The sequence below is a fragment of the Neofelis nebulosa genome, chromosome 3 (genome assembly GCF_028018385.1).
Source record: "Neofelis nebulosa isolate mNeoNeb1 chromosome 3, mNeoNeb1.pri, whole genome shotgun sequence".
In the NCBI taxonomy this organism is placed as follows: Eukaryota; Metazoa; Chordata; class Mammalia; order Carnivora; family Felidae; genus Neofelis; species Neofelis nebulosa.
This window is the reverse complement of record NC_080784.1, coordinates 124,214,528-124,358,706: the sequence shown is the minus strand read 5'-3', so window position 1 is coordinate 124,358,706 and position 144,179 is coordinate 124,214,528. Positions and strand designations below refer to the sequence as shown.

Sequence of the window (144,179 nt, the reverse complement as noted above, 5' to 3'; positions counted from 1 at the left end):
TGATATATATGTTAAACTCACATCTTTGGAATCTCTATCTCAAAATGAAAAGTTTTTAAAAATTATATCTCTGGTTACTGGGTGGAGAGTAGACTATTGGGGATATAATAGGCCAGCTCTAAGATGGCCCCCACTGATTCTCACCTTCTGGTGTTCCTGCCCCTCTATATTTCCCTTGAGTACAGGCTGCACTCACTGACTCACTTATAATGAATAGAATATGACAGAAGTAACAGGGTGTCACTTTTGAGATTAGAATACAACAAGACTATGGCTTCCATCTTGAACATTCTCTCTTACATTTCCTCTCTCGCTCTCTCTTAGGTCACTCACTCTTGGGGAAGCCAGCTGCCATATTGTGAGCCACCTTATGAAGAGGTCCACAGGCTATGACAAGGAATGAGAACCTGCAGTCCAAAGCCCATGAGGAGCCGAAGCCTGTGACAGCCACATGACTGATCTTGGAAGTAGATCCTCGTGCCCTAGCCAAATCTTCAGATGACTGCAGCCCTGATCAACAAGTGGACTATTACTTCGCAAGGATCTTTAAGCCAGAGGCACCCAACTAAACTGCTCTGGGTTTCCTGGGGCACCTGGGTGGCTCAGTCGGTTAAATGCCTGACTCGACTTTGGCTCAGGCCATGATCTCACAGTTTGTGAGTTTGACCCCCACGTCGGGCTCTGTGCTGACAGCTCAGAGCCTGGATCCTGCTTCAGATTCTGTGTTTCCCTCTCTCTCTGCCCTTCCCCTGCTCGTGCTCTGTCTCTCTCTCTCTGTCAAAAATAAATAAACATTAAAAAAAATTAAAAAAAAAAGTAAGTGGGCCTGGGCAGGACAGACAACGGAAATAAGGAAAGGAACATGCTCTTTGTGACCTGGAGAAGGAAAGCAAAAGCCAAGTCCCTGATTTGCACTCAGTGGACAACAACCATCAAGCTTCCCAGTGGAACAGCATGTTTGCAGTGACAGATGGAAAGGACAGTTCTAGAAGGACTTTGACACTGACTCCTATGGGAAGTTATGGGTACAAGAAGTCTAAGGAAATGGCCTGACCTGAGCCTTATCTAGGACTGCGTGGCAGGGGTTACAAGCTGATTTAAGGAGCCAGAAAAGTGAAGGTGACAGGATGTGGCATCAGCCTGAATTTGCAGAGCAAACGACAATGGTGACAAGTCAAGAACACCTTTGTTTGCTTAAAGTGATCAGAGAAATTCACATGAATAAATATGTTAGTCCAAGTGGTTAGGATTAAAAATTACTAAAAAACTGGGGCTCCTGGGTGGCTCAGTCAGTTAAGCGTCCAACTCGTGATTTCGGCTCAGGTCATGATCTCATCGTTAGTGAGATCGAGTCCTGCATCAGGCTCTGCGCTAACAGCACAGACCCTGCTTGGGATTCTCTCTCTCCCTCTCTCTCTCTGACCCTCCCTCTGTGTTTGCTCTCTCTCTCACACACACAGAATAAATAAATAAACTTTTAAAAAATTACTAAAAAACCACACTCTTAAATGCTCCCCTATCCAGGACAGGTCACCAGGTAACTGCAAAAACAGGAACTCACCTGTGCTGTGGACACCCAGTTCTCAGAATCAAGCTGTTGCCTGACCTTGCAAGCACTGGCCCTGGAGGCAATTTAACCTGATGGTTCAGACCATGCGTCTTGATGCCGGGAGGGTTGGGGTAGGAAGCCTAGCTCCTCTGTTGCTAACTGTGTAATCTACAAACTTATTTAAATTCTTCAGACTTCAGTTTTCTTGACTGCAAAATTAGGATAATAAGGGTAATCACTCTTAGTACCTTTAGTATAACAGTGGGTGGTTAGAAGGACCTTGATAAGATAGCATGTGTGTTTTCCTTAGCACAGTGCCTGGAATATAGTAAGTTCTCAGTAAACGAGCCTTGAGCTGCCACATGTGAACTGTCACCCGTCATTGCTATTCTGACTCCTGGAGAAACTCACACAGTAACTGAAGGAGGAGGCAGTGCCCTCCTTCTGCACTGCTGTGTCAGAAATTTAAAACAGCAGGGTACACACATCCCTATATGGCTATGCTTCTAGGAAAGGCTGTGATCAAAAGCCCACTTTACCCCATCAGTGGATACACCTGCTGATTCCCTCTCCCCTCTTCTCACTCTTGATCTGGGAGCTTTTAAAATGCCTTAAAGAAAAGTCCAACTGCTAGACGAAGGAGGCCCAAATGGGGACATGGCAGATTCACTGGAAAAACAATACTCTACAGAGTCACTCTTTCCAAGACACTTCATGCACACTGGGTCACCACATCTGCTCCCCTGGCATTCACTTCTACTTTGTGACTCACTGATATACAATAGACATCCCACAGAATGAGCAGGTCAAAATGTTGGTGGATCACCAGAAGACAAAGTGCCCATCAAGGCACCCCCAAGGTATAGGCTAAGCTCAGAACCTGTCATGCCATAAATACAAGACACTCCTGCCTGGAAGGCACACCCCCATGCCCCCGCATGTGGAGCCTTGTCAGTAAGAGCTAATGTATGACATTGAAAGGCATATTCAGCAGCTGAGAGGTTCAGATGCAAAAAATATCAAAACATAAAGCCACCAACACTCTGCTGGAAAGAGTGGTCACCTTTATGAATGATAATACCACCAGCCAAGACCACCATGAAAACATAGAACAATGTTACTGACAAGCCAAGCAAATATATTCATGGATATACAAAACTACATTATACATTATAATCAAAAACTCAATACTAATGTATATAACAGGAAAGAACAACTGGAAAGAACAAAATGTTTGTTTTATGTATACATCTAATCTCGAATATATCCACCTGAATCCAACCAGATGTCATCAGCTTGACTTCCTGTGCTAAAATGAAAAGACTTCAAAAATCCAAACATACTTGTAAATCTAATTGCTTCTCTTTTAGGCCTATAATTAAGCTATAACCTCCTAACACCCAGAAATGATTTAGATTTGGAAATAGAAGAATCAAAAGTTACACAATTTGCTAATTTTCTTAATATTCTTCCCTACTGTGGATCTTTGCCAGCATTCTGTCATCTCTAATCTGGTGTCAGTTTGCCAGTTAAACCAAACAAGAGCTAATGTTTGTGGCAGGGGAAAGTAATCAGCACATCCATTCATTAGCATCCTGCTCACACATTCATTGTCAATTGTAAATATTTGCTTGGGATAACCTCTGCCACCATCATTGGAGCCATTACCACCTGTAACTAAGTGATATATTTGAAGAGTCGAGCTTCTGGCATTTTGCAGCTGGGACTCAAGAATAATCAAAATATTCATAAACTAACACTTGGGTCCCAGGAGAGTGTCTTGCTCAAGATGACAAATGATTATCCTAGGCAATGCAACTACAAGTCAAACTCTGATTCATGAGTTTCACAATTATGTTTCTAGGCTATATCCATTAGCTTTTGTTGAAAGCTTTTTCACTTGCTATTTGCGGACATTTTTAGGGGACATTCAAGTACAGTTGCAACCATACATTGGCAGATGCTGCAGGATTCCTGGGGGAACTCTGGATCCTACTAAATGCGATGGAAGCTGTTAGTGCCCCGCCCAGATTCCTTTTAAAGGCAGGTGCACCTGTCCCTCAGCTGCTGTAAGTGGTGACTACTAACAACTTGCAGCTGCTCCCTTCTCTAGAGAACTGCCCTCCACCCAGCTGGAACCATCTTGACCTGGAAGCTATGCTCTCCCCTCCCTTCCCTCCCCAGACCTCCGCCAATGACTTACTGACATGAAGCACAAATGGCAAGTCACTTCTGTCAAGGGAGAGATGGCCATCTCTGTGATGTGGTTCATGCTCCAGAGCTTCCCCAGGGGGCCAGGCTGAAGCTAGTCTCCCGAGGAGACCACCTCCTTGCTTAGTTTTCCTCCTTTAACTTGTCCTGGTTCTCTCACTCATCTTCTCCTGAGAGGACTCCAGAAAAAAAATCACTTGAAAAAAACCTCCATCTCAGAGGCTGCTTTTAGGAAGTGCAACCTAAGACACTAAGAACTTCTCTTTGCCCAGAATGGGACTGTGCTCCTGCCAAAGCACATCATGAGCCCTAAGCCCTACCACTTGAACTCATTGCTATTTCCTGAATACTTGAAACAGGTGAGTCTTTTCACTTGCAGTAATCTAGAGAGAGATACTCAGTCCACAGACTGCATCCCATCCATCCCTAGCACCTGGCACAGTTCTCGTGGAATTCCTCATCTCAACTCTGACCAACAAAATCCTCCTCAACCTTTTCTAGAAATCATTAGAAAAAGAGCCACAACCCAATAGAAAACTAGGCATAGAGTATTAATAAAAACCACCCAATAAAATGGAGATGGTGACATGAAACTTAACAGATGCTTGTCCTCACTCATAATAAGTGAAATATGAGTTAAAACTACAATGAGATACTATTTTTAAACCATTACACTGGGAAACGTTCAAAATAAAAGTTTTTGTTCTGTCCATATATCCAGTCCAGTGATAGTGGGTTCTTTGTATGCTGTTACAAATGAAGTGTTAGTCCAAGAAATAGCTCTGCAGAGTTCCCCTGTTGGGAAATGAAACTGATAAAGCTCTACAAAACCCTGTAGGGCTGTGGGTGAAAGGAGACTGCAAACCTTAATTAATAACCTGAGCATCTACCTCGTCAGAAACATTACATGTTATATCATGTTCCTTCTCCAGGTCTTAAAGAACCTGCTGTTTTCCTTTTCCTTCAATTTCCCACTTTCGCCTGAAGTCTTTCTCTCTTTAATGCCACAAAATGGACCATGCCCTTCAGATGGTCATATTTTTTTCTACCTGTCTTACTGCAAAGTGGAATTAAACGGACTATGTATTTTCCTCTCTCACACTGTGCCTGCTAGTTAGATACATACATGTCTGTTTTCTCACAGATCCAAGTGGCTTATTGCATTTCTCCCCCAGATATTCACTTCCTGTCTCTTAGAAGGATCGCACCTTTTCATTCCGATCATGTCAAGCTTGGTTTTGTAGCTTGCATTGGTCAGTGACATATAAGCACAAGTGACATAGGCTACTTCTACTCAGAAACCTCAAGACCCATCATACCCAAGATAGGACAGCACATCCATTCATTCACATACTGCTCACACATCACGATCTAATTCCTTCCTCTCATTTTTTCCTCTGCTGCAAGATCATCCCCAGATCAGTACGTCCTAAAAATGGCTTATTCCTTCAGCCTGGGTCCTGGAATAAAAATGACACAGAACAGAGAGACAAGGAACATAAAACATGAGTGAAAAATAAACTGTTGTGGTCTTAAGCCCCTGAGATTTGTGAGTCATTTGTTACTGCTCAATACAACCTAGCCCAGCTGCCTGCTAAGTCTATAAACTCCAAAGCATCTTATTTCCCTCTATGTCCCAAACAGCACCCAGCATAATCTTTTGATTAGTATATTTGTGTAGTACACATTCAATAAAAATTGGCTGAAAAGAATTGTTCTCTTTCGTCTCTCTTTCCTTTCTGAACAATTTAGTCCAAAAGCCATTATGAGGGGCCATGGAAGGTAGGTGTTTGGTTGAAATGTGAACAGATGCAGTGGCCCAGAGCAGGGTGCCAGAGACTGAACAGGGTGAGAAGATCAAATAAGAAAATATACTATGGATAATGGGAGTCAAATTTCCCCTTACCGGAGAAGGGAATTACAAATAGGGAAAGGGAGAAAATTATAATGAACCCTATATTGTTGGATTAGAATGGAAAATATTAATGTGAACACATGGTTTTTAATATATGTAAATAGATCAACAAATACAATTGCAAGTGCGTGTGTATACAAATTTCTTTTTTTTTTTTTTAATTTTTTTTTCAACGTGTTTTATTTATTTTTGGGACAGAGAGAGACAGAGCAAGAACGGGGGAGGGGCAGAGAGAGAGGGAGACACAGAATCGGAAACAGGCTCCAGGCTCCGAGCCATCAGCCCAGAGCCTGACGCGGGGCTCGAACTCACGGACCGCAAGATCGTGACCTGGCTGAAGTCGGACGCTTAACCGACTGCGCCACCCAGGCGCCCCGTGTATACAAATTTCTTAACTCTCTCCCCGGAAAGGGATAGCAACTCCCTAATAGAAATGACCACACCCAACACCCAGGTCTTCCTTCTCAGTACCATTCCCCACTGAAGAAATCAGAGATCCTTGGGAAAACAGCTGATTCCAGAGCTCAGACGGAAAAAGTAAATGATGAGCCTGGAACATGTTGTTCAGTCATAACTAAGGAAGGGCTCCAAAAAAAAAAAAAAAAAAAAAAAAAAGTCACATGTCAAAAGGAAGCCAGTTTGAAGAGGTTCCCACTGGCTAAATCTGAGACAATTAGAGTACTAAAATAGAGGAATGAATTAAAACCTATGAAACAACAGAGAAATCCATTATATAAATACATAAATATTTAGATAGATAAATGGAGAAATTGAAGGTTTGATGAGGAACAGAACATTTACATAATCTTAAAGTACATCCCCTCAAAATATTCACTAATTACTAAGGAAAACACACTAAATTTACACTGGAGAAGTCCGGCAAACACCTTCAGGATCAAGTGATCTAAGCTAACATCACCAGTAATGAAATAAAGCAAATGTGTCTGCTGACAGACCACCATGAGCCACAGGACCACTTCCATGGTATCCCTGCCAAAGAAACGTAATCCAGATCTACTCATGGGGAGGCATCAGACAAACCCAAACTGAAGGATATTCTATAAAATGCCCCATCTGTCACGTTTGAAGGTCCAAACAAAATCACTATTAAAGTGGCTTCATCTTCAAAAAGAAGGTTAACAATAAAATACTTCATATTCATGAAGAGGTAGATTTCCTTGTTAATTAAGGATTATACTCTCTTTTCATCTGCAGTTCTAAGTGGTTTTATACAGCTTTATTACATTTATTTCCCAAGGGTAGCATGCCATAGGGGTATCACTTGATCTAATAATTCAACTATAGAAGGAGGTAATAGGGTTTTCCAGAAAAACAAAAGCAACAGGATGTGGAGATGGAGATGAGAGAGAGAGAGAGGGAGTTAGAGAGAAAGAGATTTATTTTAAGGAATTGACTCACATGATTTGGAGGCTTGGCAAGTCCAAAATCTTCAGGGTAAGCCTGTAGTCTTGAAACTCTGGAAGAAATTGCAATTTGAGTCCAAAGGCAGTCGCTGGCAGAATTCTTTCTTGCTTGGGGAGGTTGCTCTTTTTCTATTAAAACCTTCATCTGATCAGATGAGGCCCACCCACACTATAGAGTTAATCTGCTTAATTTAAACTCTACTGACTTAAATGTTAATCTCACTAAAAGATACCTTCACAGAAACATCTAGAAAAATGTTTTATCAAATATCTGAGTCCCAATGCCTAGCCAAATTGACACATTAACTATCACCCAGGGAAAAAAGAACCACTGTTATTGTTCTGGACATACGTGTAGAATAAGACCGCATCACTTTGGATTCAAGGTCATTCACTTTGGTCTCATGTCATTCAGTGATACATTTACTTTTTTTTTTCATGCTGTATTATCTATTATTAAGTATAAAGACTTCCAATTATGTCACCTAGAGACTGTTTTACCCACTGCTCTGTGTAGCCACCAGTCTCTTGTCTCTCTTTTCAGCAATGGTGAGGCAGATACCCTTTCCATGGGGAAGAGAAATCCATGTTTTTTTCCCCTTTACCAATAACAAAAATGTTGGAGAGCCAGGTGGCAAAGCTGTTGCCATTGGCATCTTTCACATGAACTACATCAACAGATGTAGTCTCTCTCTGTTGGTGATCACACCAATTCTTCCCAGGTCAGCACTCTGGTCACCATATACAGATTACCAGTGTCAAACTTGATGAAATCTGTAATTTCTTCAGTCTCCAAATCAATCTGAATGGTGTCATTCTCCTTGATGAGGGGGTCAGTTTAAAGGATGGTGAGAGCATCATGGGTCACTGGATGAGGGATTCCTTTTGTCCCCACAAAGATCTTTCTCACTTTGCAAAACTTACACTTGGCCTCCTGAGGTGTAATCCAACAAACAGCAAAGTGACCCTTGGTGTCACAGATCATATGAAAACTCTCCCCAGTCTTGTCAATGCTCATGACATCCATAAAACCAGCAGGATAGGTTATATCAGTTTGGACTTGCCATCAATCTTAATAAAACACTGTATGCAGATCTTCTTTACTTCATCTCCTGTTAGCACATACTTAAGTTTGTTCCTTAGGAAAATGATACGAGGGAGATACTCTCTCATCTTAATGGAGACCAGTAGATGGATGAGGCACAAATACACCAGTCAGTTTATCCAACGCCTAATGCTTTGGAGGTGCTATGCGCTTCAGATGCTGCTTGGGACCATGAGCCACAACTGTACTAGGCATGAAAAGTATATGCAGTGATGTATATACTTTTATCTCATGGTGGTTGTTTTTTTTTTTAAACTCGTTTTCATTTTTAGGAGGAAAAACAGCCTTGAGCATCATCAAAGTTTGGGCTCTTTTTGCCACAGTGACTAATGCATTTTGTAATTACCTCATTAGCATAAAGGTGTGTAGGAAAGGTTTTTTCCTAGGCATTCATGGAGGAAGAAAATGTAGGCCCATCTTCTTTTACAGACCTGAATCAAGAAAGGCTACTCTCAGGAGCAGGTCTTAAGGGAGCTAACGAAGAGAACTAAGATGTGAAGACATCTTTGCCTAAAGGTTTTCAGCTGATTTTACCTCGAACAGTCTAGTCCATTCACAATAGAAAAGAAAGATCAGAGTTCAGCCGTGGCAGAAATAACCACAAGCTACTCATTCTGTGTCAGAACATGATGCTGTTTCTTCTTCCAGGGACAGAAATGACACTCATATCTTGGATCCAACTTCTAATCATGAAGCCGTGAGCAGGAAAATGAAAGCCAGTCTTTCATGGGGCTGATAGATGTCTTTGCCCTCATGGCTTTCCAGTTCTCTGGTTTCTCAGGAATATCAGCTGGGAAAGGATATGAATCTCCAGCAAAACAGTCAGGAAAATAGTGAACTGAGCCATTTGATAATCATAATGATGATTAATTAAATATCTGTTTTGTACTAGATGTTTTGTACTAGATGCTATTCTGAGTACCAGGAAGACAAGATGACAAAACATGGCCCTTGCTCCTCAGTCTAGTGAGAGCAATGAGTGAGAGAACTACATGGAAAGAGTTAACAAACGCAAAGGGATATATGAATGTCTGAGGGTCTAGAAGGGTTTCACAGAGGAGGTGGCCTTTGACCTTCACCTTGGAAGATGCTTTAAAGCCCAGCAAGAGGAGTAACAGGAAACAGGATTTTAAGCGTGTCTGGGTGGCTCAGTTGGTTAAGCACCTGACTTTGGCTTAGGTCGTGATCTCACAGTTTATGAGTTCAAGTCCCACATTGGGCTCTCTGTTATCAGTGCAGAGCCTGCTTTGGATCCTCTGTCCCTCTTTCTTTCTCAAAAATAAATAAACATTAAAAAAAAAAAAAAAAGAAGAGGAAAGAGAGGATTCCAGAAACTTGGAGTTTATTTTTTATTTACTCATTTTATTATTGATTATTGAAGTACTGAATATTCACTTAGAAAATATGCAATGTGTCAAAAAATTTTAAAGAAGCCAAAAACAATGACTCAAAAAAATGACCTATAACTCTGATATCTAGAGGCAATACTATAGCAGTAATTACTTTGCCATAATTCCTTATTTTCTTTTTCTATGCATTTTAATATAAAATTGTGTTTACACTATATTTATAACTTTGTATATTGTTCATTCTTTTTTAAAAAATGTTTATTTACTTTTGAGAGAGAGAGAGAGAGAGAGAGAGAGAGAGAGAGAGAAACAGACCGTGCGTGGAAGAGGGGCAGAGAGAGAGGGAGACACAGAATCCTAAGTAGGCTCCAGGTTCCATGCTGTCAGCACAGAGCTCAGTGTGGGCTCTAACTCACAAACCATGAGATCATGACCTGAACTGAAGTCAGACGCCTAACCGCCTAACTGACTGAACCACCCAGGCACCCCTGTTCATTCTTAAAAACATATACTATCACTAAAAAACTTGTTATACCAATATTTGATAGCTTCTTAAAATCTCACTGGATTTACCATAATTGTGTAAGCATTAATCTATTATGGATTTTTGTGCTCCAAATTTTCATTTATATAAAGCATGTTATTGTGTGTCAGTTTTTTCACATTTTAGAAGTGGAAATCCTGGACTAAAGTATATGAACATTAAAGGATACAAAAATACTGATTTGAAGGGGCACATGTACCACAATGCTTATAGCAGCACTATCAACAATAGCCAAATTATGGAAAGAGCCCACATGTCCTTGACTGATGAAGGATAAAGAAGATGTGGTATATATATACTATGGAATATCACCTGGCAATCAGAAAGAATGAAATCTTGCCATTTGCCACAATGTGCATGGAACTAGAGTGTATTATGCTAAGCGAAATAAGTCAGAGAAAGACAAATATCATATGATGTCACTCACATGTGGAATCTAAGAAACAAAAAATAAGTATAGCAAATATAAACAAAACACACAGATATTTAAAAATCACTCAGACCTCAATAGATAAATGGCATGAACCACCAGTTCACGAAAGAGCATAATAAAACATTTAACTTTACTAGAAATAAAAGAAATACAATTTTTCCTATTAAATTATCAAATATTTTTAAAATGATACTATTCTAGTAAGCTATACATTTGAGATTAGGCACTTTACTGAATGTATGCTGAAATCCATTTAAAGAAACAAAACAGATGGGGGCACCTGGGTGGCTCTGTCAGTTGAGTGACTGACTCCTGGTTTTGGCTCAAGTCATGATCTCACATTTCATGGGTTTGAGCCCTAAACTGGGTTGGGGCTGACAGTGGGGAGCTGACAGTGGGGATCCTGCTTGGGATTCTTTCTCCCTCTCTCTCTGCCCCTCCCCTTCTCATGCATGCACGCACTCTCTCTCCCTAAAAATAAGTAAATAAACATTTTTTAAAGTATATGAACATTATTAATGCTCTTAACAACTAGCCATATCTTCTAGAAAGGTTGCAATAATTTAAATTATCACTAGCATGGTATAAAAGTGTCTTTATAACAAAATGCCTATCAACATTGCATAGAATTTTGATGGATTTCAGCATACATTCAGTACAGTGCTCTAATCTCAAAGGTATAGCTTACTAGAATAGTATCATCTTTTAAATATTTGATAATTTAATAAGAAAAATTGTATTGCTTTTATTTCTAGTAAAGTTAAATGTTTTGTTATGCTTATTAGACTCTTTTGTGAACTGGTGGCTCATGCCATTTATCTATTGAGGTCTGAGTGATTTTTAAAAAACTGTATATTCTATTTATATTTACTGTAGATATTTTTCTCAGCTGGCTGTTTTTGGTTTTTTTTCCATTTTCTCTGTTACAATTTTTGACAACCAAAGCTTTTATTGTTTCTATTGTTTGTGTGGTCAACTTTTTCAATCTTTTCCTTTGTGGTTTCTTTAAAGTAGAATTCAAAATATTTTTGAATTTCTTTGAGACTTCTTCTTTAACTCATGGATTAATTATGTGAGTGTTTTTTGATATCCAAATATTTGGGGGATTATCCAGCTATCTTTATGTTATTGATTTCTAGTTTAATTTAATTGTTATCCGGGCATATTCTTTGTATGATTTCTGTGATTCTAAATTTATGAAGGTGTGTTTTATGACCAAAAATATGGTTCATATTGGTGAACGATCCCTGTAAGCTTGAGAAGAATGGGCATTCTGTTGGTGTTGGATGGAGTATTCTGTACATGTCAATTAGATCTGGTTGATTGATAGCCCTGCTTAGGTTATCTATATCCTTACTGATTCACTGCCTGCTTGATATATGAGTTACTAGCAGAGGGGCATTGAAGTGTCCAGCTCTAATCGTGGATTTGTCTATTGCTCTTCTCAGTTCTATCAGTTTTTGACTCCTGTGTTTTGATGCTCATTGTTAGGTATATGTATGTTTAGGGTTGTACTGTCTTCTTGGAGAATTAAACCCTTTATCATGTATATAATATCATGTATATAAGGCCCCATTTTATTCCTGATAACCTTCCTTGGTCATAAGTTGGCTTTGCCTGAAATTAATAGAGATACTCCAGTTTTCTTTGATTAATGTTAGCATGGTATGTCTTTCTTCGTCCTTTACTTATAATCTATCTGAGTGTTTACACATAAAATAGGTTTCTTATAGTTAGGTCTTATTTTTTTAAGCCACATTGACCATCTCTGTCTTTAATTGGTGAATTAAATTGGTGAATTAATATTCAGACTTCCAAAGTAAAAGCGTAGTAGGGTTCCTGGAGATAAAGACCACCAAAATGTGGGGGCTTCCCCCCCAAACTGTGGTCCCCAGGATTTTCTCACTCATATTAGTCCACAATTCAGCCTCTGGAAACTCATTCAAAATTACCATTTAACTGTATAATTCTTTTTTTTTTTTAAGTTTATTTTTGACAGAGAGAGACAGAGCACAAGTAGGGGGAGGGGCTGAGAGAGAGGGAGGTACAGAATTTGAAGAGGTTCCAGGGCTCTGAGCTGTCAGCACAGAGCCCAACGTGGGGTTCAAACTCACAAACCGTGAGATCATGACCTGAGTTGAAGTTAGACGCTTAACCGACTTGAGCCACCCAGGTACCCTAAATATACAACTCATAATTGACCAATGTCAATGGAAATTTAGACAAGGAGATAATGACTCAACACCAAAAAGATCATTTGTTTTCAGATACAGAACTGTGGTATAAGCATTGCGTCTAACAAGTCTCTATGAAGCATCCCTATAAAATAGATTTGTTTCTATGGACACTAAGAAACACTTTGCCTCCACTTTACACTTACAGAAGACCTCACAGAGCCAAGTCCTGGGAGCAGAGAGCCAAGCAGAAGGGATTTGCAAAGCAGAGTGGCCTTTCCTGCAGCCGCTTGAGCTGCAGAGAAGCTCTAAGAGCTTCTCAAAAAACAGCAAACTAAGCATGAATTTTATTTCTTATACCAAAGCACCCTCCCTTTTTCCTGCTTGTGGCTTTGTCTGTATCTATTTCAAGCTACTCAGTTTACAGATCTAGCCAATGTCACACCATGTCATTATGCCATAAAAGAATTTCACGGTTCCTGTGTATACCTCCTACCTTCTGACTGCAGCAAGTGAAGAAAGATTCCAGTCCAGTTTAGAGAGCACAGTAAGAATCAGGACAGCTCTGAGTGAAGTCGACTGAACAGCCTCTCACCACTCACCAATAGGACAACTAAGTGCATTGTGCTAATTATATTACTGCAAGATTCAAGCCACAACAAAACAACAGTAATCCAGACAGTGAGGTACTGGCTTAAGGAAAGACATATAGATCAATGGAATAGAACTAAGAATCCACAAATAAACCCTTATGTTTCCATAAGGATGTCAAGACAATTCAGTGGGGAAAGAATAGTCTTTTCAACAAATAATGCTGAGACAACTGGATGTTCAGATGCAAAAGAATAAAGTTGGGCCATTATTTCACAAAATACAAAATAAAAAATTAACACAAAATTAACACAACATTAAAGACTTAAATGTAAAAGCTAAAGCTGTAAAACTCTTAGAAGAAAACCTAGGCATAAATCTTCATCACCTTGGATTAGGCAGTCATTTCTTAGATACAACACCAAAAAGCACAAGTGACAAAAGAATAATAGACTTTATCAAAAATTGAAACTTCTGGGGCGCCTAAGGGCTCAGTCGGTTAAGTGTCTGACTTAGGCTCAGGTCATGATCTCACAGTTTGTGAGTTTGAGCCCCACCCCCACCTTGGGCCCTGGGCTAACAGCTCAGAGCCTGGAGCCTGTTTCAGATTCTGTGTCTCCCTCTCTCTGTGCCCCTCCCCCACATGTGCTCTGTCTCTCCCTCTCTCTCAAAAATAAATAAACATTAGAAAAAAATCAAAACTTGTATGTTTCAAAGGATACAATCAAGGAAATAAAAAGAGGGAAGCCAGGGTGACCCAGTTGTTAAGCTTTTGACTTTGGTTGACGTCATGATCTCATGGTCCGTGACTTCGAGACCCACATCTGGCTCTGTGCTAACAGCTCAGAGCCTGGAGCCTGCTTTGGATTCTGTGTTTCCCTCTCTGCCCCTCCCCCACGTGCTCTCTCTCTCTCTCTCTCTCTCTCTTAAACAAATAAGCATTAAAAATAAATAAAGAAAAATAAAGAACAATAAAACACAAGGAGTGGAAAAAGATATATATTTATAAATCATATATATATAATTAAGGAATTGCATAATGAATGCATAAAGAAGTCTTATAATTCAGCAACAAAATAAAAATAATCCTTGAGGGCCACCTGGGTGGCTCAGTCAGTTAAGTGTCTGATTCTTGATTTTGGCTCAGGTCATGATCTCACAGTTCGTGAATTCAAGTTCCATGTCTGGCTCTGTGCTGACAATGCAGCCAGTTTGGGATTTTCTCCCTCTCTCTCTGCCCCTCCAGCACTCCCTTCTCAAAAATAAATAAATAAACTTAAAGAAAAACATTCTTGAACCCAAATCTTGGTTTTTAATACCATTCTTCTGTGGCATCAATAAAACGAACAGGACTCCTTGGAGAAATGGTTGCTTCTACAACTGCAAGAAATACCGTACACAAAATGGCCCTGGAGCATATTATAGTGCCAGAAAGTAAGCAAGTGCTCACACACACACACACACACACACAATGATGGGAATATGTCAAAGGGACCCAGGAACCAACTAAAAAGGCTCTCAATGGCTTAAGTTGGAACAGTTGAGCAATACGAGAGATAAAGTAGTATTGCATTATAAACCAAAATATAAAGTAAATATCTATGAGTTCATATAACTATAAATAGATGATAGCCAGATAGCTAGATAGATAGATGATAAGAAGAGACAAATCTCATGCACAGAGGAATACCAAATAATTTATGTAGATATTCTTCCCTCAAGAGGTGATGCATATCTCCCTACTCCTTAGATGTGGGTTGTGCATAGTGACTTCCTTGCAAAGAGTATAGTATGGAAACGGAGAGGAAAGAAGCTGTACAAACACTATCTCAGGCAGGTCTAACGTTAATTAGCATCAACAATGATAAGCCATGTCATAGAATATGATGAAAATAGCACTTCACCTCTGTGAACTTACTCTGCAAAACACATTATCCCAGTCTAATCATGAGAAAAACATCAGAAAATCCCAATAAAAGAACATCCCCCTGAAACACTTGACCAATATTTCTACAAAGTGTTGAGGTCATCAAAACCAAGGAACATCTCAGAAACTGCCACAGACAAGAGGAGTCTGAGACATGACAACTAAATGCAGTGTGGCATCCTGGATGGGATCCCGGAATAGAAAAAGGACATTAGGTAAAAGCTAAGGGAATCTGAATAAAATACAGATTTAGTCAATAATAATGCATCAGTATTGGTTCCCTGATTGTAACAAATGTATCGTAAGATGTTAATAAAAGGGAAAACTAGGTAGAGGGTATACAGGACTCTCTGTACAATCTTCACAATTTTTCTGTAAATCTAAAACTGTCCTTTAAAAGTTTATTTTAAAAAGACGCAATATACAAAGTTTAGAAACAACGCAGTTTAAAAACGGGCAAAGATCTGAAAAGACATTTGGCAGAAAGAGATACACAAATGACCAATAAGCACATGAAAAGATGTTCAACACCATTTGTGTATAGGGAAATGCTAATTAAAACCACAATGAGGGGGCACCTGGGTGGCTCAGTCAGTTAAGCGGCCGACTTCGGCTCAGGTCACGATCTCGCGGTCCGTGAGTTCGAGCCCCGCGTCGGGCTCTGTGCTGACAGCTCAGAGCCTGGAGCCTGTTTCAGATTCTGTGTCTCCCTCTCTCTGACCCTCCCCCGTTCATGCTCTGTCTCTCTCTGTCTCAAAAATAAATAAACGTTAAAAAAAAAAAAAAGTTTAAAAAATAAATAAAAAAAATAAAACCACAATGAGATATCACATCACTCCCACTAGGATGACTGTATAATCAAAAAGGTAGACAATATCAAGTGTTGAAAAGGATGCAGAGGAAACGGAACTCTCATACATTTCTGGTAAAAATAAAAATCCTGCAACATAGGGGCGCCTGCGTGGTTCAGTCGGTTAAGTGTCTGACTTTGACTCAGGTCATGATCTTACAGTTTGTGGGTTCAAGCCCTGTGTCAGGCTCTGTGCTGACAGCCTGGAACTTGCTTCAGATTCTGTGTCTCCCTCTCTCTCTACCGCATCTTTCATCCATCACTACCATCCCTTATGGTAATCATCAGTTTGCTTAAGAGTCTATTTTTTGGTTTGCCTCTTTTTTTCTTTGTTTTGTTTCTTAAATTCCACACATGGGTGAAATCACATGATATTTGTCTTTATCTGACTTATTTCACTTAGCATTATACCTTCTAGGTCCATCCATGTTGTTGCAAATGGCAAGATTTCATTCTTTTTTATGGCTGAGTAATATTCAGTTGTATCCATATACCGCTTTTTCTCTTTCCATTCATCTATTAATGGACACTTGGGATGCTTCCATAATTTTGGTTATTGTAAATAATGCTGTAATAAACATAGGAGTAAATATATACTTTTGAGTTAGGATTTTCATATTCTTTGGGCAAATATTCAGTAGTGGAATTACTGGATTATATGGTAATTCTATTTTTAAATTTTTTGAGGAACCTCCATACTGTTTCCCCCAGTGGCTGCACCAGTTTGCATTCCCAGCAACAGTGCACAAAGGTTTCATTTTCTCTGCATCCTCGCCAACACTTGTTATTTCTTGTGGTTTTGATTTTAGCCATTTAAACAGGTATGAGGTGATATCTCATTGTGGATTTGATTTGCATTTAAAAGGAATAAAATATTAATATATGCTAATACATTAATGAATCTTGAAAACATTATGCTAAGTGAAAGAAGCCAGAGATAAAAAAGCTATATACTGTATGATTCCACTGTTATGAAATGTCCAGAGCAAACAAATCCATAGAGACAGAAAGCAGATTAATAGTTTCCAGAGGCTGGAGGAGTGGGAAATGAGGAATAACTATTAGTGGATACAGAGCTTTTTTTTTGGGGGGGAGGGGGGGATGAAAATTTTCTGGAATTCAGTAGTGGCAACATTTTGTGAACATACTAAAATACACTGAAATCTAAAGAGTTACACACTTAAAATTGATAAACTAAGAAAGATAAGTTTCAAACTGTACTATGAATTGTCCTGACCATTTTCCTCCAAAGAAAGGAGGAAGACACGTGATACATATGTTATTTACAGAGAAATGAAGGCACCAAGTGGACAGCTGTGCTGTCATCATCTCGATCAGAAATTACTGGGCTCCTGCTTTAGGTAGGACATGGATGAACCATGTTCTTACGGAAAGTAACGCAGGAAAAGACATTCTTTCCCTTCATCGATTGGGGGTTCTAGGATTAACACAGAGGTCATTTCTATTAAAATAAACAACTAATGGAAGCTCGGTTGACTTTGACCACTTATTTAGAAAACTGCAAGCTCATTGTGATTTCTCATATCAGAATTGTCTGTTAATGCAGCTGAAAACATTAGATCTCTGCACTCACCATTTATATAGCTGCATAGAGTAGCCCCCACTTCTATGGGCAAATGGAATAAAATCCCAGAAGTCAGGCTTGAGCAACAAACACCTACAACAAATGATGCTTTTTTGTTTGTTTGTTTGTTTGTTTGTTTGTCAAGGTCAAAGAATCAATGCTTCAAGCATGAGTATTTTTTAACTGGGGAGAAAAGGGAGGCTACCTGGTCTCCCATTTCTGAGGAAAACAACATTAGAAAAGAAGTAGGAGCACCTGGGTGGCTCAGTCGGTTGAGCATCCAACTTCGGCTCGGGTCATGATCTCACAGTCTGTGAGTTTGAGCCCCGCGTCAGACTCTGTGATGACAGCTCAGAGCCTGGAGCCTGTTTTGGATTCTGTGTCTCCCTCTCTCTCTGCCCCTCCCTCACTTGTGCTCTGTCTCTCTCTGCCTCTCAAAAATAAAATAAATGTAAAAAATTAAAAAAAAAAGTATGGCTTGAATCTCATTTTTCTTCTTTATTGATTTTTAAGTGTACGACTCAGTAGATTTTATTTATTCACAAAGTTGTGCCACTATCTAATTCCAGGAAATTTTCATTGCCCCCAAAAGAAACCCTATCCCCATGAGCAGTCATTAAAGCAATGAATAAAATGCACATGATGACAGCATGAAGCTTCCCTCACAGTGCAGGGAGAGACCATCACATGTCTGACCTGCATTCTCAAGGGAGGGGAGAGAGCCAGAGGAAACAGCCATTGTGTCAATGACTCCAAATCAAATCAAGGGCTTGTCTAATTTGTTTTCCCTGTATGTTTTTTTCTTCTCTCCTGCTCTTTTCCTATCTCTGCAATCTCTCCTCTTTGCCGTGACCATCTCTCCCACCCTACCCTCTCTCCTTTACTCTCTTTTTCATGCTCAGACATACTGAGACTTCGTGGACTCTTCTCTTCTCCGTTTCCACCTCCTTCTCTAAGCTCTTCTTCCTCTGCTCATCTCAAAATGTTGATGTTTTATGTCCGTGTGTGTGTGTGTGTGTGTGTGTGTGTGTGTAAAAAGAAAAGCAGAAGTAAGTTAGTCTATGTGACTCTCTGCTTGGCTAAGAACAACAGGAGCTACAAATGTCCCTTAAATATTAGTCCCCTCTTCTTAAAATCAGGCAGAAGTGTTTGGGTAAACAAGAAAAGACATGCAAAGAGTTACAGAAGTATTCAGTACTAGAAAAGGAAAATCTCCTTTCTCTAGATTATGGTTCAAGGCCGAGTTATTCCCTGTGACTAGAGGTTAGTTACTCTGTATTTGCCATAAGGAAACTGATTTTTTTGGGAGGAGGATGATTTTTTAAAAGATTCATAGATGATTGAATCTCTGATTAAATAAAATCTCTGATAAAACATAAAGAAAGAACAACAAATGAATGTACTATATATGCTTATTTTCACAAAGAAAAGTTACCTATGCTTTTCAAAAAGTGACAGTGTGAACTTGGGAGCACAGCATTGCACGTGACTGTGAAGCTCTCCGGCTCTGTGTCCTCTCAGCGCCTCCAGGGAGCCAAGGCTCTCAAAGGTATGAGCGCCCCGGCCTGCTGAGGACACTGCAACACTCCTGCCCTCTCAGTGTGGTCAGCATACAAGGTAAGTTCTTTTAAGTTTTTTCTTAACTCAAAGGTATAGTGTTGAGAGAAAAGAGACTAGATTCAGAGGGAAAATTAGAAATGACCAAAGCTGCAAGAGCAGGACGGGAATGCCTTTGAGCCAAGCAGAAACATGGACCAGTAGCCCTTTGTGAGCTCTCTGTAAAAGGGAAGGGCTCAGCTTCTAAAACAGTGTAACTATTCATCTTTAAAACACCACAAAAATTTAAAACACCCTGTATTTCCAAGTATATTCATGTATCTTCTAAGGTGAACAACAACAACAACAAAAAATGTAACTGCAATCCCCCATGTCAATCCTGTTTCCTCACCAAAGCTTCTCCTGGTAGAAAACCTGGAAGCACTCATCACAAATATATTTCTTTCTTTTCTTTCTTTCCTTTCTTTCTTTCTTTTTCTTTCTTTCTTTTTCTTTCTTTCTCTTTCTTTCTTTCTTTCTTTCTTCTTTCTCTATTTGTCTTTTTATTTATTTTTAAGTAGGCTCCTGTAGAGCCCAGTGAGAGGCTTGACCTCACCACTCTGAGATCAAGACCTTGAGATCAAGACCTGAGCTGAAATCAAGAGTTGGACGCTTAACCAACTGAGGCACCCAGGCACCCCCACAAATGCCTTTATAATGCCATGTTGTTGCAATTTTAAAAAGAAAGGTGAGTAGGCACAATGGACCCCACACACACAAAGGGCAGTAGCCCACAGCAAATCACAGTGGCTCAGAGCCTTGGGTCCCCCAACAATGATTTAGAAGCACTGGACTGGAGCATTTCTAAGGTACCACCAGTTGCTATAATTTTATCATCTTATTAAGTGATATAATTGGTAGCAGAGCTTATAAGCTTTAAAAAATGATAGATTATAGATAGATAAATAGATAGATAGATAGATAGATAGATATAGATGATTCTCTTGTATACTGAATCTCTTTTATGCAGATGTACAAGTAGGCAACACTATAACAATATTAATGAATGCTAAAACCCACAGTGTTTCCATAAGAAGTAACTCAAATGTTGAAATAAACTAACCCACCTCTGCTTACCCCCCCACCTCAAAATTACCATCTGACAGTTTTAAACATTCTCTTTACTGGAAAGGTTTTTTAAAGGTTTTTATTTAGAAAGATTCATTCCATATAGGTTCAGAGAATGATCATAATGTATGGAGCCAGAGACCATGAAGTCCAAGTTCAGGCACAGTTCTCAGAATTTTTAGGAGGAAGGGGTAGGTAGGCACCAGTAATTCCTCTTAAATTATAGGACAATGTGCCTGCCATATTGTAGATGCTCAAAACTGTTTTGTTGAATTAGGACAGAACACAATACAGTGAACACAAACATAAAGACCCTTGAACATACAGAATTCTCATGTACAATCATGTATAATACAATGAATGGAATTTTGCCTAATTTGGTATAGTTAGAAAATTTTTCCTCATAACACTTAAGCTATTCAGAAAGGATTACCTCTCCAGCCATTTTTGGACCTTGTGCATGAAACACGCTGTTTTTCCATGAAGGGATCATACACAATGTTCCAGAGGGCCGCTGCAGACTTGACGTGTGAAGAATCATGGATCTAGAGAGTAATGCAGGGAACAACTTTCCAGCACCTGGGACTCACACAGGATGAACAAATAGACTTGTGGATGTCCTGGGTGAAGAGATCATGTGGATCAATAGTATAATGTTTAAGGAATGTTTTTTGCATGTTCTCAGGGGCACTTATCCTCACCTTACGGACTGGGATTGGTCCCAGATAGCTGTGTCAGCCAATCCAAACACGAATGGACTTGTGCTGTTCCCCATTTTGTGCCCCTTCAGACTGACCTCTTCTTGGCCTTTTGGACACTAACCATATGGTGAAATGGAGATACAGTTCAATTGTTCTCACCTTGACTGCTATTTAGAGGTCTAGATTTCAAGATTATTCCTGTATGCTAACAAATATACCTTGGGCTTATTTATTTTTTTGTTAGTGCCCATACTCTTTTCTACTCATGCTCCCACATTTCTGATAGACTCTGAAGTGTCAAACTAGGCATATTTTTAAAGCAGTTATTATAAATAGGTCATGAGAGGCAACCAAGGAAAATGTCACCAACTCTCAGTGGCACTAAAAGTAATGTTTCAAAGAATAATTGACTCAAAGTGCTTCCTTGCTGGGAATGCAAAGGCTGAGGCAACAGTGAAAGTAGTTTAAGGTACCCAATTCAAAACGGGCATTTAGGACAACCATCAATCCCTGCCCAACCACCAGTCCTTTGACTTCCTCCCATGGAGAAATCAGCATCTGAATTGCTTTGCTGTAGTTGAAGGAGTGTTATGTAATTCTGATTCTGAGTTTTCCAGTTAGGATAAAGGAACCAGGGGAATAAACTGTGTGTCAATGAAGGGGGCAAAAGGAGAAGAAAAATGGTGATAAAAGAAAAAGAAAGTGTAAAAGAAATAAAGAGGGATGTTAAAACAAGCAAACAAAAGCTACCTCCTCTCTCAAACACCGTAGCATAGAAGTGGCTTCTGAACTAGTGGAGGCAGAGTACTGACTTGGGCCTGTCGTGTACAGACCAGGATCTCAGCCAGCTCCAGGGAGGAAGCTCCTCACGCTCCATTGGAAACAATAGCTGTTTCCTGGACCAAAGAAATTTTGTAGTAGGGTTTTCCCTTCTCCATGTGAGACTGAGGAAAAGGGGAGCAACACAGTTAATATTTTATGAAAGTAAAATGGAAATAACCCATTTATTCTGATGTTATATCCTTTCCAAAATCATGGTGTTAGAATGTTCTCTCTCTCTCTTTTTTTTTTTTTTTTTTTTTTTGTTTGTTTTTTTATCTTTTGGAGATAGTCGATGCTGGTTGCTTTTTGTTTGTTTGTTTGTTTGTTTGTCTTTTGAGGTTTTTTGCTAGGTCCTTTTAAATTTCCAAATGCGAACTACAATATTCAAGATTTTCAAAACTTGCCTGACTATACAACTCTTTTATTGAAAAGCACTTAATAGGGGCGCCTGGGTGGCGCAGTCGGTTAAGCGTCCGACTTCAGCCAGGTCACGATCTCGCGGTCTGTGAGTTCGAGCCCCGCGTCAGGCTCTGGGCTGATGGCTCGGAGCCTGGAGCCTGTTTCCGATTCTGTGTCTCCCTCTCTCTCTGTCCCTCCCCCGTTCATGCTCTGTCTCTCTCTGTCCCAAAAATAAATAAATAAACGTTGAAAAAAAAAAATTAAAAAAAAAAAAAAAGAAAAGCACTTAATAAAAACTATTTTTCTATTAACATTTTTCTATTTTTCTGTTAACAGTTTTTGCTATTTGCTTTTATTTTGCTCACTTGACAAAATTTATAAGTTGGGAAACTCCCTTGCCCAATTTTAGAAATATATATCTCACTGACCTGTGAAATACAATGATAACCCAGGGGACATTTGTCTAAAATGTCTGCCAAAGGGGTACCACAAGAAGTCAAATCCAATGTCAGTAAAATGTGTTCAAAACAGGTATCACTGTCAAAAAATTTTTTAATGACTACAAGTTTCCATGATACAAAACAAAAAAAACAAAAAAAAAACCAGATATCTCAAAAATAACAGTGGAGCCACTTAGCAGGTGTAAAAATAATCATTTTCAATTGCAAATAATGTGCAAACATGTCACTCCTTGAAAAATTAGATAGGAATAGTTAATGAAAAATCTATTTGTTACTTAAAGTCTATTTGTTATTTTTATATGCTGAATTTTTTTCTTTTTTCAAGTTTTTATTTAAATTCCAGTTAGTTGGGGCGCCTGGGTGGCTCAAGTGGTTAAGTGTCCAACCTCAGCACAGGTCATGATCTCATGGTTCGTGCGTTCAAGCCCCGCATCAAGATCGGTGCTGACAGTTCAGAGCCTGAAGCCTGCTTCACATTCTGTGTCCTCTTCTCTCCCTGCCCCTCCCCTGCTAGTGCTCTCTCTCTCTCAAAAGTAAATAAACGTTTGAAATAAATAAATAAATTCCAGTTAGTTAACATACAGTTTAATATTAGTTTTGGGTGTAGCATTTAGTGATTCATCACTTATATATAACACCTAGTACTTACCACAAGTGCCTTCTCAATCTCCATCACCCATTTAACCCATCCCCCCACCTACCTCCCCTCCAGTAACCATCAGTTTGCTCTCCATAGTTAAAAGAGTCTGTTTTCTGGTTTCCCTCTCTCTCTCTCTTTTTTTTAACCTTTGTTCATCTCTTTGTTTCTTAAATTCCATATATGAATGAAATCATATGGTACTTATCTTTCTCTGACGGACTTATCTCACTTAGCATAATACTCTCTAGTTCTGTCCACATTGTTGCAAATGGCAAGATTTCATTCTTTTTTATGGCTGAGAAAAGTCTATTTGCTATTAAGGATTGCTGGCTTCATAAATCTTTTTCTTCCTTTAATAGTTGTAATAATCACCCTTTAAAAAGCTAAAATAGCAATTTTCTTTTATTTCAACAACTTCAATAAAAAGTCAGAGCAAAATATTAATACCAAGTTTAAAACTCTTCATTCTTGTAGTCAAAAAGCTACTTTACCCACAAGTGTTAGTAATGTCAGTAATGGCATACATCTCTATACTTTCCTTCTAATATATTTTAGGATTCAATTCTATGTTACTAATTGCAAACCCAATTACCTGCAACTCTTGCTTCCTGGACAAATTTCTAAGAAAACAGACCTAAAGTCTAATACTGAGGTGTGAGTGTCCCTAAAGGCTTACAACAATGGTCTGGATATCATTATAGAACCAGTGTATTGGAAAGTAATCCAGAAATAACTCGGTTCACCATTTCTCAACAGTGTTTCTATTACATGCTTTTCAATAAAAGAGTTATATAGTTAGGCAAGTTTAAAGATCCTAAATAATCTATTTCCCCCTGGAAATTCACAATACACATTGGCATATTAAAAGTTCTGCAAAGTCTTGAACTACAGAAATCTCTTTAACTCAGTTTAATCCAATTTTCCCAAACTTTCTTTAGCACTTAACCATTCATGAATGAAACACACTTTGGGAAACAATGATCTAAGACAACCTATTTTATGTATTGAAAAACTAGGGCCAGAAAAAGTTTAAGAGACTTATTCAAGATTACCCAAATAGGTAGTAGCAGTCAGTCCCAGAATGCAGACCCCCTGGGTCCAATATAGGGTGCTTTCTATGATCACACTCTGCCTTTCTTCCACCTCATAGAAACCTTGGAAATTATTACGGAAAGTCTGTTATGAAAATGAAACCGAGAAAACCCAAGTAGATACGAGTATGTTCTTATTAATTTCCATGCCTTTCCAGCTGATATTATCAAAACATTTTTTAAAATCTTGGAGGTGTATAAATAAGGAAGGGAGGCTTGTAATTGATAGATGGAGTGGGAAAATTGCCTTTTCCTCAGGCTATTGTTATTCAGATTATGTTTATATGATGAAAAGTTGAAAAAAAAGATGATAGCTTCTAAGTAACAAACTGACACCCTCAGTGTCTAAGGATCAAATTATAATGGATTGGACTACTGTGAACTAGGTACTATGTGTCAGAGATTATTTTGGGCGTGTGTCTGACAACTGATCCTTAAAATGCAAAATAATACACTATACAATGTAGTCTCTCCACAAAACATGTCCGTGCTTACTTAGTAAATCCTAATACTATAAAATGGAATTTTTTCACATAGAAACTTATCTAAGCCTTAATTTATTAAACCTTACTTTAAAAAAATACGCTTTAACATTTTAAAATAAGTGTTGTGTAGCATTATTGTCCTGTATCAGAATAAAATTAGTCAAGTACTTCCTATTAGTTTAATATTGTGAAATGGTTAATTACAGAGTAGCAGAATGACTTCCATTGGTCCCTTGAAAAAAACCTTAGTGACCCATTTTGTACCAATGGGTTATGAAAAAGAAAAACAAACATACTGCCAATTTGATGGGTTTTCTTAGTGTGTAGAAACCACTTTTGAGAGATACTTAAGAAAGCTTTATAGGTTTTTAAGATATACATCTCCAAATTATCCCACATAAAAATCTTGGTGAGAGACTAGAATTTTGGAATAGTCTTCATATAATTCATATAATTATTGATTTGTTCAAAAAATGTGCAATTTAGTATTTGTAACTCACAGCCATCCCCCATTTTTTTCATCATTTAACTCTTTTTCTTTGTGAGAACAATTTTTTTCTACTCAGATTGATTACAGAGAAAGAATCATGTGTTGTTAACATTTCTTCACAGCTTCATGGTACCTCTCTGCTGACTTTTACATATGCCATCTTCCAGTCTTGTCCTTGATCGTCTGAACTTCAGTTCCAGGAAGAATCCTAAAAGCCTCATTGCTCTCTGTCCCATAATGTTATTCCTGTGATCATATTGGCTACATGGCAAAAGGATTTTTCAGATGTAATTAAGGATACAAATCAGTGATCTTAAGAGAGACTATCTAGATGGACCCAACCTAACCACATGAGCCATATAAAAGCATACAGTTTTTTCCAGTTGATAGCAGAAATGCAAGTCAGTGAGATTCCAAGTATTATGGGGGATCTGGCATGCCATTTTTGCCTTTGAAGATGGAGTGGGCCATATGTTGAGGAATATGAACAGCCTCTGGGAGTTGAGAGCTGCTCCCAGCTGATAGCCAGCAAGGAAATGGGAACCACAGCCCTACAATCACAAGGAACTGAATGCTAACAGCCTGAAGAAGCTTGGAAATGGATTCTTCTCCCAGACAAGGTATTTTTTTTCTTTAAATAAAGAATAGATGTTAAAATTTGTAAAATACCCATATGCACCTAGAAATACTCCTATCATTTCTCTCCCTTCATCTATTAATCTGTACTTGTGTTCTTGGTATGAATCCAAGAGGGTATGAACTATTACTGCATTAATGTGCTACTGGATTCTAACTGTCATTATTCTCTTTAAGGTCTGTGCAATGATGTGTGAAATTACCCTGTAGCCTTCCTTTGTGATGCTAGTTTTGTCGGGTATATTAACTGATATTAATATACCCATTCCAACCTGCTTATAATTATTGTTTGTATGGTATGTCTCTTATCCATTTCTTTTCAACCTATCTGTCTTTATATTTAAAGTTAATCTCTTACAAATGGTATATAATTGAGTAAATCTTGCTTTATTAATCCAGTCTGATAATCTCTATCCTTTACCTGCAGTGTTCAGTCCATTGATATTTAATGTAATTATTAACGTGGTAGGATTTAGCTCTATCAATGTAGTATTTTTTTTTGTTTGTTTTACTCTTCCATTCTTTCTTGAACTTTTTAATTTTTCAAGATTCTCTTTGTCAATCTAGTGACAAAGATTATCTCATTTTTGGATAATGAGTGTTATCTCATTTGGTGTTATCTCATTGTTTTACTCAGCATTTTCCTAATTATTCATGAGATTCTCCACTTTTGTATAGGTTTAACTATGCAGATATCCCTTCTGTGGATTTGGTCAGGTCTTTTGCCCACTTTTCTGTTGGGTTATCCTTCCTTTTCCTTATTGATTTTGTAGGGTTCTTTACATATTCTGGTTATGAGTCCTTAGTTAAATATGTTGCTGCTTTCTTCTTCCACTCAATACTGCCTTTTTACTATCTTAAAGGTTTTTTCTTATCAACACAGACTCTTAATTTTAATGTGGTCAAATTAATCCTTTTCTTAACCGCAGTGCTTTTGTGTTTTAAGAAAACTTTCTCCATTGCCAGAGACCATGAAGATATTATTTTCAAAACTTCATTATTTGGCTTTTCATTTAGCTCTTTATTCCATCTGGAGTTATATTTGTGTGTGGATATGAGTTTGGCCCTAAATTTCTTTTTTTCCATAACAATAATCAATTTTTTGTACACATTTATTGAAAGACCATCTTTCCCCCACTGATATACAGTGTCACTTTTGTCATGAATAAAGTGCTCACATATGCATGAGTCTATTCTGGGTTTTTTATTCTATCCCATTGGTTTATTCTCCGATCCTTGTGCCAAAATACCATATTTTAAAATTTTCTAATACTTAAAGATGTTTTGATTGTTCTCTCAACAAATTCTTCTTTATGAGTGTCTCATCTATTCTTAGCTTTTTATCTCTGTATCAATTTAAATTACCTTGTCAATTTACACACACAATTTTTGTTATTATTTTGACTAAGACTGCATTAAATTTATAGATCTATAAGCCAGTTTGGGTAAATTAGTAGCTTTACAGTATTGGATCTTCCGTTCCATAAATATAATACATCTCTTTACTTATTTAGGTCTGTTAAAATTTCTCTCAGTAGTGTTTTTAGGCTTCTGCATAAAGGTCTTACACATTTTTTTATAAGATCTGTTTTATTAGATATTTTTCATGCTAATGCTAGTATTGCCCATTTTAGATTCCATTTTCTAACTGCTTGTTAATGATATATGGAAATATAATCTGATCTTCATAAACTGCTTATGAACCCAGGAGCTTTGCCAAACTCTAAGTTCATAATATTAGTATTAGTGAATAATGACATTTCCCCCCCCACTCCTACACATTTCTATTTCTAGACTTACTGCTCTTTCTAGGATGTCCAATATAATGTTGAATAGAAGTGGACACCCTTTTCTTTCTCCCGCTTGAAAAGGAAAATCTTTTCACTTTTTCCAGTTAAACTTAAACCTGTTGTAAATTTTGATAGATTTTGATAGATTGGGGCAGCTGCCTGCTTCCTAATTTACTAAGAGGACTTTTTAAATCATGGATATTGAATTTAATCAAATTCTTTTTCTGCATCTTTTGTGACAATCTTACGATTTTTCTCCTTCTATCTACTAATTGGTAAGTTATGTTAACACATTTTCTGATGTTAAACCAACCTTGAAATCCTCACATACATCCAATTTGACCATGATATATTATTTTTTTACATTTTCCTGAATTGTTTTAAAATTATTTTGTTTAGGATATTTGCATCCATGTTCATAATTGAAGATGACCTTAATTTTCTTTTCCCATCTTGTTCTTGTTGGAGTTTTCTAAATTTTCAACTTTTTCAAGATTTTGCTAGACTTATAAAACAAGTTTGAAAGTTTCTCCCCATTTTCTTTTTTTTTTTTTAATTTTTTTTTAACATTTATTTATTTTTGAGACAGAGAGAGACAGAGCATGAACGGGGGAGGGTCAGAAAGAGGGAGACACAGAATCTGAAACAGGCTCCAGGCTCTGAGCTGTCAGCACAGAGCCCGACGCGGGGCTTGAACTCACTGACCGTGAGATCATGACCTGAGCTGAAGTCGGCCACATAACCGACTGAGCCACCCAGGCACCCCCCCATTTTCTTTTTTTTTTTTTTTTTTTTTTTAAATTTTTTTTTCAACGTTTTTTATTTATTTTTGGGACAGAGAGAGACAGAGCATGAACGGGGGAGGGGCAGAGAGAGAGGGGGAGACACAGAATCGGAAACAGGGTCCAGGCTCCGAGCCATCAGCCCAGAGCCTGACACGGGGCTCGAACTCACGGACCGCAAGATCGTGACCTGGCTGAAATCGGACGCTTAACCAACTGCGCCACCCAGGCGCCCCCTCCATTTTCTATTTTCTGGAAGAGTTTACAAGATTTGGATTTTTTCTACCTAAATATTGGGAAAAATTCATATTTTATTACATTTGGGCCTGGATATTTCTCTGTGTATGTGTGTATGTGTGATAGGTTTTTAATGATAAATTCAGTCCTTTATAGTAATATGACTCTTCAGATTTCCTTTCCTACTACAAGTTTATCAAGTTGCATTTTTACTGGAATTTGTCCGTGTCAATCAAATTTTCCATTTTATTGGTACAAAGTTGTCAAAAATATCTACTTATCTTTTTAGTGTTTGTAAGATCTAAAATGATATCCTCCTTTGAATTCCTGATCTTGAATATTAGTGTTTTCTTTCTTAATCAGACTGAGATTAATCAATTTTACTAATCTTTATAAAGAACCAACTTTTAGCTTTGTCAGTCTTATCTTTCGTATGTTTGCTTTCTGTTTCATTAATTTCTGCTTTCATGTATAACACTTCTTTTTACTTCTTTTCTAACATCTTAAGATGGCTATTTAGCTTATTAATTTTCAGCCTGTTTCTCTTCTAATATAGGGTTCCCTTTAAGTAGTATTTTAGCTACATCCCACAAATTAAAAAATATAGTATTTCCACAGTCAAATTTAAGTACTTTTTAACTTGGATTTTGATTTCTTCTTTAGCCCCAAAACTATTTTTAAATATGTATCTTGGACCCAACCTGGGAAGATGAGGAGCAGTTGGATCACAAACTCATCCCATCTCATGGACACACCTAGATAATAGCCACATCAGTGCAGCCAACCCAGAAAGCAATCCAGGAAATGACAGAACCGACTTTCCACAATTAATAGTAGAGTGGAGGTCATATAGAAAGAGTGGAGGTCTGGAGATGCAGTCAAGAACCAGATTAACCACAAACGAGAGGAACATTATAGGCATGGAGGAGAGGAGCAGACTCCACACCAGGCACACCAGGCATGGAAGCCTTGCAGGGGAAAATTAGTCCCCATAACATTTGGCGTTGAAAACCAGTGGCACTTAACTTTGTATTTACAGTCAGCAAAGATTAACTCCAGGTACATTGAAAATCATGGACTTAGCTCTAAGAGAACTGGAGACTGATAGGGAAACTGAGTCCCAGCCTCTAAAAAGCCAGCAAAACAAATAACCCCACTGAGCTACAGCTAAGAAGCAGCAACTTAAAAAGTGCCTGGGGTATGCATGAAGAAGATTTATTTATTAATCTCAGAACATGCACTGGAGGGGCAAGGATGTTTAGAATACTTCTCTAAGAACAAAAGAGCTGGCAGGTGACATTTCTCTCCCTTGCCCAAACTAGATAGCCAGACAATTGTAGGAACTGGCCCAAACATCCTACAACCTACTTTGCTAACACTATGTACCCTATGCCCATGTTCTCCTGCAGATCCACCCCATCCAAACCATCCCATCAGCAGGAGTCCCTTCAAAGTGACTCAAGCCCCAGGGAGAGGGGAAGATAACCACACACACCTGTTCGACTGTGGCCTCAGCAGTGGACGGGGGCAGACATCTGGTCTGACTGCCCACCCTACACACCAACAAGTGTCTCATGATAAAGCAGGGAGAGAACCCTGAAGGTCCAACAGATGGACTGGGGGCAGGCATCTGGTATGACTATAGGCCATATCCAACTACAAGCCCCAGACTGACCTCTTACCAGCTCAGAGAACAAACCCTCCCCAGTATGCTCACAACATGCAAAGTGGGCCATTGCAACCAACTGAACAGAAGGCAAATGCTGCTCAGTCACAATAGGAGAGCACATGCAACCCACATAGGAGACAGCCCTGAAGTGCCTGGTTCTGGTGAACAGGGGACAGTGAGCTAGAAGGCATCACAGGGCCTCATCTTCATAAGGCCACTACTTTCAAGATCAGGAGATGTAATTGACTTCCCTAATAAATAGGCACACAGAGAGTTACACAAAATGAGAGACAGAAGAATATGTCCAAAATAAAAGAACAAGACAAAATCATAGCAAGAGAGCTCCGTGAAATGGAGATAAGCAGAATTCCTGATAAGGAATTCAGAGTAATGGTCAAATGGAAAGCAACCAAGCTGAACAGGAAAAAGAAAATAAAATAATAAAAAATGGGAATAAGTTAAGGAAACTTAGCAACATCATCAAACATAATAACACTCACATTATAAGGAGCCCAAAAGGAGAAGAGAGAGAAAAGAGGGTAGAAAATTTATTTGAAGAAATAATAGCCGAAAACTTTCCTAATCTGGGGAAGGAAACAAATCCCAGAAGCACAGAAAGCCCCCAACAAAATCAACCCAAGGATTTCCACACCAAGACACATAATAACTAAAATGGCAAGACGTAGTGATAAAGAGAGAATTTTAAATGCAGCAGAGAAAAGATAATCTATATACAAAAGAAATTCCATAAGTATATTAGCTGATTTTTCAGCAGAAGTCCAGAAGGCAGTAGCATGATATATTCAAAGTGCTAAGAGGAAAACAATCTACAAATAAGAATAGTCTACTGGACAAACGAAAAGAAAGGAGTTCATTACTACTGAACCAGCCTTACAAGAAATGTTAAAGGGAACTCTTTGAGTGGAAAGAATGGCCATAATTAGGAGTAAGAAACTTATGAAAGGAAAAAATTTGCAGGTAAATGCAAACATAATAAAAGCAGTAGATTAATCACTTATAAAATCAGTGTGGAGGGGCGCCTGGGTGGCGCAGTCGGTTAAGCGTCCGACTTCAGCCAGGTCACGATCTCGCGGTCCGTGAGTTCGAGCCCCGCGTCAGGCTCTGGGCTGATGGCTCAGAGCCTGGAGCCTGTTTCCGATTCTGTGTCTCCCTCTCTCTCTGCCCCTTCCCCGTTCATGCTCTGTCTCTCTCTGTCCCAAAAATAAATAAAAAAACGTTGAAAAAAAATTAAAAAAAAAAAATAATAAAAATAAAATCAGTGTGGAAGTTAAAGCACAAAAGCAGCAAGATCAATTATATTTATAAAAATCAGTCAAGGGGTTAAAAAATAAAAGAATGAAAAGTATGACATCATATACATAAAACATGGGGGGAGTAAAAATTTAGTGCTTTTAGAATGGATTCAAACTTGAGCAACTGTCAACTTAATATAGACGGCTATGTGCATAAGAAGTTATATGTAAACCTGATGGTAATCACAAATCAAAAACCTGTATTAGATATGCAAAAAATAAAGAGAAAGGAATCCAAGCATATCACTAAAGAAAGCCAGCAAACCACAAGGGAATAGAACAAGAGAAGAAACAGAAGAACTACAAAAACTATAAAACAAGTTACAAAATGGCAATAAGTACATACCTATCAATAATTACTTTGAATGTAAATGGACTAAATGCTCAAATCAAAAGACATAGGGTGACTAAATGGATACAAAAGCAAAACCCAGGGCGCCTGGGTGGCTCAGTTGGTTAAGCATCCAACTCTTGATCTTAGCTCAGGTCTTGATCTCAGGGTCGTGAGTTCAAGCCCCACATTGGGCTCCATGCTGGGTATGAAGCTTATTTTAATTAATTAATTACTTTTAATTAATTAATTACTTTAATGAATAAATGAATTAAAAATAAATAAAAAGTGAGACTTACTTATAAACTGCCTATGAGAGACTCACTTCAGACCTAAAGACACATACAAATTGAAAGTGAAGGGAAGGAAAAACATGTATCATGCAAATGACAGTGAAAAGAAAGATGGGATAACAATACCTGTATCAGACAAAATAGACTTTAAAACAAAGACTGTAACATGAGACAAAGACGCACACAACATAATGATAAAGGAAACAATCCAACAAGGGGATAAAACAATTATAAATATTTACACACCCAATATAGGAGTACATAAATATATAAAGCAACTATTAACCGACATAAAGGAAGAAATTGACAGTAATGCAATAATAGTAGGGGACTTTAACACTCCACTTACATAAATGGGTAGATCATCCACACAGAAAATCAACAAGGGAACAGTTGCTTTAAATGAAACATTGGACCAGGTGGACTTAACAGATATATTCAGAATATTCCATCTAGGGGCACCTGGGTGGCTCGGTCAGTTGAGCGTCCAGCTTCAGCTGGGGTCATGATCTCGCGGTTTGTGGGTTCGAGCCCCACATCGGGCTCAGTGCTGTCAGTTCAGAGCCTGGAGCCTGCTTCGGATTGTGTGTCTCCGTGTCTCTCTGCCCCTCCCCCGCTTGTGTTCTGTCTCTCTCTGTCTATCAAAAATAAATAAACATTAAAAAAAATAAAAAATTAAAAAAAAAAGAATATTCCATCCAAAAACAGCAAAACACACATTCTTTTCAAGCGCACATGTAACATTCTCCAGAATAGATCACATGCTGGACCACAAAACAAGTCTCAATAAGTTCAAAAAGACTGAAATTATATCATATATCTTTTCCAACCACAATGGTATGAAACTAGAAATCAATTACAGGAAAAAAAAATCTGGAAAGGACACAAACACATGGCAGCTAAATAGCATACTACTAAACAATGAATGGGTCAACCAAGATACTAAAAAGGAATCCCCCCCCAAAAAAAATGTATGGAGATAAAATGAAAACAAAAACACAATGGTCCAAAATCTTTGGAATGCAGCAAAAGCTATTCTCAGAGGGAAGATTATAGTAATATAGGTCTACCTCAAGAAGCAAGAAAAAGCTCAAATAAGCAATCTAACTCTACACCTAATGGAGCTGGAAAAAAGAACAAACCTGAATTCCAGTAGAAGTAAGGAAATAATAAATAGAGCAGAGAAAAAATGAAATGTAAAAAATGAAATATTATTACTAAAAACTAATAGAACAGATCAATAAAACCAGGAGCTGGTCCTTTGAAAAGATCAAGAAAATTGATAAACCTTTAGCCAGATTTATTAAAAAAAAAAAAAGTGAGAGAAAGACAGAGGACTCAGATCTCAAATAAACAAAATCAGAAATGGAGGAGAAATAACAACCACCACCACAAAAATACAAAGAATTATTAGAATATTATTAAAAACTACATGCCAGCAAATTGGACAACCTAGAAGAAACAGTTAAAACCCTAGAAACACATAATCTTCCAAAACTAAGTCAAAAAGAAATAGAAAATTTGAACAGACCAATTACTAGCAATGAAATTGAATTGGTAATCAAAAAAACTCCCAACAAACAAAAGTCCAGGACCAGATGACTTCCCAGGCAAATTCTACCAAACACTTAAAGAAGATTTACTACCTATTCTTCTCAAACTCTTCCAAAAAATAGAAATAAGAGGAAAACTTCCAAACTCATTCTATGAGGCCAACATTACCTTGATTCCAAAACCAGACAAAAACCCCACTAAAAAGGAGAATTACAGGCCAACATCCTTGATGAACATGGATGCAAAAATTCTCAACAAGATACTAGGAAATCAATCCAACAGTACATTAAAAGAGTCATTCACCATGAAGAAGACACAAAGAAATAGAAAAACATCCCATGCTCATGGATTGGAAGAACAAATATTGTTGAAATGTCTATACTACTCAAAGCAATCTACACTTTCAATTCAATCCCTATCAAAATAACACCAGCATTCCTCACAGAGATAGAACAAACAATTTTAAAATTTGTATGGAATGAAAAGTGCCCAAATAGCCAAAGTAATGTTGAAAAAGAAAACCAAAGCTGGAGGCATCTCAATTCCAGACTTCAAGATGTATTACAAAGCCGTAATCATCAAGACAGTGTTGTACTGGCACAAAAACAGACATATAGATAAATGGAACAGAACAGAGAATCCAGAAATGGACTCACCAATGTATGGCCAACTGATTTTCAACAAAGCAGAAAAGAATATCCAATGGAAAAAAGATGGTCTCTTCAGCAAATAGTGCTGGAAAAACTGGACAGTGACATGCAGAAGAATGTACCTGGACCCTTTTATTACACCATACACAAAAATAAATTCAGAATAGATGAAAGACCTAAACATAAGACAGGAAGCCATCAAAATCCTAGAAGAGAAAACAGGGAACAACCTCTTTGACTTCAGCCACAACAACTTCTTACTTGACATGTCTCCAGAGGGAAGGGAAACAAAAGCAAAAATGAACTATTGGGACCTCATTAAGATAAAAAGCTTCTGCACAGTGAAGGAAACAATCAACAAAACTAAAGGGAAACCTACGGAATGGGAGAAGATATTTGCAAAGGACATATTGGATAAAGGGTGAGTATCCAAAATCTATAAAGAATTTATCAAACTCAATGCGCAAAAATAAATAATCCAGTTAAAAAAATGGGCAGAAGATATGAAGAAATACAGATGCGCCTATAGACACATGAAAAAAAAATGCTCAACATCACTCATTACGAAGGAAATACATATCAAAACCACAATGAGATAGCACTTCACACACACCTGTCAGAATGGCTAAAGGTAACAATTCAGGAAACAACAAATGCGAGTGAGGATGCAGAGAAAGGGGAACCATCTTATACTGTTGGTGGGAATGCAAATTGGTGCAGCCCTTCTGGAAAACAGTATGGAGGTTCCTCAAAAAGTTAAAAATAGACCTACCCTACGACCCAGCAATTTCACTGCTAGGTATTTATCCAAAAGATACAAAAATACTGATTTAAACGGACACACGCACCCCAATGTTTATAGCAGCACTACCAACAATAGCCAAATTATAGAAAGAGCCCTAATGTCCATCAAGTGATGAATGAATAAAGAGGTGGTATATATATACAATGGAATATTACCCAGCCACCAAAAAGAATGAAATCTTGACATTTGCAATGACATGGATGGAACTAGAGTATATTTTGGTAAGCAAAATAAGTTCATCAAAGAAAGATAAATATCATATTATTTCACATATGCAGAATTTAAGAAACAAAACAGAAGAACATAGAGGAAGGGAAAGAAAAATAAAATAAAAACAGACAGGGAGGTAAATCATAAGAGACTCTTAACTATAGAAAACAAACTGAGGTTGCTGGAGGGGAGGTGGGTGGGGGGGTGGGCTAAATGGGTGATGGGCATTAAGGAGGATACTTGTTGTGATGAGCACTGGATGTTAATATGTAAGTAATGAATCACTAAATTCTATTTCTGAAACCAATACTACACTATATGTTAACTATCTTAAATTTAAATAAGATGTTAGAAGGAGAAAAAAAAAAAAACCCACCAACGGGCACCTGGGAAGTTCAGTCATTTGAGCATCTTACTCTTGATTTCAGCTCAGGTCATGATCCAAGGGTCATGGGATCGAGCCCCACGTTGGGGCTTAGGATTCTCTCTCACTCTCCCTCTGTCCCTCTCCCCTGCTTGCTCTCCCTCTCTGTTTAAGAACAAAAACAAAACACCCCACCTACCTATTTTCTGTTTATAGACTTCCATTCTTGTAAAGGTCATAATAGAATACTCTCAGTGTGTATTTCACTCTATTTTTTTTATTTCAAGCATCAAGAAAACAGTATCTAGAATATGAATTTGGCTTAGTTTTATAGAATTGGTTATACTCCTGTTTGACTAATCTCTTAATTTTTCTAGACCCCATACAGGACAACTTGCATAAAACTCTAAAGAGAAAAGAAGGCTGACTTCACTTCAGTCTCCTGTAGAAAAGCTCTTAGGGCACAGGCAGGTTGCTAAGGTTATTTTAACATCCTTCTGTGTTTTCTGCTGCAGAATAAGTTATAATACTGACCTGATTACAGACATGGAAGAGTAACCTATTCAACCAGCAAGGACAGGCCATAATGACAATATCCATCTTGGCAGTGGATTCTCCAATCTCTGAAATTTTCAGATGACTACAGCCCCAGCCAATATTTTGCCTGCAGCCTCATGAGACATCCCAAGCTAAGCCATCCAACCAAGCTACTCCTTTATTCCTGATCTACAGAAACTATACAATGTTTGTTTTTTTAAGTCACTAAGTTTTGGGGTTGTTTTTAACTCAATAGATAATACACCAAGTTTCTTATACTTTTCTTCCAACAGAATTGCTGAGAGGTACCTCTCCAAAACCACTCTCCATAATGGATCTTATCTCATTACTTTAACCATAACATTGTTGCCTCTCACCCAGATTCTCAGAGTCTGAATGAGGGTCTGCCCTCACTATTTGCCTGATGACTATTCTCCCAATCTCCCAACTATTCTCCCAATCGATGCCCACACAGCAGGAAAAGTCTGGCCCAGAAAAAAAATCATCTAGAAACCCAAATCTTAGAACATTTAACACTCTACTAGCATTAGCATCAAAAATGTCTAATAAAATAGATCTACTTTTTAAAATGTAAGAGTATTATGCAGAAACCTAAAAACACTATTGAGAGAAATTATAACAGATCTAAATAAGTGTGGAGATATATTATGTTCATAGAATGGAAGATCAAATACTGTAATGCTATCAATTCACCCAAATTGGTCTGTATATCCATATATTCAGTGTGGTCATAATTAAGATGGTTAACAGAATTGGGTGTGAAACTGACAAACTGATTTAAATTGATACGGATATAAAAAGCTAAGAAGAAATTAGACACTCATTAAGAATATCCCAAGTATGATAGCCAGTCTCCAGGATGGCCCCTAATGGTCCCTGCCTCCTGGTATTCATGACCTTGGGTAGCCCCTCCCATACTGAATAGCCATAAGATATTGCAAAATTAATAAGGGCGTGATTTCTGAGCCTAATTCATAAAAGACATTGCAACTTCTATCCTTTTTGCTCTTGGACCACTTGTTCTTTTTTTTTTTTTTTTAATGTTTATTTATTTTTGAGAGAGAGAGACAGACCGACAGAGCACACAGGGGAGGGGCAGAGAGAGAGGGAGACAGGGAATCTGAAGCAAGCTCCAGGCTCCAAGCTGTCAGCACAGAACCCGACGCAGGGCTCAAACCCACAAACTGTGAGATCATGACCTGAGCCGAAGTCAGACATCGAACCGACTGAGCCACCCAGGCTCACCTTGGACCACTTGTTCTCTGGGAAGCCAGCTGACATGTTGTAAGGTCATGCAAGCAGCCCTAAAGAGAGGCTTACACAGTGAAGAACTAAGGCCTCCTGCCAACAGCCACGTGGAAGAGCCTGAATGAGGGTCTGCCCTCAAAAAGAAATGAAGAGCTATTGCAGTGTTTTAAAGAGAGGCATTGCATTTTTTAAGGGATCGTTCTGGCTGTTTGTGGAGCAAGGGTAGAAGGAGGGAAACAAGTTAGAAGGTAAGCTAAGCCTTATTGAAGTAACTTTAAGCAGCATTGAAACAAGTTGGATATAATGAGAAAACAAAACTTTCTGAGCTTTGCTGAAAAGGGAAACAAATTATTCAAGCAAAGGTTTTATTTTTTAAGATGGTACACGTAGCGGTGTATCTGTATGCTAAAAGAAATGACACAATACAAAGAAAAGCATGGATGGTTCCCAAAACTTGGAGCCTAAACGCTAGAAGAGACAAGAAACCAGTGAAAGAGAGGGAGGGGAAGATCAGAAACAAAATAAGGAGGAGGGGCGCCTGGGTGGCTCAGTCGGTTAAGCGTCCGACTTAGGCTCAGGTCATGATTTCACGGTTCGTGGGTTCGAGCACCGCGTCGGGCTCTGTGCTGACAGCTCAGAGCCTGGAGCCTGTTTCAGATTCTGTGTCTCCTTCTCTCTGTGACCCTCCCCCGTTCATGCTCTGTCTCTCTCTGTCTCAAAAATAAATAAACGTTAAAAAAAAAAAAAGAAACAAAATAAGGAGGTATTGAAGAAAGAGTCACTGAGAAGACTTTTATGTAGACACTAGCATCAAACTGGAGCCACCAAAAAACCATTTCCCTGTGGAAAGTTGGCGAGTGGGGTGGCATGTTTTCATCCTCTTCCACATAGTAAATGCTACAATTACGTGTCTGGAGAGAACGGTGTCCCACAGAAGAGAGTGGCGGTTTGTGAACCTTTTCTCTACTCTCCACGGGAGAGGTGCTGTTGACCCCTAGCCTACATTACCACCATTCCTTTCAGTTCTTGATTTTAATCTCTGGTAAACTGGATGCAGTTTATCCAACATTTAAATCCTACCTCTCCCACCTCCCACTTCATATTCACTCAGCCAGGCACATGCTGGCTGTTCTCTTTTATTTTGCAAGTACCATAGCAGAATTAAATGGGTGGGTTATTTGCCTGATGATCTGATCTTTCTGTGAGAGAAAATGTAATCATCTAGATCAGGGTTTCTTAACCTCTGCAGTATGACATCTGGGGTTGGATAATTCTTTGTTGTGGTTCAGTGTTATCTGGTGCATGGTAGGGTGTTGAGCAACATTCTTGGCCTTTACCCACTAGAAGTCAGTAGCACTGTCCTCTTCCTACAGCCTCCTGCCCCAGTTGTGACCACAGGGGGAAAAAATGCAAAATTCTTCAATATGTTATTAATATTTTTTATTTATTTTAAAAAATTTTAATGTTTATTTTTGAGAGAGAGAGAGAGACAGAGACAGAGCACAAGCAGGGGAGAGGTAGAGAGAGAGGGAGACACAGAATATGAAGTAGACTCCAGGCTCTGAGCTGTCAGCACAAAGCCAGATGTGGGGCTTGAACTCATGAACCCCAAGATCATGACCTAAGCTGAGGTCAGAGGCTTAACTGACTGAGCCACCAAGGTGCCCCCAATACATTATTAATAGATCCTGGTATGGCCAATGATTATACAGGGGATAAAACTGAGGATTTATTACCTATATCTTTATTGCATGCTTTTTAAATAGATATTGTTAACCCTCCATTTCTTACCACTATTCTCATAATGAAATTTTGGATCTAGTATAAAGCAGTAACCCTCATTTTAAAAACTGGCTCCTGGGGCGCCTGGGTGGCTCAGTCGGTTAAGCGTCCGACTTCGGCTCAGGTCATGATCTCGCTGTCTGTGGGTTCAAGCCCCGCGTCAGGCTCTGTGCTGACAGCTCAGAGCCTGGAGCCTGTTTTGGATTCTGTGTCTCCCTCTTTCTCTGACCCTCCCCTGTTCATGCTCTCTCTCTGTCTCAAAAATAAATAAATGTTAAAAAAAAATTTTTAAAGTAAAAAATAAATAAAAACTGGTTCCTTGGGGCACCTGAGTGGCTCAGTTGGTTGAGGACCCAACTGTTGATTTCGGCTCAGGTCGTGACATCGTGCCCCGTGTCAGGCTCTGTGCTGAATGTGGAACCTGCTTAAGATTCTCTCTCTCCTTCTGCCCCTCCCCCACTCAGGTGATTGTGCTCTATCTATCTATATTTATATTTATATATATATATGTTTATCTGTTTTTGACAAAGTGTGAGCGGGGAAGGGACTGAGAAAGACTGGGACAGAAGATCTGAAGCAGGCTCTGTGCTGACAGCAGTAAGCCTGATGTGGGGCTTGAACTTACGAACCGTGAGATAGTCACCGGAGCTGAAGTCAGACACTCAACCGACTGAGCCACCCAAGCGTCTCCCTCTCTTTCTCTTTATAAAAAATAAAATAGGGGCACCTGGGTGACTTAGTCGGTTAAGCATCCAACTCTTGGTTTCAGCTCAGGTCACAATCTCACAGTTTGTGAGTTCGAGCCCTACATCAGGCTTTATGCTGACCGCGCTCGGCCTGCTTAGGATTCTCTCTCTCTTTCTCTCGCTTCCCCTCCCCTGCTCACATGATCGCCCTCTCTCTCTCTCTCTCTCAAAATAAATAAACAAACTTTAAAAAAATAATTAAAAAAATAAAAACTGGTACATTTCTGCACATGATTGGACTAGAGAGAACGAAGGAATGAGAGTAGGTGGACTATGGACATTTAAAATACTGTTGGTGAGATTTTGCCACCTGAAACTTTTCAAGTATCATATATTTTTCTCTATCAATTGATTACTAGTAACCTAAAATTGGTCTTATTGGCATTGGGTCCATAAATATGTACTACTTTGGCTTTGAGGTATCAAGAAATAAGACCAGAGGAGTCCCATCGAGCTTGACAAAGAGGGGCACCTGGGTAGCTCAGTTGGTACCTCAGTGCCCCTGCTCACTGGCACATGCACTTTCTCCTCCCTCTCTCTCAAAATAAATAAACAAACACAAACAGCTTAAAAACAATTGAATTCAAGATTTAGTGCCAAGTTATAGCAGTATGACGGTGTGGGATTGGCACAAGGATGTTCAAATGGACCAATGGAACAGAATAATCAGAAGAAAAGACCCACTTTGTGACAGATACCAATGCAAGTCTATAAGGGAATGAGGGGTTTTTCAATAATTTGTATTGGAACATTTGGATATTTTATGGAGCGTAATGAAACTTGACCTCTATCAAACTGGTATACAAAATTTAAATTGAGAAAAACCATAGTTCTAAATGTGTAAAACAATAAAGCTTTTTAAACAAAACAGAAAAATGTCAAGGCAGTCTTACACAGAACACAAAAGACACTAATCATAAAAGACTGACTTCATTAAAATTAAGAACTATATTCATCAAAAAACACAATTAAACAGGTAAGAAAGGCAAATCACAGAATGGGAGATTTTCATGATACACATATCCAACAAAAGACTCATATCTAAATCTGTAAGAAAATGACAAATAACTCAGTTTTTTTAATGGGCAAAAGACCTGAGCAGGTCTGTAACAAAAGAGACTATTCAAATGGACAATAAGCATATGAAAAGGTATTTAAATAACTATTTGTCACAGAAATAATAATTGAAATATAATAAAACCCCTACCAGAATGACTAAAAAATTAAAGGATTGTCAATATCAAATATTACTGAGGATATGAAGCAACCATTGGAACTCTCATATGTTACTTACTGGAAGGTAAGTTAGTTCAACCACTTTGGAAAATTGTTTGACAACACAAAAACTGATGACAGTATGCATTAAAATGAAACATACCTACCTCTGATCGAGCAATTCTACTGCTACATACATACCCAAGAGAAATATGTGCATGCGTTTTCCAAAACATGTTTTTAAAATGGTCACAGCAGCATTACCCATAAAAGTAAAAAACTGGGATCCACCCAAATGTTCAATAGAAGGATGATTCAGTTAACATATACTTTCACAATGGAATGCTATATGGTAATTGTTTTAAAACTATTGATACTTGCAACAAAATAAATGCATATTACAGACATCATATCAAGTGAAAGCAGTCACAACAGTACACAATGATGATGTGTTTATATGAAGTTTAATATCAGACAAAACTAATGAATAGTAAAAGAAGTTAGAATCATGATTACCTTTTGAGGATGGGTATTTCCAGGAAGGGACATGAGGAAAACTTCTAGACAGAATGTTCTACAAATTTATATGGATGGTGGTTTCATGGATCCTATAGACAAGTAACTCTTGAGGAGAGAATTGGGGCAGTAGCTGGCAGAGAAGTGGGAAAAGTTTTTTAGAGAATATATAACACATTTATATACTGATAAGAAGAATTAAGTAGTGAGACATATGAGGAGGAGGAGAGAGAATGATGGAGTAATGTCCCTGAGCATGAAATATTCTGCCTATGTGGAGAGGGGGTTCTATAGCAGCAAGTGAGCCAAAATACATGAAATTGTATATGTGGGTAGATACAGTGATGGGAACCTAAAAAGTCATTTTCAGATTGTTTCCATTTTCTCAGGGAATTACGAAGCAAAAACCATCACAGGACAGAGCAAGTGACTTGGAAGTGGAAGAAAAGAGTAGAGTGAAATAACCAAGAGAGTAGCACAGTAAAATGGACCATGTTGCTATACCACAACCATGAGGTAGCACTGAGAATTACTTAGGGCTAGGGTGATGAATTAAGTTAGTGTGGTTGTGTTTTTCTCCAGTTACCTGAGAGGTGGAGGGTTGGATTTAACCAGCTTTGCAGTTTTAGAGTAAGTGTTAGTGCAGATTTTGTGAGAGAGATCATAGAATCTTATTTTTACCAGTTGGGGCATCATTCTCTCTAGGCTCCTTCCATGGGCAAAATTAGGAAGTATTCTTAAATATTTTTAAATAACTTCATATTACTATTTATAATTCATACTTACTATTATAAAGATATTTCTGAACTTCTGATTTTACATTTGTTTCTCTTTTCTCTGGCAGTGAAAATCTTGGGGCCCGATAATTCTACTACCATATTACTATCAGCAATAAAACTATGTAGTTTAAAGATTTCTTTGCAGTTCTTTTTGTTCTTACAATATATCCCATTTTGAATGTACACATGGAGTATGATATTCAACATTCATTTGGAATCATTATTTTCTCTGTATGGATTCTACCAACATGAAGTAAAATTATGCTTTCTAGGGGTGCCTGGGTGGCTCAGTTGGTTAAGCATCTGACTTCAGTTCAGGTCATGATCTCATGGTCTGTGGGTTCGAGCCCCATGTCAGGCTCCATGCTGTCAGCTCAGAGCCTGGAGCCTGCTTCAGATTCTGTGTCTCCCTCTCTCTCTGCCCCTACCCCGCTCATGCTGTTTATTGCTCTCTCAAAAATAAATAAACATTAAAAAAATTTTTTTTAAATAGGCTTTCTAATTATTGGAGTTAAATTGGAGTTTACATTTTACACTCCATCTAAATTTTTCTTTCAATTGGTAAAACTCATTGGCAAAAGAAAATCAAAGTCATATAAAAGTCATCGTTCCATCCTTCTCTCCCCATGCCCTCTTCATCCCATATAGGCAACCATTCTTTAGTTTGGAAAGGAAAGAATTAAACATTTATCCTGCCTTTGGGGAAGAACTGGAACTTAACTCCTGTTGATGAGAGAAATTTCTTCTTTATAGAAAAATGTCAGATAATAAATGTAGAAGGAATTATTTAATTGGAAAACTTTTCTGCAAATCTTAATGAAATAATTAATTCAGACAAGGATGTTAAAGCCATTGGGTAAAAGCTTGTTGAAGATGATGATATTGGCACAGAACCAAAGTATCACCCACAGATAACTTTTTTACTGCAAAGGAGAAACATAATTGTACAACCAAGAGCCTGGGCATTACTATCCTAGCCAAGTGATCAAACCTGACATTATGTGCTCACTGATGGGATCCAGTATGAAATACAGAGCATTAACCATGAAGCACTCTCGCCAAAAAGGTTTAACATCATTCTAGCCAAACCGTTAGGCTAAACTTCCAATTAATGGGAATATCAAAGACAGAAGAACACATTAAACGATCAGACAAACCTAGATTGTGGGCCATCCTACAAGATCCGATTTCTTCTAATAGTCAATGAACATCCAGGGGGAGAAGCTGATTCTAGGTGAAAAGAGACTAAATGAAACTAGATTGTAAAAAGTCACAATGACACAAATAGAAATGTATTCACATCAGGTACACAAAGTACAACACTTCAGGATATTAAGCAATTCATTATTACTCTTACATTTGTGTATAAATAGTTACAGAGATAATGCGTGAAGTGTGTTACTGACTCTCTTTACATTGGCAACAAGATGGACATTGACCATTAGAATTGCAAAGACTTATTTATATAAACCATTTAATAACATTTCATTAAATTTCCAAAAAATTAAGTTTTTAATTTAATTTTTATTTAAAATTGAGATACTATATTTGTATTTTACCTTTTAGTTTTAATAAATTAAGGAATAAATGAATATTTTAAGATAACTTTTTAAAAACATAAAAATAATTATTTTTATTATTTTTTATTTTTTTATTATATGAAATTTACTGTCAAATTGGTTTCCATACAACACCCAGTGCTCATCCCAAAAGGTGCCCTCCTCAATACCCATCACCCGCCCTCCCCTCCCTCCCACCCCCCATCAACCCTCAGTTTGTTCTCAGTTTTTAAGAGTCTCTTATGCTTTGGCTCTCTCCCACTCTAACCTCTTTTTTTTTTTTTTCCTTCCCCTCCCCCATGGGTTTCTGTTACGTTTCTCAGGATCCACATAAGAGTGAAACCGTATGGTATCTGTCTTTCTCTGTATGGCTTATTTCACTTAGCATCACACTCTCCAGTTCCATCCACGTTGCTACAAAAGGCCATATTTCATTCTTTCTCATTGCCACGTAGTATTCCATTGTGTATATAAACCACAATTTCTTTATCCATTCATCAGTTGATGGACATTTAGTCTCTTTCCATAATTTGGGTATTGTTGAGAGTGCTGCTATAAACATTGGGGTACAAGTGCCCCTATGCATCAGTACTCCTGTATCCCTTGGATAAATAATTTCTAGCATTTATTTTAATTTTCATTAAAAAAATTTCTTTTTGAGAGACAGAGACAGCATGAGTCAGGGAGGGGCAGAGAGAGAGGGAGACACAGAATCCGAAGCAGGCTCCAGGCTCTGAGCTTTCAGCACAGAGCCCAACGTGGGGCTCGAACTCACGAACAGCAAGATCATGAGCTGAACCAAAGGCAGACACTTAGACTGAGTCACCCAGGAGCTCCTTTAATTTTCATTTTTGATGAAATATATTTAAATATTACACACTTGGAATATGTTTTTAAACTTTATATTACTGCCAACAGAAATTATAAGAAAATTCTTCTTATAAGAATGTAATTAATGATTTTGCTAAAACGAAGCCAAGACTAATGAGCTCTTCAGAATAAAGATTCGAAAAAGACAAGAAGAGATAAAAACAGAAGACTAGCCAAAAATATAAAAAATAGAATCAAAATAAACAGTGCTCCTGAAGAAGACTGAACAAAAGAAACAGAAGCATTAATCAAAAACATAGGTCTATGTCATTCACCCAAACACTGCTGCTGAAATCCCAGAAACATTCAATAATTAAACTCATATTTTGTCTTTCATCAGAGAAAAACCATAATGTTACGTATCTTTTTTGACTTTATTGTAATGAAAGTTTATTTGCCAAGGTGAGAGAATGGTATATATTTAAGTTTGTTAGCTTGATTCAAACATTTTAAATATTTAGATACATTGTATGTGGCTCTCCATTTGAACTCTTGCCTTGGGCCCTGTGAACATTGCAGGTGGGCCTGACTGCAATTTTAAATGTCAAGAATAATTATGCAATATCTATAAAGTTTTCAAAGAGAAAATCCTGCCTCCCTAAAATGATAAACCATATATACCCCTTCAAGCTTCCTTTAAATGTAAAAAGAAACCAGAAGATCATTTTCAGATAGACAAAGTCTGAGAAAATACACCATCCACAAATCCTTCTTGTACAAGTTACATAAAGATGCCTACCAAATGACCCCAAATTAAAAGCTCAACATTGGAAGATTTCTGGGAAGATGGCAATGTGAATGCATTCCTACTGCTCGGCTTTCTCAACTCCAGCCCAAATACCACGTTCATCCCCAACTGGGCAGACAGCATGTATGAGCTAAACTTCAAGTGCGCTTAGATCTCTTCAGAGAGTGAGCTCAGGACTTTCCCTTCCAGGCCAGATGAAATGATTGGATCCTATAGAAAGAGCAGGAGTCCTGGGATGAGGGTTGAAATCACTGATATCTGATCATACTAGATCTCATGACTTATTCCTTCTCACATCTCTGGCCCTTGGGGATAAGTGGGGAACTGATAAACTGACTGAATCTTTCCTGCTTCCACATCTGAGGAGTCAAGGGAGCAGATCATTCTCAGCAGGGGATAAACAACCTTCTGGCAGGAGTACCAGCAGGCTGCAGGACAGAAAATGCCAGTGCCTCTCAGAACTAGAGGCACACACTGGAGGTATATCAGTAGTAGCAATTGAGCCCTGAGCAAGGGTGGAGGGAGCCCTGTGGAGGCAAAGGCAAATGACACAGCCCCCATCTTAGTAGCCAGAATGAGGAAGAACACCCAATACCCCCAGAACTGAGATCACCTCCTGAAACAGAGCTACTGAAAGACAAAGCCACCTTAAAATGCACAAAATCAAAATGTTTAAGGAACTCTAATTACAAATCACAAAGCATGGACTGAAAATTCTTAAATTAAGTAGATAAATCAAAACAGGAAATTTGCTGTTTAGACCTTGATACATTAAAAGTAAGGAGGCCTATCTCAAAACAGTCAGCAGGCATGCAGAAGAGTGTGACTTGCGAGAAAAGATGATAACTGACCTGGACAGATCCAAGGGCATCTCTCATAAAAAAATCACAGGAGTGCCAAGTTAACAAAATACAGATGAAGGAAAAGTAATAATTAAACTAATTAATACAACTGAAGTCTGCAGATTAAAGAGGTTAGGAGCCCAGTTAGGATTGAGAAAATATACACACCTCATTAGTTTTATAAAACTCTCTTTTTCAAAAATAAAATCATATAGCCTTCTAGACTGAAAGGGAAAAAAAGGGAAAAGCAATCATTTCCCTTCCCCATCCCATTCCCCCAAAGGTAGATGCTCTTATAATCCCTAGTTTACGGATGAGTAATAAAAGTACAGAGAGATTAAAAACCTAGCCCAAAGCCACAGGATGGTTAAGTGGCAAAACTTTTCTCTTTGCTAATATCAGCCAGGGTGCAATATAATATTAAAAGCCTAGAGCAGAATAAAGAGAAGCATTATATAGAAAGTAGCAATTCATGCAGATAAAATGGTCATAAATTTATAAGTACTAACAACATACATATAGGTTTGACGTCAAAAAATTTTAATTTGTGGATAAGAAAACAACTCAAGTCATTAAATAATATCCTTATGAAAGTATTTATAATGTGAGACCATTAACTCTTAGAAAACAACAGCAAAAGTAACTGGACAGAAACATGGACTAAGGATATACATATGCAGAAGAGTGAATATTAATAAGCAGGAGAGTAAATCCAAATACACATATAAAATATTTTCACATTACTACACAGAGAAAAATGAAGTACCAAGGACATATCACTTTGCACCCATCAGATTATCAAGAATTAAGAGCCTCAGCACCTTAACAACATTCTTACTATGGCTGACAAGGTCTGTTGTAATCTAGCCCTAGACCACTGCTTCTGACTTCATTTCTTTCTACTCTTCCCCTATCACTCCACCCGGCTACGCTGTCCAACTAGTGATCCTCAAATAAAAAACAGTGTCCCTTCTGCCTGAAATATTTCCTCCTGGCTCCTTCACTTAAATCAAGTCTTTGCCCAAAAACCAACTGCTCAGAAATTTGTTCTGATCTCCCTAATAGAGAATCCCCTTCCCATAATACCTATCCTACTTTATCTCCCTTTACAGCACTTTTCAGTTGCCTAGAGTAACTGATTGTTTTATTGTATATTATATGTGTACAATATTTATTTTATTAGATTGCATTCATTACTTGTTTATTACCTGTCTTCCTCAATAGGCTGTAAACTCCATGAGGGCAGGAACTTTTTCACCCTCATGCCTGGAATAATGCCAGACACATGGCCAAGATAATAAATGTTTGCTGACTGAACAAACGTACAATGAGCAAACACCTACCACTAGTAAGAGTACTAATAAAATGAAAGTCTTCTACACTTGTGGGGGATATGTGAATTTGTAACAGCATTTTTGAATTTATGTAAAATTATGCCTGTGTATGACAACATTCCCTTTAACCCAGCAATGGGTTACCATCCTCATAATCCAAATAAGCTAGCTCCAAAATCTGCAGAAACAAGCATAGGAAAGATATCCATAATGGCAATACTTGTAGAGGGAAAAAACTAGCAACATGAATGAATGTTCACCAAGCAGGATATGGGTGAATAAAATGTGGTAGATACACAGCACAGGTCATTCAGCCTCTAAAATAACTGAAATTAGATCTCTGCCTATTGACTTAGTACCATATAGTAGGCAAGAAAAAGAAGATTCAGATAAATGTATAGAACATGAGCCCATTTTATAAACCAGTGACTAAACCTCCACTCTGTACTTATGTGCATGTAAAAGCATAGTGAAATGTGAGCAAACAGATTTTTAATAACGGCTATATGGGGCTTGGGTGTGGTAAGAAAGAACTCTCTTTTGAAAAAATCCACACCAAAATAAACACAATATATGGCCCCATTGTGTACAATTTCACGTGCGACAAACGTAGCCATTCCCTACCATTCTTTCTTGCTATCAAAGTCTAACCTGTCAATATAGAAGCAGAAAATGCCTGAGGCACTCTTTCCCAGCCTCCCTTGCAGCTGAGGTGCAACCATGTAACCTGACCAAAGGATAGTAAACATTTGCTAGCATCTCCTAGGAAAGATTTATTTTTTCTTTAAAAAGACACAAGGAGAAGCAGTTTATTTCCTTGCTTCCTGATTTTGAACAGTTATCTGAGTATGTTATGGCTGGAATTGTGAGAGCCATCTTGTGATTAAGAGAGGAAGGCCAAGAAAATCAAGAGAAGCCAATCCAAAGCCCCTAACTTTGCTAAGCTGCTATCAACCTGTAGCCTTATTTTATGTTATACATTTAATTAACAAATCTCTATTGTTGGTATTGCTTTCAGTCAAATATTTGGGTCAATTGTAACTCAACATCTTAACTAGCCCTGGGTGTATCTGGGTATTATGAGTGCATGAAAATTTGACCACCAAAATATTAACAGTAGTCCTCAGACTTTCATAAAAAATTATTTGAATTTTTGATGAGCAAATATCATTTAGATATCAAAATAATTAAGCAGATTTCATTATTCTAAAAAATCATGACTTCAGGGTCAGGTAGTAAATAAGATAAAACAGAGATAACTTTTAATGCTGTAAATGTTGTCATAAAACACAATACAAAAAGACTCAGAATTGTAAGAATTGAAGTATTTTCTTAAACAAAAGGGGCTAAAAATATTGCATGTCATAGAATCATTAATTCTAACAAAGAACACAAGTTAAAGAATCCTTTGAAAACTTAAAATACCAACCACAAGAATCAAAAATAAAATACATTTTAGGAAGATAAAAGCAAAGAAAATAGTTTAAACCAAAGCACTGAAAAAAGAAACAGCAATCAAGCATTTTTAAAAAATGAAAAAGATGACTATTATCAAACACATTAATTATAAGAATAAATTAATCATCTGTATTAAAGACAGATGAGGGGTGCCTGGCTGGCTTAGTCAGCACAGCATATGACTCTTGATCTTGGATTGCAAGTTTGAGCCCCACATTGGGTGTAGAAATTACTTAAAAAATAAAAATAATGACAGATAATCTCAGAAAGGGTTAAAAATGACCAAAATCTGGTTTCTAATTGAAAAATAATAGACTCCGGATACATATACCTCCCTTCCTTCCCATAATCATAATGAAGTAACAATGGAAAGAAATAAGGACTTCTAATGCAAAAGAGCTAGAAATCAGCATCTTTTCCTTTTCCTCTTGGAAACTACAAAAACCAGAATACAGGGAGGAGGGAAACCCTGTGACCTTTCCCAATGAAACATAGGAAAAGTATAATCCTCAGACACCAAAACATAGATAACTACTGCCAAAAGCACCTGACATTACATAGAAGTAAACAGAGACAGCCCAGTGGTGGCAGATTTCAGAGAGCATCAGCAAAAATATACTTTCATCCTAAAATGCATGGCCTTCTTTATAACCAGCACAAGAACTAAAGTGCAGGTTGTCACAGACAAAGGGGAGTGGAAAGCTTAGATGGTATCAAAAAGGCCAAGCAACAGAAAATATGAGAAATGCCAGTAAAGTCTGTGCTGACAGCTCAAAGCCTGGAGCCTACTCAGGATTCTGTGTCTCTCTCTCTCTCTCTCTGCCTCGCCTGCTCACACGCTCTCTCTCTCTCTCTTTCAAAAATAAATACAAACATTTAAAGAATATTTTTTTAAAAACTTAAAAAAATAAAAAAGTACACTTCAATTGCAATTCACTAAATAACTTTTTAAACTTTTTTTAAGTTTATTTATTTTGAGAGAGACAGAGCAAGCAGACAGAGAAGGGGACAGAGGATCCAAAGCAGGCTCCGTGCTGACAGCAGAGAGCCTGATGTGGGGCTTGAACTCACTAACCATGAGACCGTGACCTGAGCTGAAGTGAGACACTTAATCAACTGAGCCACCCAGGTGCCCTGAAATAACTTTTCTAAATGGACACATCAAAGATATGGTCAGTAATAAAATGAAATAACAACAAAACTGACGAAAAATGAGTACTCCTCCAGAGAATATGAAAAATTATTGTGGAAGGACAACAAAATGGTTTTCTCCAGGCAATTCTGATAACAACTGAAATATAATTAACTTAAGTAAAAGGCAGGGGGTATTTATTTGCACACTGAATGCAGAAATTACTCAACAGAAATAGAATAGGGAAATATATGCGCTTCAGGAACAACTGGAACTAGCAACCCAAAACCACCAGTTCTCACACTACCCTTATTTATTCTAGGGTATGCACACACGTGCGCACACACACACACACACACACACACACCATCTTGAGAAAGGAGTATAAACTTGGCCAATGTGGAAAAGTTTTTTAAGAACAGAGCAGCAATCTTCAATCTTGGCTATACATCTGATTACCTGGTGACTACCTGAGTGAGGAGCTGTTAAAAACACCAGAATAATTATGAGTAAAAGGCAAAAACAATTTTTATTTTTTATTTTTTTTTTCAACGTTTCAAAAACAATTTTTAAACACATACACACTCAGCCTTCAAAATATATTCAACATCACCCAAAACAAGAGAATATTAAAACTCTACCAAAATACAATTTCTCCACGTTCCACTGGCAAACGTAAAATTATGAACAACATACTGTTGGTTGAAGTCATGGGAAAACAGGCAGTCTCATACTGCAGGTGGCAATGCACACTGATGCAACTTCAAGAGACTAACAGAAACTACATAAATATTTATCTTTTAACTAAACAATCCTGTTTCAAGGAGTTTAACCTGGAGATACATGAAAATTTAACTGCACAAGATTATCCACTGCAGGATGGTTTGTAACTGCATATTTTGGAACACATAGTCATACATAGGAGCGTGGTTAAATAAACTATGAGACAGACGATGTAGCTTAAATAAGATCTCTATGAATAGATGTGAAATAATTTCCAGGATACACTGTCAGGTGAAATAAGCAAAGTACAAAAGATATCTGTAGTATCTTACCCTTTGCGTAAGAAATAAGAGGAAGTAAAATATACATGGATCTACTCCTTTGTGCAAAGAGAAATAAAGGACAGATAACCCAGAGATTCATGAATTCGGTTACCTACAGGAGGCGAGTTGGACTGGGGTAGAAAGAACAAAATAAATTAGGGGGGAGAGGAAGAGGTCATTTTTCTGAGTATAGCTTCATAAATCATCCTGCCTTTTGGAATCACATTTATGTTTTACACATTCAGGAAAGACAAAAGGGAAGAAGGTAAAGGGGAGAGAGGAGGAAGAAAATAAGGAGGGAAAGAAAAAGAAAGGGAAGGGAAGAAAAAGAAGGAAGGGAAAGAGAAAAAAAAGGAAAGGAAAAAGAAAGGGTAAGAAAGGAGAGAAACCAGAAATGATGGGGCAGGGGAACCTAAAATGGAATACAACAGAAACCAAAGAACAAAGTGACATTTCAAATAATAACATGGCCACAACGAAGGAAAGGTGGGTAGGAGGGAGAACTGAAGTTTGAACACAGTATTTGAACTAAATGTCCTACATCTAAAGATCAAATTAACTCTAAACATATCTTGAATTATTAGAGTTCTTTCTTGTAAAGACAAAGGCTAGCAATTATGCAACTATTTTCTATTCTAGGATTGAACAAGTAAGTAAATATATTGGGGATGATAAACTGCTTTCTCACTGTACTCAGACAAAGCTACATGTATGAAAAGAGAGGACACAAAAACTCCTGTGTTATATTGGGTTGGAATTAGAGGTATTGGATAAACTCAGGGATTTTACAAAAGATTATAGAAAGATATGTGTATACATCCCCAAAGGCAAGGGAATTAAAAGCAAAAATGAACTATTGGGACCTCATCAAGATAAAAAGCTTCTGCACAGCAAAGGAAACAACCAACAAAACTAAAAGGCAACTAATGGAATGGGAAAAGATATTTGCAAATGACATATCAGACAAAGGGCTAGTATCCAAAATCTATAAAGAGCTCACCAAACTCCACACCCGAGAAACAAACAATCCAGTGAAGAAATGGGCAGAAAACATGAATAGACACTTCTCTAAAGAAGACATCCGGATGGCCAACAGGCACATGAAAAGATGCTCAACATCACTCCTCATCAGGGAAATACAAATCAAAACCATACTCAGATATCATCTCACGCCAGTCAGAGTGGCCAAAATGAACAAATCAGGAGACTATAGATGCTGGAGAGGATGTGGAGAAACGGGAACCCTCTTGCACTGTTGGTGGGAATGCAAACTGGTGCAGCCACTCTGGAAAACAGTGTGGAGGTTCCTCAAAAAATTAAAAATAAACCTACCCTATGACCCAGCAGTAGCACTGCTAGGAATTTACCCAAGGGATACAGGAGTACTGAGGCATAGGGGCACTTGTACCCCAATGTTTATAGCAGCACTCTCAACAATAGCCAAATTGTGGAAAAAGCCTAAATGTCCATCAACTGATGAGTGGATAAAGAAATTGTGGTTTATATACACAATGGAGTACTATGTGGCAATGAGAAAGAATGAAATATGGCCCTTTGTAGCAACGTGGATGGAACTGGAGAGTGTGATGCTAAGTGAAATAAGCCATACAGAGAAAGACAGATACCATATGTTTTCACTCTTATGTGGATCCTGAGAAACTTGACAGAAACCCATGGGGAGGGGAAGGGAAAAAAAAATGAGGTTATAGTGGGAGAGAGCCAAAACATAAGAGACTCTTGAAAACTGAGAACTGAGGATTGATTGGCGGGGGGGGGGGGGGGGGGGGGGGGGGGGAGGGAGGGAAGGGTAGGTGATGGGCATTGAGGAGGGCATCTTTTGGTATGAGCACTGGGGGTTGTATGGAAACCAATTTGACAATAAATTTCACATACTAAAAAAAAAAATAAAATAAAAAAATAAAATAAAATGCAAAAAAAAAAAGATATGTGTATAAACACATACATACTTCTATTTCCTCGCTCTGTCAACCTTGAGAACTTTTAAGCAATGACACCTTGGTAGCAATGAGTATACCAACTGCTAGATCTTGGCTATAAATCTATAGCCAATCTATTGGCTATAAATGACATTCTCCATTAAAGGGATCAGGGCTCCATGGAGAAATCACCAATTTCAGAACTGAAGCAAAGAAAGTACAAGATGAATCCAGATAAACCTGGGACATTCTTTGTACCCAAAAGTAAATTCCACTCAAAGAATAATATGAATGTGTCAAAATGACAAGGAGCCGGCTTGGAGGAGCACCCACTGGCCAAATCTGGGACAATATGAACACCAAACTAATGATGGTAAAAGATTACTATCAATTGAATAGAAACCATGAGTCTGCTCTTAAATAATAAGGGAAAGCTCTAACAATGGGAAGCCAAGTAATAAATACAGAAGACTGATGGAAGTAGAAAAGTCACCATTTGTCAGTCCTAACTGAAGGCAACAACATCACTGAGTACTAAAATTTTGCAGGCAAAATTTGTGGAGAAACAGGAAGTTCCCCTACAAGATACTATTATTAACTACAAAGAGAAAATCAGTAAGTTTACAGTGGACAAAACCATAGATATCATCTTAATCAAGTGATCAAAATTAACATCAGTAATGGAACAAATTGTCATCATGTGTTCCTCGCAGGATGCCCTGAGAAAACCACATAACTTAGGTTATATATTTGCCAAAAGTTCATAGCCTGATTCTAATCATGAGGAAACATATTCAAACCAAAACTGAGAAATATACTACAAAGTAGCTGCCATGTTCTCTTCAAAAATGTTAATGTCATTAAACCAAAGGGCTGAGGACCTGTTGCAGATTAAAGGAGACTAAAGGGATAGCACAACTGAACGCAACACAGAAATGGAACTTTTGATTTGTTATCAAGGAAATTATTGGGACAGATGATAATCGAATAAAATCTATCAATTTTACCACTGTATTAATGCTAATTTCCTGATTTTGATCAATGTATTATGCTTATGTAAGAGAATGTCTTGGCTTCTAGAAAATATGCAGCATATATTTTAAGAAACATACTGAAGTATCTAGGGCAAAAGAGGTTATCAGCTTATTCTCAAATGGTCCAGAAAAAAATTTAGAATAAAGTAAATGTTATAAAATGCTAACATTTGATAAATCTGGGTGAAGGGTATATAGAAATTCTTTGTATTTTTCCAATTTTTCTGTAACTTTGAAACTATACCAAAATTAAAAGTTAAAAAAATATTTTCTGGAGTTCACACATAGATAACTAATTATTGCCCAGGGATAAAACTACCTATTTAAGATTCTAACCTACAGTAAAACCACATGGACTTCAGGGAGTTAGAGGAGGGTTTCAGGGTTCAGTGCTATCTACTGCAATGGAGAAATATTAGCCATTTTTTTGTATGATAAAGCATAGAATTAACAACAAAATGTCATCTGTTAACATCAAATAACTGCACTGAACTGTGTAAGGCAAAAACTGTTACAAACACAAAGGGAAAATGAACACATCTACAAATCTAAAACAAGATTTATTAGCTGAGAGATTTTTGTTCTGCTTTGTTGTTAGTATAAACTACCTTGGCATACAGTAACCATTGAATAAATGTATTTTCATTTACATTATATAAACTTACAGACTATATTCATCATCAAGGGTTACTATGTCTCACTTATTCCCCACTGTCTATTCAACACTTAGCAATGGCTAGTATATAATAGGTACTCAATATTTGTTGAATGGCTAAATACTAAGCCTGCTCATTAATACTTGTGGGAAACTGAGTAGTAAGAAACATCTTTAATAGATCAGAATTCCAATGGGAGAAACAATTAATGTGTATATTTCCTATACTTTTTTTTAACTTCGCATATTAATACCATACTTGGATAAGATGAATATAGGCTCTTTTGCTATACAAAGATAAGTATTCATGTTAATGCAGATCACATGGGTTTACCGTCACTGTGACCTTAAATAGGCAAGTAGTTTACAATGTAATTATTGCTTTCCCCACCTCCTCCCCTCCCCCCAAAAAATCTACAGAATACCTATCTAAAACCAGCACTATCACTTCTTACAATGTGGTAACTATTTAACTGATTAAGACTTTTGAGTGCCCACTCATTTAGTTACCTAGGAATATATTTTGTATTTATGTTAAAGTCTAATTAAAAGAACTCAAACTGGGGCGCCTGGGTGCCTTCAGTTGGTTAAGTGTCCAACTTCGGCTCAGGTCATGATCTCACGGTTCGTGAGTTCAGGCCCCAAGTTGGGATCTGTGCTGACAGCTGAGAGCCTGGAGCCTGCTTCAGATTCTGTGTCTCCCTCTCTCTCTCTGCCCCTATCCCGCTCATGCTCTTTCTCTCTCAAAAATAAATAAACATTAAAATAAAATTTTAAAAAATCAAACAACTCAATAGGAAAAAAAAAATCCCAGTAAAAAATGGGCAGAGAACCTAAACAGACATTTTTCCAAGGAAGACATATGGATAGCCAACAGACACACGAAAAGATGTTCAACATCATTATCAGGGAAATGTAAATCAAAACCAGAATGAGATGTCACCTCACATCAGCCAGAATGGCTAGTATCAAAAGGACAAGAAATAACAAGTATTGGTGAGGATGTAGAGAAAAGATCCCTCATGTGCTGTTGGTGGGAATATAAATTGGCACAGCCACTATGGAAAACAGTATGCGGGTTCCTCAATAAATTAAAAACAGAAGTACCATATGATCCACCTATTCCATTTCTGGGTATATTTATCCAAAGAAATAAAAACCATTAATTCAAAAAGACACATGTACCCCATTATGTTCATTGCAGCATTATTTACAATAGTCAAGATATTTCAAGATATGAAAACAACCTAAATGTCCATCAATGCATGAATGAATCAAGATGTGGTGTATATATACACAATGGAATACTACTCAGGCATAAAAAAAAAAAGTCATCTTGCCATTTGTGGCATGGATGAGCCTTAAACATATTATGCTAAGTGAAATAAGCCAGACAGAGAAAAACAAATAATGTATGATTTTGTTTATATGTAGAATGTGAAACAAATGAACAAACAAAACTCATAGGTACAGAGAACAGATTGATAGTTATCAGAAATGAAGAGGATTGGGGGGTGGGCAAAATAAGTGAAGGGAGCCAACTGTATGGTGACGGATGGTAACTAGACTGAATTCTGCTGACTGATCACTTTGTAGTGTATACAAATATCAAATTATGTCATACACTTCAAATTGTTATATACCAACTTTACTTCAATTAAAAAACAAAATGTTAAACTAGTGGCGCCTGGCTGGCTCAGTCGAAAAGACTCTTGATCTCAGGGTTGTGAAGTCAAGCCCCACACAGGGTGTAGAGATTACTTACACGAAATTAAAAAAAAAAAAAAAAAAAAAAAAAAAGTTAAACTAACCAAGTGTAAACAATGAAGGCTTTACAGATACTTTTTCATGGCTGATATGGCCAAATGGTATAAACTGCTTTATGATTTTAATAGGCTCACATTACCAGGGCTATTTCCTATGGTATGTTTTCAAACTGCAGATTTTGACTAACTAGATGAAGATCGATACCAGCATAAAAAAAGAAACAGACTAGCACAGAAAAATCTCAGAATGGATCCCTATGGTAAAGTTGAGTACAGCTTAGTGAAACTTTTGTTTTGGGATATTTGTATATCCCAAATATACAAATTCCGTAGAATCTAGATCCATCTCTGCAGATTTGGGGACATTCCATTGTGGTACATGTCTTTACCAAGTTCAACTTTCACAAAAAGAATGACAATCTTATTCCAAACACGGCTCCTAAAGCATATGATCACACACATTAACTAGTTCTTCAGATAAATGTCCAGAAGTAAAACTCGTTGGTATTTAAAACCTATTAAAAGATGACTTGAGAAACAGTATTCACCACAACTCCCTAACAGAACTTTCTGCAATAATAGAAATGTCCAAGCTACCCTTTTGGACAATACAGATATAGAGCATTATGCCTTAAAGTGTGGCCCATGGATCACAATAATCATCTGAATCATGTGGGGATTTCTTAGAAATGCAGAATCATAGGTCTGACTCCAGGTATAATGAACCAGAATGACCTGCCAATTCATGTGTACAATGCAAACAATCTAAAGGACTAGCTATCAATGGGCACATTACCACTGAGCACTAGCATCCTAGTGGAAGTTTATGAGATACTTTGGTTATAACAATTACAGGTAGAGTAAGGCTGGCTTTACAGATAAGCAATACACAGAACAGATCTACAAACCTAAGAGCTAGTATCCCAAACAACATTCAAATATCCTGCCAGACATTGACATTTAACCAATTTTTGCACAATTTTAATATACTCTGAATTTTCCAAAACTACATGTAAACTGAAAAAAGATAGTTTTAGTCCAGAACTGTCCTAACCATTGTTCATTTCAGAGTAACTTAATAGCTTACATTTAGAATTGTTACATTCCCACTGATACTAGGTAGAAGTTCAATTATCAGACTTCATTATGTAGTTCCATTTGGGCTAAAATAATTTTTTTTAAATTACTTCCCTCTAATTTCCCTAATTATTCTATTATTACTTTTTTTATTCTCTGGTTAGGGTATTTATTAATTTTTCTTTAAAAGGGGATAAGCAAGTTATGTTACCCAGCAATTTCACTTCAGGATTAGAACGTACAAGGATACATTTTCTTTTACACATGGGGTGCTATGTCTGACAGATTTATGAACCACTGACTTGGGGTGCCTGGGTGGCTCAGTCAGTTAAGTGTCAGACTCTTAATTTCAACTCAGATTATGATCTCACAGTTTCATGGGTTGGAGCCCCACATCGGGTCTATACTGGCAGTGAGGAGCCTGCTTGAAATGCTCTCCCCATCTGCCCCTTTCCTGCTTGTGCTCTCAAATAAATAAAACTTAAAAAAAAAAAAAATTAAGAACCACTGACTTAATGATTTATGCACCCAATACCATCTTCCTAAATCAAGAGCCCTTAATTTGGAGATACAAGGACACTCAGGCTAATTAATCCATGCAGTGGCTTCAGGTCAACAGGACTCCCAAATACTACATACGATTTGATATGTACGTATAGCTACTCTGGGATGGTAACACATAACTTTGCTCCATCAAAAACCGTTACATTAAGAACCATTACTTTACACCCTGAGACTCTTATGTCTTGGGCTGGGTTATATAAACTTGGCTCTCAAATGTGGTTGAGGCCCCTACCCAATTACATTTATGGAACTACAATTTGCATCACTTCATCAGCTTACATTGACAAACAAATCCCATAAAAGAATTACTATGGTATGTCAGTCGCTACATTATGTACACTACAGGTATTCTTTTATGAAGACCCACGGAAGAAGGTTACTATTCATTCCTTCCACATTCACAACGAACCAGGCACTGCACTATGCACTGATCACACAACTGTCTTACAACCGCCCTGTGATACAGGGATCACTTGTATCACAGATGAGAAAATGGACTTCGAGAGCTCAACAAACTTGACTAGTTTTAGGGATCTAATAGATGGCAGAACTAGAATCTGAACTCAGGCTGTCAGACTCCAAAGCATGTGTGTGCTTTTCTGGAGCAGGTAGCTGTTTTTTTCCTTTAATCATTTTATGGAGTATGTACTGGCTCCTGTCTTCCTTTGGCATAGCCTGTTAAATTACTTACAGCACAATTTGTAGCCACAAATGGGAGTTGCCCAAGCATATTAGCATCTCCGAGTTACTTGCTTCTCCCTTTTATTTGGTCACTAGATTGACTTTATGGGATGAATGCACTTTACATTGCTAACTTTACTTTTGGCTGAATTTTTTCTTCCATTTCCCTCCTTTCTTCATTCTTCTACTTCCTGTAATAAAACAAGGAACAAACAAATGCACACACGTGCTGCTTTAGATAATACAGTAAGTATATTAGTAAGATAGTCCCACAGAGTACAAGCTTTCTTAGATAATTCAAAACCACTTTGCAATCATTTTTACAATTAAAAACACCAACTATCATTTTGATAGTGAGTACATAAGCTCCAGCATTTTCCAGTTGGAGAAAACTCTGGTTACGTTGCTTTCAAAAGAGCAGTAAGTCTTAATATGCAGATAAAACAGTAAGTGTTTGAAGCCATGGACAAAAAGTAGGGAGGTCAGTTGGGATGTCTTTTAGTATAAAAACCCAAAAGGACAATTAGGAGAAAACAGCAGTAGACTCAGAAATTGTGTGAGTGGAAGGTGAAAGAAAGTAAGTAACAACGCAAATCACATTTAATTGTGTTGATAATAAAGCTTTGATCAAGTAGGGATGGAGCTAGAGGTTTGCTAGAGGTGAAAAGGAAATTGAAAGAGGATAAGAGGGGCGCCTGGGTGGCGCAGTCGGTTAAGCGTCCGACTTCAGCCAGGTCACGATCTCGCGGTCCGTGAGTTCGAGCCCCGCATCGGGCTCTGGGCTGATGGCTCAGAGCCTGGAGCCTGTTTCGGATTCTGTGTCTCCCTCTCTCTCTGCCCCTCCCCCGTTCATGCTCTGTCTCTCTCTGTCCCAAAAATAAATAAAAAAAAAAAAAAAAAAAAAAAAAAAAGAGGATAAGATATTTGGTTTCTGCAAGTAACATCATCACCACAAAACATTTAGGGTAAGGGTAAGGATCAAACTTAAAAAAAAAAAATCTTTTTCAATTAAGATTAGAAATCTCTAATTCAGTAAATATCTTAGACTTCGCAGGCTACAGTCTGTCACAACTAGCCAACTCCACCATTGTAGCACAAAAACAGCCACAGACATACATCAACAAATGGATGAGGCTATGTTTTAATAAAACTTTATTTACAAAACAGAATGCAGACCAAATATAGCCTATGAGTTGTAGTTTGCTGACCCCAACATAAGAGGTCCAGTAGGCAGGGAGACACAGATCTGAAGCACAAGAGGAAGGTTATGCCTAAGGACAAATACTTGGAAGTCACTGTCACAAATAAAGTGACAGAATGGATAACCTAAGAAGAAATGGAACGTATTAATATTTATAGACAGAAACTTTATAAAGAGCAGCACTTTAAAAAAAGCATGAGGAGGAGGTCAATAATTAGTGGTTTCCTGAAAGAAGAAAAAGCACGTGAAATGAAAACTCGTGATTCCCTTAAAGGTCATTCTGGCTCAATTACAAATTCCTTATGCTTGAAAAAGCGCAGGGCACTGCAGTATTTAACCATAGTCATTATCTGAAAGGCAGTGCCAGAACACAGAAAAAGCCCCAAATGTGTATGTAATACACTTAATGCCTTGACATGAGACAACGCAGAGCAGGGTCAAGTTGGAACAATATCTTATGCCTCATGTATTTTATAGTGTATCCTGTACCAAAACAAAACACACAGGCATTTCACGGAAACCATTTACTTAAAACAGAGTCAAAGATTGAAAACAAATATAAAGGAAAAAAAAAAAAGCCCTTAAAAACAAAACTAAATGCCAAGGGAAAAAGGTTATAAAAATATATAGATGTGTTTGGGAAATGCTCTCATTTTAAAAACTATGGAGTTAAATTCATTACACTGCTTAAAAATAAAACAGGGTCCAATATCAATGTATTTGATTCAAGCTCTTTCAACGTTTACAGGTCTAAAATAGAATTACTAGCTTATTGCTTGTCTTTGGGAAAAACTACTTGTAATTATAAGAATGTTGGCTCATTAGAAGAAAGTAATGCAATTAAAAACGAATCAGAAAGATATCATGAGGACCAAAACTGAAAACTTGCAAAGAAGCACTACAGGACACAATTACAAAACTGATGATAATTCATGTATGTAGTTTCAAACAGTCTGGTGTGGAAGAGGGAAAGAAGAGTAAGTGCCACTTAGCTAAAGAACAGAAAACTGTTTTCTTTACACACAGCAAAAAAACACAGTATACAAAGATAAGACAATTTACAGTGTGGACTATAAAGGCAAAAATTACAAGGAAGGAAAGCAGGCAGGCAGTCCTCCAATAAGGCATACATTCACACAATGGATCACTAGACAAAGAATAAAAACAATGTTCTATATGTGCAATTCAAGGTAAAAATGTCCAAAATTATTAAATGAGAAAATGCTACCAAAATGTGTCCAAAGAAAAGTTACACACATGTGCACACACATGTATCTGGTGTGTGCACAGAAATTTAGACATTTACTAGAAATTTGAGAGGTACCTTGAAAAAAGAGTGGGTTTGAACAAGAAAGGAAATTTTCACTTTCTACCTTTCTGTAGTCAAAATACAATAAGCATGCATTATGTTTGGTCAAATGTGAAAGGAAAAAACACTTTAGGTATTTTGGGGAGGTGGCTAGAGGATCTATACAACCATGCCAATGTAGACACAATCACATTTAAAATGTTTCACAATTCTCAGTATGTTAAATGAAAGTTGTAATTATTAAAAAGTACAATCACATAACCAAAAAAGAACCAAATTCTTCTTGGACAATCATATAGATTTCAGTAATATAAAAATTAAGTCTTGCAAAAGCTGTTCTTTGCCTGCGAGGGTTTAGTCCTACCTAGTGTGATGTTCACTCATGGTTAAACCACCTCACCTTCTATGTACCTCCAGACTACTAATCCCTAGTAACAGAGACCCTAGGAGTTCTATTTCAATAACAAAAACTGTAGAACCTTATGGAGAGATCTGTTTATTTTTAAGACATGTCTGCTTTTAAAAGTTTGAAGCGGAGTCTAGTTCATTCTGTTTTCTGTTAGGCCCCTCACCTAGAACACAACAAATGTAACGACTCAATACATATCTGGGGGGGGGGTGGGGGGTGGGGGGGTGGATAGGAAAACGTAGGAACAGAACCTCTGTGCAAAACTATGAGGAATTACAAGTTCTGAATTAAAAGAAACAGGACAAGATTAAAATGTGAAAATTGGTTCCTCTCAATTAAAAATAAAAACCTAGTACCACATGTGATTGCATGCCTGCAATTTCATTTCTTGCTTCTGGCAATGGAATAGCAACAGGAACACTGAAGTATAAACTACCCAAGGTAGCTAGGTAGGCTGCCTAATGTCTACTTTGGAATTCATAGTAAGCAGGATACCACACAGTATTATTTAAAGATGCTACAGTTTAGAAATGAAATTTTGACACCAAGTCCAATAGTTGTGAGGAGATGAATAACAAACCTAGTTGTTTTAGGGAAGGATGGGCAAATGAGCTGGCCTTGGCTCCTGAGGAAAACCACCTAAGAGTAGTGTTTCTCAAATTATATGTGAAGGACCAGTTTTAAAATTGCCGTCAAAAACATTTTTGTAATACACGTTTTCAAAAATTACTAGAAAAATGATAAACTTTAGTGCAACAGCAATATCAAATTGCTGTAGAAATTTCTATACATTCTCAATTTCTAACTGGTCCAGAGAGACACTGGATTGCAATGACCCAGTGTTTTGTTTTTTAATGTCAATCTGATCTAAAATCTTGCATTTGTCTAGAATCTGACTCTTGAGTGAGAAAACTCAGTTGTTTTTCCCCCTCCTAAATAATGAAGACATTCTGTAACAATTAGAGATAAAAAGTAGCACAGAGACTTGTCATTAACTTGTTTTAATTTTAAAATGTAAAACATCGCATTATCACACTGCCTTAGAAAATTATCCTTTTAAATGCAAACTATGGTATTTAAGAACCTTTACTCCTATCAACTTGAAAATTTTGCTTTATTTTACCATTTATTTTAGAAGATAACAGGATATAGACACTTAAAAGTTGTATACGAAAATATCCACTTAACTGATACAACTGAACAGTATCTTTGAACTCCTGTATCTTTTTCTCCACATTCTCAAAACTCCTGCAGATGATTTAGTTGATTGCTAACAGAGTGAGCCTAGGGGGACTGTCTATTTTACGTTTTCATTACCAAAGGAAATAAAATGTAAGTAAAATGCCTGGCCTATAAAATGACTACAATCTGATGTGATTTACCATAGACTTTAAGATAGGCTCTACACTATTAAGAGTATGATGTGATTTACAGGGTCTCTGGAATGAAATCCACACTTTGCAATTTACAAGCTGTACAGTGACTTACATCCTCACTGCTTCTGTTTCATCTATAAAATAGGGATAACAGCACCTACATCAAATAATTACTGTGCAGGTTAAAGTGCATGTAAAGTGCTTAGAACACTGTCTGGCACAAAGTAAGTATTACATAAGTATTGTAATTACTTAATTCTTACAGTATGTCTCAAATCCTTCTGTAGAACTGGATTAACAATTAAATTGGTTAAATATGTCACACCCTACAATTAATTACAATTCTTCTGTTAAAAGATTTTAATTCTCTATTATGAAAATATATATATTTATAATATCCTGTTGGACAGGGACAAAAAGTTAGAAAAATCATATAGTCTAATCTTATATTTAGAAAAGACACTAATGAAATTATGAAAAGTTGCAAGTCACTGTAATACTTATGTGGCATCTGCCAAAAGTGACTCAGTAATTTATCATCCTCCCCACTCACTGGGAAAAGACTTAAAATAAAACTGATTATGATTCTAAAATGGTAATGATAAGGATAATCAAACGCTTGTTATAAACCAGGTTTTTTTAAAATTCAGAAATGTGTACATTTAATGCATTATTCCTCCTCCACTCCTGAAAGCTGATGCTTCTTCAAATGGACTGCATCTTAGAATTAAGGAACTAGAGCATTAATTTCTAATAGATATACTACTCCAATCCCACCCATTGCCAACACACCACCATCACTTATAAGCAAGCTCTTGAAGTGCTCACAACTACACGTATCAACACAGACAATAAATCACTTAACCAAGCACCCAAGCTTAAGCAGCAGATATTAGCTATAGTCTAATGAGATTATAAACACAAGAGATTCAGTGTTTCTAGAATACTGAACAAGAGGTGTCTGTGGTATTGAGAGTACTCAGATGGTAGCCTGTGGCACCCTTTAAACTGAAGTTTTAAAATTCTTCAATGAAGTCAATACTATTAATTTCATGTTTACTTTATGAGTTTTGTCAAACTTTTCAGTTCTTAAATGATTAATTCATAATGACTATTTAAACACAAATTTTCCTCTCATCTAATCATTTTCATTCTATCTAGAAGTTTAGCTTATTCTTTTGTCTACAATAGCCATTTCATTTTACTGCATCTGAAATACACAACTATATACAAAATTTTTCAAATGTGCTTTCAAATGCCTACAAAGAGTAGATCACGTTTCAAATTTACATAAAACCATACTACACCAATTTACCAATATAAATATAAGTCTTCGTACCTGTTTATTCCATTCTATTTAGACAGCAACACTAACAAAATTCTTAATGTATATGCCCCCACCACCTGTACTCTTTCCCTATGCTATCATTTTGACACTTACAAAAGAACATCTCAATTCAGCAACCAAGTTTTACAACTACCATTCCTACCAATCAAATGGTAATGCACCAAGATAACAATTCTCTTGTGTTTTAATACATTAAGAGTACATTATTTACCTATGACTGAAGGACTATGCCTTCCTTTATAAAAAAACAAAGATAATCACATCAATTTAATTCCATATATATGCTGCTACCTATTCAATTTATTAAAAATTATAATAAACATAATAAACTAGTGCTCCAAACTTATGCTGTTCACGTGGAAGACACTATAAGACACAATAGAGACTGCCTGGCAATAAGAAATACAAATTCCTTCTATAGAGATGGAGAAATAAAAGGACAAATCTAGTTGTCTAAAAGACAATTCACTGTACACATTTTATTTACAGTTTTGTACACTGTCTTAATATGAATGGGACCGCTTTTCTACTTGAGCCATTTTTTAACCAAAGCAAAACAACCTAAGTAATACAAAGTGTTAAAATACAGCATAAAGATACAAAAACAGACATACTAATTCTAATTAGGAATGTAATTATGATGTTACATTTTTTTTTTTATAATCCACAATTAAGTTTAGGAAATCACACAAACATAGATCACTGATTTGAATGAAATGCATAAATTTGTAGCAAAGCTTTGTAGTTACAAAAAAACAAAAAAATTACCAAAGAATGCACAAAATTAATGTTTATTCCACCTTTGTGTCATATTCCTGGATCCTTCACCAATGTTACATGAGGAAAAAAACAAAAGCAAAACAAATGAAAAACTGAAATCAGAATCACTAATGTTATCAAGTAGGGAAACAAATAAATTAAAATCTAGCAGCCATCAGCAAGAGTACAGCAAAGACAATGCTGTAAAAAGAAACAAAGAAAATTGCTAGAAAACTGTATGCATCATACTCTTTCAAACCAGCAAAATATGCTCCTGCATACAATGGAACATAAACAGAATTTTTTCCTTTAAGGTATAGAAATGCAAGTTCTTTTTTGAATATTGTGGATGGGTAAAATGTGTTTATAATGGTAATTCTACTAAGCTATTACAGAGTGGGCCAGGAACACATTCATGGATTCTGGGGATGATGTGTACTGTAATTCTTTGATTGGGATAATGGACACTCTAGCCAACAAAAAAAAAAAAAAAAAAAAAAAAAAACAAAGTGAACACAGAAGTACAAGACAAAGGCGAATGAGACTTCTCTTATATCTTAGCAACATTTAGATGGAAATCAAATTTAAATGCAGTCCACTCTGCTTTGGAAGAGGCTTTGGTTCAGCTCCCAAATCTCGATTGCTTGACGCAGTCTCCTATGAGAATACTCAGAAGGTGTCTTCTTAAACAACAAACCTATTTTTAGTGGTGGAGCCGCTCTTAGTAGCTGTGTCTGCATGGGACTGATAACCAATCACTATCTTTGGAGGAAGTCCTAACCTTTCCTTGTATACCCTCCTGGAAGAAGCAAAAGAAAAAAGGAGCTGTTAATTTTTATTCACACACACCAAATTCAGATTATTCTTTATATATAAAAAATATCTAGAGAGTGAAACAGGACATTGCATACACTTTTCCTTTCAACAAAATATACTCTTCATTTCCACAACAATCTTGGCTAATCATAATCACTTAAACAATATTTGAGATTCTATTATGTTATCAGGCATTGTAATTATTAATCAATAATAAGCAAAGTATGGACAGTTCCTGGGTGTTTATAGTATTTGATTATTTATAAACAAATAATCCCACATACATAGGGTAGAGCTGTATCACATGCATAATTTATATAAAATTAATGCCTACATAGGTCTACTTTAATTCTCTCTAAAATGCTACAATTATATTTTTCATATAACACATAATAAATATTGTATGATACTGCAAATTACATTTATCATACTATTACTTTATGGCATTTTGAGGGTAATTTACATACATGATTTCTGCCTTATATACTAACTCTGCAACCTACTTTCCAAGTAACATGTGACTCTATTTTAAGAATAAACTATGATGAGTGCCAAAAGTGAGTAAGTATAGGGGTTGTGATACTAACAAAGATGATCTAATCTTATCTTTGAAATTAGAGAAAGTTCCCCTTTAAAAGTCACGAGGTTAAAAGTAAAATGCTGAGAAAATGAAACACATCTGAAGGCTGGGGAACAAAAATAAGGCTGTGTGGTGACAGTCCTTAAGGAAGAAAATACGAGCAAAAAGGCTGACAAGGTAAAATTGGGGACAGATCATAGAGAGCATGACAGGTAAATTTAGGAATATAGATATTTATTCTAAAGAAAAAAATAGCAAAACTTCAAAAATAAGCATCAAAATAAAATAAAAGGGATATATATTTTCATAGAGCTAAATTCTCCAATAGGATACTAGGGCAGTTTTATTCATACTACACCTTCCAGAAGATTCTACCTTCCTTCAAATAAAGGTTCTAAAAATAATTTCATGATAACTAAAATTATAAATATTATCAGAGGTATATTATGAAACAATGTATTCTTTTCCATTATACATAATCATTAAAAATGCCAGAAAGCCAGAGCACTGCACTGAGCCATATAACTTGGAAGAATTAAAAAAAAAAAAAAAAAAAAAAAAAATCTTCCCAGGGCAGCTGAGTGGCTCATGAGGTTAAGTGAAGGACTGACTTGATTTCGGCTCAGGTCATCATGATCTCGCAGCTCCTGAGTTTGAGCCCCCAGTCTCACTCTGCACACTGACCACGTGGAGCCTGCTTGGGATTCTCCCTCTCTCCCTGACCCTTCCCTGCTCGTGTTCTTGGTCTCACTCAAAATAAATAAATTAATAATCTTCCCTTGAAAAACTGAAGTCAAATGTTTTACAAAGATTTCAATAATTTTTAATATTGACACAAATACAAGATTTTCACAGGAAAGAAATTCATGCTCATTTTTTTAATTGATTTCCAACATGAAATCCCCACAACTATTAAGTTTTGATGCTGACAGAAAGATTAAGAATATGATGACAAATTGGGGCACTGGGTGGCTCAGTCAGTTAAGCATCTTGATTTCAGCTCAGGTCATGATCTCACAGTTCGTGGGATCGAGCCATGCGTGGGGCTCTGTGCTGACAGGACAGGGCAAAGCCTGCTTGAGATTCTCTTTCTCCCTCTCTCTCCCCTCCCCTGCTCATGCTTTCTCTCAAAATAAATATTAAAAAAAAAAAAAAAAAAAAAAGAACATGATGACAAATTAACAGTCAACTTTTTACCAAAAACCTCTGTAGAAATGAAACCTGGAAAAATCCCCATGCTTTTTTTTAATAAAGAAAGGAATTATGTTCATAGGAGAATTCATAATGTTTGGAAAAAAAAGAAATCACAAAGGGTAAACCGAACATTCTGTGACCTATGACCAATACATAATTTTAATACAAAATTTAAAGTCAAATTTTACTAATTTAAATGTAGTGAAAAGAAATTCCCAGTTAACACTGACAACATTTTGGGGGGAAAACAACAGGCAATTTTTGCAAGGAATAGTATTTACCAAAAAAAGTGTCAAAACATATACATGTGGGTTTTAAATATGGACAAAATTAAGATACTATCACTTGAATTTCACTGAAAATGTTATGTACAGTGATTACAAAACATGCACAGGATACACATATACCACTTGTCAATGCTCACTGAACTATTATGGGTGTTACATATTCATGTTATGTTATGGTTTTAAAATAGAAAAAAGACTTAATATTCTCATTTGATAAATGAACAAAATGCCACACACCAGAATTCAGGGTTCTGGTGATTATATACTCCATTGCTAGGAAAAAGAATTTTACAGAAATTAAAAAAAAATATGAACAAGACACTAAAAACCACTAGAGTAGTTCAAGATTATTAAAGTGTTTATGAAAACACAAGGAAAATAATGATCTACGAATCCAAGTATTTTTTTTTTTAATTTTTTTTTCAACGTTTTTTTTTTTTTTTTTTTTTTTTTTTAATTTTTGGGACAGAGAGAGACAGAGCATGAACGGGGGAGGGGCAGAGAGAGAGGGAGACACAGAATCCGAAACAGGCTCCAGGCTCCGAGCCATCAGCCCAGAGCCTGACGCGGGGCTCGAACTCACAGACTGCGAGATCGTGACCTGGCTGAAGTCGGACGCTTAACCGACTGCGCCACCCAGGCGCCCCCGAATCCAAGTATTTTTAAAGCTATAAATAACAGTACTTCTGCTTTTAGTTATCTCAATATTTTAAAGGAAGTGTACAAACAGCAAAACTTACCCTATATGTGTAACAGCCTCTCTGTTTTCACATTCAGTAGTCCATATTGCTATCTTATCACCTTTAGCTCTAACATTAACAACAGCTCCACATACATCATCACTGTAGTCATCAAAAGATTCTCCAATAAGGCACAGCAGCTTAAAAAAAAAATTAATCCCAAATTAAATAGATTATATACTGCTTATTAAACTGCAAATGTCCCTTATGTATGTGTATACATACAAAACTAAGAAAGTTTCTAAATCAAGTTGTCTTCTTGAATGTCTAAATTATATTTATGTTTATAGTTCTTTGTCCTGACTTTTTAAGAATTCACATGTTTCTTTATTTAATAACAAGAACACTAACAGTTGTTTTAACTTTTTCAGCAAATGGGGCAATTGATATCAGGGGACATATAAAAGGCAAATTATCTTAATATTCATTTGCTCTGCTGCTGCTTATACTTGCCAGCAAACAAATATTAATAGAATGACTGAAGAGTTGTCATTATATTAAAAATAACCAAATAGTTACTCATGGTTAGATTAACTGCCTCTTGTTCTTGCGGTTTTTCAGAGCCATTTTTTAATTTTTTTTTATTGTGGCGAATATATATAAAATTTACCATTTAATAAAGAATTTTTAAAAATTTACCATTTTAACCATTAAAAAAATTTTTTTGAGTATAGATGACACGTGACATTAAACCGCTTTAACCATTTTTAAGGGAACGGTTCAGTGGTGTAAGTATATTCACAACTATCACAACCATCCATCTCCAGAACTTTTGTCATCTTACAAAACTTTAATGTGGAATTCTAAAATGGTATTTACTGATAATCTCCCCCAAAAGCAAAATTAAGTCTCTCCATTTACCAAAAAAAAACCTCCTATTCAAATATTCACTAACTGCTTAATTAATAAGTGCTAACTATAAGCAAGACACTGTGCCGAATGCTGAAAATACACAAGAGACTACTATCATCCTTATTCCTGACAGCTTGGGGTTTAGGACTTCCCACTATACAAAATGTCAATTATTTCTTATTTAATTTACATCTTATAAAGCCAAATTTCCAGATTATATCATAATATAGAAGATGAATAATACCAAGCTACAATTTCACTGTTTGCTTCACTGATATAAAAAATTTAGTATACAAAGTAATACTCTAACATGGTTGTAAAAACTTACATCATATAAAATGTGAGGCTCTATAATTTTGAAGTTAATGAAATGACCAGGATGAGCTTACTGTGGAAGGTGAGAGTCAACTGCCAATCACTTTCTATCTGATCTGTAATGTGGTACACGGTTTCACTGTACCAGTATGTAAAATATACAGTATTCACATGATAGAACAAAATTAATTGCCGGCTTAGATTTTATAGGGTGGGCATTCTTATCTTTTCAATTAAGTAATCAATGTAAAATGCAATGCAAAGTAAGTTTTAATATGCCAAAACTACTTTATAATTTTAAAACCTTACTGTCTCTAGCCAAAAGCGATCCAGATCACTTCGTCTCTGCTGTTTGTTCAATGTAATTAACCATCGTCCTCCTCGTTTGTTTTTCTCATCTTCCCACATAGGCTCAATACCATCCTAAAAAGTTAGTAGATAACAATATCAGACAAAATTGTTACTTTAACTGAAGAGATCACTAGAAAGAGCAAGCAACAACTCTGTCAACTTTTTACTTTATTCTCCATAAAACTTATTGATGTAGTGGGGGGGAAAGCATACAAGAATTAAAGCCAGAAGCATGAGATTGGAGAATTAGAGACTTGACTTAGATACTTCTAGCTATCAAACCTTGGATTTCATTTAATTTGGAGGTTCTTAAACACTGAGTAACAGATAACTTTGAAAAATTACATACATTTCTATGCCTAAAAAATGTATGTAAAAATTATGCAATTTCAGAGTTAATGAATGCCCCTCCACCCCCCTACCACTTGACAGAACCCACTTATAAATATCCCAAGGACCAATGCACCCCAAGTTAAGAATTCTTGACAAACTCTGGACTTACTTTGGTTTACTCAAATATATAAAGAGACTAGACTGGATATCAAAGCGCTCTGCAAAAATCAAAGACAGTGTGTACCCAGAATCAGACTCTCAATTTCAATTATTTATAGCAATAAGCCAAAATTGGTTAATGCTAAAGTCTAGTAAAACTAATTTAATTATTCTCCAAACCTCAGAGCATTAACTATTCCTAAGTTTCTGACAAGAGCTCTTAATGAATCCAGTCTTAAAATATATGAAATCACCGATTAAACATACCTTAAAAAGTGAGTAGTCACAGCCAGGCATTAAATTACTAGACAACTGGATGTGGTTGTACAGACTAGGTAAAACAAAAGGACAATTATAAACATAAAATATGTAATGCAGAGTTTAGGTGCTCACATATACATTTAGAGAATATGATAAAAATCAAAAGATAAAAGTTTATGTTTACTCGTTTTTCTATTGAGTCAATTTCTGAACTGGACCAAAGAGATACCTTAATAATGGTCAGTTCAAGAATCAGCATTTGATGATTTTCAAGGCAATATTTTTAATGATTTTATTTTGACAAAAGTATATTTTGATGTATTAGTTAACTCAATGCATACATATGTATGTATGAGAATCTGAGACTAGGTGGGATGAAGTGGCTTTAAGTACGTGAAAGAATTTATGGCGCTATTAACAAGTAGTTTTAAACACATAAGAGGATGCCTGGGTGGCTCAGTCGGTGAAGCGTCCAACCTCGGCTCAGGTCATGATCTCACAGTTTATGAGTTCGAGCCCTGTGACAGACTCTGTGCTGAAAGCTCAGATTCTCTATCTCCTTCTCTCTCTGCCCCTCCCCCAGTTGTGTTCTGTCTCTCTCTCTCTCAAAAATAAATGTAAAAAAAATTTTTTTTCAGCACATAAGACAAACCAAGAGAAAGCAAGATACACTTCCCAACTCTCAGGACTGCATGACTGAAATAAAATAACACTAATATCCATGAAGGTATCCAAGAGTAGAACAGACCAATGGGTCTCAAATATCGCAATCATTACTAGTCAGTCAGCATAGCAATCATTTGGGAAGCTTTCAAAACAAAACAACAGTTCCAGGACCTACTCCTTGTGATTTTAATCCCTTAAACATAGGGTAGAGGGGCACCTGAGTGGCTCAGTCGCTTAAGCCTGACTCTTGGTTTCAACTCAGGTTATGATTTCACGGATCATGAGCTCAAGCCCCGCATCTGACTCTGCACTGACAGCACAGAGCCTGCTTGGGATTCTCTCTCCTTCTCTCTCTGCCCCTTCCCTATTGGCACTCTCTCTCAAAATAAATAAATAAATGTACTCTCTCTCTCTCTCTCTCAAAATATCAATGTAACAGAGTAACACTTGAGATGACTTAGATACTCACTAGCCTGAAGGTAGAAGGCTAAATCATTTGATCTTCTAAAGTTTCTTATAGCAAAATTGTTATAAAATTGGCAGCAGAGTAAGAATGCTTTGCCTGTCTCCAATATTAGATGCAGAAATATGATCTTTACTACATCTGCAGACCATGGACAATGCTGTTATCTTTAGTCAGATTCTCTTGATGCTATTTTAAACAAGTCTAGAAATACTTCAAGTAGTCTTAAGAAAGATTCTGGCATCCTTTGAATCATATTCCACAGGGTAATATATAAATTCAATTTGGTGGAAGGGAGCATAAGGCTGAATAAGGTTTGTCGAGTTACTCTACTTAACGGTCACTCTTCCCAAACTACATTATCACTGGCAGCTCCCTCTAGGCAACAACAGAGGCCTGGATACTAACAGTAACTACAAAATTAGGACCACTACTTTATAAAATTAATGGACAGGGTGGAGTAGCTGTCTTCAATGGCATTCAAGGTAGATATGACCAATGCTTCTTTATGTGCCTCCTTTCTCCTTCATGATGCTCTAAGGTCTCTTAGCAAGTTTACAGTAATGAAAATTTGTAATGACACAATCTAAACAGAATCAGAACACTATAGACAAAACTGCATAAATCCCAAAGGGCTCAACAGTTGTTTACCACTACATAGGCCAGAAAAAAATGAGAAATTAACAAGTGCTTAGATATTCACAGAAAGCTAAAGGATTCCTTCATATGTCTAAATTACACTATAAAAGTCCACTATGCAATGACATTGCTTACACATAACTAAAGTGTGCAGCCATATTCTAAATTAGAGGCCCACTTAGAAACCTCATTATGTACAATGGTGAAAGCTAACCAAACTAAATAAACGCAGCTCTGATTCCGTGGGGGAAATGGTTCAAGACTCTTGCTCTTCCTCCTCCATAGGAGACTTGGTTTAGAAGACTCAAATACAATTAAGGGAAAAAAAATCATCTGATGTTTTGATGAAGGGCAAAATAACCTTAGTTTAACTAGACAACCAGATTTATGAATAACTGGGGATTTAAATATAGTTTCATTACTTAAAAAAAACAGTCAATGATTGCAATATGAAGTGACCACTCTTAAAGTGCCTACTTGCCTACTTCACAATTTTACAGTTTTCTCTAATTATTCTATGCTTTTTTTCCTCAGTGATTCAAACATATACTAAATGTCTATTATGGGCAAAGCACTGGAAAGATACAGAAGAATATTGTTTCTGTCCTGGAGGAAGTATACATATATGAATCTTCTGACAATCTGTTCTTAGTGTGGGCAAAATATACTCAGGCATACGGTTATGTTAATACAGAAGAGCTGCTCATTGATTCAATACAGATACATGATCTAAAAATGCACCAGATGTACAAATTAGAATTTTTAGGTAACTGCTAGTTAATTTACAGCTCTTAAAAATCTTTTTAAACAAGTTTTATCTTTGAAATGGAAATTACTTTCCAAATAAAATTACATGCTAAATTAACTTTGTTTTAAAGAATCAGTATTATAAAACGTCTTGAAAAGACTTTACAATTTTATACTGAGTCAAGCAAAGGTTTGACCCCCAAATCTGAACTTTTTGCTAAATCTGAAACAAAATCTCAAAGGTATTTCAACTATTCTTCTTGAAGTTGATCAACTAACATCAAAGACACTTGGACAAACCTGAATTTTGAGGACTTCAGTTTTTTAAATCTCAGAATCCTTACTACAGGAAATCCCAGATGTTATACCAAAAAGAATTTGCACAAATGGGAACCTAACAAAGCTCTGGAGTATAGGACAGATGTATCTAGGCAACCAAGAAAAGGACATGTTCCAACAAACTGTCAAAGTTCTAGAAGCAATAAAGGACTTTCAAGAGAAGAATCTTTTGGGACAAGGAATAAACAATATACACAGGGCTAAAGGATGATGAGACTGAAGCTTTCTAAATGATGAGAAATAATCAAACAGTTGTGAGGAGATGGAAAAACAAAAAGGTAGGTCTACAGATGAGTATTTATTAACTATTCACCGTCCCTTCATTTTATGAGTGATTTAAAATGAAAAATTACACAGTTCATAAAATAAACATTCTAAAATGGTTACTTACGCCCAAAAGTCTTCAACAGTATCAAACTTAGAGATCAGCCGAAGGTTTGCTTGCCAAGTTTTGCTTTTATCATTTTTAAAAAACCAGAGTGCCCATCTACAAGTAAAAAGTCAGTGTTAAAAAAAAATGGTAGTTTTATTACACTCACATTCCTAGCAGCATTCTTCACAATAGCCAAAGGGCGGAAGCAACCCAAGTGTTCACTAACAGATGAACAGATAAACAAAATGTGGTATAAATAAACATACAGTAGAATACTTATCAGACTTAAAAAGGAGATTCTGAGAATGAACCTTGAGGACATTAAGTGAAATAAGTCAATCAAAAAAGACAAAACATTATGATTCTACTTGAATTAGGTACCTAAAGTAATGAAACTCACAGAGGCAGAAAGTAGAATGGCAGGGGCTAGAAGGAAAGGGAATGCACAACTGTTTAATGAGTACAGAGTTTTAGTTATGTAAGATGAAAACGGTTAAGATGGTAAATTTTATGGTATGTGTATTCTAACACAATTAAAAATTTGTTTTAAGAATAATTTTAAATGGCAGGTTACACTGGCAAAAAATGAGTTTTCTTTCATTTTTAAAGTATGTATTTTATACCTACTTCATAACAGATTCTCTGCTATACTTTACAGACCCATTGGGGCTCATCCCGCAGAGTAATTCACAGAAATGTAGTAGAGAGACAATTACAGTGTGCTAAGTGCTATAACCAAGATATCAAGCAGTTACTCAAGAAAAAAGAGTGGAAGTACTTAACCAGAAAGGGAAGTAGGGACAAGAAGGCTGGATCTTTAGAGAAATGAAAAGGTATTAGCCAAGAGGGGATAATGGGACTTCTAAAAAAGAGGGGAAACTATTAATAAATTCTGTTTACTCAAACACACCAACAGGAAAATAACAAAATAAAGAGATTCATTGAGTAATGCTACCATAGATATATTCTGAAATAATGTATACTAGTTTCTCCATATCTGTATATACCTGTTAAAAGTTTTATTCTAATACCTGGAAGATAAACTCCTGTCATATCAAAGTTATAATTAAATATCCCAAGATAACATCTTTAGTACAATTATGTTGTCTGAATTACTATACCTAAGGTAACTCAAAAGGAGAATTTTATTTTCTCATTGACAAAAATGTTACCAAAAGATAGGTTTCCAAACTGATACATATATATATATATATATATATATATATATATATATTTCATAACTCCATGATTAATGTTTGGATAATCAGACATAAAAATGAGATGCATTTCAACATCCACTTGATAATCTGAATTTGCCAACCCACTATCAAGGAAGATAAAAAAGAAAAAAGGAAAGGCATAAAAATTATTAAACATAAATGTAAGGTCAAGTACTATACTTTGGTCTTCCAAAATTAATTCAATCTTTCCTCAAAAAATTAAAAACTGAACTACCATATCGTCTAGCAATTCTACTTCTGGGTATTTATCGGAATAAAATGAAAACACTAACTCAAAAAAAATATATGCACTCTCATGTTCATGCAGCATTACTTACAAAGTCAAGATGTGCAAACAACGTCAGCGTCGATCAAAGAATGAATGGATAAAATAAGTGTTGTATGTACGCAACGGATATTTATTCGCCCACCCCAAAAAAAAAAAAAAAAGGAAGAAATCTTGTCATTTGCAACACTGAATGGACCTTGAGGGCATTATGCTAACTAAGTGAAACAAAGACGACAAATACCATATGATCTCATTTATATGTGGAATCTTAAAAAACAAAAAAACCAACCTCATAGACACAGAGAACAGACTGGTTGCTAGAAGTAGGGGTAGGGTGAAAAAGGGTGAAAGCAGTCAAAAGGTAACAAACTTCCAGTTATAAAATAAATAACTCCTAACTATGTAACATACAACATGGTGACTACAGTTAGTAACAACGTATTATGTGTATGAAAGTTGCTAAGAAACAATAAAAGTTCTCATCACAAGGAAAAAAACTTTGTAACTCTATCATGGCAGATGTTAAGTAAACTTTCTATAGTGATCATTTCACAATATGCATAAATACTGAGTTGTGTGCTACACCTGAAACTAATATAATAGGTCAATTATATCAAGTAAACATGATACCAAAATTGTCTTTTTGTCTTTTTTACTGCACTCAGCCATTAAACATGCAAAAATTTATCCTAATAATTAGATGACTAGGCAAAAATGTTGTACAAGAATGTTCTTAATACTGGAAAATTTGGAAACATCTTACGTGCCTTCAACAAGGGATCATTTAAATCACAGTTATCAAAATGTGGTTTGCAAGACACTTAGGGGACCCCCAGACCCTTATCAGAAGATGTGATAAGTAAAAACTATTTTCATAATAATGCTAAGGCATTCTTTTACTTTTCACTGTGTTAACATCTATACTAATGGTACAAAAGCAATGGTGCAGTGAATCTGCTGGTGTCTTACAAAGTTTCATACAGTGGGACCGAACTGTATTAGTAGTCACTATACCCTTTATTATCACCACCTCTCACAGTAACAACAATGTTTTAGCTAAGAATACAACTGGTGAAGCAGTAATTATTGGTTTCATTAAATTTCAATCTGTATACAGTCTTTTTCATACTCTGCAAAAAAATCAAAAACGACAAAAAAACACTTCTGCACACCAAAGAACAATGCTTAAAAAACTGAACTGTGAAGTGAATTAGCCACTTTTTTCATGGCACACCACTTTAACCATGACTGACAGATAAACCATGGTTATTTCTTGAAAATGAAGTAGTGAGCCTGATGCTTTACTGTGGGCTTTCAGGAGAAAAATCAGAATTTTGGATATCCTGCATGTGCCCCTGTTGAGCTTGACCAACTTACTAAAGTTTAGTACTAGTGATACAAATATTACTGTTTTGATACTATATAATGAAAAGTATCAATATCCAGAAGATCTGTATAACTCACTGTTTTCCAAATGACCAGTGATGTTGCAAAATCATGCATGAGTAAAAGATCCATTCCAAATGCAAGACAAGCCAATAGATTTTTTTAACATAACAGAGTAGGAACAGAGTAGGAAAAGTTCTTGGAGGGGCACCTGGGTGGCTTAGTCAGTTAAGCGTACAACTTTGGCTCAGGTCATGATCTTAACCGCTCAAGAGTTCAAGCCCGTGTTGGGCTCTGTGCGGACAGCTCAGACCCTAGAGCCTGCCTCAGATTGTCTCCCTCTCTCTCTGCACCTCCCTGACTCATACTCTGTCTCTCAAAAACAAATACTGGGGAAAGAAAGAAAAGAAAGAAAAGAAAGAAAAGAAAGAAAAGAAAGAAAAGAAAGAAAGAAAAGAAAGAAAGAAAGAAAGAAAGAAAGAAAGAAAGAAAGAAAGAAAGAAAGAAAGAAGGGAGGGAGGGAGGGAGGGAGGGAGGGAGGGAGGGAGGGAGGGAGGGAGGGAAGGAAGGAAGGAAGGAAGGAAGGAAGGAAGGAAGGAAGGAAAAGGCTCTTGGATATGGTTTCAGATTTTACATTACAGGTGACCTATAAGAAACCTAGTATCAAAGAAGAATAGCTATCATTAGCTTAAAAGGCTATTAAAAACGCTCTTCCATTTTCCAACCATGAATTTGTGTGACTTCACATTTTCTCATACTTAATATAAAACAACTTATCTCCTCCATAGACTGAATGCAGAAGCAGCTATAAAAATACAACTAACTTCTATTAAGTCAGGCACTTGAAGGGATTTATAAAAATGCTATACTTCCCATTATATTTTTAAGATATTTTTTTCAGATAAAATATTTATGTTGGGGTGCCTGAGTAGCTCAGTCAGTTAAGCATCCAACTTCAGCTCAGATCACGATCTCACAGTTCATGAGTTTGAGCCCGGCACAGGGCTCTGCAATGACAGTGCGGAGACTGCTTGAGATTTTCTCTCTTCCTCTGTCTCTGCCCCTTTCTCTCTCTCTCTCTCTCTCTCTCTCTCTCTCTCTCTCAAAATAAATAAAATATAAATACTTATGTTAACATACAATGGATTTTCTAAATGAGTATTTAATTTTACACATTCTCGGCTTTTTCTAACATAATAAATGGAAATAGATAAAAATCTATATAACCAAAGCTTTGTGAAGTCTTCAATAACTTAAAAAAAATTTTTTTAATGTTTATTTTTGAAAGAGACACAGAGACAGAAAGCAAGCAGGGGAGGGGCAGAGAGAGAGAGAGAGGGAGAGACAAAACCAAAGCAGGCTCCAAGCTCTGAGCTGTTAGCACAGAGCCCGACAAGGGGCTCAAACCCACGAACCGTGAGATCATGACCTGAGCCGAAGTCTGGCGCTTAACCTACTGAGCCCACCCAGGAGCCCTTTCAATAACTTTTAGGAGTATAAAAAGGCCATGAGACCAAAAAGTTTGACAACTCTGACTTAAGTAACATATACATATATAAAAGAGACTACCATGCAGTTATTTAATAGAATAATTATGTGGGTAGGGGTGCCTGTGTGGCTCAGTTGGTTAAGACTGACTCTTGGTTTCAGTGCAGGTCATGATCTTTCTCGGCTGTGAGAAGAGCCCTGTGTGTTCAGCATGGAGCCTGCTTGGGATTCTCTCGCTCTCTCTCTCTCTCTCTCTCTCTCTCTCTCGCTCTCTCTCTCGCTCTCTCTCTCGCTCTCTCTCTCGCGCTCTCTCCCCCTCCCCCACTTGCGTGCACATTCTCTCTCAAAACAAATAAACAAACTTTCAAAAAAAAGGGGGGATAATTATGTGGGTAAAGTTATCCCTAAGACATCGGACATGAAACCCAGAGCCATGGAGGAAAGGTGATATTGGACTACATAAATATCAAAAACCTGTGGGGTGCCTGAGTTAAGCATCATCCAACTCTTGATTTTGGCTCACAGTCATGAAATCATGAGATCAAGTCTCCCACCTGCCAACGCTCCCCCCAGCACTGGGCATGGAGGCCTGTTTGAGATTTTCTCTCCCTCTGCCCCTCCCTCCCCCACCAAAAAAAAAAAAAAAGACGTGTAAAAAACATAATTCCACAGACAATGCTATAAGACAAATGATTTGGTAATTCATTTTCAACCTAATGCCCCACCTGGATGAGTTAGCATCCCTAATTATAGTGCTTGGAATTAAACTTTAAAAGATACCACCCCTCCACCTCAACAGACAAAAGAAATGAGCAGACTGTCCACAGATAAAAACAAAAATGATAAATATGAAACTGCTTTGGAACTTCAATAAAAGAAATGCAAACAAAATGACAAGACATTGGTTTTATAAATCAGAATAGGACCAGTTCATCTGGTCCTGAAAAGACTGATGGCACCAATTGGCAAAGATGTAGAAACCAGGAACTCTCAAACTGCTAAGAGCCTAAACTGATAAAAGGAGGATAATTTGGCAATTATCTACAAAAGTTAGTCTTTAACCTAAGAAATCTGAAACTTCTATAAATATATTCACACAAGTGCACAAAAACATATAGGAATGTGTACACTACAACACTGTAAATAGAAAACAAAAAAAATCTACATACTCATTAATATAAGCTTAATATGACTATATATTCATTTACTATAAGGCAGTAGTTTAAAATAATGAGCCCAAATCTGCACAAACAAAAAAGGTCACCTGTATAAAAAAAAAAAGATATGTACATTGAAAAGCTCTGGAGGGGCGCCTGGGTGGCTCAGTCGGTTGAGTGTCTGACTTTGGGCTCAGGTCATGATCTCGCACTCCGTGAGGTCGAGCCCCGCATCAGGCTCTGTGCTGACAGCTCAGAGCCTAGAGCCTGCTTCCGACTCTGTGTCTCCCTCTCTCTCTGTCTCTGTCCCTGTCCCTCCCCTGCTTGTGCTCTGTCTCCATCTCTCAAAAGTAAATAAACATTAAAAATTTTAAAACAAGAAAAAAGAAAAGCTCTGGAAAACTACAAACCAAATTTAGCACTGACTACTCCAGAGTGAAGAAAAGTAAAATGGAGAAGAGAATATCTGAGGAAAATCAGAGAACATTTACTTTATATACTTGTACTCTAATGATTTGCTTTCTTATAATTATTATAGATTAAGTAAATAATGAGGAAACTACCAAAATGTGAACATAAAGCATCCTGGAATATTTTTCTAAATGATGCTATTTTACACAAGAAGTGCAATCATAGAGAAACTGAAATCTTCACAGCCCATTTTAGGATTAATTAGTTTGTCCACTGATGACACTTAAAAAAAATTTTTTTTTTAATGTTTTATTTATTTTTGAGAGAGAGAGAGAGCGCGCGCGCATGAGCGGGGGAGGGGCAGAAAGAAAGGGAGACACAGAATCCAAAGCAGGCTCCAGGCTCTGAGCTGTCAGCACACAGCCCGACGCAGGGCTCAAACTTGCAAACCATATCAGGACCTGAGCCGAAGCTGGACGCTCAACTGACTGAGCCACCCAGGCACCCCTACTGATGATGCTTTAAAAAAAAAAAATTTTTTTTTATGTTTACTTACTTTTTGAGAGAGTGGGGGGTGGGGGGGAGACAGAGAGAGAGGGAGGCACAGAATCTGAAGCAGGTTCCAGGTTCTGAGCTGTCAGCACAGAGCCCGATGTGGGGCTGGAACCCCAAAACCAAAACCATGAGAGCATGACCTGAGCTGAAGTCAGTCGCTTAACCAACTGAGCCACCCAGGGGCCCCCGTATGACACTTTTCAGGACTCCTCAGATTTTATTCAAACTGTGAGGGATTATGTCTTGATTACTCTCCCCAACGACAACACTAAAAACTGGGCTTAGCACAGAAGGCATACAGAGTGGCTTTTTTATAAGATAATACTAAAAAGATGAAAAAATACCTTAAGGGGTTTGGTGCTATTAGGTTGAATTATATGAAATTGCTGCTAATCAATAGTTCAACTTTGGTATAATGCTTTCTTGAGGATAGATTATACCTCTATGGACTATCTGATCTTTGATAACTCACTCACTAGCTGACAATGTTCACTGTCCAGAGCATTAATTTCTTCCTCGCTACAGGATATGCTGAACTACAGGTCTCCTATGAAAAAACTACATAAAACACATTTGTGAGTCTACCAAGATAATGAGAAACGATAAGAGATACTGCAGATTCAGTTACAGACCACCATAATAAAGCAGATATTGCAATAATGTCAACTGAAGTTTCTGGTTTCCCACTGCACATAAAAGTTATGTTTATACTATACTGTAGTATAGTAAGGATACAATAGGATTATGTATTTAAAAATGTTTATGTTTCAATTTAAAAATATTTATTGCTGGGGGTGCCTGGATGGCTGAATCAGTTAAGCATCCGACTCTTGATTTTGGCTCAGGTCATGATCTCACAGTTCATGAGTCTGAGCCCTGCTTGAGGACTTCTCTCTCAAAATAAATAAACTTAAAATGCTAACCATTATCCAAGCTTTTAGTGAGTCACCTTTTTGCTCATGGAAGATCTTGCCTTGATGTTGCTGGCTGCTGCCTGACCAGTGGGTGGTTACTGAAGGATGGGGTGGCTGTGGTAATTTCTTAAAGTAAGACAACAATGAAAATTTGCTGTCAACACTGATTGATTCTTCCTTGGACAAACGATTTCTCCATAGCATGCAATGCTGTTTGATATTTTACCCACAGAGCTTCTTTCAAAATTGGAGTCAATCCTCTCAAACTCTGCTGCTGCTTTATCCAACTAAGTTTATGTAATATTCTAAATCTTCTGTTGTCATTTCAACAATCTGCACAGCATCTTCACCAGGAGTAGGTACCATCTCAAGAAACTATTTTCTGTGCTTATCCATAATAAGCAACTCCTTACCCATTCAGTTTTATGATGAGATTATAGGAATTCAGTCACACCTTCAGGCTCCAATTCTAATTCTAGTTCTCTTGCTATTTCTACCACATTTGTAGTTACTTCTTCCACCAAAGTCTTGAACCCTTCAAAGTCATCCAGGAGGACTGGAATCAACTTCTTCCAAATGCCTGTTCATGTTGACATTTTGAGCTCTACCCATTAATCACCATGTTCGTAATGGCATCTCAGAATGGTGAATACTTTCCAGGGGCACCTGAGTGGCCCAGTTGATTAAGCGTCTGACTTTGATTTGGGTTCAGGTCATGATCTCACAGTCTGAGTTGGAGCCCCTCATCTGGCTCTCTGCAGAGCCTGCTTTAGATCCTCTGTCCCCCTCTCTCCCTGCCTTTCCTCCACCCACGCACTCTCTCCCTCTCTCAAAAATAAACATTAAAAAACAAAAAACAACAGTGAATCCTTTCCAGAAGGTTTTCAATGTACTTTGCCCAGATCATCCAGAAGAATGACTATCTATGGCAGCTATAGTCTTACAAAATGTATTTCTTAAATAGTAAGACTTGGAAGTCAAAATTACTCCTAAGCTGCAAAACGGATGTTGTATTAGCAGGCATGAAAATAACATGAACCTTGTACATCCCAACCAGAACTCTTGGGTGACCAGAATCATTTTCAATGAGTAGTATTTTGAAAGGAATCTTTTTGCTCTGAGCAAGTTTCAACACTGGGCTTAAAATATTCAGTAAACCATGTTGTAAACAGAAGTGCTGTTATCCACTTTATTGCTTCATTTATAAAGCACAGGAGAGTAGATATAGCATTATTCTTTAGGGCCCTAGGATTTTCAGGATGGTAAATGAGCACTGGCTTCAACCTAAAGCCACCAGTTGTATTAGACTCTAACAGGAAAGTCAGCCTGTCTTTTGAAGCTTTGAAGCCAGGCACTGACTTCTCCTCTCTAGCTATGGAAGTCCATCTAGATGGACTAAATCTTCTTCCACTAAAAGGCTGTTTCATCTACACTGAAAATCTATTGTTTAGCGAAGCCAGCTTCATAATGATCTTAGCTAAATCTTCTGGATACTTGCTGCAGCATCTACATCAGCACTTGTTGCTTCATCTTGCCCTTTTATGTTATGGAGATGGCTTCTTTCCTTAAGCCTCACAAACCAAACCTGTGTTAGCTTTAACCTTTTCTTCTGCAGCTGCCTCACCTTTTTCAGCCATCACAGAATTGAAGAGAATTAGGGCCTTGCGCTGGATTAGGTTTTGGCTTAGAGGAATGTTAAGGTTGGTCTGATCTTCTATCCAGATCATTCAAACTTTCTCCATTTCAACAGTAAGTCTGTTTCACTTTCTTATCATTCATGTGCTTGCTGGAGTAGCACTAATTTCCTTCAAGAACTTTTCCTTTGCATTCACAACTTGGCTGTTGAACAACAGGTTTAGTTTTTGGCCTCTCTCGGCTTTCAACATGCCTTCCTCACTCAGCTTAATCATTTCTAGCTCTTGAATTAAAGTGAGATGTGTGGGACTCTTCCTTTCACCTGAGCACTTAGAGGCCACTGTAGGGTTACTTATTGACCTAATTTCAATATTGTGCCTCAGGGAATAGGGAGAACAGAGGAGAGGGAGAGAGATGGGGGAACAACTGGTCAGGAAAGCAGTCAGAACACAGACAACATTTATTAAGTTTGCCATTTTATATGGGCATAGTTCATGGTGCCCCAACACAACTATAATAGTAACAAATCAAAGATCACTGATTACAGATCACCATAACAAACACAGTGAAAAAGTTTGAGATATTGTGAGAACTGCCAAAATGTGAGAGACACAAAATGAGCAAATGCTGTTGGAAAAATAGCACCAACAGACTTGTTCAATGCAGGGTTGCCACAAACCTTCAATTTGAAAAAAAAAAATGCAGTATCTGCAAAATCCAATAAAACAAAGTATGCTGTGAAACATACATAGGCTTATAGGATCTTTAAAAGTCTTGGGGTAGGAGAATGAAAGGAACTTGAACACTTATATATCCCCAGAAATTAATTCCAATTTACTTTCCTCCAGATTCTTACAATGTTTCTGCATTGCCTTTTTCTTCTCACCATCAGCTCTCAGTACATTCATTTTAATTTTCATCATATAAACCATAAAAATACAAACATACTGGTAAGTGGTGGGGTGGTGTTAATGAGCTATAGTCAACTGTAACTATGAAACTCAATTCATTTTTTTTTTTTTTAAGTAGGCTCTGCACCCAACATGGGGCTCACAACCCCTGAGATCAAGAATCACATGCTCTACCAACTGAGCCACCCAAGTGCCCCAAAGCTTAACTCATCTTAACCTCTCCTCTTTTCTTCTAACTTGGCTTAAATACAAACTAACAGGAGTGCCTGGGTAGCTCAGTTAAGTGTCCGACTCTTGATCTCAGGGTTGTGAGTTCGAACTCCACATTGGGCTCCACAATGGTTGTGGAGCCTACTTTTAAAAACAAACAAAAAAAAAAAACCAACCCACCCACCAGACTCCACATCCCTTAGAGCTTTTTCTCCTTCACACCCCAACTTTAAGTTGCTTATCTTCTCTATAACACATTTGTATACTTTCTATTCACTATGCAAACTACTCCAATCTTTTTCCATCATCTACATTCTACTAAATTTTCTCCTACATTAGCAAAGAATTTGCCATTCAATCCAATGGTCATTTTGAAATGTTTATTACTCAATCCAATGGGTATGTGACCTTTTTGTGGCACATACACTATTGACCACATACCTGTCCTTAAAACAAACCATTTTCTTTGCTTCTCTGACCACCACTCTAGTTTATACAGTTTATATGTCTAAACCCTTCATAGGCATTCTCCCTCCAAAAAAATCCCTTACATGCTGGTATCCCAAGCCTCTGTCTTGAGTCAAGTTCACTTTAAAGAGAATTCATGTACTACTAGTTTCACTCACCACCAATTACTGGTGAACTTCAAACCCAATGTCTCAACCAGTTCTTTCTGAGCTCAAGACTCACACATAACACTGCTTACTAGAAACAGGTTATCCAAATGAAAATGGAATCCTCAACCTAATATATTTAAAACTAGTCTCACCCAGTCATTCACCATTTACCTTACTGCCTAAGTCAGAAAAACTTGTATGTCAGAAGGCTTACCTGTTCTGTAAAGGATGTTTAATATAGTGTTCTGGGTTAGCAACCTCCTGATTAGATTCTGTTTTCTCTTCTTCTGAAGGTGGGGGATTAGGAGTAGGGGTGGTTTCCTAATGGAAAATAATAAAACATTATTTTAAATGTCTTAACTATGATAGCAATACTCTAAATCAACTTGAACTAATATTGCCAATATTCCCTTTCTAAGGAGAAAGAATTACAGAAGCATTTCATAAAATAGACCACAGACCAAGCTCTAAGAAAAGCACCAGACTCTCCCATTCTAGCCATCTCTGCACTAAGAGCAAAGGGTTTCTCAAGTTTAAAAATACAGTAACAATATTATATACAGTTATCTTTCACTTACCCATTTTAGTATCAGAAAGACTGTTAGACACCATACAACAAAATTAAGGAAATCAGCTGTCTTTCTTAACATACCATTAAAGTACTATGTACGATTTGGAGAATGGGGGGAATACAACTAATGTTGGAGAGTATAACAGCTTTATAAAGTGACCAAGTCAATACTATACAGGTCTTTCCTTCATGTCATACTGTTATATAGTAACCTAAAAGTTCTGCAACTTCTGTCATTTTCACCTAGCCCTAGGCAAAAAAGCCTAGTTCGACACTGGCTTGAACTAAATCTTCTTCTTGGTTAGACATAATTAATATTGTCATCTAAAAATGTCAGGGAAAAAAGGAGCTTGTGGATGATCTGTGTTCACAGCTCATGTAGCTCTTCACCCTGTTATAAATTATGGTCAACAAAACAGAATTCCAAGGAAAGGCACCAGAAGCTAAAAGAAAGCTGATTTTGTTCAAAAAGGGCACCACAACAAGAGTCTAGGAGTCAAATTTAAACCAGCAAAACCCTCGAGATATTATGTTCACATTAACAAGATTATGTAAATCAGTTATGTAGGATCTAAAAGATCTAACAGATAGGTGGTAAATATTCAACTGACAAAACACATTTTTCTTAATAACATGACATGTCCAGGAATTAATTTCTACTGGCCTAAGAAATTGCTCACAGCAGGAGCTAGGTCTTGATTTTGCTCATAATTATAATGCCAATGAGCAAAGTGCTATACTCAATAGGAATTTATTGGTGTGATCACTTAAGTAATAAATTTAAATGTTTACAAAGCAATTAAGACCCTAAAATTTACATAGTCAATGCTTTAAAAATCACTTTTTACTGCATTTTTCCATCACAGTCAATTTACATCTTCGTATAATTACCAAAAACTATTCCTTACCCCAGTAGCTTAAAATTAATGACAGTCTCCAGACAGGCAGTCTCCATGAATAAACAGGGAACAGTTAGGGACTAACAAGGCAGGTGGGCTTTGGGGGACAAAGTACTAGAGAAAAATGGGCTGCAGAGGTGTGAGCCTCAAAAAATCTACGTAAAAAGCCCTCACAGGTCCTTGGCTAGTTCAAACTGTGACATTCAGAGTACAGGAACAGCTGAGCCAAGACTTCAGAGGCGAATAACATAAGACTGGGTTCAGACCAAGCCAGAGTGGGTGGGTGAAATCCTCAGCTTTCTGATGAAATCCTAGAAAGGCCATGCCCTAGGAATCAGGTGAAACATATCTAACAAAACCTAAAACCAACCTTTGACAATATCAAGGTAATCTACCTATAAATTAAGTGCCTCAAAGAACCAAACTCTACACTCTTCAGGAGAGAACATAATCCTGTGTCTCTATGAATGTTATTTACAATACCCTACCAATCAAACATTACTAGACATGTAAAGAATTTCTTAAGTCACTAATCATCAAGAGATTAACCTGTCCACAGAAAGACATCCAAGCATGATCCAAATAATGAAATTAATAACTATGATTACTATGGGAAAATACAAAGTCTTAATAATCAAGATTGTTACAGTAAAATAGAAGAAAAGATAGAGAGAAAGATGAAAAAAACAGAGTATTTGAAAATGAAACTGAGAGTGTCTAGGTGGCTTAGTCAGTTAAGCATCTGACTCGGTTTAGGCTCAGGTCATGATCTCATGGTTCCTGATTTTGAGTTCTACACTGGGCTCTGTGCTGTCAGTGTGGAACCTGCTTAGAATTCTCTTTCCCTCTCTCTCTGTTCCTCCCCACCTTGTGTGTGCTCTCTCTCTCAAAATAAATAAACTTAAAAAAAAAGGGAACAAATCTATTTTAAAGGAACCAAATGGAGATTATGGAACTGCCAAGTACAATGTCTGAAATTAAGAGCTCTCTTAATTTGATTAACAAGAAATTCAACTCAGCAGAATAAGACTGGTGAAATCAAAGATAAGTCAACAGAAGATATTCAAATAGAGAGAGGGGGAAAATAGATGCTAAGAAACACTGGTATCAATGGCAGCCTAACTATGAAGAGAGCCCAAATGCCCATCAACCGATGGATAAAGATGATGTGGTAAATACATACACATACACACACACACAAATGGAATATTACTCAGCTGTAAAAAAAAAAAAAATGAAATCTTGCCATTTGCAAAAACGTGGATGGAGCTAGTGTATTATACCAAGAGAAATAAGTGAAAGAAAGACAAACACCATATGATCTCATTCATATGTGAAATTTAAGAAACAAAACAGGTGAACATATGGGAGGAGGGAGAAAAAAGAGAGGGAAACAAACCATAAGAGACTCTTGACGATAGAGAACTGAGGAGTTGGAAGGAAGTAGATGGAGGATGGGCTAGATGGGGGATGAGTACTAAGGAGGGCATTTGTTATGATGAGCACTGGGAGTTGTATGTAAGTGATGAATCCCTGAATACTACTGCTGAAACCAGTATTACACTGTACGTTAACTAAAATTTAAATAAAAATTTGAAGAAAAAAAACACTGTGGAAGAGGTTTATTAAGTTCAAAGACAAGATGAGAAAATGGGACAGAAGCAATACATAAATAATGACCAAAATATATAGTATCTCATCTGAAACTCAAGTCACAGACTCAAAAACCTGAAGGAATTCCAAGCAGCAAAACACAAACAAAACTGTATCTGGGCACATCAGATTCAAACTACTGAAAACTAAATATAAAGAAGCCATATTAAAAGCAGTTAGGAAATCGGTGTTGGGGGCAGATGGGTGTTTCAGTTGGTTAAGCACCTGACTTTGGCTCAGGTCATGATCTCACAGTTCATGAGTTCGAAAGTCCTACATTAGGCTCTGTGTTGACAGCTCAGAGCCTGGAGCCTGCTTCGAATTCTGTGTGTGTGTGTGTGTGTGTGTGTGTGTGTGTGTGTCTGCCCCTCCTCTACTCATGCTCCTTCTCTCTCTCTCAAAAATAAATACTAAAAAAAATTTTTTTAATAAAAATAAAAGCAGTTAGGAGGGAAACACACACACACACACACACACACACACACACCCTAACTTTCCAACAGCAACTATGGAAGCCATAAGACAACAGAATATCTCCATGCTGAAAGAAAAACTGTCAACCTAGAATTCAATGCCTAGGAAAAATATCCTTCACAACCCACCCCACCCCACCCCCACCCCACATACACACAGGTCCAACATAAGGGGAACACCAAAGGAAATGTTTTCAGGCTAGAGGAAGAATAAGATCCCACTAGGAACATGAAAATGCAAAAAAGGAATGAAAAGCCCTGCAAAAGGTAAATCAGTGGGTAAATATGTAAGAAACTACAAATAGTTTAAAGGAACAGTAACAATGATGTTTTAGGGAGTTTAAAATATTAGTGATTGGTCCTAGCAAAGGACAGAGTATATATATGGATTTGTGAGGTTGGGTATGCAGTATATTCTTCCTCCAAAAGTTCAGTAAATTCTCTTATCTAAAAGACAAGTAAAATGTACTCATAAGTTCCAAATCCTCAATACAAACCATACTTTCAGAACATTTATTTACACAGTTTATGTCAGCAGCACACTAAAAAATAATTAATTACAGTATGAGTAATTACAAGTTTCATGAGGTCCAAAATGTCACCTAACTCAGTATTTTCCTTTCTTTTTGGTTACTCAACTCTTTTCACAATTAGGGGAATGATGAAAGACTCAGATGGTATAAAAAGTCTCTGGACACATAGAAATTGAAAGCAGTTAATAACAGGAAAAAGTATATTCAGTTCCTAGAATTTAAAAAAAGTTTCTTTTAAAATTTAAAAGCCCTACCTTAATTGATGTTTTAGTCTTTATACTAAGAATATATAATTTTAGATTTTTCTTATAACCAAAATACTCAACTTTAAAAAATGTGTCTGTGGATATATGAATAAGTATAATTTAAAATCTTTCAGTATTCACTTTTAATATAGAAATATGCTAGGTGTTAAGACAAATACTCTAAAAAAAATATTAACCATAGACATTCATCTTTTCAGTAGTTAAAACCTCTTTTTCATAACGTAAGCAGTATTGATGTTTCTTTTATTTAGTCTTTTAAGTTACTGTGTGCAGTTTAATAGTCTTCTGTTTAAAATTTTAACTTAAGGATTTCTCAAACTCTTCTAATAAAGCAAAAATGGTTTTAATAGCCAATTATTTTCAAGATGGAATACAAAATACTCTATGAAAATATTCATATGGCACAAACCAAATCTAATAAGATTTAGAAACCACTTCATGATAGAAATTACCTATGAAAACATTAACATTATACAGGGCACATTTTCAAAAAAAAAGAAAAAAAGGCATATTTTCTTGGCATACATTTTCTCATTTAGGTCATATTTTGTTATGACCATCTACTTTTCTTAGCAGTCCATTCTTTTTTTTTTAATGTTTATTTTGAGAGAAAGAGAGGAACAGGCACACACAAGCAGGAGGGGCTGAGAGAGCAGGAAAGAGAATCCCAGAGGGCTCCGTGATGCCAGCACACAGCCAGACACGGGGCTCAGTCTCAGGAACTGTGAGATCATGACCTGAACCAAATTCAAGAGTTAGAGGCTTAACTGACTGAGCCACCCAGGAGCCCCTCACCAATCCATTCTTAATCAGCAGAAATTTAAACCAAAAAGCTTACTATCAAACACTCACCTTCTAAGTTTCTTGCAGTTATGTTGTAAATTACTGCAAAGGAAAAAAAAAAAAAACAAACTTGGGACTATTGAGGCATGCCTCATTAAAATCATTTCCTGCTAATTTCTTTCAACTTATTATTTTGTTGTTATAAAACCTCTTAAGTTTGATTCACATAATCGGAATTTTTTTTAACTGAGATAAAACATTAGAAAAATAATATCATTGTAGGCTATTTAAAACTTTCAGGCTAATTCAGTGGGGGTAGTCCATTCTACAGGGAAAGTCCAATTTCTAAACAACCTCTTGAATCTATGGCAACACATACAATGAGAAACGATGTCCAGAATGATGGCCATACTATATTAAACTCTTTGATCAAAAAATGATTTATAATTACCACCATATGCCAAACCAGAACAAAGAAATACAATTTATTTTTTTTTCTAAGGGACTGAAACAAAAAAACCACTTTCGTTCCACTCTTAAGCATAAGCCTGTAACAAATCTCCAAATTATCCATTATTTGTCCTAATTTGCAAAGTACTTCTAATATAAACTGAATTTGAAAATAAAATTATCTTAAAATTTTATCTCCTCTTAAAACTATTTGTAAAGTTATTAACTACCAAGGTTTCTGAGACTTAAGATTACCATGAAATAGGTACAGGAGGGCTATGTGGTATTTGTTAACAGCAATTTCACAAAATTCTCTCTGAAAGCTCCATAGCAGGGGTTTTCATGGTATGTTTAGCAACTGATTCAATCAGTTATTTTTAAATGTGGAAGATCATCAAATCAGCAAGGAACCAAAATTATTGTATGATTGTAGAAGAACTAAAAAACATTATTTTATAACCTGTCATTTTTATTGTTGCTTTACATATAGAGCAAATAATAAGATAGTTTCAAATTTACATTCAATTTAAAAACAAAATTCTTCACCGCAAAGTTCCACAACATTCCTATATCTACTCTCTCAGCTTGATAGTCTCCTCTGTAAGCAAATTTCATTGGAAATTACATCTTAAATACCCATGCTTTACCAGTGTTTCTAAATTTTAAAATTATGCAAAAACACAAAAGGCTAATTTAACAGATTATAGCTACTCTCAAAGTAATGAAATACATTCTTTCCAAGTTGTTATTTAAATTCCAATTAACATACAGTGTAGCAGTAGTTTCAGGTATAGAATTTAGTGATTCAACACTTAACATACAACACTGGGTGCTCATCACAGCCCAATGCCCTCCTTAAACCCTTCCCTCCACAGACCTCCCCTCCAGTAATGATCAGTTTGTTCTCTATAGTTTAGAGCCTGTTTCTTGGTCTGCCTCTTTTTTTAAACCCCTATTTTGTTTCTTAAATTCCACATATGAGTAAATCATGTTTTTCTCTGACTTGACTTACTCATCTTAGCATAATACTCTCTAGCTCCATCCATGCCATTGCAAACGGCAAGATTTCTTTCATTTTTTATGGCTAATTATCCAGTGTGTATACACACACACACACACACACACACACACACACCACATCTTCATCCATTCACCAATGGACGCTTGGTTGTTTCCCTAATTTGGCTATTGTTGATATTGCTATTAACATTGGGGTGCATGTATCCCTTCAAATTAGTATTTCTGTATCCTTTGGGTAAATACCTAGTACTACAATTGCTGGATTGTAGGGTAGTTCTATTTTTTTTTTTTAAAGAAATTTTTTTAATGTTTTATTTATTATTGAGAGAGAGTATGAGCTGGGGAGGGGCAGAGAGAGAGGGAGGCACAGAATCCAAAGCAGGCTCCAGGCTCTGAGCTGTCAGCACAGCCCACTGCAGGACTCGAACTCGTCAACTGTGAGATCATGACCTGAGCTGACTGAGCCACCCAGGAGCCCCTAGGTAGTTCTATTTTTAACTTTCTGAGGAACTTCCATACAGTTTTCCAGAGCGGCTGCACCAGTTTGTATTCCCATCAGCAGTGTAAGAGGGTTCCCCTTACTCCACATCCTCGCCAACACCTGTTGTTTCCTGTGTTGTTAATTTTGTTCCAAGTAATCAAATACATTTTTAACTTAAAAGACAAACTATACTTGAAAAACTATTGTATAAGACATTTCAGGTGGTGAGAATGGGGAGCACAAAGCCATGAGATAGTGCAGTGCTTAACTAGAAGATGGTAAAGAACCAATGAGACTTAAAGAGTTCATGAAACCAAACACACACTAGAACAGTGGGCTGAAGGGAGATTGTGAAAGGCCTCAAAGGTCAGGCTAAAAGTGTACCTTTCATCTTGTGAGCAATGGAAGCCATTCATTGACAGATCAAAATGATTAAATACTGATGACAAGTAAGGGAATAGAAAAGACGACGAGTTTAAGTGCAAAATATTAAAACTGTTTTTGGATTTGCTGAGTTAATGAGATTCAAATAAACAAGCTGTCTTATAATTCAGTGGTCCCAGGGCTCAATAGGTGTCATAGCAAGAGAAGAAAGTTGGGGGGGGGGGGGGGGGAGTAGAGCAAGGGTGGGACAAGTCTAATAATTAGCCACAAAGAAATCTCCAGCAACTTTTGAATGTTGCTACAGCATGGTAGAATGTAGTAACATTCTGCAAAAACCAGCACATGTACCACACACAATATTAACTTTGTGGGTCAATCCTAATATTATAAAGCTACTCTGTAGATACAGTATTATCTCTCTAATCTGACTAAAGTTTAAATTCTTCCTTCTAGCCATGTTCAATTCTACACTGCTTTAATTCCAAAACCATGGTGTGCTTTTTCATGGTTATGAACATTCAAGATTTTTCATTAACTCAACCCAAACACACAAACTATCTCTCCTTAGAAGTAACAATGAGCCTTACCCTCAGGACACCCAATTAGTGTCTTCCATTGCTTCAATGAACAAATATTACTACTGAGAACTTCCAGAGTCTCCCAACCCCCCACACCTTTGGGGCATCCCCTAAACCTTAATTTGAAGTAAGCAAAAATCAATAGTTCCCTTGGCACTAATAAGTTAGGTGTTTTTTTTTTTGTTTTTTTTTCCCAACGTTTTTTATTTATTTTTGGGACAGAGAGAGACAGAGCATGAGCGGGGGAGGGGCAGAGCTCAGAGAGGGAGACACAGAATCGGAAGCAGGCTCCAGGCTCCTAGCCATCAGCCCAGAGCCTGACGCGGGGCTCGAACTCACGGACCGCGAGATTGTGACCTGGCTGAAGTCGGACGCTTAACCGACTGAGCCACCCAGGCGCCCCAATAAGTTAGGTTTTAAAACAAAGTGTGGTCCACAGACTTCTGCTGGTTGTAGTCTACAATGAGGTTAGGTATAGAAATAGAAAGTAGGGGTGCCTGGGTGGCTCAGTCGGTTAAGTATCGGACTCTTGGTTTTGGCTCAGGTATGATCTCAGTTTGTGAGATCCAAGCCCACATGGGGCTCTGTGCTGACAGTGTGGAGCCTGCCTGGAATTTTCTTTCTGCCCCTCCTACCACCTCCAGAACGTGCATGTGTGCGCTCTCTCAAAATAAATAAATAATATGGAACATAAACACTTAGAATACTTGATAGAAATCTGACAGTATTTTTGTACCTGGTCACACTAAAAACAGCAAATTCAGGCTTATATTTTTGTGCATTTTTTTTCACTTTTATCCTATTTCCATGATTTACAAAAACATTACATTAAAACTGTTTAAAAACAAAATAGAGGGGCGCCTGGGTGGCGCAGTCGGTTAAGCGTCCGACTTCAGCCAGGTCACGATCTCGCGGTCCATGAGTTCGAGCCCCGCGTCGGGCTCTGGGCTGATGGCTCGGAGCCTGGAGCCTGTTTCCGATTCTGTGTCTCCCTCTCTCTGCCCCTCCCCCGTTCATGTTCTGTCTGTCTCTCTCTGTCCCAAAAATAAATAAAAAACGTTGGGAAAAAAAAATTAAAAAAAAAAAAAAAATAGAAAACAAACTCATGTTCTGCTAGAGTATGAGAAGCACTGGTTTAGGTCACATACTCTTGAGCCATGTCACCCAGATTAGAATCCCAGCTCTGCCATTCACAGTTGTATAATTGCAGGCAAATTCAACAGAACAACAAATAATGGATAATGATATTATTGGTAACCCATTTTCAGTACCACTTTCTCATATTCTCCCTTCCTTGCTTCACTACTTTTCTTAGCAGAATTAGAAAAGACCAGTTGCAGAATTAACAGAAATATAAATGCTATTATGGCAAAGATAACTGCAATTATCTCTACAAATTACTCCACATTTCAGTAAACTGAAGGCACTACATACATTAAAGATATGAAATAATGAGAAGAGTAAGCAAATAAGAACAGAAAAGGATGGTGTTTTATGACTTTTAAAGTGGTAACACCCATCCTCACACTTCATCATAGGTAACACTTACAAAGCAGTTACTATCAAATAATGTGCTACATATTTTTATATACGTTATTTCAACATTTATATAAACTCAGTCAATATATTTAATCTTCACAATACTGTGAAACTACTGTTCTCTCTGCTTTTCAAATTTAAGTGCTGAGAAGTTACTATGGACTAGTTGTACTCTACACTGAATTCAAGACTGTCAGGGTTCATGGATAGGAATACTGTATGTCTTGGTTTTACCTGTTTGTTGTTTCAGCTATTAGAACCTTCGTTCACTCTCAAAAGTGCCCCAGAGTTGGAGAATAAATTACATATGGTACTAAGGTACTCCTTCCAGGCAGCATACCCCTGTGCTGTATGTACTATACTACGTATAGTATATACTATATATATACTATACACTATATACTACACACACATACATACACACACACACACACACACACACACACACTATACTTTGTGCCACAGCCTCAGGCTCAACACCTTCACTATCTTGCAAGCGCACGCCACTGCCAATAAGCTAGAAAAAAAAGGCATAAATGGTGCACCTCACACTCCCAACACACACAAAATCTCACTAGGATAAAAAGCAAGAAAATGCCAATGATTAATCACAGTGGTTTATATTGTTATACAAGACAGCATACGAATTGCCTATGTGGTCAAATACCTCAGAAATACAGGCAAGTATAAATAAAATCCTCTCTTTATGGATATAAATAACTGGAAGGAGAAAATCATTTCCTACAAGTATGATATGTAAACAGACTTCAAGATATTCTACTCTTCCTTCTCATCTCCAAATATTCAGTTCCTAGGTCTCTTGCAAACAATACAACTCCCCGAGCACTCTCCCATAAGTAAATTACTATAATTAATTAACAAATACACAAGAACAAGTGGTTTTACCACTTGCCTTGTAAGGTATATAACTTGGTGTAAACACTGAAAAGTATCACAAATAGTTTAAATCAATTGTTTTGGTTGTTAAAGTGATACCAGCTAATCCAGCATCCCACATCACAAAAATGGAGGCTGTGGATTTTGCAGATCTTCTTCCTTGTCATAATAAAGGATCAAAATAGTGATCTTTGTGCTCTAAAATAAAAAGCTGAAGCAGAAAAACAACATATGCAGATTTAGCAAAATACAAACCTTTTAAGTTTAAAGCACTGCTCAAATGGGAGAAAATTTTTCCATGTAAAGGACTGTGAAAGTCCATATATCAATTCCAATTCAAAAGACATTACTTATTTTAATATTCTTCTCAATTGATGTGAAATGACATCTACACAACAAAAAATACTTGAAGCAGAGGTATAGACGGGAAGGGCTGTAATGATTTGTACAAATTGTGTCGTATCTAAAAGTGCTGCAAAATTTAATAGGTGTTCAATCTATTTGAGTAACAATAACCTAGTTACCTCACTAAAATTAATGACTAGCACTAAACTTTTCAGTGAACAGAGTTGATTAAGTTTGCTGCTCTACAGCTTAAAAAAAAAAAAAAAAAAAAAAGGCTATCTCTGAATAGACAGCAAGGTTTACTTAACCACATTTTACGCATATTAAAAAAAAAAAATCCCTACAGGCCACACTTGAATTTCTGATCTTCTGGAATACAATTTCAAAACTTGGATGCATATGTCTTTTTTTTTTTTTTTTAAACGTTTATTTTTGAGACAGAGACAGAGCATGAACAGGGGAGGGTCAGAGAGAGAGGGAGACACAGAATCGGAAACAGGCTCCAGGCTCTGAGCTGTCAGCACAGAGCCCGACGCGGGGCTCAAACTCACGAACCGCGAGATCATGACCCGAGCCGAAGTCAGACACTTAACCGACTGAGCCACCCAGGTGCCCGGGATGCATATGTCTTAACTCTTCACTAGAAAGAGTTGTAGGCACCTTGTTTCATTTAAGATAACCTGACACCCAAATTACTCTGCACATCTTATGTTGCTTAGGACAAGATCTCAAATTCAGAAACGAAAGCGTGATGACAGAGACATAAATAAACATGTGTGATCTAGAATGACAACAGGCTAATGATAAAATTTAAATGTCAGTGCTATTTAAACCAAAGGCTACCAGAGACTCCTACTTTACAATAACTAAGGAAATTTATAGAAGTTAAACATTACAGAAAATTAAAAAGTACTTCAAATAACATTAAAATGATGTTAGGACAAGCATTTTCACTGCACAAAATTACACTGGTTCCAGTAGCATGATAATTTCTATTTCAATTATTCTTTAAAGCTTAAAATTACAATCTGAAAGGCAAACGTTTTAAAGAATTTAACTGCTGCTTCTTTTTAAGTTTATTGCTTTTAAAACTATAACAAAACGTAATGACACTGAATGTTAGTTTAAAAATCAATCTTGGGGCACCTGTGTGTTTCATCAGTTAAGTGCACAACTCTTGGTTTTCGTTCAGGTCATGATCTCATGGTTCCTGGGTTCAAGCCCCATGTCAGGCTCCACACTGACAGCACGAAGCCTGCTTGGGATTTCCTCTCTCTCTCAAAATAAATAAATAAACTTTGGAGTGCCTGGGTGGCTCAGTCAGTTGAGCACTGATTTTGGCTCAGGTCATGATCTCATGGTTCATAAGTCTGAGCCTCACCTATCAGCTATCAGCTATCAGCACAGAGTCCGCTTGGAACCTCTATCCCACCCCCCGCCCTCAAAAATAAACATTAAAAAAATAACAATAAATAAACTTAAAAAAATCAATCTTTACATGGCACAGTTAAACCAGCAGCTGAATTCTTTCTAAATTCTACATGTTTTTTAAAAGTTCTATTAATGTTAGGGGCGCCTGGGTGGCTCAGTTGGTCAAAATGAATAAATAAACTTAAAAAAAATTCTATAACGTTAAAAGTTAAAGATTAATATTATATTACATATACATATATACGTATATATACATATATATGTAATATAATATAATTATAGCTTTTTTTTTTAAGGTAAGCTCTACTGCCAATAGGGAGCTCGAACTCATAACCCTGAGATCAACACTCACATGCTCTACCAACTGAGCCATCCAGGCACACCAACTATAATTTTAGTAAGAAAACTAGACTTAATATTTAAATTATCTTCCAAAAGAAATCAACTTATATTTCTTTCAAAAAATTAGAAAACTATAGGGACAGTTTTCAAATGTCCCCAGGTTTATAGAGTATATCCTTCCACTTACTGAGCTTGTGAACTATCAAGCTTTCAAATATAAAAAGAGCTATATTCTTTATACATCTAAAAGATTTCTTCAAAGTATCAAAACACTAACAGTTTTATATATTCTTATGTTAGCAAATAAAAAGCAGACACAACATAAAACAAAAGATACAACCAAAAGGTTAACAGATACATCATGGTGTTTACGACGTAGGCACTAAAAGTGATGCTGAGAAAATGATTTTAAAATGCTAATGTAAATGTAGGAAAAGGTAGATTACAGAAGCGTATAAACAAGGAGCACTTGATTGGTGGAGGGGACACACTTTTTAATTTAAGAAGTCTTAAATAAACTGTGGTACATCCAGACAATGCAATATTGGTTCTGCACACACAAAAAATGGGCTATCAAAAGCTGTGAAAAGACATGGAGGAACCATAAATGTACATTACTAAGTGAAAGAAGCCAATCTGAAAAGATATGATTCCAACTATAGGACATTCTGGAAAAGGCAAAAAAACTATGGAAGGCAGTAAAAAGATTAGTGGTTGCCAGGTATTAGGAGGGAGGGTTGAAAAAGCAAAGAACAGAGTAGTCAGTGAAACTACTTCTGTGTGACACTATAATGATAAATACATGTCATTATGTATTTTTCTAAACCCAACAATTGTATAACACCAAGAGTGAACCCTAATGTAAACTAAAGACTTGAGGGGACAATGATGTGTCCACACAGGTCATCTGGTGTAACAAATGTGCTGCTCTGGTGTGGGATGTTGATAGTGGGGGAGGCTGTGCATATGGAAGCAGGAGATACACCAGAACTCTCTATACCTTCTTCTCAATTTTGTGGTGAACCTAAAAACTGCTCTAAAAATACTCTGTTTAAAAGGAAAAGAAAAGGGGCTCCTGGGTGGCTCGGTTGAGTGTCCAACGTCAGCTCAGGTCATGATCTCGCAGTTTGTGGGTTCAAGCCAGCATTGGGGTTGCTGCTGTCTGTGCAAAGCCCCCTTGGAATCCTCAGGCTACCCCTCTCTCTGCCCCTCTCATGTATGCACTCTCTCAAAAGTAAATCAACATTTTTTTTTTCTAAAAAAGGAAGAAAGAGGTACAAAGAGATGTAGTGAGAAGAAAAGAATCCACAAACAAGTAAACCAAAACAATACCAAAGAAATCCTAGTTGCCATTACAGATGACTTTTAATCCCCCCCCCCCCCCCCCAGATCTAAATGTTCCAAATTTACTACAACCAAATATATACTTGAATCTACTTCTGGACTGTTCAGTCTATTCCAGTGATCTGTCACTATTCAGTAATCCATCTATAGGATTTGAATTTTATGCCTTCTCAAAATCTCACTAAAATGATGACAGATTTTTTTCTAAGTCCACAACTATAGAAAGTGCAAGGAAAAAAAGAAAAGAACTGGAACACAGAATGGACAAGTGATTACTTATCAACGTACACAGCTAGATGAAAACTATTTGGTGAAAGCTATTTGAAAAATAACTAGATCTCTTAATTCCCTCCCTCTACCTTAGTAGGACTGCTGCCATGAGTTCAAAAACAAAAAAGAAAATTAAGCAACTTGGAGGAAGCAGGTAGAGAAAAGAAAATGTCTTTAAAAATACATACCTATTATATCCTCAAAAGGTTAAAATGTTGCATCACAATTACAGGAAGCTATAAAAGTGAACATTCAGAAAACCAGAAAGAACATCTAGAAATTAAAATTATGACACAGAAAATGTTGGAAAATAAACTTCCCAGAAAATACAAAGAGAAAATGAAAGCAGGATTTAAACTGGAAGAAAAAAAAAAAAAAAAAAAAAGTCAGAGAACCAGGCTAGGAGATCCAATATGTGAATGAATAACTGTTTCAAAGAGAAACTGGGAAGAGGAGAATCACAGATAAATTTGAAGTGATGGACAGGAGTTGCCACATTAAAAAAGTACAATGCGTACCTAGCACAATGGATGAAAACACTCATGCTAATAAAGCATGTCACTGTGAAATGGGGACAAAAAAAAAAAAGTAGGGGAAATGGTCACAGACACACACGTACAAAACAAAAGAAAAAAGAAAAAAAAAGTAGTCATCAGAATAATTTCTGACTTAACAGTCACAACAGATGACCTGGAATGACTAAAATTCTGAAGAAAAGAATTCTACAAACACCCAAACTACAGACATGATATTGCTTAGTATACAAGGTCTCAAAAATCTTTCTCATGTATCTTTTCTCAAAAAATTAGTGCAGATTTGATCTACCAAAATGAAATAAGAATCCAAATAAGACAACAAGGAACATAGCAAATGGAGAGGCACACCAAGGAAGTCAGATGAGAGGAGTCACGAGCATAGTCAAAGACAGGTGTGCACCAGATATAGAGAGCAACATCCAGATTGGAGCAATGCAATTCAGGCTACATTCTTCATTTGATGGCTATAATGATAACAATGCTTATTATTCTACCCTTAAAAAAAAAACAACAAACAAAACACTGATAGCCATGGTTTGTCTGGCCCAGACTTTTATCTATACTTAACTCACCTTAACCATGTGTTAACAAAGCTCCTTTTCCCTCCTTTGTGCACTGCTCCTTAGAACAGCTACAAATTTCACACCAGGAGTTCACCTTTAATCTACTTTTAAAACAACATACAACCACTCTCCTAACTGAGAGTTCTCTGCCTGGACCACTGGTTTCCCCAAGAGAGGCTTTCGTAGAGATTCCAGGAAGCTGAAGCCATCATAAAGACATGATGATGCCTTAGGTGATGAGTATATAGGTCTTCAGTTTATTACTCTAAAACTTATACAGATGTGTATCTTTTGTTTTCTACAAATAAACCATTCACAAATAGAAAGGGAGGGTATCTCTAAATATATATGTGTGTGTGTGTGTGTGTGTGTGTGTATATATATATACATATATATATATATATATATATATATATATAGCCCAACTATAGTCACAAACTGTTTTATCTAACCAGTTTTGTTTTTTTTAATGTTCATTTCTTTTTGAGACAGAAAGGCAAAGCAAGAGCGGCGAGGAGGGGCAGAGAGGGAGGGAGACACAGAATCCGAAGCAGGCTCCAGGCTCTAAGCTGTCAGCACAGACACAGGGCTTGAACCCACAAACCGTTGAGATCATGACCTGAGCAGAAGTCAAACACTCTACTGATTGAGCCATCCAGGCACCCCTAACCAGTAGAGTTTTTAAAATTTCAATTTATTGCCAAAACATTTACCTTGCAACTATACTATCTCATGCATGGAAACGATACAGATAAAAGGCTATTCACCACGGACTGTTGGAAATTTCACAAATTGCTGGAAACAACCCAAATATTGATCAATAAAGAAATAACTATGTTTAAGACCAAATTATGCAATACACACCATCAGAAAAAAAAAAAAGTGAAAGCTTTATGTGCTGATATACAACACTCTAAAACACCAGTTAAGTGAAAAACATAATGTGCCAGAATAGCGTATATAGTTGACTACTGTTATTTAAAATATATATATATATATATATATATATATATATATACACATCCTGTTTACTTACATATATATATATATATATACACACACACACACACACACACACACACAAATCTCTACGGAAAGTCAGGAAATGACAATGCTGGCTGCCTCTAGAGGTGATTCACCTGGATGGGATCAACTAGAGAAAACAGACTTCATCATATACTCTTTTGTACAAAATGTGAATTTTGAACATAAAGTACTGTCTACTCACACACATTTTTTTAAACAGCAAAAAAAGGCTACGGGACAATTTTAATTATCTATACAAGAGCAAATAATTGCCTTTGAAAGTTTAAATACAGACAGAAGTTTCCCTAGGATAAAATTAAATAATTTCTTTAACCAAACTAGTCATATCCAGTTGAACCTTACAAAGTTAACCCAATTACAATATGCATATGTGTATGTATACATCAGGTGTATCTAGACTAGAGCTATACTGTCCAATTTGGTAGCCACTAGCTATATATGAAATTAAATTTCAAGTAATTAAAATTACATTTAAAGTTGAATGAAGTTTAAAATTCACTTCCTTGGTTTAGGGGTGTCTGGGTGGCTCAGTAGGTCAAGCGTCTAACTCTTGCTTTTGGCTCAGGTCATGATCTCACAGTTCATGGAATCTAGCCCACATCGGGCTCTATGCTGACAGTGCATAGCCTGCTTGGAATGCTCTTCCCCACCCTCTCTCTGCACCTCCCCTGGCTCATGCTATCTCTCTCTCTCTAAATAAACATTTAAAAAATAACATAAAATTCACTTCCTTGGTTGAATTAGTCACATTTCAAGTGCTCAACAGGCATGTGGGGCTGGCTAGTGGCTACCATACTGAACAGCTCAGAGAGAGAGAACATTTCCAACATCATGGAAAGTTCTCTTGGACAGCCCATATCTAGAAGACTCCTCAAAAAATAAAAACTGATTGGGGCCCGTGGGGGGCTCAGTCGGTTAAGTGTCCGACTTCAGCTCAGGTCTTGATCTCATGGTTTGTGAGTTTGAGCCCTACGTCGGGCTCTGTGCTGATAGCTCAGAGCCTGGAGCCTGCTTCGGATTCTGTGTATGTGCGTGTCTCTCTTTCTCTGCCCCTCCCCTACTTGTGCTCAGTCTCTCTCTCTCTCTCAAAAATAAATAAAATGTAAAAAAAAAAAAATTAAGTTAAAAAAATAAATAAAATAAAAACCGACCAACAGTGTGAATGCTTTGGGAAGGGAAACTAGGTGGCTGGAGAAATTAGGTAGAAGATAGGTTTTCTGCAATAAAAAAGACAGGACTTAGCCTGTGCCAGGCATCATCCTTAATGTTTCATTTTAACTCACTTAATCCTTACTGTAATTCAATATAATCAGTTTCCCCTATAATTCTACATATTTTCTTTAAGGCATTTAAAAACGTTATTCTGACAATGAGGTCATAGGCTTCACTGCTAAAGGGACCCATCTGAATTTTGGACCATGAGCATGTATTACTAATTCAAGAAAAAAGTTGTAAAAAAATAAAACTAAATGCAATTATCTATAAACCAACATCCAAAAGAGATTTTACAATCCTAAATGTTATTTAAAAATACAATGTACCAATTCAAATGAAAAACAAAACAAAACCACATTACTCCATGCCATAGCCCATGAATCATCTGGTACATCGTTTCAAAAACAGGATTTTACATTTATTTGTGCATAAGGATGATCTATGCAGCTATTTTATGCTTAAGGTAGTAGTTTTACTGAAGGTAAAGAGTTGGGACTTTCTAGTCTTGGTTGAATTTGTTTCTTTTTTTGAACAGGAAAGTAATACAGCTTGGGGCCAGGACCTGGGTTTGAGTTCAAGTTCCCTCACTTAGGAACTATGTGACCTTGGCAGAAAAACAAACAAATATTACTTGAAATATGAATTTCCCACCTATTATTTATCCCAAAATATTGAGAGCATTAGGAAAAAAACTACAAGAAAAAGATGTACATTTCATCTTTCCATTAAAATATCAAATTTTCTTCCCTTAGTTAATAGTTGGAAGTTATCGGACTTTGTGGCTGCATAAGGTGCTGCCCTAAGATGACCATGTAAAACCTCACAAAAATTCTTCATAGCAATACTAACATTAATTCACATAAATATAAAAATCTTATTGACTGTCACTATAATAAGAGCACAGAAAGATTATACTTAATTTCTGTATAGCACTTTACAGTAACCAGTTTAAAATAGCTAAAAACATGCAAATACATGTTTTAGCTCTAACAATTACTGCAGGGGCACCTGGGTGGCTCAATTGATGGAGTGTCCATCTGTCCGACTCTGGATTTTGGCTCAGGTCCTGATCTCAAGGTTGTGAGATAAAGTCCCCAGTCCACATTCAGTGTGGAGCCTGTTTGAGATTCTCCCCCCCTCCCACTCCCATACCTCCCCTGCTCTCTTTAAAAAAAAAATTAAAATAGGGGCACCTGGGTGGCTCAGTAGGTTAAGCATCGGACTTGGGCTTGGATCATGATCTCTCAGTCCATGAGTTTGAGCCCCACATCGGGTTCTGCGCTGATAGCTCAGAGCCTGGAGCCTGCTTTGGATTCTGTCTCCCTCTCTTTGTCCCTCCCCCCATTCATGCTCTCTCAAAAATGAATAAACATTTAAAAAAAAAAGTTTTTTGGGGCGCCTGGGTGGCTCAGTCGGTAAGTGGCCGAAGTCGGCCGCTTACCGACTGAGCCACCCAGGCGCCCCCCAAAAAAAAACTTTTTAATAAAATGAAGTCTTTAACAATTACTGCAAAGCCATGAGTTTCAGAGAAATCTTATGGTCTTCCTACTACCTTCCTCAAACAATTTAGCTTTTAAGACTAGCAACATACACTCAAAGTTTTTCATAACAACCATTTAACTCTTGGCCAGACCATTCACCAAAATTACTAACAGTACAAAAGAAGTTAAGAGTAAATTCCATATTCACAAATTTTTAAAAACTTACTAATACTGTTTTCACTAGCAAAATATTTTAACTGGCAAATCATTTGAATTGACAAGATCCAGAAATCAAATGAAAAGGGGGAGGAGGGAAATGTCCATTTGCTTTCTTCAGAAATCTATCCAAAATGTTCTGGACCAGTTACTAAAATATAACCTTATGTATAACTACTTGTTTAGTCCTTGCATTCAGAAACCACAGTGCTATTTCCTTATGATTCTGTACTTCGGTCATCAGTTACCAAACATTGCAGAAAAGGGCCTAAAATATCCGCACATCTTCTTTTACAGCTGCAGCAAAATATCTAGTAAGTTTCTCAAATTAATTTTCCCAGGTCAAATAAGGAAAAGACATAACACAGAGAGACAGTGTCATGGTTAAGAATGCATACTCTGGAATCCGGCTGCTTTAGTTTGAACTCCACCCCACCATTTATTAGCTGTGTGATCTTCACCAAGTTAGTCATACAAAGTTACCTAATGTCTTTGTGCCTTGGTTTCCTCATCTGAATTAAGAATAATATCTAGCTCATAGGGTTGCTGTAGGATTAAATGAATTAATATATGCAAAGCACATAGTGTGGTGCCTGATATATATTAGTGCTGTATGTTAGCTATTATTAAGAAATAAAAATCTGCCTGCATTAAAAATCACACAAATAGGTTGTGTTTATAGGTCATTTTTATGGTCAGTTGCTTAGAACTCTAAATCCGTATCCCTGGAAATTCAACGTTAGTCACGTTTGTCCTAATTCCACAGAAATTTACTGAACAATGTGACTAAATTACAGCTTCCCACTGTTTCTATGGAATAATGTATCAAACGTTCCAACTGGGAAAAAAAACTTATTTTCCAACCACATTCCCACATACCTGAAAGTCAAAAGTGATCCTTTCTTTTTTCTCCAGACAAATAGAACTTTTGAAGGAACACTAGTGATTTTTACGATAGAGATAGGAGTAGGAAGAGTATCTGAGGGTTGTAGATCATAAGCTTTGCATTTCTTGCTATTGGCCAAGGATTGCTAATCAAAAGGGAACTATGTGAATTTCTTAGCACACAAAGAAAAAGGTGAGTATATACATTATGCATGGATACACTTGCATGCAACACATTCATGGAATATTAACTTTATCCAGTTCTTCATAACTGACATTATGAACTTGACATAACTTCATAACCTCTGAATACTGCACTTGAAAATCAAAATCATTGGAAGGTATCTTCGTATTCCCATTCTTTCAACTAGACTTAGAAATCCCAGTCAAGGTCACACAGATATTAAAATTAGACTACAACCCATGCTCATTTCCATTTCTCCAGAAAGCCTCTATTACAAAGATGGAAAAACTCACAGGTACCAGAAGGGCTAGGAAATTTCCAGTAGTAGTAGCAGAGAACGAAAAGTAGAAATTACCATTGCTAGAATAGCCACCTCACAAGGTCCTTGTTACATCCAGGTACTTGTACATTCTTTACCTTAGTTAAACTACATATTTTTAAATTTTGCCTAGAATTTGCCGTCCAAATTGGATTAGGCTTACCTAATTCATTTAACATTGTATTCTCTGCAACTTCAGTATATAGACTATGTCTGCCTTCTAAATTGGATTTCTCTAAGTCAAATAATTATGCACAGTATTAATTCAAAGTATAAAATAAAGTGAAATTTGAAACATGAACAGAACCAAATTTATTTGGTGCATGAATGAACTTTGATACATGTAGTGGGTTTTTTGATTAAGGCAAAAATATGTATGGGGGGTACCTGGGCAGCTCAGTTGGTTAAGTGACCAACTTTGGCTGAGGTCATAATTCATGAGCTCAATTCCCACATGGGGCTCTGTCTGCACTGAGGGCCTGGAACCTGCTTCTGTCTCTTCTCTCGGCCCCTCCCTCACAATCAAGCACTCTCTCAAAAATGAACATTTTTTAAAAGTATATTAATTTGCAAGGTCTGCTTGTCAATCAGTCTCTGATTAACCAAAAACACTGAATTATATACAACATATTTGTCAATACATGTGTAAGCCTTATTTACTTTTAATAAACTCTTCGCAGTACAATACATGTTTCTGAAGGATAAAATGGAAACATTAGATTAGCTGTTCAAGTTAATTCCACTAATGAAATTAATGTAGTTTTAAAAATCTAAAAAATGTAAAAACCATGTAAAACTATATACCCTTTCAACTAAAACAGAAACAAAACAAAACAACCTCTTACCTTAAAAAGAACAAGTCAAAAAACAGCCCAATAATTAAGAATGCAGAATGAAGATAAAGCTACAAAGAAACATGACCCACTGGAAGCAAAATGGCCCGGGGAAATTGCTTGCCATGTTCATGACTAATATTGAGTCTAATTTTGACCTAGTCACAATTCAAGTGCCAACAGAATAACAGGAATGCACTATTGATCCCAATGTTAAAAATTTTGCCATATTACCTGTAAAGAGGTAAAATGCTTCCATTAATTTGCCCTATCAAGCTTCTCAACAAATTTAATATTTGTAAGCTACATCTTAATGTAAAAGATCTCTTACACACACTTGATTAAAATCAAGTAATAGCAAACTGAAAATGACTGATATTTTGTGTTAATTTCCACAGATAAAAATTCCCCAAATGCCTATGAAAGGTGGGACAACCAAGAAAAGCCCATAGCTCTTTAAGTGCTTATGATTATGCCCAAATGAAAAGCAATAAGGAAACTCACAAGCTAGTTAAAGTAGCAGTGAACAAATACGGTTTCTGGAGGCTTCAGCAGGAATACCTCAATCGTAATCAATACTAATAGGCTGCTTTAAAAAAAAAACCACCCACTATTCAAAATTGTCAAAGAATTCTAAGAGACTAACCTGTGAAAAGGGTGCATTAGAACTAAAAATTTGGGGTGCCTGGGTAGCTCAGTCGGTTAAGCAACTGACTTCAACTCAGGTCATGATCTCGCGGTTCGTGGGTTCAAGCTCTGCGTTGGTCTCTGTTCTGACAGCTCAGAGCCTGGCGCCTACTTCAGATTCTGTGTCTCCCTCTCTCTGCCCCCCGCCCCGCCCCATGGTCTCTTTCTCAAAAATAAACATTAAAAAAAAATTTTAACAAAAAATAAAGTACTAAAAATTTGCCATTCTCACTAAAAATGAATATATCAGTCTACTTTACAGACATCCTCAAACTACTACTGGCTTTCTCCACTTTTCACACACTTTAGGTTTTTAGGTTCCCTACTCCCCAAATTTAAATGCAGTATCTAAATTTCCCTGGGTCAGCACCAGAATGAATACTATACTGTTATCATTGACCACATCACTGGGAATTAAGTTCCTTAAGAGTTTACACTGAACAAGGTATAGAATCACATTTTGTATAACTCTGTATCCTAAAGAACATTTGGTATAACCTCCTAAACATAACAGAGGCTATAAATATTTACTGACTCAAAATAGTCCTTCAACACTCCGTAGTTCTGTTCTGTGCTGTTGAAACAAAACTGCATAGCTCTGCAAAATCCAAAAGACTTAAATGTTACTGATAAACTTCATAGAATACATTATTTAACAGCTCAGATATGTTAGCCTTGTTCCTATTATCAGCTGTAATGTTTTGTTTTTTTCAACGTTTTTTATTTATTTTTGGGACAGAGAGAGACAGAGCACGAACGGGGGAGGGGCAGAGAGAGAGAGGGAGACAAAGAATCGGAAACAGGCTCCAGGCTCCGAGCCATCAGCCCAGAGCCTGACGCGGGGCTCGAACTCAGGGACCGCGAGATAGTGACCTGGCTGAAGTCGGACGCTTAACCGACTGCGCCACCCAGGCGCCGCGCCCCAGCTGTAATGTTTTTTAATGATGCTACTACCGTGGCTAGGAAAGCAGATCCAGTAAAAAGCAAATATGGAAACTTGTTAAAAGGGAGTATTTTCATATTCATCCTATACCTTTATTTGGAACATGAATGTTCCAAAGTCAGTTAACTGTATCAGAAAATTAAGAGACAGTTTTGCAGCCAACCTAATTTTCAGAAACATAAATGAAAACTGGTACCAATAAAAAACAAGTAACCAAACAGAAGAACTGCCTTAAATTCTGACAACAAGCTAAGGATAGTTTACATCAATGTAATGAAAAATAAGTCTTTTTGTATTCTATAAGCCTTTCCATGGCTAATTTTTGACCTAGCTATGAAAGTTTGTAAAAAGTCAAAGCAAACTGGTAAGTCATTATCAAAAATCACAAACTACCATTAAAGATACACACAAATATCTGGCAACCAAGGTCTAGAACTGGTTCGAGTGTCACAGGTCTTCTAGTTGTTAAAATACTCCATATTATGCCTCTAAAACAATTTCACTTAGATGCGACATTCCTAAAACAGCAACCCAGGCCTGTAAATGAGCCAGTGCCGGCAAACCAAACTACGACAAAGATATCCTCTCTTCTTTGGGCGGTAACTACCAAAGTACTGGGATCGGCTTGCTTCAACTAAGTTTAAGATGGTGCCTAAGCTGAAAGGAAAGCCGGTAGAACGGGTAAAAAAAAAAAAAAAAAAAGTATGGAAAACCAATTTTTAAAGTTAAGTTCCTATTTCCAATAAACTGTGCCTTAGAAATCTTTCAGACGACAAAGGCTCGTAAGGACAGACGGATCAAGACCCATCCGCATTCTTGGAGACGTGCGCAGAGCGAAAAGGATGAATGAATGGAAGACAGGCGCGTGTGAAACGCAGCAGGTCCGGCCGGCAACTAGACCAGCAGCAGCGATCAGTAGGCCTCGCTCCTCCCCCTTCCCTCCTCCATGACAGCCCAGTAACAAGCATGGAGGGGAGAGGACAATGTGATCCCCGTTTCTCACCACCACCTCCCTTCATCCTACTCTGAGAGCTTTACCGCTCTACACGAGGTTCTCCTTCCCGCCCCAAACCTTTCTCGCCTCCCCAGCCGCCAACCCCGGCAACTCTTGAGCGCGCTGGAGTAACATGCGCTTGCCCCTCTCGGCTCCCCTCGGCGAGGTCGAAGCTGCTCCGCGCGTGCGGCGGCACCACTCCCGCCCAACCCACCCTTCGGCAACGCGCGCCCACCGGCTCCCTGGCCCACCGGTCTAAGGAAGACCCGCGCACGTCTGGCACCCGAACCCCCAGGCTGGAGCTCGGGAGGGAAAGAGGGAGGGAAATTCTACTCCGGGGCTCCCTCCTCCATCTCATTCCAGGCCGTCTTGCCGCCCACCCTCCCTGCGGATCCCGGCGCCCGCTCGGAGCCAGTCCTGCACCCTTCTATCCCGAAGACACAAGCCCCACACACCTAGCCCAGGGCCCCGATCACCCTCCACCCTTGTAGACCACCTCGCGGCTTCACAGGAGGCGCCGTGCCGCCCCTCCCCCACCTCTCTCCCCCAGCTCTTGGGCCCCCACCAGAACGTGTGCGCTACACGCCGCCGCGGCCAGCCGCCGGGGCGCCCCCAGTTGCCCGCGGAGAGGTCAGACCCAAGAAGAGGGGGAGGGGGCAGCAAGAGGCAGCGTGCGCGCCGGGAACGCCGTCCCGCGGGGTCCCCTAGTCCGAAGGGAGACGGAGCGCGGGGACCGGTGGGGGTGGGGGCCAAAGGCAATACTCACCGGTTCCACAGTCGCCATCTTAGATCGATCTGATCGCACAACCGCTCCTGAAGGGGGGGGTGAGAAGAAAAAAACGAGATTCAAACCGGATTGGCCGGCTAGTGTTCACGTGACCGACGTGTCCGTTTGGCCCTGGCGGCGCCTGCGCAAGACTGCGGCTGCGTGGGTAACAAGAGGCTTCTGGGAAGTGGAGTCTCTCGCTCACTCACTCTCCCTCTCTTTTTTTTAAGGGAAAAGAAGTTTAAAAAAAAAAAAAAAAAGGACTTGTCACGTGGTTGGTGAGCTGGGTGCGCGGTTCTCGGCTGCGGACCCTAGCGAGTCAGTGCGTGGTTTTTAGTCCTGTGCTCTTCCGCCTGGATAGGTGATGTAGCGTTTACTGCCAGACATTGCTGCCGTGTCCTTTGTTGCCCTGTCCTCCCATTTTCCCCCGAAAGTTGGGAACTGCAGGCTCAGCGCGCACAATGAGGTTTCATCTGCTTAGTTGAGGTCCTAGGACAAGTTGTCTGTTTATTTAAATTTTGTTTGACTTCCCACCATTTTCTCTTGCTTTCCGAAAGAGGCGGCGATGGAGAGTCGTTGTTTAAAGCAATCCACCCTCCCCCGTCCCCCGGCTCTGCTAACGCTGGTGGTCACTCATTGCCATCACTGCGAAAGGGGGTGGCAGAACCGTCCACAGTTCCCAGTTGCCACAGGTTGGGGGAGGGGGAGTGCACCCGACAGCTTTTCCTGCCCTAAATCCTGAGATTAAGAGCACAGGGCTAAATCTTGAGTAGAAGTAAAAAATTATTTGAAAGTTCTGTCTTCTCAGTTCCACTATTCTGCTTTAACGTGAACGGAAATAGCCTAAGTCCAGGTGCCAGCCAGGGAAGCCACTCCGGGCCCCGCTGACTAAGCCCTGGACTGACCGTCAGAAGTTAGGTCGGTCAACTATGACTCTTGACGTTGACTCATTCTCCTTAGGCAAGTGATTCAGTGCCTGGCATTTTCATTTATGAACCACAGATGATAATACACTTACCTCACAAGGGTGTGCTGTGGTAATGATTGTAACCAGCTTTGAAAATGCATCCGACTCTGTAAGCACTTAATAATAAGCAACCTCGTGCCTCTCCCCTAATGTTTTTTAAAACAATATTTAAAATTTTTCTTTTGTTTACTTTGTCGTATTATCGTGTACAATAATGACATTTTAAAGTTTCAAGACAACTTTTTTCTTTATTACTGTAGCTACCTACAACAGAAGCTTTAATGTTCAGGAAAATATCACTATATTCACAACAATCATTGGCAATTAGAAATTTATCCCCACATTGGCATCCTACATTTCCTTTCCCTCTGTGACACTACGCTGTTATTTCTTAAGACGGTGTTATTCTGCAGTCTTGATGTTAATAAAATAGAGATAAATCTAGTAGAGCACTACTATAAAGTTCTAGTTAGGAAGACATATCATTACTATCTTCCATACTTCTTAAGAATGTTAATACTAAAATATCAGTATAAGTAGACTGCCTGTGCCTGCCCGCTTATTGTGTTGCTGATGTCCAGACCTGTGTCATACCTATTATTGAGTACATAATGGTTGCTTGAGTTGACTAACACATAATTGAGACTGTATAAGAACTCAAAACCATTGCCTGTTCATATGTTTTGGTTTCCCTGGATGTCAGAGGTGATTAATGAAAGCTTTTTTCCAGTCAGCTTAGTTCTAGTAGGCTTAAAAGTAGATGGAATTCTAAAACAAACAAAACAAAACAAAAACAGGGTAAATGAATTTCTACTTACAAAGACGATCTACTGTTAAACTGTCCAAAGTAATTACAGTTGATCTCAGTGTATCTTCTTGTAGTGTCTGGTTATCTTCTTTGAGGAGATAACATAGATGTATTTTCACAGTGCTGCTAGAAAACAGCAAAGAATTAAGGAAATTTCAGTCCCCATATGGGACTGAAATCCAGTGATGTTCTTAAAACTTTTTTTAATGATAGCTTCTGTTTTATTAACTTTTCTCTTGATTAAAAAACTACCCACTTTTGTCAGTCAACCTAATACTTCTATAATACTTGTATATGCTTCTATTCTTTGTAGCTTAATTTCTCTCCTTTTTGTATACACTTTGTTGCATGTGTTTTTATGGCACATTGATGGGTCTCCACCTAATACATCTCCATTAGATTCTGATTTGGTGGTTAAGTTTTTATCCATGTGTTTATGTGGTTTTGTTTTTTCCAGCTTAAAATATGCAGAGAAGAAATGTTATACTTTATTTTTCTGTTAATCTACAGAAAATTCCATTTGTCATCTTACTGCCATATTCATGCTTATTCTTAAGGAAAAGGGCAATAAAAAGATATATGAAATGGGATATGGTATTGAAATATATTCTACTTCATTTAGTTAGTTAATAAGTTAATATATAACTAATGGTTCAGTATAATATCATGGTAATTATTATTTGTAAGCCTGGGATGATTGGTTATCATTTAGCATGTATAGTCATGATCTTTTCCCTACATAATATATTTCTCAAGCTGGCATATTACTACTAGCCTTTATAGATTTAACTCATGGTAAAAGATTTTAAATAATTTGATAGAACACATAGGTTGTTTTTATCATTTATTTACCTCTTTGTCATTGTAATTTTCAGTTTCTAGATAACCAGAGTCATTGTTTTGCTGGGCATTGTTCAACTATGGTTCAAACTGATCACATCTGTTACAATCAATCCCTCAAAAATATTATTGCTGCACTCTCTAGGATTTTTTTCTAAAAGCCTTGGAATTTTAGATAATCTGTTCTTATTAGGTACCTTTTTTAGTCTTTCTTAGTCTCTGATCAATATTAAGCAACCGTTTTTCTTAAAATGAGTAGATCTTCAGAAGATGAAAGAAGATATGAAATTGCATAATAAATGATCCTTAATATTACAGGGTTGGCTATTTATTAGCTTTAGATATAATCTAAAGCAACCTTTAATTAACATTAACAGTGAGGTGTTGTTTTTTTTTTTTTTTAACCTTATTCACCCTCTTTAAACTTGATCGTGCCTTAAGTTCTATTTTTTTTTGTTACTGTCACTTTCTACAGGTATGTTCCTTTAGGAAAGACCTAGGTGGGATGCCTGGGTGGTTCAGTTGGTTAAGCGTCTGACTCTTGATTTCAACTCAGGTCACGATCTCGCAATTCCTGTATTTGGGCTCAGGGCATGATCTCCCAGTTCCTGGGTTTAGGCTCTGCACCATTAGCATGGGGATTCTCTCTCTCCCTCTGCATGCCCCCTGTCTCTCTCCCTCCCTCTCTCTGTCTCTCAAGATAAATAAACTTTAAAAAATAAAAAAAGTTTATTTTTTTTAAAAAGGAAAGACCTAGGTGATGGCTTGGGACAGGATAAGTAATCTTTTAATTATCGCATTTATTAATTTATTATCCCAATCCCACCACTTACTGTATGACAGTATGCAGATTATTTAGTCTCTTTGTGCCTCATTTTTTAAGTGGGCTCCACGCCCAATGTGGGGCTTGAACTCATGACCTGAGATTGAGAGTTGCATGCTCTACCAACTGAATTAGCCAGGATCCCCATCTTTGTGCCTTATTTTTGTCATGAGTTAAATGTGCAGAATAATAGTACTTATCTTGTTTGATCAGTGTGAGAAATAATTGAATTAACCCATGTAACATGCTTAGAATAGTTCTTAGAACATGGTAAGAATTCAATGTTAACTACAATTTTATAGTTACATAAATTTCTTATTTCTACTTTTTAATTTAGTGTAATATGCTTAAGAATTATTTTATGCAGAGAAACAACCACAGCCCATTATCTTTAAGGATACTCCTAGTTTTCAAAGTCAAGTAACATTTACTGATTTCCTATTGCATACCAAGTATTTTTCATATCAATTATTTCATTTGACCTTTACAACAATTAGGTGAATTAAACGTTATCAACCCCATTTTAGAGATAAAGAAACAAATGCAGTAAATTTAGGGGACATATACAAGTCCACACAGTCAGTGGTGAGCCGGCATTCAAACCCAATTCTCTTGACTCAAGATTCTTTCCTCCATACCATAGCTGCTCTCCTCTGGTAGGTTCTTCCAAATGCTTGCTCCTCTTCAAAGGACTTCTGATACTAAGTTCGTTTACAGAACTGACAAACCACTCAAGAAGTACTAAGTCAGTCATGGGAAATGTGTAATCACTGGCAGATATTTAAAGCACATGGGAAGCCCAGGCACTTCCTTCCTGGACTGTAAAATCTGCGTGGCCTGCTAAGTCATAGAAATATAAATAGTTCAGTACCCGTATAAAGAAGCGTGACTAAGAACCAAAAGGATGCAGCTAACAAGCATCATAACAAGCACTCATTCATCTAATGAATTGAACCCATCACCTAGTTCCTTCCCTCATTTCACTCAGGTCTATGTTTTAAAGCCATTTCCTGACAAAACACTTCCTTGACCACCCTAAGTTAGCATACTCATTACTCTTTATCTCCTTACCTTTCTTTCTTTTTCTTCAGACTACGTCATTACCCTAGCTCTAAACCCAGTATCATATTAAACGTTATTTAATTAATTGCAGGTTGTCTCCACTGGTAAAAGAGAAGCTTCCTGTGATTTGTAGGTAGATTGCTAACAAATATTTGGGAAAATTCAAATCTAATTTTTAAAACTACATAAAATTCTAGCCTGAAAACTAATAATGTAATAGAAAAATTATGATATGCCAAGCACCACATTATGCAGTTTACTTGCCATGATAATAACCTCATATCTTCAAAACAATGTTCTGAGATAGATAAACTAAGGTTAAATAACTTTTCCAAGAACACAGTTTGGTCTCCAGGACTCTTAACACTGTGTAATATTGACTAGATTGTGATTGGACCACCTAGTAAGTAAAATCATTTTCTGAAACAATGAGAAAGAAATCATCTGCAAAGAGTATGTGAAAAATTCATGTAAGCAGTATGTTGGGCAAAAATAAGGTAGTTCCCAAATGAATTTACTTTACCTTTTAAAACAAATTGGGAAAAAAATTAAACATATGGGATAAGATCCATAGTATTTAGAAATAACCTACAGGATTGTAAACACTCAAAATTCAGAGATTTAAGTGGAACTCCCAGGGAGGCATGACTGAATTTTCATTGTGAATAAATGCCTGCACTGAATTTGTCTAAAGACAGAAATGTATTAATGGGTGGCAGATGGCCTGCTTGCCATCTGTAAAAGAGAAATCTAAAATGACTATATTTGGTGATCTGTCCCTAGCATTGTTCTGTGGACTGGTGCTCTGGTGCAAAAACATGGATCTCTGGTCCATTGTTCCTCATTGGAAATGGTTTCTTGAGGACACCAACCATACAACAAATTCATCTTGCTTTGATTCCAGGTTCATAGTCATATGAAACATATGTTCCCATATTGATTTGTATGTATGCAGGACTGATATGGAAACATGATCCATAATAGCTATATCACTCAGAGTCCATTAAAAAAAAATGTTTATTTTTGAGAGAGAGAGAGTCAGGGAAGGGGGAAGAGAGAGAGAGAGAGAGAGAGAGAGAGAGAGAGAGAGAGAATCCCAAGTAGGCTCCATGCTGTCGGTGCAGAGCCCAACTCAGGGCTTGAACTTCCGAACCAAACTCATGAACTGTGAGATCGTGACCTGAGCTGAAATAAGAGTTGGAATCTTAACTGACTGAGCCACCCAGGTGCTCCAGCTCAGAGTCCAGTTTTTAAAAAATATTTTTAAAGTAAGCTCTAAATCCAACATGGGACTTGAACCCATGACCCCAAGATCAAGAATCACTTGCTGTACCAACAGGGCCAGCCAGGCATCCCACAGTCCTTTTTTTTTGTTTTTTTTAAACAGTACTTAGTTTTTTAGTTTTTTATACTTATGCTCTCTGAGCTTGGCAAGTAGAAAACTACCCCTGTGGGCTGGATTTTCTCTGTGTCTTTGGACTGTAATGATTCTCTGAGGAAATGTCAATCTGTAGGAATTGTATGGATGGCTAATTACCCTTCTTCAGGACTTGCCATGTGCCTTTCTATTTCAACTGCATCTTTAGACAGCTATGAATTAGGAATTTTTGATTTACCTACATCTAAACTTTTTAATTTCAAAGTTTGAGAGATACCAGTCCTCAGTTAGGATGTTGCTTAAAAACATGAGATGTACTAAAAATTCTGATATGATCCTGTGTGTTTCAAGTAGCTAATGGAAAACCATGATTATTGTTTTATTAATATAAATTATAATATAATGCTAATAATACTCAGGGAGCCATTAGTCTCTGGAAAAAATGAGAAATTACTCTTAAGGACATGCTATTTGGGAAGAACTTTTACCAGCTCTATGGATGCATTTAGTACAAATTAACCAACAGCATTCAGAGCTCTTAAATGAAAAATTAGGAAACAAGAGTCTGTACTTTATCATATCAGTACCTGAGATTATCAGGTTTTAAGAAGGGGGGAAGGATTTAATCCAGATATGCATGTTAGCAGACTGGATATATTTACCTTGTAAAAACTGACTTCTGGGAAATGACAAAATACCATTTCTGAGCAGACTTATGAAATAAACTGTTAATTTAATTGCCAGACAATTTATGGAAATGGCACCTTAAAAAATAATCTGACTTTGTTTAAATATTCTTTCTTATATCTTTATATGCTTATATGCTTCCTCCTACCCACCCCTGATAAGTAGAATTTATTCAGATGAAAGTTAAATGTGGTAACTATTTCATTTTATAATAAAGTAAGATGGCAAGATGGGTAAACACCGTCTTAATATCCTAATAGAGCTTAATTTTTACATTCTGAAAGAGATTTTTGGAAATATATAGGAAAATGTCAATAGCCATTATTAAAATTAAAAAGCCAAGTGGGGCAGGGTGCACCTGGGTGGCTTAGTCGGTTGAGCATCCAACTTTGGCTCAGGTCATGATCTCACGGTTTGTGAGTTTGAGCCCCGCATCGGGCTCTGTGCTAGCAGCTCAGAGCCTGGAGCCTGCTTTGGATTCTGTCTCTGTCTCTGTCTCTGTCTCTCTCTCTCTCTCTGCCCCTCCCCCACTTGTGCTTTGTCTCTCTCAAAAATAAATAAAAAATGTAAATAAATAAATAAAAAGTCAAGGGGAAATTATTGTGTTTTGTTAATTACAAAAAGAAATGGCTAAATGTAATACTTGAAAGGCAGAGCAATCAACAGTACTTGACTGAAAATATTTGAGTGAAAGTTTTAAAATATTTTAGCTTATTACTTTTGTTTATTTTTTTATCTTAAGAAGCAATGTTACATTCTAAGTCAACTATACCACAATAAAGCTCTTTGTTTTGTTTTTTAAGCTCAAAAGAGAATGTTTAATATAGGAAATTCATGCTATTTTCTGAACCTGCCTAGGGGCTAAAGGTATTTAAGGTGTTGACAAAGAAACTTGGAATTATGCTGCTGTTTTGGGAGATTAAATCAGATACCTGATAGAAGATAACATTATTTAAAAGGCTGGTGCTTAGCTCATTTAAAAAAAAAAAAAAATCACACCCACACCAAAGCTAAATTTGTTTTATTATTATTTGTTTGTTTTTTAATTTAGAACTGGACTTTAAATTCACTTTGGGATTGGAACAACAGCTTAAATTACTTTTAATCTATAAACTAAACTTCTGTTTTTCAAAATAGTTAAGGAACCCTGGAGCAGAAGTGGAACTTTTTAAAAATTATTTTGTTATTCTTATTATTTATTATTGTTTTTGCCCTTGGTGATTTTTGAAATGCATTTAATCTTACATAGTGGTTTCATTTTAAGTACAATATAACAAACAATATAAAAGAAAAAAAATTTAAGAAAATCTCTTCTACTACTCCAGTATATCCAACATGCCAACATTTTATGCTTTGACAATTATAGGGCACATACAATTTTGAACTGGGCATTTTTTCACATGATATTTTATTGCAAACATTGCAAATTGAACATTGGTTACAGACTGGAGAACATTTTTAAACATTTTATTTTGAAAAATTATCAAATTTACAGAATCGTTGCAACAGTAAACTCCCACAAATCTTTCTAACTTCACCAGTAATTAATACGTTGCTCTGTTTCTCAATCTTTCATTATTCCTGAGCCATTCAAGAGCAAGTTGCAGACATAATGACCTCTAAATAGTTCAGCATACCCCTCCTAAGTATAAAGACATGTTCTTACAAAGCCATATAATTAATGTAATCAAGATATATAATACTGATTCAATACTTTTATCTAAAACATATAATCAATATTGAATTTTGCCAGTTGTTCCAATAATTACTTTCATAGAACTGGGTTTTGTTTTTGTTTTTGTTTTTTTTCCCAGTCCAGGATCATGCATCACATGAGTTGTGATGTCCTTTCAGTTTTCTTTAATTTGGAACAATGTCTCAGTTTTTCTTTGCCTTTTGAGATATTGACACTGTGAGGAATAAAGGACAGTAGTTTTGAACAATATCCCTTACCTTGGTTTATTGGATTGTTTTCTTACCACAGTTTGACACTCAGTGCTGATAAGGTTATTGTTATGTGGATACAACATTTTTGGGTTTGTGCATTTCTGGAAGAAATACTGCATAAGTAATACTGTGTCATCCCTAGTACATCACAACACTGGTAACATAAGTGGCTTCAGAATATTCCACTGGGTAGGTATATTACAATTCTCTTGCCCAATTCCCCACAGTTATATTTCAGGTTATTTCCACTTTCCTCCTATTATGAATAATACTATTATGAATAATACATACATTCATGAGAATTTTTTTTCATATTTTAGATGATTCTTTCAGGATGAATTTTCAGCAATGGAATTAAACAATTTATATAAGATAAACAAAATGTTCACTCTTTATACATATTGGAATTCACATTGCTCTCCAAAAGTGTTAGGTTGACATGACAGGTCACACAAACTCATCAGCAATGAGTGCTAAAAAGAATTAAGAGAATATATTGTTAATAATTTTTATCACTGGTTTCTACCCTACCTTTTATTTTAGAAACTCTTTAAATTTTTTTTAATGTTTATTTTATTTTTTTTGAGAGAGAGAGTATGAGTGGGGGAGGGGTACAGAGAGGGAGAAAATCTTTAAATCTACAAAATGTTGAAACTGTAATAAACAACTGTAAGTTCTTCATCTAGATGATCTTTGAATCAATAGGATTGACAAGAATATTTGTGATAATTGAAGAGTGTGTGGGGGTGCCTGGGTGGCACAGTCGGTTAAGCGTCCGACTCTTGATCTCAACTCAGGTCATGGTCTGGTGGTTTGTGAGTTCAAGCCCCACACTGGGCTGTGCACTGATGGTGTGGACCCTGCTTGAGATTCTGACTCCCCTTCTCTCTGCCCCTCCTCTGCTTGTGCTCTCTCTGTCTCTCTCTCTGTCTCTGTCAAAATAAATAAGCCAAAAAAAAAAAAAAAAAAGACCTAATTTCTTTAAAAAAAAGTGTATAGCAGCCAATGGGGCCTGTCCCTCAGAATTATGGAAACCGTTAATAAGACAGGAAGTGTCTAAGTGTAAAACTGATGGGCAGGCAACAAGGGCACTATTTGATTTGTACAGTCAAAAAATTATGATGGATAAAAGGAAAGCCGAAGGCAGTTGTATCGATAAAACATCACAATTTTTTAATCCAATTATGATTAATATACAGTATTATATTAGTTTCAGTTGTACAATATGATTTAACAATTCTGTACATTTCTCAGTGCTTACCAAGATAAATATACTCATCTCAATCTTTTGCCCAATTCCTGGGCCTGTGCCAGTTTTCAGACCCCAAATCCATTGACTGAAGAAGGTGGATGCCCAAGAGAAAGGAACCATGGCCAGTAATGGGGAAATGATTTTCCCAGTCCTTCCTCAAATGGATCTATGGCCACTTGGGTAACTGTACACCTTGGAAAAGGTAATACCTAAATATTTCTAATGTTGTTAGACTCATGTCTGACTTTACATTGATATCCAGAGCCCTGAAAAATCATCTTGGCTCCTTTCTTAGAATCAGAGCATATGGAATTCAAGTAATAAGTGGAATCCTGGTTAGGGTCTAGGTCGCAGTAAATCCACTGTATCAAGAAAGCCACCTGGTGATTATTTTACCATTCCCTGAATGTGTAACTGGAATAGTCATACTTGGTAGTTGGAATTTTGGCCCTTGGGAGAAAAGATTTCATAGTGGTAAAGGCCAAGTGAAGACCTCTGAAACTTCTCCTCTTTCCCGACTGATTCCAGTTAAGATAATAAACCAAAAGTAGTATATTTCTGGGAACAATGATAATACCACTCCTAAAACTCAAAAAGATGCACGGATGGTGACCCCCCCCCCACTATATCTTGATTTAATCTGCAAGTCTTGCTCATATAAAAGCTAGATAGTTCCCCCCAAAATCACATTAGACCTTTGAAACTCAACTAAATGGAAGCCCCAATTGCTGCTGCTGTACCAAACATAATATCTTTGCTATAGCAGATTAATATGGCCACGGCACATCATATATATCCACTAATTTGGTGAAATTCCTTTCCCATCCTTATCCAAAATGTGGATTAGAAAGACTGCATTTACATGGACAGGACATATATGTTTATAATTTTGCCCTCAGGCTATGTTATTATACAGTATATTATATGCCTCTGACATAATGTAGTTCCATGAAGCTTCAATGGACATCCTGCAGAACCTCACATTTACCTGCTGTATCAGTGACATCATTCTAATCAAACTGCATGAGCAAATGGGTTAGCACATTGGAGATTTTGATAGGACATATATGCACCAGATGGTAGAAGATAAACTCTACTAAGATTCAGGAGCCTGACACATCAATATAATTTTTAGGGGTCTAATGGTCAGAGGCACGCCAGGATATCTCATCCAAACTAAAGGACTAATTATTGCATCTAACACTATCTCCAATGAAAAAGGAAGCATAACATCAGATACATGCTTCTTCAGATTCTGAAAGCAACATATTCTACTCCTGGGATGAAGCGATAAAGGCTGCTACCTTTAAGTAGCGCCCAGAGGAGAGAGTTCTAGAGCAGAACCAGATTATGGTGCGAACAGTCCCACTCTTTGGGCCACTGAACCAGAAGAACTATGATGTTAGAGGTATCAATGGTGGTAAAAGATGCCATGTGGTATTTTTGGCAAGCTGCAGTAGGATAATCACAATGTAAGCTTCTGGGGTTTCAGAGAAAGGCCACGACTTTTGCAGCAGAGAATTTTACTCCTTTTGAAAAACAATTTTAGGCATGATTAATCCCTGATACAAGGGGAGTACTTGCCCATGGGACATCAAGTGACCATATGGTTGCAACTACCCATGATGAGCTGAGTTCTGTCAGATCTATTCCACCAAGTCACAAGGTTAGGTAGCCTAGCAATGATTCATAATGAGATGAAAGTTGTACACCTGGAATCTAGCATACATAGAACCAGAGGGCCCAAGTAGTTTGCATTAGCACATCTCCTTCACCTTACACTGTGGCTATATGGAGAATTACTCAAGATCACCTGATGGAGGAGGAAATCTCAAATTTGAATCATGGCTGGGTCCACTCAATAAGTGGGTGCAAGCTGAAAATAGAAGTTCACTGCAGCCCCACATGGGTGTGGCCTTAGAAAACACTGGTGAATGCCAAAAATAGTAAGATACCTAGGAATAAACCTAACCAAACAGGTGAAAGACCTGTACTCTGGAAACTATAAAACACTGATGGAAGAAATTGAAGATGACACAAAGAAATGAAAAGACATTCCATGCTCATAGATTGGAAGAACAAATACTGTTAAAATGTCTATCCTACCCGAAACAATCTACACATTTAATGCAATAAAAATACTGACAGCATTTTTCACAGAACTAGAATAAACAATGCTATAATTTGTATGGAACCACAAAAGAACTAAATAGACAAAGCAATCTTGAGAAAAAAACAAAACTGGAGGTATCACAATTCCTGACTTCGAGTCGTATTATAAAACTATAGTAATCAAAACAGTTGGGTACTGGCACAAAAATAGACACACATAGGTCAATAGAACAGAATAGAAAATCCAGAAATGAACCCACAATTATATGGTCAAGTAATCTTCAACAAAGCTGGAGAGAATATCTAATGGGCAAAAGACAGTTTCTTCAACAAATGGTGTTGGGAAAACTGGACAGCAACAGGCAAAAGAATGAAACTGTACTACTTCCTTACACCAAACACAAAAATAAATTCAAAATGGATTAAAGGCCTAAATGTGAGACCTGAATCCATAAAAATTCTAGAAGAGAGCACAGGCAATAATTTCTCTGACATCAGCTGTAGCAACTTTTTTTCCAAATAGGTCCCCCAAAAGCAAGGGGCACAAAAGCAAAAATAAACTTTTGGGACGACATCAGGATAAAAAGCTTCTGCACAGCAGGGAAAACCATCCACAAAACTAAAAGGCAACCTATGGAATGGGAGAAGATATTTGCAAATGACATATTCAATAAAGGGTTAATATCCAAAATATATAAAAAGCTGGTACAATTCAACACCTAAAAACAAATAATCCAATTAAACAATGGGAAGAAGACATGAATAAACATTTCTCCAAAGACATACAGATGGCCAATAGACACATGAAAAGATGCTCATCATTACATATCACCAGGTAAATGCACATCAAAATTACAGTGAGATATTACCTCACACCTGTTGGAATGGCTAAAATAGAAAAACACAGGAAACAACAGATGTTGGTGAGGATGTGGAAAAAGAGGAACCCTCTTGCACTGTTGGTGGGAATGCAAACTGGTGCAGCCACTGTGGAAGACAGTATGTAGGTTACTAAAAAAGTTAAAAATAGAATTATCCTATGATCCAGCAATCACACTCTTGGAATATTTACCTAAAGAGTACAAAAACACCAGTTCAGTTGGTAGAGCATATAACTCTTGATCTCAGGGTTGTGAGTTCAAGCACCATGTTGGGCGTGGAGCCCACTTAAAAAAAAGAAAAAAGAAAGAATACAAAAACACCAGTTTAAAGGGATACATGCATCCCCATGTTTATAGCAGCATTATTTACGATAGCTAAGATATGGAAGCAGCCCAAGTGTCCATCGATGAAGCATTCCACTTCAGCTCAGGTCATGATCTCACTGTTTCTGAGTTTGAGCCTCACATCAGACTCTCTGGTGTTAGCACAGAGCCAGCTTCGGATCCTCTGTCTCCCTCTCTCTCAGCCCCTCCCCTACTCGAGCATTCCCTCTCTCTCTCAAAAACAAATATTAAAAGAACTATAAAATAAAAATTTAAAAATAAAAGTCACTGGTGAATGAAATTCCTCCAATGAGCACACTGGTACTGGATCCTCCACTTTGTGTGGAAAGATAAGTGGCCCAGTGTTAGAATGTCTAAAAACCCATGTCAGTGGTCAATGGCTCAGCCTGATAGATAGGGGCCTGAAAAAAGAAATATTAGAAGATTAGAGCCAAATAGATCTGGGGAACATGTACATAAGCATTTGTGAATACAAGTATTAGGGTCCCTGTGTCACATGTTAATGTCCCCCAAAGAACATTCACCATGGAAGAGACTCTAAACAACCAAGAAAACAAAATGGCTTGGCCACTTGATGTTAGCCAGCCTCCGTCATCAGCACCTCAGTGCTTGCACAATGGGTGCATGAACAGAATACCCAGGTGACAGTGAATGGAGGCTGTACATGGCCACCAAAAGATGAATTTACTCACCGAGGCTGCTCTAGCTCCTGCCACCATCAAGCTGCAACTTGGCAGACAAAAAGAGGACTCATCATTCTGTCAGAAGTCATTGACCCTGCCAATCAGGAAGAGGCAGAACTGCTATTAAGCAGTGGAGGCAGGGAGGAGATGCTTGGTGCCCAAGAGATCCACATGGGCGCCTCCTAGTGCTGTCTTGACTAATTTTGAAGGCACGTGGACAAAGAAGGGCATGGTACCCTGGGAATCAGACCCCTTGAATAAGGACCTGGGCCAAGCCATGGGGCAAACTACTGAGACCACCACAGGTGCTCTCTGAGGGTGAGGAGAATCTTAAGTGGATAGTGAGGAAGGGAAACAGTGAGGCTCAGCTACAGCCCTGACATCAGCTGCTGTGGTGGTATCTGTGATTCCTTCCACTCACCTTCTACTTCCAAATTTCCCTTGGAAAACAGGACCACTGGGGTCTGGGAGAAGGTGTTCCAAAACATATGTGAAGAAGTAGGTCTGTACACCTGAAACAAATGTAATGTTGTGTGTCAACTACATTTCAATTAGAAAAAAAGTTGCTTAAAAGAAAAAGTAGTGGATCCAAGCAGCACAGGGGATAAACTACTGTCAATACAATGGTGACCCACCAAGATTTGCCTTTAATGAACGGTTCATTGCCCCCAGCTCTGTGTCAGAATGTACTGCCCAGAATGTACAACAAGCAACAATCTATATACATAGATAATAATTTAAAATTTTGAGCAGGTGTAATTTGACATATAAGTAGAACACCTATATTTAGTACATTTTAAATGAAATATTTTTTTTTTCAAATACGTACCAGCATTTGAATAGGCCTGGAGAAGTTCATGATTGAATCATAATTAATGAATAAATTGGAAAATATATAATGGCATAATTTGTCATAAAACCCTGAGGAAATGTATTAAGCTAAATATGTAAATCAAAGGGTGAAAAATATTAAATTACAATGTGATATATCTGGCAACTTAAACTGTGACCACATTTTTTTTCTAAATTGCTATATAAAAAATTCATATCTCCTGAACCACAGGATTATTATTGCTTTTTAGGATAATAATGTGTCTTCTTATTATACTTATACAGGTGGCTTACTCATTTCTATATTTGGAAGTGCTAAAATCCTGAAATTATACTTTATATTACTTATAATGTTGCTGCTATTTTTTTGGATTGAGAATAGATAAAAATTCAGTACTTAAACAAACTGACCCCATAGTCTCCAAACCCCATGACTCAATCCTAGCTCTGGCTGCTAGGACAAGACCTTCCCACTAAGTGACTTTACATGACTATATTAGGGTTCTCCAGGGAAACAAAACAAAACAGAATAATATCCTACTATGGGATATGTATATGTGTATGTATACATATCCTATATACATGACTTATAGGAAAAGAAATTGGCTTATGCAATTAGGGAGGCCAGGAAGACTCACAATCTATTGTCTGCAGGCTGGAGAATCAGGAAAGCCAGTGGTATGATTACTCTGAGTCTTAAGGTCTGAGAACCAGGAGAGCCAATGGTGTAAGCCCTAGTGCAAGTACAAAGGCTGGAGAGCCAGAAACACTGAGGTCCAAGGACAGAAGATAGAGAAAGTAGAGAAAAAAATCACCCTTCCTCCATCTTTTTGTTCTATTCAGATCCTCAGTTGATTGGATGATGCCCAACCACATTGGCGAGGGCAGTCTTACTCAGTCTACCAGTCAACCACTAGTCTCTTCCAGAAACAGCCTCACAGATACACACAGGAAAAAATGACTTGCCAGTTATTGGGGCATCCCTCAGCCCAGTCAAGTTGACACATAAAATTAACAAGCACTGTGACATTTGAATAGCTAAAAATAATATCTGGGACTCACCAACTTCGAGTTGGGTTCTTAATAACCAGCATCTTCCAACATTAACCAGATGTTTTATTTTTAAAATAAAGTGTCATAGGGGCACCTGGTGGCTCAGTTAGTAGAGCGTGTGACCCTTGGTCTTGAGGCCGTGAGTTCAAGCCCTACATTGGGCATAGAGATTGTTTAATAAAAAAAACTTTTAAGTGTTGTAGATATTGTTACAACCCCTTTTGTATTCCTCCTAGATCACACTTCTCTCCAACCCTCCCCCACAGTCCTTGAGCATCATTCCTAAAGACTGAACCTCTAAAAATCCTTTTATATATTGTTGGTCATATGTAAGTAATAACGGTTAGTAATCTTTTCTGATTTAAAATGATGGCTGTTTGCCAGCTTCAAGAAAATTTTCAAGAAATTAATGTTAAGGAACTTTGTCAGAACCCGCCAAATGGAATTACTAGCTTGAATACTAGTAATTAATAGATGAGTAATTTATCAAGAGATTGTGAATAATATTGATAAAAAATGTGCTTTAAACTATGAACGTTACGGTTGTATAAGATGAGGGACTATCTTTGCATGGCTCTTACTTAAATCAGTGTTGGTGATTTTTTTTCTTTTTTAAAAAAAATTTTAATGCTTATTTTATTTATTTTGAGAGAGAGAGAAAGAGAGGAGAGGGGAAGAGACAGAGAGAGAGAGAGAGAGAGAGAGAGAGAGAGAGAGAGAGAGAGAATCCCAAGCAGGCTCCACACTGTCAGTGCAGAGCCCCATGCGGGACTTGAACTGACAAACTGTGAGATCACAACCTGAGCCAAAATCGAGTCAGACGCTTAACTGACTGAGCCACTCAGGTGCCCTTCTTTTTTCTTTTTTAAAGATTTTATTTTTAAGCAGTCTCTACACTCAACGTGGGGCTTGTACTCAAAACCCCAAGATCAAGAGTTGCATGCTCCACCAACTAAGCCAGCCAGTCTTGGTGATTTCCTTTTTTAAAAAAATGTTTACTTGTTTTTGAGAGAGCCCAAGTTGGGGGGTGGGAAGTGGGGAGGGGAACAGAGGGATGGGTAGAGGATTGGAAGCAGGCTCTGCACTAACAGCAGCAAGCCCAATGTGGGGCTCAAACTCACAAACCGTGAGATCATGACCTGAGCTGAAATCAGAAGCTCAACCAACTGAGCCACCCAGGTGCCTCCAGTCTTGGTGATTTATAACTCAAGGAACATGGTGTGATCCTGATTGTGTTTCTGCTCACTGCATGTTTTCATCCATGCACTGGTAACAAGGAGAAAGTACTGATAGTCTGATCCAGTCGATGCTTCATGAGTGTTACCTGAAGAAATAACATCCCATATTTGCAACTTTTGAGGATCCCATTAGTGAAAACAAGGTTCAGAACACCCTGTGTAACCTTAATGACATACTTCAAAATGTTTTGTTTTGTTGAAACAATGTTTCAGAGATGGTAGGGATGAAATGGGAGTATCCTTAAACTAAAGAGAATCTGGTTTTTAGGGACCTAGCATAAGCAAAAAGAGGGAAATTACTTGAGAATCTCTTTTAGTTGGGAGAACTTAGAGAAGACTAGAATGAAACTAAGTCTCAGGAACAGGGAATTTGAATGACTTCAAAACTTCCTCTGTGTCTTATTTGTGCTGTGCATGTCTGCCTTCTCTTCTCACTGCAAAGCGTCTCCAAATTGTGGGAAACATGGCTGCCGAAAACTCCACACCTCACTGTCATACTATAGGACTTGCCACCAGAATGGTACTGACTCCCATGGTCCTATGCTAAAGTAATCCCAGGGAAGGAAGAGTTAGTTCTATGTCAGATACCTACATCTAGACCAATCAATGAAGTCCAGCAAGGGTGGGATGTTATATCTGGCCTGACTTAAGTTATATACTCCTTTTGGACGGTCAACTCTGCCTGGGGAAGGAATAGCATTTGTAACAACGTAGTAACTTCTGTGTGAGTCAGAGAGTTGGAGGAGAGGGAAGAGTAGGTTACAGAAAAGTGAAAGGAGTGATGTGCTGCTGAGAAAGGAGTATTTAGTATAAAAGAAAAACCCAAACAAAAGCTTAATTAAGATCATACACAGATGCATAATTAACCAGGTTAATCAACCTAGATATTATAAGATGAATAAACTCTAACAACAGAATAAAAACTGAGCATATTTTGAAAGAACAATGATATGAAAATATACAGAGGGATGCATATCAATGTATTAACAATAGTTATTTCTAGGAAATGTGTGTCTGTGTGGGAGGGGTCATGCAGAGACTTCCATGTTTTACACATCTATAGTGTTTGAAATTTTTATGATTATGTGTATACTGTAGTATACCAAAGGTTGTGAAGAAATAGCAAAGACAGAAGACCCAAGATTCCTTAAAAGTCTTTTAAGCAACAGGAATAGAAAAATATTATATACTGGGAACTAACAGAGGTGTCATGTGTAATGAAAAACACACCAATACAACGTTAATAGTCATCAATTCTGTAGATTTGAAATAAAGAGAGAGACTAGCTCTTCTGCTCTCCAGGAGAAGACTATCTAAGAAGTAAGTGAGATGATTCATTTTCAGAAATACCAAATAAAAGCTGTACTGTCTAATTAACAATAGGTTTACAACATTTTGGAAATATGTATTAACCCTCCCCCCCCCCCCGCCCACACACACACAGACACCAATGGAGTCCCAAACTCATAGACAGTTCACTTCCACTTCCTGGTTCTTCTTCCCCTCTCCCTTTCGAGGGCTTATTTTCATCACGGGCTTATTTTCAGGGGCTTTGCAATGAGCATGTGCCAAAGAATAAAGGGAGGAACTACTGAAAGCCTCTGCGTCACTTCAGGGAACGTACACTTGTTTCAATCAGACTACTTTTTGCCTTACATGGGCATAGGTGACTTCTGGGTAAGGCTGTAACCTCTGTAGTACTCAGCCAATGAGGAATCAGAGAAGGGACTTGCATGCTAGGAGATAAATTGTCTGCTGTAACTGCCCAGAGTTTGCCTGTCCATCAGACACCCACTCTTGCAAGAACGTGGATTAAAGCTTCGCTTCCCTGTGCTCCGAGTCTCTGTGTCCCTCCTTTGTTTGGGTCAATGGGCTTATTTCTAACACATCTGCAAAATAAATAACATCCAAGCTGATGAAATTGGTATGATACTTACATGAGGTCACAAAGTGTGTCAAAGTCTAGATAGATAAGAAAGAAAAATAAGTGATTAGAGGATTCTGAGGCAAAAGAAAGTTAGGGGTGGTTTAAAGATTTCTAAGCCTAGGTTGTTGAGATAAACCTATAACCAATCCCCCCAAATGGGGTAGGGGGTAAATTTAGTTGGTCCAAGAAACTAAAAGCAAGGTATGATACAAAGTAATGAATACACTTCACCACTGAGAATGGAACAAAGAAGTGTGATATGTTGCCTGTTTAGGTAGAAATTGACATTTATTTTAACAAATTTAAAAATTGCCAGAGTCTACTCTAAGCAGAGACAAAATTTCACTTTAGAATAGATTTTTTGAGAAGAATCACCCCAGTGGCTGTTTTTAGTTATGTAAATGTAAGAACACAGGCACCCCTTATCCTTTATTTTGTGGCTTGACAAAAGCTGCCCTTCCCAATGCTTCTTCATATGCAAATTTTCCTAGAAAAATAGGAGCCTCCTGAGTGGAAAGGAACCAAGATCTTGACCTCATTTCTTCTAATATTCCAATTTATTACAATCTATTTAATGGATTGAGATGGTCCCAAATAATGGCATCTGGCAATAAAGAACACCAAAGTTACCAGGAATAAGCCATGAAGAAAGGGGGCATCTGGGGACAGAGACATATCCCTATGTAGCATAGCAGGTGGCTCACAAGGAGGATTTTCTCTTTTCTGTCTCTCATCTTACTTGTCTTGGAGAGTGTGTTCTTAAATATGTTACAATGCTATGCCTTTGGGGGCCCAAACCTAGAGTGACTTGTGCCCCATTTAGACCAGCAAGATATTAATTACTGTATTAGTAGACAGAACCATAAACCCAAACTAGAGCTGTTAGTGAACTTGCATGCTTCTCCAATTCTTTCTTCTGTAGAATTGGAACAGGTCTCCTTGGACTGAGTAAGTTCCTAGGCTTTTTAATAATTCAGGGGGGTAAGGCCAAAACAGAGCATACTCCTCCAATAATGAGTAGAAAATAACAAAATTCAGTAAAGATGTCCTAGGTATAAATTTAGAGAAGCACATTTGGATTGTGTTTTATTCATTATTTTTAAGTTTATTTGTTTATTTTGAGAGACAGAGAATGCACACATGCATGCATGAGCAAGGGAGGGGCAGAGAGAGAGAGGGAGAGAGAGAATCCCAAGCAGGTTCCGTACTGTCAGTGCAGAGTCCCATGTGGGCTTGATTCCACGACCATGAGATCGTGGCCTGAGCCAAAATCAAATTTGGACACTTAACTGACTGAGCTACCCTGGTGCACTGGATTGCGATATTCAGCCTATACCAGACTAACAAAGTTGGTGACACTTGTCATTATTAAGTAGGATATAAAACTTAGAGGTAGCCCTATAAAATTAATACTAAAAATTGCTTACAGATGAATGCTAATGAAAGTAAGTGGAATCCAAAACACTACTAATCTCTCTTCTACATAACCACACATTTCTTTTCCTGGATTCTTTTTTTCCTGGTTAATGATAAAAATCGTCCTCCAGTCACTCTTTTTCTACAAATCTTGTCATCAGCCCTCCAAAGACTATCCTTCTCTCATCCTCCACATCTAGAAAATCATCAGGAATAAACAATTCTTTTAATATTTTCAAATATTCCCTCTTCTCTTCATTCTCACTACCTTAGTGTAGTGGGCATCTTTAGATCTATAGATCAGCTTTCTCCTTCCTCTGGTAACAATGATTTTTTTCTTTTGATGACCTACTCCCACTCTAATCACTCCTACTCCAATCATGTTGTCCTACTGGGGTCTCTCTCAGAGATCTTACTCCAGCCACAAATGGAGGCACAGGACCTAGGATAGGAAGTTAAAAGGGGAGGCATAACTTGAAAGGACATGCTCAGAAACTTAACCTTCTGCAAGTCAAAGTTATTATAGTGGTCTTGGTAGATGACTCCCCAGCACTGGTTCCCTCCCCCACTGATGATTAGCCTAAATCAGTAAGTCCCCATACTACTGACATTTGGGATCAGATAATTCTTGTTTGTAGGGGGCTGTTCAGTGCCTTGTAGGATGTTTGGCAGTATTCCTGATTTCTACCCAGTAGATGCCAGTAGCACCCTCCCCCCCAAGTTGTGCCAAAAAAACTCAAGATATTGCAAATGCCAGCAGGAAGACAAAATCACTCTGGTATTGAGAACTACTGGTGTAAGCTATTTATGGTAATTTTGCTACTTTTTTCTTAGAACTGGGTAGGTATCCCAAACCTGGCCAATGTGTTATTAAGGAATTTTCCACTAGAGGGCTTCTAGGAAGACTTCCTCACTCCTAGGAAAGTGAACCTGAAAAGAGACAATCTTTTTCTTGCTAAAAGTTGTATCTGCATGTAAGTACATAAACTGTTGTAGCCATCTCATAACCATAGAAGAACAAGCTCTAAGATGAAGCCAATATGGAGGGAGAAATGTAGAAATGTATAGAAATGCAAGGAATTTGCATCCTCAAGTATCAAGCTGATGATTTCCTTCAATGTTTCTACACAATCTTATTTCTGGAATACCACTTATTCTTTACTATGTATACACTAATTTACTCATTTGGTGCATATGTATACATATATATGATAAATAGCAGTATATATTGTACTCCTATTTTGGTGTGTGTATATTTTTTAGTATATTCAAAATTTGTTCATACATATAATATTTTCACACAATATTTGTAAGTGATGCTTCCATATAAGTATATAAACACTTCCCTCTTTTCATTGACTGTAAATGATTCCATTTTTTAGATAAAGGATAATGTATTTAACTAGTATTCTAGAAGCTTTTATTCATTTTTTAAAACATTTTTTTAATGCAAAGAATGGTTCAGTAAATTTCCATATATGTAAGTCATTTCACATGTGAGTAGTGTATGGAATAGAATTCAAAGAAAGGATTGTTAGGTAAAAATATATGTGTAGGGGCGCCTGGGTGGCGCAGTCGGTTAAGCGTCCGACTTCAGCCAGGTCACGATCTCGCGGTCCGTGAGTTCGAGCCCCGCGTCAGGCTCTGGGCTGATGGCTCGGAGCCTGGAGCCTGTTTCCGATTCTGTGTCTCCCTCTCTCTCTGCCCCTCCCCCGTTCATGCTCTGTCTCTCTCTGTCCCAAAAATAAATTTAAAAAAATGTTGAAAAAAAAAATATATGTGTATATGTGATTCTGATAATATTATAAAATATCCAGGAAAGATAACAAATTATTAATACTCATTAGCAACAGTGACAGTGCCTACTGACTCATACCCTCATGAATAACATTAAGTTATCAAAATTTTTGTGCTTTAGTAATTTCATAAAATATGGTATTATAATGTTGTTTTAGTTTGTATGCCTCTTCTAATGAGTGAAATTGAGTGTTTCTTCATATATTTAAGAATTATTTGTGTATTTTCTAGTTTTACAAAATGTCCCTTCATATCTTTGTCCATTTTTCTATTGGGTTGTTAGGTCATTTTATTACTGACTTTAAGGAATCCTTTATGTATTGAGGAAGTTTTCTCTTTGTGATATGAATTGCAAATATTTTTTTCCAGTTTATAGTTTGTCACTTTACTTAACTGTTGATGAGTTTTCCTATTCGAGAATTTTAAAAGATTTTTTATGTGATTCATTTTATCAGTCTTATGCTTTATGGCTTCTGGGTTTATCTCATATTTAGAATGCTCTGTCTTATTCTAAGAGTATGGTTTTGTTTATATGTTGTTGTTTTTGTAAGTAGGCTCTGTACTCAACATGGGACTAGAACTCATGACCATAAGATCAAGAGTCACATGCCCCACCGACTGAGACAGCCAGGGGCCCCTCTAAGAGTATGTGTTTTAAAAATATCCCTCTTTTATGTAGTTATATATTTTTATATCTTAAGTTTAAGTCTTTGAATTATTTATTTTTTTTAGTGGAATGTATTATGTGAGAATCCAACTCTATTTTTCTGAATTATCATCCAGCTGTACCATATGTTCTTTTCTTTCTTTTAGTTTGTGCCATTATTTATTATTGTAGGGTTTTTTTCGCATAGTTACATCTATATTTTATTCATTTAATTTTTTCATTTTTTTAAAAAATTTAAGTCCAAGTTATATTATTTAACATATAATGTAATAATGATTTCAGAAACAGAATTTAGTGATTCATCACTTACATATAATACCCAATGCTCATCCCAGCAAGTGTCTTTCTTAATAACCATTGCCCATTTAGCCCGTCCCCCCACTCAACACCCCCACCAGCAACCCTCAGTTCATTCTGTGTATCTAAGAGTCTCTTATGGTTTGTCTCCCTCTCTGTTTTTATTTTATTTTTGCTTCCCTTCCCCTACGTTCATCTGTTTGTTTCTTAAATTCCACGTATGAGTGAAATCATATATTTGTCTTTCTCTGATTGACTTATCTCACTTAGCACAATACCCTCTAGTTCTATCAATGTTGTTGCAAATGGAAGATTTCATTCTTTTTGATTACTGAATAATATTCCATTGTATACATATGCCACTTCTTCTTTATCCATTCATCAGTTAATGGACACTTGGGGTCTTTCCATACTTTGGTTATTGTTGATAGTGCTGCTATAATATGAGCAATTCTATCCAAGTCTGTTTTTTTGTCCAAAAAATATTATTGATGAATTATCCTTGATTGCTCACTCTCCCTTGACCTGGGAACTGTTAAACTGTCCTATGATATTAAGGATGGATACATTCTCTTTGTTATAACAACCACTATCCCTTACTGTGGTATGTAATACACACAAACTGAAGCTCCCAGCTTCTGGAGCCAGAATGTTGTATTTTTTGCTTGCTAGCTGTGTGCCCCTGAGCTTCTTGCTATCTCTGTGGCTCAGTTACCTTACCTGTAAAATGAAACTATTATGAGGATTAGATGAGTTTATGACTGCAACACATTTAAAATGATACCTGCTGCATAGGCGAGGCTGTGTTAAGTGTTGGGTTATTACGAATATTACCCTCCTGTGGCTTGGGAGAGGGAAGAAGTGGGCTGAGGCCGTGGGTAGCTTCAAGACTTTGCAGATCTTGGGCTTCTGATTTAGAAATGAACTCAGGCAGTCTTGCTCAGAGATTTGCTCTTAATCTCTAATATTTATACCTCTCCTTTAATTTTTCTTCAGTTTAGTCCAAATGCTTCTGTATTTGGAAGATGTTTCTCAAAGTTTGGAAAAAACACATTATTTTAATTTTGGGGGGCACTTGGGTGGCTCAGTTGGTTAAATTTCCAACTCTTGGTTTCTGCTCAGGTCGTGGTCTCACGGTTTTGTGAGTTCGAGTCCCACATTGGGCTCTGCACTGACAGTGCAGAGCTTGCTTGGGACTCTCTGTCTCCTCTCTCCTCCTCCCCCATTCGTACTATCTCTGTCTCTTTCAAAATAAATAAACTTAAAAATGTTTTTAAATTTTTTTAAAAAGTGGAAGGAAAAGGGGGGTAGGAGCTGATTAAAATGGGTAAAGGGGGTAAAAAATACAAACTTTCAGTTATAAAATAAATAAGTCATGAGGATATAATGAACGGCATGGGGACTACAGTTAATATACTGTATTGCATATTTGGAAGTTGCTAAGAGAGTATATCTTAAAAGTTCTTATCACAAGAAAAAATGTGTAACTATGTATGGTAATTGATGTTAACTAGACTTATTGCAGTGATATTTTTTCAATATATGCAATTATGGAATGAATCATTATGTCGTATACTTGAAACTAATATGTCACATGTCAATTATACCTAAATAAAATTTAAAAAGTAAAAATAGTCCCAAGTCAAATATTAGACAAATACACCATTTGTGTTTTTTTTTTTAAGTTTTTATTTATTTTTGAGACAGAGAGAGACAGAGCATGAGCAGGGGAGGGGCAGAGAGAGAGGGAGACACAGAATCTGAAGCAGGCTCTAGGCTCTGAGCTGTCAGCACAGAGCCTGATGCAGGGCTTGAACTCACAGACTGTGAGATCATGACCTGAGCTAAAGTCAGATGCTTAACCAACTGAGCCACCCAGGTGCCCCCACCATTTGTGTTTTAAAATGAATCATGGCAAGGGCACCAGGATGGCTCAGTCAGTTAAATGTCTGACTCTTGGTTTTGGCTCAGGTCATGATCTCATGGTTCATGAGTTTGAGCCTAGTGTCAGGCTCCTTGCTGACAGTGAGGATCCTGCCTGGGATTCACTCTTTCTCCCTCTGTCTCTGCCCCTCTCTTGCACTCTCCCTCTCTCTCTGCCCTTCTCTTGCTCTCTCTCTCAAAAATGAATAAACTTTAAAAAATGAATCATGGCAAAGTGATTTATTCCAGCAATGCAACCTAATGTATTTGTTAAAAGCCTATTATATGCATGTATGTATTATATATAAAATTAGTGACATTAAACAGTTAAAGAAAAATTTCACAAAGTCATCTACGTAAATACTGAAAATATGTTTAATAAGAATTACGTGCCCACTTCAGGTTCAAACTAGAAATTGTAATCTACTTCTTCATTATCGTAATAATTACTTACCTGAAGCAAACAGCCAGTGTCATTCTTCACAATGAAATCCTACAGGCACTCATCTGAAGCCACTCCGGGGCATTTTCAATCTTTTTGAAATCTTTACCAAGATTATAGTTGTTAAGGCTTTCTCTATGTTTTGACTTAAGCAAAGTTTCTGAATATAGCCCAGAAACTTAAATACCTACAAGACTGGGCAGATTGCATAAATGCATGACACAGCCGGGATAGAATAAAGTATTTTTTGCTGCAAAGCGTGCTATTTTCTTTTTTCAAGAAACAGATAACACATGGGTATAAGAAACGTTTCCTGTCCTCTGAACTTTACTACAAGAAACCCAGCAATGCAAGTATGGTGATAAATGTAGACTGGCAACAGCATTAATGCAGGGGAGCTCTACAGAGTGGTAATAGCTACTATGTGCGAGCACCTACATATTCCGGCGGGACACTGAAGCGGAAGCAGAGAAACACACGCACATGGAGAGATTGAGGTGGGACTCTACTAGTCTGACTCTTACCTTACATGTAATTGTGAACCATATCTGTGGTACAAATCAGAGGTGGGCCTGAAGGATGTGACATGGGTGTTTTAAGTGTCTGTTTACACTGGCTGTTTATGAAATGAGAGAAATCCTTCCATAGGATAAAAATTCCCCAAGAGATTGTGTTGAAATCTTTTATTAAGACCAAGTTCATATGGTGTCTGGATCTCTGGTGTGTCTTTTGGTAATATTTGGCTTTGGTTTTCCTTCGTCCCTTGGTAATTTGGGATCTCTTACCACTGCTTTTTGCCTTGCCCACCGGTACTATCTCCTGCCTTCAAGCCTCAGAATTTTTCTTTCTTTCTTTCTTTCTTTCTTTCTTTCTTTCTTTCTTTCTTTCTTTCTTTCTTTTATTTATTTTTGAGAGAGACATAGAGCATGCACTAGTGGGGAAGGGGCAGAGAGAGAGGGAGAGGAGGATCCAAAGCAGGCTCTGTGCTGACAGCAGTGAGCCTGATGTGGGGCCTGAACTCATGAACCGTGAGATCATGACATGAGCCAAAGTCAGATGCTTAACCCACTGAGCCACCCAGGTGCCTTTAGCCTCAGAATTTTCTAATTCATCATCACATCTCCTAGATATTTTTTCTGTTCGGCACACATAACATTTTCTATCCTGAGAAAGTTTAGTCTTCAGCTTATGTGAAACAAATTAATGTCAGATAATCTTTAAAGTTCAAAAATTTTTTAACATTTTTTTTTACTTAACATGAAGAGTATTCATACATAAATTAAAGGAATAATAGTAGAAATTACTTATGCTTTACCACGTGTCAGACAATGTTCTAAGGACTTAACATGTGAAATCTCATCTAATCCTTCCCACAACCCTATGAGATTGGTGCTATTATTATCCTCATTTTCAGATGAGGAAACTGAGGCATGGAATGTGAAGTGCAGTGTACAGGTTCGCACCACTAACAAGGGCAGCATCACAATGTCTGGCTCTAGTACTTGGCTCTCCCGCAGCCACTGCGCCATCCTGCTGCAAGACCACAGGCCAAAGTACCGAAGAGAAACACTCCTTCTTTCACACATGCCAATCATTCCATTCATTTCTTCCCTCATTTATCATACTATTTGGAATGCATACTATGAAAAAAAAATGCTCTTCCAGGAATGGCACAAACATTAAAACACAAAAACCACTTAGCTAGCAAGTGCTACAGAAACTGAAGAAATATGTAAACTCAGTAGGAAGTAAAACAGGTTAATCAATTACGTTAGTGATTTACTATAATCAGATTTGCAATGAACTTTAATCTAGTTCATGGCAAATTGCTCTTGAATCCCTAACAAATGCTTTTGACATTTCTTCAAAACTAACTCAAAACTTCATTTTATTTTGTCTATTTAATTCTGTTTAATTTGGATAAAAATTTTGCTTTAAGCAAACCTAATTTAGTCACTCTCTATGAGATATCATAATAGATTCAGTCTATTTGTTCTTCTGTTCTATGAATTACTGACAGCTTTCTAAATTATTCTAAGATTCTGGAGTGCAATGATTTATTACTTGTGCAATAATTTCTGCAAAGCTGCTGAAACCTGGCAAGTCTATAACTAATTACATATATTAGACTAAGCATTTGGCTCTGACATAAAGTGGGTTTTGTTTTCTCATCTCTACAGTATTTTCTGTCACTATGTTATCACTTCCCTATCTACAGGAATGCCTTGTTTCTGTTTTAGTGGTGCAGAGAGCATATGTATTTGTGCACATTACTTGAAGATCTCCTTTTAATCTGAAAGATAAAACTGGGAAAGAACAATATACCAAATAGTATTGAAGTATAGCATGGAGTCTCAATTTGAAATTAGGATAAGCTGCAGGCATGAGCAGGGATGTCTGCCAAACTGGTAGGGTAGGGTCCCTAGGAACTGTTTGTATGAAGACAAAGTTGCCTCATGGGAGAAATCACCTTGAAGAAAGACCAAGTAAGAAACAATGAACATGAGTTTGTAACAGAGCCTTATTAGGAAGAGAATAGGGCTCTGTGGGCTGCCTGGTGGCTATTATTTAGCTCATTCTCATTTTCAAGCAAGATGTCTGGGACCTAGCAAGGGACAGGGCTCTACGTAAAAACTGAACGTGCCATAAAACACTGAAACTGCTGGTTTGGATTCCCTTTATCAGAAATGATAGAGGAGAAGCATCTTCCTTTAGTGCCTTTGTGGCAGTGTTTGGTGAGAGACACTGGCAGGCAGAATCGTGGCTAAGACCAGTAAGAATTGCCATGCCTAGGTGGAGTAGAACACAAGCTGGGATGACTCATGGAACAGCAGCAGCGTCTGCAGGGAAGTTGGTGCCTGCAGTGCCCATCAAGTGATCCGGAAGACTCCCTGAACATCAGTGGAACCCAGCAGAAATTGCCATGCACAGAGCCTGGTAGGGAAACAGTGCTAGGGGAAGAGTTCCAGGTTCTTGTGAGCAAATGTGATACCTGGTGGGTGGTTGCTGAATCAGGGTGAGTTTGTGAGCATATGGGAGACACCCACTGAAGATGCCTAAAACACCTCAAGGAAGTGAGATTTCAAAAAAGGACTGAAGTCCTGCATTATGCAGGTGATGACATAAGCCGATGACTAGTGGGTCATTCCTCTTAAAATGACCTTATTTGCATCTACAAGCTGGTGGAAGCTGGACAAATGGATATATAAAATAATCTAGAGATCGGAAGTCATCATCAGGCTATTGAGGATATTTGAAGGGAACTATGTCATAATAATTTTGAGACAAATAGAATGTGTAATCTCATTTTATAGTCACAGGCTACCTTGTTATATAAGGTCTTATTTAAGACTAAATAACCCAAACTTTGGGAAAAGAACCAATTTGGACTCTGGTCATTGCCTCATAAAGGTCATAGAACTAAACCATGTTTAACATGGATCAGGCTGAGGTTTCATCCCCCAAGGGAAAGGATATGTTTATATTCTGAAAGCAATATTTCCTCTATTTACTCTACCTTTGACAGTAACACTGAACAAGCTAAGCCTCAGGATATGTCTGCCCCTTCTAAGAGGTTCTTGTCTATAATACTCTTCTAGAGTTTTACTTCTACATAGAATTCTCTTCTTGTATAAAATCACCCTGTCATCTTAGCCACAACTGATATGAACAAAGGCAGTTATCTGATCCAGGGAAAGCCAATAGCGCATTTAGTTAATAACATATGAGTTGATATTTCATAAAAACTCAATTGGGAATAATTGTAGTTAGGCTGATGAATATCACCTTTCCTTGAGAAAGTGGTAGCAAACACAAAAACTGAAAAACAAAGATTGAGAAAAGGTAATTAATAGAAGTCTATAAGCAGAAGCCACAAATAAAAAGCTGAAGTAAGCAGATGCCATTATGTTGAAAGGAGATGGTCAGTTTATTGGTGGCATGTGAAGCAGGACAATCAGACACAGAGTAATGGAGTCTCTGTTATGGTTGAGCATCGAATGAAGGTCATTGGAAGATTACTGAGCCACAGGAACTGCTGAACATCATGATGGGCCTTGCAGTTCCCAAGCCATATTCTGTCTCCTTGACCTGGTAACTCAAGTATGTCTCTATTCCTGTAACCTAGCAGGCCCTAGCTACCTCCTACACTACTGCAATGAATTTTGTCAGTTAAAAAAAATCAACGGTGATTTGAATAAGTGGGGAAGTGTACTTGCTTACATGATATACCTCATAAAGTTAGTAATAGAAGGACAATCTAAAAATCAGAACTTAAGCAAAATAAATTGGTAAATATTCTCACTCCAAGGATCTATAATTGCTATGTATATTCAGCATAAAATTTGAAGCCCAACCTTCCAGGTATCTAACGCAAATGTGTATATATATATATATATATATATATATATATATATATATAAAAACTAAAATATTTTGAGACATTTAACTTTTATCTCTTTATTTTTCCCTTTCCCTTCCTCTAAGTAGGTGGGCAGGTTAGTGCTTTCTTCAGCAAGATGAAGTGTGTACTAGGGATGGATATTGAACTTGTCTGGAAAACGTTCTGGCTTTTATTTCAAAAGGCTAAGCCTCAGTAGAAGAGAGAAATTGCAGGTGGAGACAAAATTACCAGGAGAAAGCTGAAGTTAGAACTTTCCTCAGTTTAGAAAAAAAAAGATTCTACATGCCAATGGGGGCCAGAGGACTTGGATGAAGGAACCTAGATCCTGCTCTTGGGTAGTATTGTTAGGGAGGCAGCAAGATGGACCTCAGAAAGTGATGGCTGCAGGGTACGTGAGAGCCCAAGCTTGGAATTCTTGGTAAAAATATCCAACCTGCAGACCTGGTGCAGAAGCAGCTGACAGCTGCTGGACCTGAAGGGATAATGCAGACAGAGCAAAGTCAGGGCTGTGAAGAGATGACCAACAACAACTGGGCCTTTCTTCCATCTGAGTGCTGTCTCGGCACTGCATAAGATTCCAGAACCATGAACAACCTGGGTAGGTTGGGGTCAGCTCCAAGAATGGGCAATGTTAAATTTCCACACACCTGATGGAAAGATGATGGTAGGACTCAGCATCAGGAAGTACCTTGATACAGAACATTTTTGTACATCTGTATCTGTGGACAGAGATTCACAAGGCGCTATACTCACGTTATCAGAAAAAATGTACCAAGATCACTTCTAAGTTTCAGATTAATCATAGTAGCTATGATGATGGCTCTTTAAATCACAAAATAAAATGACAAGCTAGGGAAGCTTAAGTGATAGGGCTTTAAAGTAAGGCAGACAAATAACTTCTGCAGTCAGACACTCTTCCCCCACTGGAGTGAATCTGGAAGGTCATTCGGGATATTAGCAGTTTATGCCATTGTGTTCTCATGCCGCCATGGATCCCTGTTGCAGTCCTATACCATTCTGGTGACTCAGCTACTCTTTGTAGCTGCTATTCCTGCTATTCCATTCTGTCCATTGTCTTTCTTAGCTTTTGCCATTCATAGTTTCTGACGACTGTTGGGTTTTATTGTCTTACGGCTTCTGATGATTGCTTTTTCTCTGGGTGTTTGTTTGGTTTTGTTCTTTTCATTTTTTGAATTCTACCCCTATAATAAACTGCTGACTTACTCTCTGTGTTATACCCTCAGCCTTTGCAAAAGAGTCCATTCATTCAGTTACAGCCACTTCTGTTGAATGGAGTGCTCACACCTGTATCCTCTCTGCTACAGCCAGCACCGTGAGTTCCTGAAACTTTCATAGCCCACTGTACAAGGACAGTTTTATGGACAGACTCTGTGAAAATAATAATAATATAATGATAATAATATCTAACACTTATGGAATGCTAACTGTGAACTAGACATTGTTCCAAGTACTTCGTAGTTAGTCTATTCAAACCTCTGAATAAAATTCCTATTTTACAGATAAAAAAGCAAGCTAATGTGGTTAGAGGTGAGCAATGTTTCCGAGGTCACACAGCCAGTAAGCAGCAGAGCCAGGATTCTATCCAGGCAGTCTGGCTTTTACCCGCTACATTTCCAATTCGACTGAATTTTTTAAAGAAACCTACACTGGATCTGCCATGCGCAGCAGAGGGGCTAGCTGACTACTAACGATCCAAATTCTGTGTTCCTGGTGGAGAGTTGTAATGGGAAGTGGTTGCCCAGCTAAGGGCTATGTTTTTCTAGTCACTTTGAATCTAAGTAAGAACATATGACTGGTTCTAGCCAACGTGAACACCAGTGATGTGCTTCACATTCAGCTCAAGGAAAGCAGTATCTGATGTGCTTTCCTCATGCTCTATTCCCCTTCCGTGGAAACCCTGGAATCCACCTATTTCGGATGGTAGTGCCATAAGATGGGAGGTGCCTGGTTCTCACTTGGAGAATTGCCTGGGAAAGCTGCCCAGTCAGGAACATCTACTTGACTTTGCATGTGGGAGAAATAAACTTCAGTGGGCTTAGATTTGGGGTTGTTATGGCAGTTAGCCTATTCTGACACATACACCACGTAAGCACCAGTTTCTTGAATAAAATTGGCAAATTTGTTGATAAATGTGTGGTTGAGATGTTGTAACCACATAAATGTTTCAGACACCGACACTGTTAAGTGACCTAACAGTTTTGACAAAGGCTCTGGGAAGAAAAGGAAAACTCTTTAGTGATCTTTACCAAAGATTAATACCTTCCAGCAGTAATGGACTCTTCTCTTCTGCATGTGTGGCTATATATCCAAATATTTATATGTGCTGAGACATCTTTCCCCAGACTTCCTAGAATTATTATGTGCATAATCAAGATGATCATTGGAAATAGTGTGAACTGCTTCCACATTTCCTGAATCTAGAGTCTGATAGATCTGACTGAGATCATAGTTCTCAATATTATGGGCTGAGCTGCAGCCGCCTCCCCCCACCAAATTCATGTATTGAGGTCCTAATCCCCAATACCTCAGAATATGATTGTATGTGGAGATAGGGTCTTTAAAGAGGTAATTAAGGTAAAATGACATTATGTGGATGGGCCCTAATCCAACAAGACTGGTGTCCTTATAAGAGATTAGGACACAGACAGCACAGACCAAGGGATGACTATGTGAAGACACAACAAGAAGGTGGCCACCTGCAAGCCAAGGGGAGTGGCCTCAGAAGAAACCAAACCTGACAACATCTGAATCTTGGACTTCTAACTTCCAGAACTGTGAAAAAATAAACTCTTGTTGTTTAAGCCCCCTAGTCCATGTTATCTTGTTAGGGCAGCCCTAGCAAACTCATACACTCCAAAGGGCCCTTTGCCTTTTGGAATTAACATTCTGCTTCTTTGAACCTCCTAAATCATCACAGGTATAGTCTTGCACAGTGTGGGTAGGATTTTTATGTTTGAGTCAATCTCTAGATATTGTGAACACAAACTTTTTTTTTAAATTTTTACTAATTCCATGGCTAAGAGCTCTCTGCTAGCATCCTATGAAATCCCTGTTTATTAGAAGCTGTTCTTTTATTTCCTGAGCTGAGATAGATAATCCAGCTCCTCAGTTAAGTCAGGAATATCCCCGTTAAGCTGCTGATTGCAGTTCAATATTCGAATATCACAACAGAGAGATTCAATAGTCTCACAAATTCATCAAACGTTTGCTTTTTTTCCCTAAGTGAAAAAGAAGATAGAGTCTGATTATGGTAAATACTTTTCTTCCATATTCAAAACTGTGAGAAGCATGCCTGGTTCTGTTGGCGACCTCTATTTTTGTTTATTTTAAGGAAGCGTTAGAAGAGCAGATTCACTAATATCAGACTTTTCAGTGAGCCCTCTAAAAGTGTTTTATGGTCATGTCCGATTCAGCTTTTATAAATTATAAAACTAAGTATTATAGATAATACTTTTAATATGATGAAATGACATACAGAATTGGAAGCCTATGCTGTTCATCTTTTTTTTCTCTCTCTTTTTTTTTAATGTTTATTTATTTTTGAGAAAGAG

The 144,179-nt window shown here is 37.3% G+C and overlaps 1 protein-coding gene, 1 long non-coding RNA gene and 1 pseudogene across 6 annotated transcripts; 1 reads left to right on the top strand and 2 right to left on the bottom strand.

The window, feature by feature from the left end:
• Positions 1-7,596: 7,596 nt before the first annotated feature.
• Positions 7,597-8,498, bottom strand: LOC131508042 (small ribosomal subunit protein eS4, X isoform-like; annotated as a pseudogene).
• Positions 8,499-60,726: 52,228 nt separating this feature from the next.
• Positions 60,727-114,924, bottom strand: EIF4E (eukaryotic translation initiation factor 4E). Of its 5 annotated transcripts, none has more exons than XM_058721844.1 (8): positions 114,906-114,924; positions 110,830-110,876; positions 86,116-86,222; positions 75,127-75,222; positions 71,888-71,951; positions 71,087-71,200; positions 69,611-69,750; positions 63,496-66,792 (listed from the first exon to the last, which is right to left on the bottom strand). In XM_058721844.1, the coding sequence occupies exons 2-8, from the start codon at positions 110,845-110,847 to the stop codon at positions 66,678-66,680; spliced, it is 654 nt and encodes a 217-aa protein (XP_058577827.1). In that variant the 5' UTR covers positions 110,848-110,876; positions 114,906-114,924; the 3' UTR covers positions 63,496-66,677. The 5 variants fall into 5 exon arrangements, with proteins under 5 accessions (XP_058577829.1, XP_058577825.1, XP_058577827.1 ...); XM_058721843.1 differs by lacking the exon at positions 114,906-114,924 and adding an exon at positions 112,615-112,731; XM_058721845.1 differs by lacking the exon at positions 114,906-114,924 and adding an exon at positions 111,848-112,293.
• Positions 74,846-110,055, top strand: LOC131507297 (uncharacterized). The gene is made up of 2 exons (XR_009259432.1): positions 74,846-75,013; positions 109,828-110,055. It is a non-coding gene; the product is annotated as an uncharacterized LOC131507297 (long non-coding RNA).
• Positions 114,925-144,179: the final 29,255 nt, after the last annotated feature.

Coding starts and splice junctions, on each gene's coding strand:
- EIF4E (XM_058721842.1), bottom strand. CDS start 110,198: ATGTTACTCCAGCGCGCTCAAGAGTTGCCGGGGTTGGCGGCTGGGGAG. Junction 71,952..75,126: donor ACTGTTGAAGACTTTTGGGC/GTAAGTAACCAT, acceptor TGTTTTACCTAG/TCTGTACAACCACATCCAGT. Junction 71,201..71,887: donor GTGACTACTCACTTTTTAAG/GTATGTTTAATC, acceptor CTAACTTTTTAG/GATGGTATTGAGCCTATGTG.